At 44.8% G+C, this 112,754-nt stretch overlaps 3 protein-coding genes across 3 annotated transcripts in view; 1 reads left to right on the forward strand and 2 right to left on the reverse strand.

Moving 5' to 3' along the window:
- The window catches only part of mamdc2a (MAM domain containing 2a), a 34,676-nt gene extending 25,418 nt beyond the window's left edge, over positions 1-9,258 (reverse strand). Inside the window, exons 1-2 of the mRNA XM_039012884.1 lie at positions 8,962-9,258; positions 8,494-8,610 (exon numbers count right to left, since the gene is read on the reverse strand). Coding sequence (XP_038868812.1) covers positions 8,494-8,610; positions 8,962-8,992 — 148 coding nt within the window. The 5' untranslated portion in view covers positions 8,993-9,258. The remainder of the gene's footprint in view (positions 1-8,493; positions 8,611-8,961) is intronic.
- A 41,409-nt stretch (positions 9,259-50,667) lies between these two features.
- Positions 50,668-67,334, reverse strand: LOC120062812 (protein C9orf135-like). The gene is made up of 6 exons (XM_039012885.1): positions 67,085-67,334; positions 66,878-66,989; positions 66,519-66,652; positions 61,873-61,944; positions 53,278-53,338; positions 50,668-51,954 (listed from the first exon to the last, which is right to left on the reverse strand). The coding sequence occupies exons 1-6, from the start codon at positions 67,132-67,134 to the stop codon at positions 51,769-51,771; spliced, it is 615 nt and encodes a 204-aa protein (XP_038868813.1). The 5' UTR covers positions 67,135-67,334; the 3' UTR covers positions 50,668-51,768.
- A 207-nt stretch (positions 67,335-67,541) lies between these two features.
- ptar1 (protein prenyltransferase alpha subunit repeat containing 1) lies at positions 67,542-92,190 on the forward strand. The gene is made up of 7 exons (XM_039013790.1): positions 67,542-67,627; positions 70,516-70,685; positions 73,945-74,011; positions 79,834-79,938; positions 82,736-82,976; positions 87,927-88,288; positions 89,907-92,190. Exons 1-7 carry the CDS (start codon positions 67,542-67,544, stop codon positions 90,295-90,297), a joined length of 1,422 nt encoding a protein of 473 aa, XP_038869718.1. The 3' UTR covers positions 90,298-92,190.
- The last annotated feature ends 20,564 nt before the right edge of the window (positions 92,191-112,754 follow it).

Consider the following 112,754-nt stretch of genomic DNA (forward strand, 5'->3'; position numbering starts at 1 on the left):
CAGTCTTCTAACACCAACACTCCTGATGAAACCCTATTCCCTACAAAGTGCACTAGTTTTGACTAGGGAATGGGTTGTCATTTGCCACGCAGTCTTAGACTCTTCCCCTAACGTCAACACTCCTGACTGAGTTATACTGGTCTCCTCAGAAAAGGCCCCAGAGTGATCCTCGAGACTGTAAACAGCTCCACATGTTAAGGCCAAAGAGTAAATGAAGAGATATTGCAATGTGCACTGCAGTGTTCAAGCTGGATAACAGAAGGATGGACTCTCTTGGAATAATAAACATCTTTGGTTTCAGCACAAAACTTTTCATTTTTTACTGTTTGTCATATTCTAACATCTAAATAAAACAGTTTAAAATATGGAAATAATCATTGGATTGAATGTCTAAATCTTGAAGATAAACACGTCTGTTTGGTTGGCTTGGAGCCTAATCCTAGTCTGTCTGACCAGAGCTGGCTGTGATGTACATGATACGGATAATCCACGTAACCTGCTTATCTACGGACTACAAACGCCACAAAATCATGGTACCAATGTTAGCATTTTTAGCACATAATATTCATATCATACAAAAGTATATAAAATTGATTGCGAAGCTCAACAAAGTCACTTGAACATGTTGCACGAAAAATGGTAATATCGGAACCACGATTTTGTTGCATTTGTGGCACAAATCCCATCCAAATCCTGGTACAGATATTAGCATTTTCGCACATCATGTTCCACTCATCTAAGTGACTTTAATGGGTCCACAATACATTTGCGATACTTTAGGATGATTTGGACAAGATGCGCGAGAAATGCTAATATCGCTACCAGGACTTGGATGTGATTTGTGCCACAAATGATAAAACGCTAGTGCTAGGGAAACTACTGTGTCAATAGACTGCTTACAGGGTGAGGAAACCAATATGTAATTTAGTAATTTGAATGAACTATCCATTTAGCACTAATTTTCTGCAGATAAACTGCCTCTGGCCCTGAGCTCCTTAATACGAGGGTGAGAAAGGTCATTTGTAATGTGATACAAGTGATACAAGGGAAAGGGGGAGACCTAGTCAGTTGTACAACTGAACGGGAAAGGGGGATACCTAGACAGTTATACAACTGAACGGGAAAGGGGGATACCTAGTCAGTTGTACAACTGAAAGGAAAGGGGGATACCTAGTCAGTTGTACAACTGAAAGCGAAAGGGGGATACCTAGTCAGTTGTACAATTGAAAAGAAAGGGGGATACCTAGTCAGTTGTACAACAGAAAAGAAAGGGGGATACCTAGTCAGTTGTACAACAGAAAGGAAAGGGGGATACCTAGTCAGTTGTACGAACTGAATGCCTTCAACTGAAATGTATCTTCCGCATTTAACCCAACCCCTCTGAATCAGAGAGGTGCGGGGGGGCTGCCTTAATCGACATCCAAGTCATCGGCGCAGTGGGTTAACCGCCTTGCTCAGGGGCAGAACGACATATTTTTTACCTTGTCAGCTCGGGGATTCGTTCCAGCAACGTTTCAGTTACTGGCCCAACGCTCCTACCCAGATACATGTTAAAGGTATAAGCAGGGCATATTTAACCACACAACACAGACAACACTGGATGTGGACGACCTATTTACATTTTTGTAATTTAGCAGAAACTCTTATCCAGAGCTCCTTAACCTCTCTTGGGTAGGGGGCAGTATTTTGACGTCCAGATGAAAAGCGTGCCCAAAGTAAACTGCCTGTTACTCAGGCCCAGAAGCTAGGATATGCATATAATTGGTAGATTTGGATAGAAAACACTCGAAAGTTTCTAAAACTGTTAAAATTATGTCTGTGAGTGTAACAGAACTGATATGGCCGGCGAAACCCTGGGGACAAACCATCCCAAAAAGAAAAAAATCAGCCTACCACTATTTTCAATGGCTGTCACTTATATTATAAGGCCAAGTCCTCCTAGATTGCAGTTCCTAGGGTTTCCACTAGATGTCAACAGTCTTTAGAAAGAGTTTCATGCTGGATTTTGGAAAAATTTGCCAGAAATTGTAGTTTTTCTAGGTGGCTCCCATTTTGTCTGTAGTGTTTCCAAGCGCATGGAAGAGAGCGCGTTCTTTGGTATTTTTCTCCGGTAAAGACAATAACGATTCTCCGTCTTAAATTGTATTGTTTATTTACGTATTAAGGTACCTAAGGTTTGATTATAAACGTTGTTTGACTTGTTTGCAAAAGTTTATTAGTAACGTTTGGGATTCATTTTGTATGCATTATGATGGAGGGAAACTGGGTGGATTATTGACTGAAGCGCCTGCTAAACTGAGTTTTTATGGATATAAAGAAGGACATTATCGAACAAAAGGATAATTTGTGATGTAACTGGGACCTTTTGGAGTGCCAACAGAAGAAGATCATCAAAGGTAAGGCATTTATTATATCGCTATTTCTGACTTTCGTGTCACACCTGCCTGGTAGAAATATGTTTTTCATGTGTTTGTATGCGGGGCGCTGTCCTCAGATAATCGCATGATTTGCTTTCGCCGTAAAGCCTTTTTGAAATCTGACACAGCGGCTGGATTAACAAGAAGTTAAGCTTTATTTTGATGTATTACACTTGTGATTTTATGAAAGTTAAATATTTATAATTCTGTCGTTTGAATTTCGCACTCTGCAATTTCACCGGATGTTGGCCACGTGGGACGCTACCATCCCACCTGCCCATTAAGAGTAGCGAGTGTATACATTTTCCTACTGGTCCTCCATGGGAATCGAACCCTCAACCCTGGCGCTGCAAGTGCCATGCTATACCAACTGAGCCACACGCAACCTATGAACCCCAAAGAGCAAAGGGATTTCTGTTACAGAGCTGTTGCATGCTGGGGCCCTAACCTATTAATCTATTATACTGAACTTTAAAACATTGCAGTCCATCTGTTGTATACCAACTGTATGTATGTAAAAAGGACTGACTAAGGAGAGTGATGCCCATGTATGCAGGTCATATATATGAGTTAGTAGCAGCAAGCTAACCCTGATGTAGAGTATGGCTAGCCTCCAAATCCCATTATAAACAGGTTGTGACTGACACACTTTAATTACGTTTATAGTGAGACAAAGCCCTGGGATAACCCCTGACCTCAAAGCCCTGGGATAACCCCTGACCTCAAAGCCATGGGATAACCCCTGACCTCAAAGCCCTGGGATAACTCCTGACCTCAAAGCCCTGGCATAACCCCTGACCTCAAAGCCCTGGGATAACCCCTGGCCTCAAAAGCCTGAGATGAACTTTGACCAATGGAGGTCCTCCTGACATGCAGGATTAGCGTCTGGGTGATTGGCTAAGGTCCAGGCGAGTTGTCCTGGTGAACATAACCCCGGTGAGTAATGGAGAGCTTTGTCTCTCTGGGTTTAACAAAACAAAGGTTCAGTGTCTAGGTGATTGGTTTAGCTGAGTTATTTGGGTGTGTAAGGGTCCTTTGTGCCTCTGTGGGTTTGATAGACCTATAATATCGCTGCTTTTTTTGATAGATCTTAGATGTCTGCTTTACCTCCTGACCCCTGTATGGAGTGGAAGTAACAAATTACAAATACTCTCGTAAAAGCCGCTCCATGGTCAATCCGTCGTCTACATTGGCCATGCAGCATTTATGGTGATACGGCCTCTGCAGAAGTCAGGGCATTCATAGAATAGGAAAAAAAACATTTTAGTCCATCCAAGATGGACATTTTTCTTTAAAAGGATCACATGCACATACATTCTCACATCATAAACATTTAAATTCATACTTATTGTGCTTTACGGAGCAGCGCAGAGTTGTTGAGCAGAGCTGTTGTGAAGGAAGTTGTCAAGGAAGTGAGTTTGTGTTTATGCAGGACCTCCCGCCGCCCACCTTCCGTCAACCAATCATGTCAATGCGGAGCCCTCTGCATTGTTACAAAATCTGTGAGGCGCACGGCGATGTGGTGCGAAGCTCAATTTGGCTTCTGCATGCCTCCGGAGGCTCCGCAATTGCGTCACACCCTCCATACGGAGTCTCCAACCACATGTTTGGATCAAGCATAAATTGGCTTTTTCTGAAATCGAGTAGCTTTTCTGAGTACATGTACTTTTTTGAGTATTTTTCAGTCAGTCATTTTACTTTAGTATTGTACTGCGCTACCTTTTTAAAACCATCCATTACAGAGTACAATTTTGTAGGCTAATAATAATAATAATAAGTAGGTCAAGTTTGCGAAAGCCTCTCCGAGCCACAAGAAAACTGCTCATTGTTCTTTAGTCAGTCACCAATCAAATCAAATGTCACGCATCGCTCCAACGCAGGCCACCACCTGATGATGATAGCTGTTATAGCTAGCACTTTGATGTCACTATGTGTGGTGGTGACTTGCTAGCTAGCTAGCCATGCAAGTTATCTGGGCTAGCTAACAACATTAGGCTAATGTCAGCAAGTGAGCTAGCTAGCTAGGTAGCTAAGTGAACTAGCTAGCTAATGTTAGTTAGCTGGGTCAAAACATACAGTGTTACTGAATTTTAACAATGTACTGTAGTTTGTCTGTGTAAAGTAGGACATCTTTCATCTAAAAGCCAGAGACTCAGTAAGTCTAACTGTGATTATAACTGTTATTTTATTTGTGATTATAACTGTGATTATAACTGTGTTTATATCTGTAATTATAACTGTGTTTATAACTGTGTTTATAACTGTGATTATAACTGATTATAACTGTGATTTTATTTGTGATTATAACTGTGTTTATAACTGTGATTTTATCTGTGATTATAACTGTGATTTTATTTGTGATTATAACTGTGTTTATAACTGTGATTTTATCTGTGATTATAACTGTGTTTATAACTGTGATTTTATCTGTGATTATAACTGATTTTATTTGTGATTATAACTGTTTATAACTGTGTTTATAACTGATTTTATCTGTGTTCATAACTGTGATTTTATCTGTGATTATAACTGTGATTATAACTGTGATTTGAAGTGTGATTTGAAGTGTGATTTTAACTGTCATTTTATCTGTGATTATAACTGTGATTTTATCTGTGTTTATAACTGTGATTTTATTTGTGATTATAACTGTGATTTTATTTGTGTTTATAACTGTGATTATAGCTGTGATTATAGCTGTGATTTGAACTGTGATTTGAACTGTGATTTGAACTGTGATTATAACTGTGTGAGTCTACACAATAGGTACACCTTAGCCCAAAGGCCGGCGGATGGTGATATTGAGTGTTTTCATCGTACTGGCCAAACACATTGTATGCTGACGGCGATACACTTGTATCCCCCGTGGACCAGTTTGTACCAAAAACCTTCTCCATTTAGGCTGCAAAGGCATTCATTTCCTCCTTATCTAGATTTAATGGTGAGAAAGGCTGAAATAAAATGGTGAAAATATGGGTACTTTCTTTATGAAACACCATTTTCCACCACCATTGTAGAGTGGCTATGATCTAGCAGCTCCTATGAGGCCTTCTCTCTCTCTCCCGTCTCTTTCTAATCTTCCTAAAAAACTAAACTAATACACCTGAGGGATCGACCGGAACGGACACCAACCCACCTACAGACCATGTTCGGGTTTCCTGGAACTTAGGCTTACGAATGTTTTTAAGAGTGTTTTAACGATGCATCGTTCCTACAACTGCCGAAGATGTAACATGCGTTTCCCATAACGCAGAGAGAAATGTTCGCTAAGTGTGTCGTTGGAGCATGTGTCAATACATCTAACAACGAACTTAGCTGTTCTACGATTGGTCGGTAAATAACGAGCATTTTCAAGTGCAGCTCAGAAATCTAACGATGCTCCTACGAAGGTTTTAAAGATGAACTTTGCATTAAAAGGAGAAGTTAACCCAAAATCCAGAAACTCCCATGTGATTCCACAGGGGTCAGGCACGGCGCAAACCAAAAACAAAGAAGAAAAGACTGTGGTAGTCCAAGATGGATAACATCTGAGTTAATGGTTATAGTTGTGAATTTGAAGCCAAGTGGATGATCGACCAGTCGTATGAAGATAGAATATATACAGTAAGATGAAAGAAAGGATGAATTTACATCATCTTTGTCCTCATTTCACAGACTGACCACCCAGAGGGACACAAATTATTCTCTGTCCCTAAACAGTTTAACACTCATGGTCTGGTTTCCCAAAAAGCATCTTAAAGGAGAAGTTTACTCAAAATCCTGAAACTCCCAAGTGATTCCATACATTGAACCTGCACTGAACAAACTATAAACGCAACATGGAACAGTTTCTAAGATGTTACTGAGTTACAGTTCATATAAGGAAATCAGTCAATTGAAATAAATTCATTAAGCCCTAATCTATGGATTTCACATGACTGGGAATACAGTTTCTATTGGTCACAGAAACCTTAAAAAGTAAAAGGTAGGGGCATGGATCAGAAAACCAGTAAGTATCTGGAGTGACCTGGTTTATTTTTATTTTTTGGTAAGCCAGGCCTGGCCCCTGTCTGATCCAGTGTTGCTGTGGAAACCAAACAGAAAACACAGCCGTCGTGGCCCAGTCTTTTGGTTTTATGGCTGTATTTACCGACCCAGTGGGAGGAACGAAACCGCTGGTCGGCCCACCACGATTCACAAGCCACTGAGTCCGACTTCGCCAAGGTTGTGTCGGTTCGCCGTCAGGGGACTGTAGATCCATGTTTGGCGGTTATTCCATTCTCTCGGCTACATGGTCTGCTCTGTTTTCTGTCAGCCAGGGACTGCTCTTGTAACGCCTCAGGCGTTCAGTGTGAAGTGAAGGTTTCTGTTGTTCAACCACTTCAAAGCCTGAACCGTGCTGGATGTCTCCTGGTTGACAGATGGGCCCACCCAGCACGTCCCAGAGTGAAGCTGGCTGCAGACACACTATAACTGCATCCCAAATGGCACAAGCAGCCTATAGTGTCAGTCAGGCCATCTGGCTTGGCAAGCAGCGATGGCACAGAGACGCTAGGCTACAACACCAACACTTATTTTTAGAGGGGGTAACATCAACTCCAGAGACAGATTATTATAAACCAGGAGCCCTTGTTGTTGGAGGCTGCTTCTGTCCTCAAGAGCCGCAGAGAGAGAGAGAGCCCAGAGACTAATTTAATGTAATGTTAGAGTTGTCCAGTGGGAAACAGAAAGCCTGCTGGGAGTGAAGTCTTACTGTAGAGAATGTGTGGCTTGGCATCAGCAGCTGGTGGTGACATACAGCACCTCTCACCTCAACTGCTTCTTTAACTCTCTCTCTCTCTCTCTCTCTCTCTCTCTCTCTCTCTCTCTCTACCCCCTCTCTCTCTACCCCCCTCTCTCTCTCTACCCCCCCCTCTCTCTCTTTCTACCCTCTCTCTCTCTCTCTCTCTCTCTCTACCCCCCCCCTCTCTCTCTCTACCCCCCCTCTCTCTACCCCCTCTCTCTGTCTCTCCCTCTCTCTCTCTCTCTCTCTCTCTCTCTCTCTCTCTCTCTCTCCCTGTCTCTGTACCCCCCCTCTCCCTCTCCCTCTCTCTCTCTACCCCCTCTCTCTCTCTCTCTCTACCCCTCTCTCTCTCTCTCTCTCTCTCTCTCTCTCTCTCTCTCTACCCTCTCTCTCTCTCTCTACCCCCCCCCCCCCTCTCTCTCTCTCTCTCTCCCTCTCTCTCTCTCTCTCTCTTTCACCAGACAGTTTTTTCTGTTTGGCTGAACTTATTCAGTAATTAGCCTTAGAGACCATTAGCAAACCTTTCCATTGATAGCTGGCCATTACTTCCTCTGGGTTGAAAGACATTTATGAAAAGTAGCACAGTGCCAGAAGTGCTACTTGCTGGTCTCCCTCCAATCAGTGTCCCTCAAATAATGGACTGGTCCTACTTTTTGCAGTCTAAACTTTTGATGAACGTTTGTATAGAACAATTTGCAGCTCCCTATAGGCCAACAGGATGAATAGACATAATTGAAATTCTGTTGTCTGTCTCCCCCTACACATATTCATCTCTGTTTCTTCCCCATCTCTCTCTCTCTCTCTCTCTCTCTCTCTCTCTCTCTCTCTCTCTCTCTCTCTCTCTCTCTCTCTCTCTCTCTCTCTCTCTCTCTCTGTCCCCCCTCTCTCTCTGTCCCCCCTCTCTCTCTGTCCCCCCTCTCTCTCTGTCCCACTCTCTCTTTCTCTATGTCCCACTCTTTCTCTGCCCCCCCCTCTATCTCTCTGTGTGACTTTTTTAGTTCTCCCCCATCCCTCTTAAAGAGGCCCTCCTAATGTAACCAGTCATGCATAAAGAGACAGGGTCATGGTCAAACACAGTATGGACAGACGATAGACAGACACAATGTATATATATATACATGCTGCCCTGACCATCTTTACCATCTAGCCTGTATAAAGTCCTGATAATGTAAAAGTAGCCCTGGAAAATCTCAAAACATGTTGATGTCAATGAAGACAACCTGCAACTGAAGGGCAGCATGACTTTTCTCCCTTCCGTTCTATATTTGCATTTTGTGTTACAGCATTGATTACGGAGTAAGTGAGTTGTCCAACCTTCCTCGTTCCTGGTCCATCTGGCATAGGCAAGGTCGGAGGTGTAATCGCATGTACCAGTATCGAAGCTACAGGAGCCGGGTAACAGCTGCTGCTGCGCACCAACAAGCACAGGGACTGGAGGACAAGGAGAGGAAGAACAATATTTACAGCGATGTAGTTTTTGGTACGCGTTAGCCATTGGCTTGCTGCAAAAGGTGTGGGCTTCTGTTTTATATCATGCACACAGCTAGTGGCTCTTTCAAGGCAGAGCATGCTGCACTACAATTAATCATTCATTTAAACTGTCATGAGCGTCTACTGCGCCCAGAAAGAAAAACTCAAAACTAACGGAATCAGAACTTAAAGATGAAATCAAATAGGCTATGTGGCACGGACACAGCCAACATTTGAGTGTTAGAAAAATAACGGTGCAATTTATTTGATTAACTTTGAAAATAATGTCAAAAGAAAAAGGCTGCAACTTACCCAGAAAAACGAGATGGAAAATTCTGTTCATATTGAAGCTGCAGCGAGACTCATTCACTTCTCACTCGTAGATTCCAGAGGGGGATACGACCACAAAACGACGCGATCTATCTTCTGGACTGCCAAGCTCGTCTACAGTTCAAGTTCAACCACCAACTCTCACAGCAACAGGGCACGAGCAGTCGCTCAGCTGTTACCGGTCCGTTTACATGGCTTAATCCAACTGGAAAGACGCTTGGCACTCGGGGCGGGTGAGGTGGATAGAGGACAGGAGGAGAGTGAGGAAGCGGCTGACAGTAATGCAGTCCAGATTCTAACGGCTAGTGGACGCATCGCCACAGGGAATCTATGTAGGCTACTCCGCCTCCTGCATCTCTTTCTCTTCCTAGCGCTGTGGATGAAATCACAGGCATTCCACATCATACTGCTCCGGCCCAAATAACCCCCTTCCTTTCAGAAGTAGCCATACTTTATGTCACACTTCATTAAGTTGCACAGATACTATGTAGTTACATGTAGTCTCATTTTATTTATTAGTTTAATTTCAAGTAATTGCTTGGGATATGTTCCGGGGAGCTTGTGAGAATAACATTGATGTATACACGGAAACTGTGGATTCGTTTGAAACTTAAAGTAGACAGCTCTCAGCACTAAACCCTCAGGCCTATGCCCTTAGGGGCATCCCCGCGGCCATATTTGTCGTCGGGCCAAGTGATTAGCCAAGCAAGGGAAGTTTGCAATTTAAGCCTCTCACCACTCGTTTTTAATGGCGTTTGCGTGTGTACAATTATGTTCACTTCGGGGCCTGAAACGCTCCGTAATTCAATTCGCGATGATTGTTCATCCGCTAAGAAAAGTCTGCCAAAACTTAAAACCTCAACATTAATATGTAGTCAACATACAAGTGTAAGTAAAAACAATATGTAAACATTCCAGGTGTCCTGGAGTGCAAACTACCTGCCCCCCAGGACACCTACACCACCCGATGTCACAAGAAGATCATCAGGAACAACAACCACCCGAGCCACTGCCTGTTCACCCCGCTACCATCCAGAAGGCGAGGTCAGTACAGGTGCATCAGAGCTGGGACCAAGAGACTGAAAAACAGTTTCTATCTCAAGGCCATCAGACTGTTAATAAATAAGGCCATCAGACTGTTAATAAATAGCCATCACTAGCCGGCTCCCACCCGGTTACTCTACCCTGCACCTTAGAGCCTGCTGACCCATATACATAGACATGGAATCACTGGTCACTTTAATAATGTTTAAATAATGTTTACATACTGCTTTACTCATCTCATGTATAAACTGTATTCTATTCTTGTCACGATCTTTCAAGATCGAACCCAGAAGCAGACCAGGACAAGGAGCGTAGGAAGAAGGTGAGTATTTATTTACAGTGAAATGTGAAAAGGTAGATATATCCAGATGGCGTAGCGGGCAGCGGTGGTGAGTAGATGAGAGGAAATAGGTGAATCCAATGTAGTAGCAGAATCCTCTGTCAACCAGGCGGGAATGGAGTGAATGATCCAGGTGAGTAATGTTCATGGCTAACGATCCGGCAGGGAATGGAAGTCAGGTCAGAGCTTTTGAAGGGTAGAGATGATGATCAGGACAGGTGTGCAGATTACTGACGGGAAACAGGTGCGGGTGAAATCAATCTCCCAATGAGCTAATTCGCCCGGCAACCAGACAGGGTGCGTTCCAGGACACCTGAAACACACTCCAGGACAGACACACAGGCAAACCCAGACTCAGGAAGCGGGATTCGTGACAGTACCCCCCCTCCGACGAACGCCACCGGGCGGACTACCTGGAGCGCCAGGATGGAGGCGGTAGAAGTCACGAATCAGGTCGTCATCCAGAATCTGTCGCCGAGGAATCCAACTCCTCTCCTCTGGACCATATCCTTCCCAGTCCACTAGAAACTGGTACCCTCGACCCCGCCGTCTGGAGTCCATGATGCGGCGCACCGTGTAGACAGGACCACCTCCGATCATCCGAGGAGGAGGAGGACGAGGAGGAGGAGGCAACAGAGGACTGAGGTGAACCGGCTTGAGACAGGAGACATGAAAAGTGGGATGCACTCTAAGTGTTGCAGGCAACTTGAGTCGAACCACCACAGGATTTATGATTCTCTCCACTACAAACGGACCAATGAACTTAGGTGACAACTTCCTTGACTCCGTCCGTAGAGGAAGATCCCGTGTAGCCAACCAAACCTTATCTCCAACCGTATAAGCTGGGGCAGGAATACGGCGACGGTTCGCCTGTATCTGATACCGGTCAGAAACTCTAAGGAGAGCCTTCCTGGCCCGATGCCAGGTCCGGTGGCAACGACGAATATGGGTCTGGACAGAGGGAACCGAGAGATCCCTCTCCTGAGAAGGAAACAAAGGAGGTTGGTATCCGTAAAGGCATTGGAAGGGGGACATCCCAGTGGCAGATGAAGGAAGGGTATTATGGGCATACTCAACCCAGGGTAATTGAGATGACCAAGAGGTGGGATCAGAGGAGACAAGACAACGCAGCGTGGACTCCATCTTCTGGTTGGCTCTCTCCGCTTGACCATTAGATTGTGGGTGAAATCCAGAAGTGAGACTGACTGTAGCTCCAATGGCCAAACAGAAGGATTTCCAGACAGCAGAGGTAAACTGAGGACCACGGTCAGACACAATGTCACTGGGCAATCCGTGAACCCTGAAAACCTCCCTGACCAGGATCTCGGACGTCTCCGTAGCCGATGGAAGCTTGGAGAGAGGAACAAAATGAGCAAACTTGCTGAATCTGTCCACAATGGTCAGAATGACCGTGTTCCCAACAGAAGGGGGCAATCCCGTGACAAAATCCAGGGCCAGATGCGACCAAGGTCGCCGAGGAATAGGTAGGGGGTGAAGAAGCCCAGAGCTGGGCCGATTGGTACTCTTGTTCTGGGCACAAACAGGACATGCGGCAACAAACCTCCGGGTATCTTCTCCCATGGCAGGCCACCAAAAACGTCTGCGCAGTAGTGCCATAGTCCGAGCAACGCCAGGGTGACAAGCTATCTTGCTGGCGTGGGACCACTGAAGGACAGCAGAACGGACCGACTCGGGTACGAACAACCGACCGGGTGGACCGTTACCGGGGCCGGGCTGCGTCCGAAGGGCCGCCATCACATCCTCCTCTATCCTCCATGTAACGGCTCCCACGACAACATTCTGGGGAAGAATCGTCTCAGTCTTGACCCCACTCTCCTCCGTCTTAGAGAACATCCGGGACAGGGCGTCCGCCTTCCCGTTCTTAGACCCAGGTCGGAACGTCAGGGAAAAATTGAAACGTCCAAAAAACAAGGCCCACCTAGCCTGACGGGCGTTGAGACGTTTAGCCGATTGTACGTAAGCCAGATTCTTGTGGTCAGTCCAGACCACAAACGGTTGCTCCGCTCCCTCCAACCAGTGCCGCCACTCCTCCAAGGCAAGCTTCACAGCGAGAAGCTCCCGGTTACCCACATCGTAGTTTCTTTCAGCTGGAGAAAGACGACCAGAGTAGAAAGCGCAGGGATGGAGTTTACCGTCAGTGGAGCTACGCTGGGACAGGATGGCGCCCACACCCACATCAGAAGCATCCACTTCCACAACGAACTGACGGGAAGTGTCAGGTTGAGAGAGAATCGGGGCGTTGGTGAATCGGCTCTTCAAGTCCAGAAATGCTCGGTCTGCCTCAGGAGTCCAACAGAACTTTCTGGTGCAAGACGTCAGGGCAGTTAAAGGTGCAGCCACCCGGCTGTAGTCACGGATAAACCTCCGATAAAAATTCGCAAACCCCAGGAATCTCTGGAGCTGCAATCTTGTACCGGGCTGGACCCAATCCCGAACCGCCCGAACCTTCTCTTGGTCCATCTTGATCTCTCCCCTGGATATGATGTACCCGAGGAAGGACGTTGTATGGGCGTGAAAATCACACTTCTCCGCCTTCACGAACAGACGGTTCTCCAATAACCGCTGCAGGACCTGCTTGACATGCAGAACGTGGCTAGAAAGCTCCTTTGAGAAGATGAGGATATCATCCAGGTAAACGAACACAAAAATACCAATCATATCTCTCAAAACGTCATTCACCATACTTTGGAACACCGCCGGAGCGTTGGTCAGTCCAAACGGCATCACCTGGTACTCAAAATGTCCCATCGGAGTATTGAACCCAGTCAACCACTCGTCCCCCTCCTTGATCCGAACCAAATGATAAGCATTACGTAAATCAAGCTTCGTAAAAACCGTAGCACCCTGTAAGGAATCGAAAGCCGAGCTCATCAAGGGCAGGGGATACTTGTTCTTAACCGTAATCTCATTCAAACCCCGATAATCAATACACGGTCGAAGAGAACCATCCTTCTTGCTCACAAAAAAAATCCTGCTCCCAAAGGTGATGACGATGGCCGAATGAGACCTGTAGCTAGAGACTCCTTGATGTAGGTCTCCAAGGCCTCACGTTCCGGTCGAGAGATACTGTATAACCGTCCCTTGGGAAAGGCAGATCCAGGAAACAGATTAATCGCACAATCATAAGGTCGGTGGGGAGGAAGAGACAGAGCCTTCTGTTTACTGAATACCTCACCCAACTCGTGATATGTTTCTGGAACCAGGGACAAATCAGGAGGAGCAGAGTCACTGACCTGACTGGAAACAGCAGGAGAACAGGCAGTCCTAAGGCAGTTAGCATGACACTCAATGTTCCAACTAGTTACCTTCCCTGTCACCCAATCAAACGAGGGATTGTGTTCCTTCAGCCAGGGGTAACCAAGAACCAGAGGAACATGGGGCGAGGACAAAATGAAGAAAGAGATAAACTCAGAATGATTTCCCGACACCAACATCTTAACCGGTTCAGTCCTCATAGTGATCCGTGCCAGACTACTGCCGTTCAGAGTGGTTGCTTCAATGGCTTCCGGCAATTGCTCCTTGGAAAGCCCCAGCTGTTCCACCAAGTCGGCATCCATAAAGTTGCCATCGGCACCTGAATCGATAAAAGCGTTCAGGTCAAAACTCTGATCCTTATTCATAAGGGTCGCAGGAAAACGGGGTCTGACAAGATCCTTGAGAGATTGAAACTGGCTCGCTAAAATTCCTCCCAAATTTAGCGAGCCGGGCAGTTTAACGGGCGCTGTGGACAAGCGGAGTTGTAATGTCCCGATCTACCACAGTAGAAAGAGCTATTGGTCTCACGTCTACGTTGGCGCTCCTCCTTAGTTAGCCCGTGTCGCCCCACTTGCATTGGTTCAGAATCTGGTGGCAAGACTCCTCCACTAATCCCGTGTGGAGAATAACGATCAATACGTCCTGGTTCACCTCCTGAACCGAATGGTAACCGAGTTACAGATTGATTGGATAGACCCCACTGCTTCTCCCTCCTTCTCTCTCGGACTCTATTATCAACCCGAATAGATAAAGCGACCAAGCTGTCTAAGTCACTAGGCTCTGGATAAGAAATCAGCTCATCCTTAAGTTCATCTGACAACCCCTTGTAAAAAACCGCTTGTAGTGACTCCTCATTCCAACCACTCTCCACAGCCAATGTCCTGAACTCAATCATAAAATCTGCCACACTGCGATCTCCTTGGCGAAGAGAGAACAAACGTTTAGCTGCGTCCTTACCTCGGACTGGATGATCAAAAAGCTTCCTCATCTCTCCCGTGAACTCCTGATATGAAGCCGTGCAGGTTCCCTGTCGTTCCCAAACGGCTGAAGCCCATTCCAGAGCTCTTCCACGCAACAGTTCAATAACCAAGGCTATCCTAGCCTTGTCAGTGGCGTAAGAATGGGGCTGTAGATCAAACACTAACCCACACTGCATAAGAAACGAACGGCATTTTCCCAAATCCCCTTCATATTTATCAGGCGTCGGTACCTTGGGTTCACGAAATGGAACCGCTTCAGACACGGCAGGTGAGATGGGTGAAACCGGTGGTGAATGAATCACCTGCAAACTGAGCTGATCCTGGACTTGTGTCAAGCTAGCAGATAAATTCTGGATCGAACTCGCTATCTCCTGTAGCGCCGTATTGTGTTGTCCCAATTTCTTCTCCTGCAGGGTAATGGCATGGCAAACGGAGTCCAGGTCCGCTGGGTTCATTACTGGCCGGATCGTTCTGTCACGATCTTTCAAGATCGAACCCAGAAGCAGACCAGGACAAGGAGCGTAGGAAGAAGGTGAGTATTTATTTACAGTGAAATGTGAAAAGGTAGATATATCCAGATGGCGTAGCGGGCAGCGGTGGTGAGTAGATGAGAGGAAATAGGTGAATCCAATGTAGTAGCAGAATCCTCTGTCAACCAGGCGGGAATGGAGTGAATGATCCAGGTGAGTAATGTTCATGGCTAACGATCCGGCAGGGAATGGAAGTCAGGTCAGAGCTTTTGAAGGGTAGAGATGATGATCAGGACAGGTGTGCAGATTACTGACGGGAAACAGGTGCGGGTGAAATCAATCTCCCAATGAGCTAATTCGCCCGGCAACCAGACAGGGTGCGTTCCAGGACACCTGAAACACACTCCAGGACAGACACACAGGCAAACCCAGACTCAGGAAGCGGGATTCGTGACAGTACCCCCCCTCCGACGAACGCCACCGGGCGGACTACCTGGAGCGCCAGGATGGAGGCGGTAGAAGTCACGAATCAGGTCGTCATCCAGAATCTGTCGCCGAGGAATCCAACTCCTCTCCTCTGGACCATATCCTTCCCAGTCCACTAGAAACTGGTACCCTCGACCCCGCCGTCTGGAGTCCATGATGCGGCGCACCGTGTAGACAGGACCACCTCCGATCATCCGAGGAGGAGGAGGACGAGGAGGAGGAGGCAACAGAGGACTGAGGTGAACCGGCTTGAGACAGGAGACATGAAAAGTGGGATGCACTCTAAGTGTTGCAGGCAACTTGAGTCGAACCACCACAGGATTTATGATTCTCTCCACTACAAACGGACCAATGAACTTAGGTGACAACTTCCTTGACTCCGTCCGTAGAGGAAGATCCCGTGTAGCCAACCAAACCTTATCTCCAACCGTATAAGCTGGGGCAGGAATACGGCGACGGTTCGCCTGTATCTGATACCGGTCAGAAACTCTAAGGAGAGCCTTCCTGGCCCGATGCCAGGTCCGGTGGCAACGACGAATATGGGTCTGGACAGAGGGAACCGAGAGATCCCTCTCCTGAGAAGGAAACAAAGGAGGTTGGTATCCGTAAAGGCATTGGAAGGGGGACATCCCAGTGGCAGATGAAGGAAGGGTATTATGGGCATACTCAACCCAGGGTAATTGAGATGACCAAGAGGTGGGATCAGAGGAGACAAGACAACGCAGCGTGGACTCCATCTTCTGGTTGGCTCTCTCCGCTTGACCATTAGATTGTGGGTGAAATCCAGAAGTGAGACTGACTGTAGCTCCAATGGCCAAACAGAAGGATTTCCAGACAGCAGAGGTAAACTGAGGACCACGGTCAGACACAATGTCACTGGGCAATCCGTGAACCCTGAAAACCTCCCTGACCAGGATCTCGGACGTCTCCGTAGCCGATGGAAGCTTGGAGAGAGGAACAAAATGAGCAAACTTGCTGAATCTGTCCACAATGGTCAGAATGACCGTGTTCCCAACAGAAGGGGGCAATCCCGTGACAAAATCCAGGGCCAGATGCGACCAAGGTCGCCGAGGAATAGGTAGGGGGTGAAGAAGCCCAGAGCTGGGCCGATTGGTACTCTTGTTCTGGGCACAAACAGGACATGCGGCAACAAACCTCCGGGTATCTTCTCCCATGGCAGGCCACCAAAAACGTCTGCGCAGTAGTGCCATAGTCCGAGCAACGCCAGGGTGACAAGCTATCTTGCTGGCGTGGGACCACTGAAGGACAGCAGAACGGACCGACTCGGGTACGAACAACCGACCGGGTGGACCGTTACCGGGGCCGGGCTGCGTCCGAAGGGCCGCCATCACATCCTCCTCTATCCTCCATGTAACGGCTCCCACGACAACATTCTGGGGAAGAATCGTCTCAGTCTTGACCCCACTCTCCTCCGTCTTAGAGAACATCCGGGACAGGGCGTCCGCCTTCCCGTTCTTAGACCCAGGTCGGAACGTCAGGGAAAAATTGAAACGTCCAAAAAACAAGGCCCACCTAGCCTGACGGGCGTTGAGACGTTTAGCCGATTGTACGTAAGCCAGATTCTTGTGGTCAGTCCAGACCACAAACGGTTGCTCCGCTCCCTCCAACCAGTGCCGCCACTCCTCCAAGGCAAGCTTCACAGCGAGAAGCTCCCGGTTACCCACATCGTAGTTTCTTTCAGCTGGAGAAAGACGACCAGAGTAGAAAGCGCAGGGATGGAGTTTACCGTCAGTGGAGCTACGCTGGGACAGGATGGCGCCCACACCCACATCAGAAGCATCCACTTCCACAACGAACTGACGGGAAGTGTCAGGTTGAGAGAGAATCGGGGCGTTGGTGAATCGGCTCTTCAAGTCCAGAAATGCTCGGTCTGCCTCAGGAGTCCAACAGAACTTTCTGGTGCAAGACGTCAGGGCAGTTAAAGGTGCAGCCACCCGGCTGTAGTCACGGATAAACCTCCGATAAAAATTCGCAAACCCCAGGAATCTCTGGAGCTGCAATCTTGTACCGGGCTGGACCCAATCCCGAACCGCCCGAACCTTCTCTTGGTCCATCTTGATCTCTCCCCTGGATATGATGTACCCGAGGAAGGACGTTGTATGGGCGTGAAAATCACACTTCTCCGCCTTCACGAACAGACGGTTCTCCAATAACCGCTGCAGGACCTGCTTGACATGCAGAACGTGGCTAGAAAGCTCCTTTGAGAAGATGAGGATATCATCCAGGTAAACGAACACAAAAATACCAATCATATCTCTCAAAACGTCATTCACCATACTTTGGAACACCGCCGGAGCGTTGGTCAGTCCAAACGGCATCACCTGGTACTCAAAATGTCCCATCGGAGTATTGAACCCAGTCAACCACTCGTCCCCCTCCTTGATCCGAACCAAATGATAAGCATTACGTAAATCAAGCTTCGTAAAAACCGTAGCACCCTGTAAGGAATCGAAAGCCGAGCTCATCAAGGGCAGGGGATACTTGTTCTTAACCGTAATCTCATTCAAACCCCGATAATCAATACACGGTCGAAGAGAACCATCCTTCTTGCTCACAAAAAAAATCCTGCTCCCAAAGGTGATGACGATGGCCGAATGAGACCTGTAGCTAGAGACTCCTTGATGTAGGTCTCCAAGGCCTCACGTTCCGGTCGAGAGATACTGTATAACCGTCCCTTGGGAAAGGCAGATCCAGGAAACAGATTAATCGCACAATCATAAGGTCGGTGGGGAGGAAGAGACAGAGCCTTCTGTTTACTGAATACCTCACCCAACTCGTGATATGTTTCTGGAACCAGGGACAAATCAGGAGGAGCAGAGTCACTGACCTGACTGGAAACAGCAGGAGAACAGGCAGTCCTAAGGCAGTTAGCATGACACTCAATGTTCCAACTAGTTACCTTCCCTGTCACCCAATCAAACGAGGGATTGTGTTCCTTCAGCCAGGGGTAACCAAGAACCAGAGGAACATGGGGCGAGGACAAAATGAAGAAAGAGATAAACTCAGAATGATTTCCCGACACCAACATCTTAACCGGTTCAGTCCTCATAGTGATCCGTGCCAGACTACTGCCGTTCAGAGTGGTTGCTTCAATGGCTTCCGGCAATTGCTCCTTGGAAAGCCCCAGCTGTTCCACCAAGTCGGCATCCATAAAGTTGCCATCGGCACCTGAATCGATAAAAGCGTTCAGGTCAAAACTCTGATCCTTATTCATAAGGGTCGCAGGAAAACGGGGTCTGACAAGATCCTTGAGAGATTGAAACTGGCTCGCTAAAATTCCTCCCAAATTTAGCGAGCCGGGCAGTTTAACGGGCGCTGTGGACAAGCGGAGTTGTAATGTCCCGATCTACCACAGTAGAAAGAGCTATTGGTCTCACGTCTACGTTGGCGCTCCTCCTTAGTTAGCCCGTGTCGCCCCACTTGCATTGGTTCAGAATCTGGTGGCAAGACTCCTCCACTAATCCCGTGTGGAGAATAACGATCAATACGTCCTGGTTCACCTCCTGAACCGAATGGTAACCGAGTTACAGATTGATTGGATAGACCCCACTGCTTCTCCCTCCTTCTCTCTCGGACTCTATTATCAACCCGAATAGATAAAGCGACCAAGCTGTCTAAGTCACTAGGCTCTGGATAAGAAATCAGCTCATCCTTAAGTTCATCTGACAACCCCTTGTAAAAAACCGCTTGTAGTGACTCCTCATTCCAACCACTCTCCACAGCCAATGTCCTGAACTCAATCATAAAATCTGCCACACTGCGATCTCCTTGGCGAAGAGAGAACAAACGTTTAGCTGCGTCCTTACCTCGGACTGGATGATCAAAAAGCTTCCTCATCTCTCCCGTGAACTCCTGATATGAAGCCGTGCAGGTTCCCTGTCGTTCCCAAACGGCTGAAGCCCATTCCAGAGCTCTTCCACGCAACAGTTCAATAACCAAGGCTATCCTAGCCTTGTCAGTGGCGTAAGAATGGGGCTGTAGATCAAACACTAACCCACACTGCATAAGAAACGAACGGCATTTTCCCAAATCCCCTTCATATTTATCAGGCGTCGGTACCTTGGGTTCACGAAATGGAACCGCTTCAGACACGGCAGGTGAGATGGGTGAAACCGGTGGTGAATGAATCACCTGCAAACTGAGCTGATCCTGGACTTGTGTCAAGCTAGCAGATAAATTCTGGATCGAACTCGCTATCTCCTGTAGCGCCGTATTGTGTTGTCCCAATTTCTTCTCCTGCAGGGTAATGGCATGGCAAACGGAGTCCAGGTCCGCTGGGTTCATTACTGGCCGGATCGTTCTGTCACGATCTTTCAAGATCGAACCCAGAAGCAGACCAGGACAAGGAGCGTAGGAAGAAGGTGAGTATTTATTTACAGTGAAATGTGAAAAGGTAGATATATCCAGATGGCGTAGCGGGCAGCGGTGGTGAGTAGATGAGAGGAAATAGGTGAATCCAATGTAGTAGCAGAATCCTCTGTCAACCAGGCGGGAATGGAGTGAATGATCCAGGTGAGTAATGTTCATGGCTAACGATCCGGCAGGGAATGGAAGTCAGGTCAGAGCTTTTGAAGGGTAGAGATGATGATCAGGACAGGTGTGCAGATTACTGACGGGAAACAGGTGCGGGTGAAATCAATCTCCCAATGAGCTAATTCGCCCGGCAACCAGACAGGGTGCGTTCCAGGACACCTGAAACACACTCCAGGACAGACACACAGGCAAACCCAGACTCAGGAAGCGGGATTCGTGACAGTACCCCCCCTCCGACGAACGCCACCGGGCGGACTACCTGGAGCGCCAGGATGGAGGCGGTAGAAGTCACGAATCAGGTCGTCATCCAGAATCTGTCGCCGAGGAATCCAACTCCTCTCCTCTGGACCATATCCTTCCCAGTCCACTAGAAACTGGTACCCTCGACCCCGCCGTCTGGAGTCCATGATGCGGCGCACCGTGTAGACAGGACCACCTCCGATCATCCGAGGAGGAGGAGGACGAGGAGGAGGAGGCAACAGAGGACTGAGGTGAACCGGCTTGAGACAGGAGACATGAAAAGTGGGATGCACTCTAAGTGTTGCAGGCAACTTGAGTCGAACCACCACAGGATTTATGATTCTCTCCACTACAAACGGACCAATGAACTTAGGTGACAACTTCCTTGACTCCGTCCGTAGAGGAAGATCCCGTGTAGCCAACCAAACCTTATCTCCAACCGTATAAGCTGGGGCAGGAATACGGCGACGGTTCGCCTGTATCTGATACCGGTCAGAAACTCTAAGGAGAGCCTTCCTGGCCCGATGCCAGGTCCGGTGGCAACGACGAATATGGGTCTGGACAGAGGGAACCGAGAGATCCCTCTCCTGAGAAGGAAACAAAGGAGGTTGGTATCCGTAAAGGCATTGGAAGGGGGACATCCCAGTGGCAGATGAAGGAAGGGTATTATGGGCATACTCAACCCAGGGTAATTGAGATGACCAAGAGGTGGGATCAGAGGAGACAAGACAACGCAGCGTGGACTCCATCTTCTGGTTGGCTCTCTCCGCTTGACCATTAGATTGTGGGTGAAATCCAGAAGTGAGACTGACTGTAGCTCCAATGGCCAAACAGAAGGATTTCCAGACAGCAGAGGTAAACTGAGGACCACGGTCAGACACAATGTCACTGGGCAATCCGTGAACCCTGAAAACCTCCCTGACCAGGATCTCGGACGTCTCCGTAGCCGATGGAAGCTTGGAGAGAGGAACAAAATGAGCAAACTTGCTGAATCTGTCCACAATGGTCAGAATGACCGTGTTCCCAACAGAAGGGGGCAATCCCGTGACAAAATCCAGGGCCAGATGCGACCAAGGTCGCCGAGGAATAGGTAGGGGGTGAAGAAGCCCAGAGCTGGGCCGATTGGTACTCTTGTTCTGGGCACAAACAGGACATGCGGCAACAAACCTCCGGGTATCTTCTCCCATGGCAGGCCACCAAAAACGTCTGCGCAGTAGTGCCATAGTCCGAGCAACGCCAGGGTGACAAGCTATCTTGCTGGCGTGGGACCACTGAAGGACAGCAGAACGGACCGACTCGGGTACGAACAACCGACCGGGTGGACCGTTACCGGGGCCGGGCTGCGTCCGAAGGGCCGCCATCACATCCTCCTCTATCCTCCATGTAACGGCTCCCACGACAACATTCTGGGGAAGAATCGTCTCAGTCTTGACCCCACTCTCCTCCGTCTTAGAGAACATCCGGGACAGGGCGTCCGCCTTCCCGTTCTTAGACCCAGGTCGGAACGTCAGGGAAAAATTGAAACGTCCAAAAAACAAGGCCCACCTAGCCTGACGGGCGTTGAGACGTTTAGCCGATTGTACGTAAGCCAGATTCTTGTGGTCAGTCCAGACCACAAACGGTTGCTCCGCTCCCTCCAACCAGTGCCGCCACTCCTCCAAGGCAAGCTTCACAGCGAGAAGCTCCCGGTTACCCACATCGTAGTTTCTTTCAGCTGGAGAAAGACGACCAGAGTAGAAAGCGCAGGGATGGAGTTTACCGTCAGTGGAGCTACGCTGGGACAGGATGGCGCCCACACCCACATCAGAAGCATCCACTTCCACAACGAACTGACGGGAAGTGTCAGGTTGAGAGAGAATCGGGGCGTTGGTGAATCGGCTCTTCAAGTCCAGAAATGCTCGGTCTGCCTCAGGAGTCCAACAGAACTTTCTGGTGCAAGACGTCAGGGCAGTTAAAGGTGCAGCCACCCGGCTGTAGTCACGGATAAACCTCCGATAAAAATTCGCAAACCCCAGGAATCTCTGGAGCTGCAATCTTGTACCGGGCTGGACCCAATCCCGAACCGCCCGAACCTTCTCTTGGTCCATCTTGATCTCTCCCCTGGATATGATGTACCCGAGGAAGGACGTTGTATGGGCGTGAAAATCACACTTCTCCGCCTTCACGAACAGACGGTTCTCCAATAACCGCTGCAGGACCTGCTTGACATGCAGAACGTGGCTAGAAAGCTCCTTTGAGAAGATGAGGATATCATCCAGGTAAACGAACACAAAAATACCAATCATATCTCTCAAAACGTCATTCACCATACTTTGGAACACCGCCGGAGCGTTGGTCAGTCCAAACGGCATCACCTGGTACTCAAAATGTCCCATCGGAGTATTGAACCCAGTCAACCACTCGTCCCCCTCCTTGATCCGAACCAAATGATAAGCATTACGTAAATCAAGCTTCGTAAAAACCGTAGCACCCTGTAAGGAATCGAAAGCCGAGCTCATCAAGGGCAGGGGATACTTGTTCTTAACCGTAATCTCATTCAAACCCCGATAATCAATACACGGTCGAAGAGAACCATCCTTCTTGCTCACAAAAAAAATCCTGCTCCCAAAGGTGATGACGATGGCCGAATGAGACCTGTAGCTAGAGACTCCTTGATGTAGGTCTCCAAGGCCTCACGTTCCGGTCGAGAGATACTGTATAACCGTCCCTTGGGAAAGGCAGATCCAGGAAACAGATTAATCGCACAATCATAAGGTCGGTGGGGAGGAAGAGACAGAGCCTTCTGTTTACTGAATACCTCACCCAACTCGTGATATGTTTCTGGAACCAGGGACAAATCAGGAGGAGCAGAGTCACTGACCTGACTGGAAACAGCAGGAGAACAGGCAGTCCTAAGGCAGTTAGCATGACACTCAATGTTCCAACTAGTTACCTTCCCTGTCACCCAATCAAACGAGGGATTGTGTTCCTTCAGCCAGGGGTAACCAAGAACCAGAGGAACATGGGGCGAGGACAAAATGAAGAAAGAGATAAACTCAGAATGATTTCCCGACACCAACATCTTAACCGGTTCAGTCCTCATAGTGATCCGTGCCAGACTACTGCCGTTCAGAGTGGTTGCTTCAATGGCTTCCGGCAATTGCTCCTTGGAAAGCCCCAGCTGTTCCACCAAGTCGGCATCCATAAAGTTGCCATCGGCACCTGAATCGATAAAAGCGTTCAGGTCAAAACTCTGATCCTTATTCATAAGGGTCGCAGGAAAACGGGGTCTGACAAGATCCTTGAGAGATTGAAACTGGCTCGCTAAAATTCCTCCCAAATTTAGCGAGCCGGGCAGTTTAACGGGCGCTGTGGACAAGCGGAGTTGTAATGTCCCGATCTACCACAGTAGAAAGAGCTATTGGTCTCACGTCTACGTTGGCGCTCCTCCTTAGTTAGCCCGTGTCGCCCCACTTGCATTGGTTCAGAATCTGGTGGCAAGACTCCTCCACTAATCCCGTGTGGAGAATAACGATCAATACGTCCTGGTTCACCTCCTGAACCGAATGGTAACCGAGTTACAGATTGATTGGATAGACCCCACTGCTTCTCCCTCCTTCTCTCTCGGACTCTATTATCAACCCGAATAGATAAAGCGACCAAGCTGTCTAAGTCACTAGGCTCTGGATAAGAAATCAGCTCATCCTTAAGTTCATCTGACAACCCCTTGTAAAAAACCGCTTGTAGTGACTCCTCATTCCAACCACTCTCCACAGCCAATGTCCTGAACTCAATCATAAAATCTGCCACACTGCGATCTCCTTGGCGAAGAGAGAACAAACGTTTAGCTGCGTCCTTACCTCGGACTGGATGATCAAAAAGCTTCCTCATCTCTCCCGTGAACTCCTGATATGAAGCCGTGCAGGTTCCCTGTCGTTCCCAAACGGCTGAAGCCCATTCCAGAGCTCTTCCACGCAACAGTTCAATAACCAAGGCTATCCTAGCCTTGTCAGTGGCGTAAGAATGGGGCTGTAGATCAAACACTAACCCACACTGCATAAGAAACGAACGGCATTTTCCCAAATCCCCTTCATATTTATCAGGCGTCGGTACCTTGGGTTCACGAAATGGAACCGCTTCAGACACGGCAGGTGAGATGGGTGAAACCGGTGGTGAATGAATCACCTGCAAACTGAGCTGATCCTGGACTTGTGTCAAGCTAGCAGATAAATTCTGGATCGAACTCGCTATCTCCTGTAGCGCCGTATTGTGTTGTCCCAATTTCTTCTCCTGCAGGGTAATGGCATGGCAAACGGAGTCCAGGTCCGCTGGGTTCATTACTGGCCGGATCGTTCTGTCACGATCTTTCAAGATCGAACCCAGAAGCAGACCAGGACAAGGAGCGTAGGAAGAAGGTGAGTATTTATTTACAGTGAAATGTGAAAAGGTAGATATATCCAGATGGCGTAGCGGGCAGCGGTGGTGAGTAGATGAGAGGAAATAGGTGAATCCAATGTAGTAGCAGAATCCTCTGTCAACCAGGCGGGAATGGAGTGAATGATCCAGGTGAGTAATGTTCATGGCTAACGATCCGGCAGGGAATGGAAGTCAGGTCAGAGCTTTTGAAGGGTAGAGATGATGATCAGGACAGGTGTGCAGATTACTGACGGGAAACAGGTGCGGGTGAAATCAATCTCCCAATGAGCTAATTCGCCCGGCAACCAGACAGGGTGCGTTCCAGGACACCTGAAACACACTCCAGGACAGACACACAGGCAAACCCAGACTCAGGAAGCGGGATTCGTGACAATTCTACTGTATTTTAGTCAATGCCACTCCAACATTGCTCTTTCTAATATTTATATATTTCTTAATTCCATTCTTTTACTTTTAGGTTGTGTGTATTGTTGTCAATTGTTAGATTCTACTGTACTGCTGGAGCTAGGAACACAAGCTTTTTGCTACACCCACAATAACATCTGCTAAATATGTATATGTGACCAATAACATTTTGATTTGATTTGATAACTAGGCTATTTGTCACTTATTTGGAAAACATTTGTCCAGTTCACTTTTGCAATTTAAGCATTTAAACAACCTTTATTACCCCATGTTGTTATTTGAGTTCTGTTCTAGTCTAGACTGTAAGTGTACAGTATATTGTTCATTCACTAACAGACAGTGATACTGTAGGTCTTCTACAAGGCTTTTTTGGTTTCTGGAAACGGAACATATTTTCTGGGCAGGTTGCTCACAGAGAGAGACGTTGGTATTTACCCAGGAAAATGTTATGCCATGGCCGTGGGGCTATGTTTGATTTGTCCTCCATAGTTTGTGTAGTTTACACTCACTTCTGCCTTGTTCCTGTACTGTATGTGAGCATCTGAAACATCTGTGGCCCTTTTTTCATTTACACTTCAATGTCTGTCAGTTTGTCTATGTAAGAAGTGATGTAAGAAGTGATGAATCGGTGTCCTTGGTGTCTGTCTCTGTCCGTCCGTCCGTCTGTCTGTTTGTCTATTTGTCTGTCCATCTGTCTGTCTTTCAGTCTGCCTGCCTGCCTGTCTGTCCGCCTGTGTATCTGTCTGTCTGTCTCTTTGTCTCTGTGTACATATCCATGTGTCACTCTGTACATCTAACTGTTGTTGTACAGTATGTGTTGTCGTAGTTACCACCACTGCCTGAGGTACCCAGTACTGTCCCAGTTAGAGAGAGGTAATGTGTCTGTCTGTCTGTCTGTCTGTCTGTCTGTCTGTCTGTCTGTCTGTCTGTCTGTCTGTCTGTCTGTCTGTCTGTCTGTCTGTCTGTCTGTCTGTCTGTCTGTCTGTCGTACCCAGTACCCAGTACTGTCCCAGTTAGAGGTAATGTGTCTGTCTGTAGTGCCCAGTACTGTCCCAGTTAGAGGTAATGTGTCTGTCTGTCGTACCCAGTACTGTCCCAGTTAGAGGTAATGTGTCTGTCTGTAGTGCCCAGTACTGTCCCAGTTAGAGGTAATGTGTCTGTCTGTAGTACCCAGTACTGTCCCAGTTAGAGGTAATGTGTCTGTCTGTAGTACCCAGTACTGTCCCAGTTAGAGAGAGGTAATCTGTCTGTCTGTCTGTCTGTCTGTCTGTCTGTCTGTCTGTCTGTCTGTCTGTCTGTCTGTCTGTCTGTCTGTCTGTCTGTCTGTCTGTCTGTAGTGCCCAGTACTGTCCCAGTTAGAGGTAATGTGTCTGTCTGTCGTACCCAGTACTGTCCCAGTTAGAGGTAATGTGTCTGTCTGTAGTGCCCAGTACTGTCCCAGTTAGAGGTAATGTGTCTGTCTGTAGTACCCAGTACTGTCCCAGTTAGAGGTAATGTGTCTGTCTGTAGTACCCAGTACTGTCCCAGTTAGAGGTAATGTGTCTGTCTGTCGTACCCAGTACTGTCCCAGTTAGAGGTAATGTGTCTGTCTGTAGTGCCCAGTACTGTCCCAGTTAGAGGTAATGTGTCTGTCTGTAGTACCCAGTACTGTCCCAGTTAGAGGTAATGTGTCTGTCTGTAGTACCCAGTACTGTCCCAGTTAGAGAGAGGTAATGTGTCTGTCTGTAGTACCCAGTACTGTCCCAGTTAGAGGTAATGTGTCTGTCTGTAGTGCCCAGTACTGTCCCAGTTAGAGGTAATGTGTCTGTCTGTAGTACCCAGTACTGTCCCAGTTAGAGGTAATGTGTCTGTCTGTAGTACCCAGTAGTCCCAGTTAGAGAGAGGTAATGTGTCTGTCTGTAGTACCCAGTACTGTCCCAGTTAGAGGTAATGTGTCTGTCTGTCGTACCCAGTACTGTCCCAGTTAGAGGTAATGGATGTCTGGGATGAGGTAATGGAACTTTGTGAAGCAGCACTCTTTTACTGGTGAAACTGAGCCAGGTTGTTATAACAGGGTAAGCAGGAGTCTGAGCAGCTGATATACCGCTATTACGAATCCAACACACACACACACACACACACACACACACACACACACACACACACACACACACACACACACACACACACACACACACACACACACACACACACACACACACACACACACACACACACACACACACACACAACGTTCTGTACCACCAGTGTGTGTGGAGTATTGTAAGTGATGGTTGTGTGTGTGGCTGCCTGCACACACGTGTGCGTATGTATGTAGGGTGAGGTTCCTATTTGGGAAGGCTCCGTCCTGCCCCTGGGTTAAAGTGATCTGGACTTAGTGTGTCATGCAGAGAGCAGAGGAGTGACTGTTTGTGTACATGTAATCCACCTTGAGATAGGTCCTCTTCTTATCTTACAAGAATCCCCAGGAAACAGAAATAAACACTATCTCACCACCGTTGCCTTTGTCCTGCTGTCCGTCTGTGGAGTCTCATCTGTTAAAACATCTGCTTTTTATTGTAAGGAAGGGAACAGAGTTTGGGATCCTCACAGTGGCAGCTCTATATAGATAATAAAGTTTGGGATCCTCACAGTGGCAGCTCTATATAGATAATAAAGTTTGGGATCCTCACAGTTGCAGCTCTATATAGATAATAAAGTTTGGGATCCTCACAGTTGCAGCTCTATATAGATAATAAAGTTTGGGATCCTCACAGTGGAAGCTCTATATAGATAATAAAGTTTGGGATCCTCACAGTGGCAGCTCTATATAGATAATAGAGTTTGGGATCCTCACAGTTGCAGCTCTATATAGATAATAGAGTTTGGGATCCTCACAGTTGCAGCTCTATATAGATAATAAAGTTTGGGATCCTCACAGTTGCAGCTCTATATAGATAATAGAGTTTGGGATCCTCACAGTGGCAGCTCTATATAGATAATAGAGTTTGGGATCCTCACAGTTGCAGCTCTATATAGATAATAAAGTTTGGGATCCTCACAGTGGCAGCTCTATATAGATAATAGAGTTTGGGATCCTCACAGTTGCAGCTCTATATAGATAATAGAGTTTGGGATCCTCACAGTTGCAGCTCTATATAGATAATAGAGTTTGGGATCCTCACAGTGGCAGCTCTATATAGATAATAGAGTTTGGGATCCTCACAGTGGCAGCTCTATATAGATAATAGAGTTTGGGATCCTCATAGTGGCAGCTCTATATAGATAATAAAGTTTGGGATCCTCACAGTTGCAGCTCTATATAGATAATAGAGTTTGGGATCCTCACAGTTGCAGCTCTATATAGATAATAGAGTTTGGGATCCTCACAGTGGCAGCTCTATATAGATAATAGAGTTTGGGATCCTCACAGTGGCAGCTCTATATAGATAATAGAGTTTGGGATCCTCACAGTTGCAGCTCTATATAGATAATAGAGTTTGGGATCCTCATAGTGGCAGCTCTATATAGATAATAAAGTTTGGGATCCTCACAGTTGCAGCTCTATATAGATAATAGAGTTTGGGATCCTCACAGTGGCAGCTCTATATAGATAATAGAGTTTGGGATCCTCACAGTGGCAGCTCTATATAGATAATAGAGTTTGGGATCCTCATAGTTGCAGCTCTATATAGATAATAGAGTTTGGGATCCTCACAGTGGCAGCTCTATATAGATAATAAAGTTTGGGATCCTCATAGTTGCAGCTCTATATAGATAATAGAGTTTGGGATCCTCATAGTTGCAGCTCTCTATAGATAATAGAGTTTGGGATCCTCACAGTGGCAGCTCTATATAGATAATAGAGTTTGGGATCCTCACAGTGGCAGCTCTATATAGATAACAGAGTTTGGGATCCTCACAGTTGCAGCTCTATATAGATAATAAAGTTTGGGATCCTCACAGTTGCAGCTCTATATAGATAATAAAGTTTGGGATCCTCACAGTTGCAGCTCTATATAGATAATAAAGTTTGGGATCCTCACAGTGGAAGCTCTATATAGATAATAAAGTTTGGGATCCTCACAGTGGCAGCTCTATATAGATAATAGAGTTTGGGATCCTCACAGTTGCAGCTCTATATAGATAATAGAGTTTGGGATCCTCACAGTTGCAGCTCTATATAGATAATAAAGTTTGGGATCCTCACAGTTGCAGCTCTATATAGATAATAGAGTTTGGGATCCTCACAGTGGCAGCTCTATATAGATAATAGAGTTTGGGATCCTCACAGTTGCAGCTCTATATAGATAATAAAGTTTGGGATCCTCACAGTGGCAGCTCTATATAGATAATAGAGTTTGGGATCCTCACAGTTGCAGCTCTATATAGATAATAGAGTTTGGGATCCTCACAGTTGCAGCTCTATATAGATAATAAAGTTTGGGATCCTCACAGTGGCAGCTCTATATAGATAATAGAGTTTGGGATCCTCACAGTTGCAGCTCTATATAGATAATAAAGTTTGGGATCCTCACAGTTGCAGCTCTATATAGATAATAAAGTTTGGGATCCTCACAGTGGCAGCTCTATATAGATAATAGAGTTTGGGATCCTCACAGTTGCAGCTCTATATAGATAATAAAGTTTGGGATCCTCACAGTTGCAGCTCTATATAGATAATAGAGTTTGGGATCCTCACAGTGGAAGCTCTATATAGATAATAGAGTTTGGGATCCTCACAGTTGCAGCTCTATATAGATAATAGAGTTTGGGATCCTCACAGTGGCAGCTCTATATAGATAATAAAGTTTGGGATCCTCACAGTGGCAGCTCTATATAGATAATAAAGTTTGGGATCCTCACAGTGGAAGCTCTATATAGATAATAAAGTTTGGGATCCTCACAGTGGCAGCTCTATATAGATAATAGAGTTTGGGATCCTCACAGTGGAAGCTCTATATAGATAATAAAGTTTGGGATCCTCACAGTGGCAGCTCTATATAGATAATAGAGTTTGGGATCCTCACAGTGGCAGCTCTATATAGATAATAAAGTTTGGGATCCTCACAGTGGCAGCTCTATATAGATAATAAAGTTTGGGATCCTCACAGTGGCAGCTCTATATAGAGAATAGAGTTTGGGATCCTCACAGTGGCAGCTCTATATAGATAATAAAGTTTGGGATCCTCACAGTGGCAGCTCTATATAGATAATAGAGTTTGGGATCCTCACAGTGGCAGCTCTATATAGATAATAGAGTTTGGGATCCTCACAGTTGCAGCTCTATATAGATAATAAAGTTTGGGATCCTCACAGTGGCAGCTCTATATAGATAATATGGTGTCATTTGGGACACAGAGTGTTTCCACTAGACCAAACCAGACCGGAAATTAACATTCCACGTCCTTCTAGTGGAGAACAGGAAAACCACTTGTTCCTCCGTCCATCCATACCTCCTGTTTGATGTATAAAGAAGTATTGTCTCGGTACTGATACCATATGGTCCTGTCTCCTCTCTGTCTCCTCTCTGTCTCCTCTCCTCCTCCTCTCTGTCTCCTCTCTGTCTCCTCTCTGCCTCCTCTCTGTCTCCTCTCTGTCTCCTCTCTGTCTCCTCTCTGCCTCCTCTCTGTCTCCTCTCTCAATGTCAGCTTGGTCTCCTCTCTCAATGTCAGCTTGGTCTCCTCTCTGTCTCCTCTCTGCCTCCTCTCTGTCTCCTCTCTCAATGTCAGCTTGGTCTCCTCTCTGTCTCCTCTCTGTCTCCTCCTGGTCTCCTCTCTGTCTCCTCTCTGCCTCCTCTCTGTCTCCTCTCTCAATGTCAGCTTGGTCTCCTCTCTGTCTCCTCTCTGTCTCCTCTCTCAATGTCAGCTTGGTCTCCTCTCTGTCTCCTCTCCCAATGTCAGCTTGGTCTCCTCTCTGTCTCCTCTCTGCCTCCTCTCTGTCTCCTCTCTCAATGTCAGCTTGGTCTCCTCTCTGTCTCCTCTCTGTCTCCTCTCTCAATGTCAGCTTGGTCTCCTCTCTGTCTCCTCTCTGTCTCCTCTCTCAATGTCAGCTTGGTCTCCTCTCTGTCTCCTCTCTGTCTCCTCTCTCAATGTCAGCTTGGTCTCCTCTCTATCTCCCTCTCATAATGTAAACATGGTGTAGGGCCCCAGAGACACCCAGTCTCTACGTAAAGCTGAGGTGTTGTTGAGATGAAGGGGCCAAATCCCCCAAACCACACACTTCTTTCAGTGAGTGGAAAAGTGTACCCCTGTTTCTATTAGAGCCAGGAGTTCTCTCTCTTTCTTTCTCTCTCTGAGGCTTTGGTGCTTTTATCATTATTGGCTGACCTGACCTCTTCCCTCAGTGGACATAGAGTACAGTCCCAGCAGAGCAGTGGAAACTTTAACAAAACTCTCTCTCATGTACGTTGGGCTGGCTGCAATAGTTTTAGTTTCTTTGGCTTTCTTGAAGAAGTCGCTCATACTATCGATCTATTAGTGTGTGTGTGTGTGTGTGTGTGTGTGGGTGGAGTAGGCAGGGGATCTGCAGACCAGCTGTATGCTCTTCCTCTCTGATCCTCAGCCTGACTTCTGACTAGAGATAAGTTCCTCTCTGATCCTCAGCCTGACTTCTGACTAGAGATAAGTTCCACTCTGATCCTCAGCCTGACTTCTGACTAGAGATAAGTTCCTCTCTGATCCTCAGCCTGACTTCTGACTAGAGATAAGTTCCACTCTGATCCTCAGCCTGACTTCTGACTAGAGATAAGTTCCACTCTGATCCTCAGCCTGACTTCTGACTAGAGATAAGTTCCACTATGATCCTCAGCCTGACTTCTGACTAGAGATAAGTTCCACTCTGATCCTCAGCCTGACTTCTGACTAGAGATACGTTCCACTCTGATCCTCAGCCTGACTTCTGACTAGAGATAAGTTCCACTCTGATCCTCAGCCTGACTTCTGACTAGAGATAAGTTCCACTCTGATCCTCAGCCTGACTTCTGACTAGAGATAAGTTCCACTCTGATCCTCAGCCTGACTTCTGACTAGAGATAAGTTCCTCTCTGATCCTCAGCCTGACTTCTGCCTAGAGATAAGTTCCTCTCTGATCCTCAGCCTGACTTCTGACTAGAGATAAGTTCCACTATGATCCTCAGCCTGACTTCTGACTAGAGATAAGTTCCTCTCTGATCCTCAGCCTGACTTCTGACTAGAGATAAGTTCCACTCTGATCCTCAGCCTGACTTCTGACTAGAGATAAGTTCCTCTCTGATCCTCAGCCTGACTTCTGACTAGAGATAAGTTCCACTCTGATCCTCAGCCTGACTTCTGACTAGAGATAAGTTCCACTCTGATCCTCAGCCTGACTTCTGACTAGAGATAAGTTCCACTATGATCCTCAGCCTGACTTCTGACTAGAGATAAGTTCCACTCTGATCCTCAGCCTGACTTCTGACTAGAGATAAGTTCCTCTCTGATCCTCAGCCTGACTTCTGACTAGAGATAAGTTCCACTCTGATCCTCAGCCTGACTTCTGACTAGAGATAAGTTCCTCTCTGATCCTCAGCCTGACTTCTGCCTAGAGATAAGTTCCTCTCTGATCCTCAGCCTGACTTCTGACTAGAGATAAGTTCCACTATGATCCTCAGCCTGACTTCTGACTAGAGATAAGTTCCTCTCTGATCCTCAGCCTGACTTCTGACTAGAGATAAGTTCCACTCTGATCCTCAGCCTGACTTCTGACTAGAGATAAGTTCCTCTCTGATCCTCAGCCTGACTTCTGACTAGAGATAAGTTCCACTCTGATCCTCAGCCTGACTTCTGACTAGAGATAAGTTCCACTCTGATCCTCAGCCTGACTTCTGACTAGAGATAAGTTCCACTATGATCCTCAGCCTGACTTCTGACTAGAGATAAGTTCCACACACACAGCTGGAGGCAAAAGAGAGGGATGGAGATGGAGAGGGAAAGAGATATTGTTTATTTCTCTTATTATATATTTCACTTGCTTTGGCATATGTTTCCCATGCCAATAAAGCCCTTTGAATTGAGCGAGAGCGATATGGGAAGAGACAGATTAATGTGTGTGTAGGAGAGAGAGAGAGAAAGAGATGGGAAGAGACAGATTAATGTGTGTATGTAGGAGAGAGAGAGAGATGGGAAAAGACAGATTAATGTGTGTATGTAGGAGAGAGAGAGAGAGAGATGGGAAGAGACAGATTAATGTGTATGTAGGAGAGAGAGAGAGTTGGGAAGAGACAGATTAATGTGTGTATGTAGGAGAGAGAGAGAGAGATGGGAAGAGACAGATTAATGTGTGTATGTAGGAGAGAGAGAGAGAGATGGGAAGAGACAGATTAATGTGTATGTAGGAGAGAGAGAGAGATGGGAAGAGACAGATTAATGTGTGTATGTAGGAGAGCGAGAGAGATGGGAAGATACAGATTAATGTGTGTATGTAGGAGAGAGAGAGAGTTGGGAAGAGACAGATTAATGTGTATGTAGGAGAGAGAGAGAGATGGGAAGAGACAGATTAATGTGTGTATGTAGGAGAGAGAGAGAGTTGGGAAGAGACAGATTAATGTGTATGTAGGAGAGAGAGAGAGATGGGAAGAGACAGATTAATGTGTGTATGTAGGAGAGAGAGAGAGATGGGGAGACAGATTAATGTGTATGTAGGAGAGAGAGAGAGATGGGAAGAGACAGATTAATGTGTATGAGAGAGAGAGAGAGAGAGAGAGATGTGTAGGGGATGAGACAGATTAATGTGTGTATGTAGGAGAGAGAGATGTGTAGGGGGTGAGACAGATTAATGTGTGTATGTAGGAGAGAGAGATGTGTAGGGGGTGAGACAGATTAATGTGTATGAGAGAGAGAGATGTGTAGGGGGTGAGACAGATGAATGTGTATGAGAGAGAGAGATGTGTAGGGGGTGAGACAGATTAATGTGTATGAGAGAGATGTGTAGGGGGTGAGACAGATTAATGTGTATGAGAGAGAGAGAGATGTGTAGGGGGTGAGACAGATTAATGTGTATGAGAGAGAGAGAGATGTGTAGGGGGTGAGACAGACACAGAATTTGTATTACATCTATTCATCCAGTTGGCCTATAGAAAGCAGTCACAATATCCATCAAAATAGTCATTTAAAATCCACAGTCTTTAATTAAGAAATTGAGAGAAATAATCTGACAACCACAAATATCCAGTGAAATTTCAACCTGTGACAAGATTTTCTGTAGGCTTTGAGAGGAGTAGGAGACAGAGACACTCAGATAGCTGGCAGCTGGGAGGGATGTCTGCAGCGTGAGCCGAGAATAATGAATCATCTTTGATAAACAAAGATTTCACACATTCCATGACTGTGTATCCTCAATTGCTGTTTTGTTTACTATCCGTTAAAATCCCAAATGAATGATTTGAGTTGTTTTATTGCTGCGTCTACGGCAACATTGTATTGGCTGTGAGTGTGTTCTGTCAGGCCAATAAAGACAGTTCAACTCTGCCGGATGGAAAAAGAGACAGTCAGTACACGATTTCAGTGACTAGCTCTGAGATGTGCTGAGGGTAAAGAGCATCATTGCACTGCTATTTATTACTGAATGCTCAAATGTCTTGCAGATGCCCCCTGAGGCAGCTCTGTTTACTGAGCTCTAACTGGCTGGGCTTCACAGCAACATGACGGAGAGCCTGTGGGTAGTTATGCCCCGTGGCAGCGGAGCCAGGCATCAGGCAATGACGATATCTGGTCTCCAGGACCCAATGGATCAGTGGATGCTCAGGCACAACAGTGGTGGAAACCCTTTTATATGGGAGAGAGCGAGAGAGAGAGAGTTGGGATAAAGAGAATGATGGAGAGAAGGAAAGAGAGAGAGAACATTGATGTAAAAGTAGTTTTCCAAAAAACAGAAATACCTTATTTACATACAGTACCAGGTCAAAAATTTGGACACACCTACTCATTCCAGGGTTTTTATTTATTTTTACTACTTTCTACATTGTAGAATAATAATGAAGACATCAATACTATGAAATAACACATGAAATCAGGTAGTAACCAAAAAGTGTTAAACAAATCAAAATATGTGTTATATTTAAGATTCTTCAAAGTAGCAACCTTTTGCCTAGATGACAGCTTTGCACAGTCTTGGCATTCTCTCAACCAGCTTTATGAGGTAGTCACCTGGAATGCATTTCAATTAACAGTTGTGCCTTTTTAAAAGTTCATTTGTGGAATTTATTTCCTTCTTAATGCGTTTGAGCCAATCAGTTGTGTTTTTTTTAGGTAGGGGTGGTATACAGAAGATAGCCCTATTTAATAAAAGACCAAGTCTTATGGCAAGAAGAGCTCCAATAAGCAACGAGAAACGATAGTCCATCATTACTTTAAGACATGAAGGTCAGTCAATTCTGACAATTTCAAGAACTTTGAAAGTTTTTTCAAGTGCAGTCGCAAAAACCATCAAGTGCTATGATGAAACTGGCCTCCACAATCACCCAACCTCAACCCACTCATGAGGACCGCCAAAGGAAAGGAAGACCCAGAGTTACCTCTGTTGCAGAGGATAAGTTCATTAGAGTTACCAGCCTCAGAAATTACAGATAAATGCAGACAAATATAAGTAACAGACACATCCCAACATCAACTGTTCAGAGGAGACTGCGTGAATCAGGACTTCATGGTCGTATTGCTGCAAAGAAACCACCAATAAGAAGAAGGGACTTGCTTGGGCCAAGAAACACGAGCAATGGACATTAAACCGGTGGAAATCTGTCCTTTTGAGAAGTTTGGTTCCAACCGTCGTGTCTTGTGAGACGCAGAGTAGGTAAACAGATGATCTCCGCATGTGTAGTTCCCACCGTGAAGCATGGAGGAGGAGGTGTGATGGTGTGGGGGTGCTTTGCTAGTGACACTGTCAGTGATGTATTTAGAATTCAAGGCACACTTAACCAACATGGCTACCACAGCATTCTGCAGCGATATGCCATCCCATCTGGTTTGTGCTTAGTGGGACAATCATTTGTTTTTCAACAGGACAATGACCCAACACACCTCCAGGCTGTGTAAGAGCTATTTGACCAAGAAGGAGAGTGACGGAGTGCTGCATCAGATGACCTGGTCTCCACAATCACCCAACCTCAACCCACTTGAGATGGTTTGGGATGAGTTGGACCGCAGAGTGAAGGAAAAGCAGCCAGCAAGTGCTCAGCATATGTGGGAACTCCTTCAATACTGCTGGAAAAGCATTCCAGGTGAAGCTGGTTGAGAGAATGCCAAGAGTGTGCAAAGCTGTCATCAGGGCAAAGGGTGGCTACTTTGAAGAATCTAAAATATAATAACACTTTTTTGGTTACTACATGATTCCATATGTGTTATTTCATAGTTTTGATGACTTCACTATTATTCTACAATGTAGAAAATAGTAAAAATTAAGAAAAACCCTTGAATGAGTGGGTGTGTCCAAACTTTGGACTGGTACTGTAAGTATTCAGACCCTTTGCTATGAGACTTGAAATTGAGCTCAGGTGCATCCTGTTTCCATTGATCATCCTTGAGATGTTTCTACAACTTGATCGAAGTCCACCTGTGGGAAATTCAATTGATTGGACATGATTTGGAAAGGCACACACCTGTCTATATAAGGTCCCACAGTTGACAGTGCATGTCAGAGCAAAAACCAAACCATGAGGTCAAAGGAATTGTCTGTAGAGCTCTGAGACAGGATTGTGTCCAGGCAAAGATCTGGAAGGGTAGCAGAAATGTTCTGCAGCATTGAAGGTCCCCAAGAACACAGTGGCCTCCATCATCCTTAAATGGAAGAAGTTTGGAACCACCAAGACTTTTCTTAGAGCTGGCTGCCCCGCCAAACTGAGCTATCGGGGGAGGGAAGTGACCAATAACCCGATGGTCACTCTGACAGAGCTCTAGAGTTCCTCTGTGGAGATGGGAGAACCTTCCAGAAGGACAACCATCTCAGCAGCATTCCACCAATCAGGCCTTTATGGTAGAGTGGCCAGGCGGAAGCCACTCCTCAGTAAAAGGCACATGACATTCCGCTTGGAGTTTGCCAAAAGGCACCTAAAGTCTCTCAGACCATGAGAAACAAGATTATCTGGTCTGATGAAACCAAGATTGAACTATTTGGCCTGAATGCCAAGCGTCACATCTGGAGGAAACTTGGCAACATCCCTACGGTGAAGCATGGTGGTGGGGATGTTTGTCAGAGGCAGGGACTGGGAGACTAGTCAGAATCGAGGGAAAGATGAACGGAGCAAAGTACAGAGAGATCCTTGATGAAAACCTGCTCCAGAGCTTAGACTGGGTCGAATGTTCACCTTTCAACTGGACAGCGACCCTAAGCACATAGCCCAGACTTCTCAGGAGTGGCTTCATGGCAAGTTTCTGAATGTCCTTGAGTGGCCCAGGCAGAGCCCGGACTTGAACCTGATCGAACATCTCTGGAGAGAACTGAAAATAACTGTGCAGCAACGCTCCCCATCCAACCTGACAGAGCTTGAGAGGATCTGCAGAGAAGAATGGGAGAAACTCCCCAAATACAGGTGTGCCAAGCTTGTAGCATCATACTCAAGAAGACTCAAGGCTGTAATCGCTGTCAAAGGTGCTTCGACAAAGTACTGAGTAAAGGGTCTGAATACTAATGTAAATGTGTTATTTAAGTAATTTTTAAAAATGTCTAAAAACCTGTTTTTGCTTTGTCATTATAGGGTATTGTGATGTCATTATAGGGTATTGTGATGTCATTATATTATATTGTGTGTAGATTGATGAGGGGATAATAATAACTATTTAATCAATTTTAGAATAAGGCTGTAAGGTAACAAAATGTGGAAAAAGACTTACCGAAGGCACTGTATATGTACCCTTGCATTGGATCTTTAGCAAGGGTTTGTGGGTATGCCAACATGCCATGCCAACAATCACATCTCACTTTTATTCCTCAGGACAGTCAGACAGACAGAACGACAGGGAGACAGAACGACAGGGAGACAGACAGACAGGGAGACTGACAGGGAGTCAGACAGTCAGACAGACAGACAGGGAGACTGACAGGGAGACAGACTGTGAGACTCTACAGGTGGAGGCATGATGACATGATGACATAGTGGTTAGAAGACAGAATAAAGGGCTCACAGGAACTACTGTATATATCAGATTACTCTGATTGGTCCAGGGCTGGTCTAGGGCAGGCTTCTGTGTTTTGCAAGTTTTCCACTGTACTGTTCCGTGTGTGTGAATGTGCATGCGTGTGTGTCTGTACTTAGTTTCAGACTGAGTGACTTTTCCCAGACATATGTTTATTTTCTCTCCATCTGCATTAATGGAAATGGTTTGTGCAGAAAAGAGTTGAACTGAATCTTGTTAGCTAAGTTTAAGTCTTCAGGACAACTGTCCAGACCAAGTGAAATTAATTATTGCACAATGTAGTAATACACATTTGTTGAATGTGATTTCTGTGGAATTGGGGGAAACAGTAGTGAGCACGGTTTCATGCACAGATTACTATAATAGTTTAAAGCATCTACATGCTTTGCAAGAAGAATTATAATTAATTAAATAATTATCCTGTTTATAAACCAAACATTAAGAACACCTTCCTCATATTGAGTTGCACCCCCCTTTTGCCCTCAGAACAGCCTCAATTCATCAGGACATGGACTCTACAAGGTGGTGAAAGCGTTCCACAGGGATGCTGGATCATGTTGACTCCAATGCTTCCCGCAGTTGTGTCAAGTTGGTTGGATGTCCTCTGGGTGGTGGACCATTCTTCATAAACACGGGAAACTGTTGAGCGTGAAAAACCCAGCAGTTCTTGACACAAACTGGTGCGCCTGGACACCTACTACAATACCCCGTTCAAAGACACTTAAAACTTTTGTTTTGCCCATTCACCCTCTGAATGGCACACATTCACAATCCATGTCTCAATTGTCTCAAGGCTTAAACATCCTTCTTTAACCTGCCTCCTCCCCTTCATCTACACAGATTTGGTCTTTGGTATTTTATTAGGATCCCCATTAGCTGTTGCGAAAGCAGCAGCTACTCTTCCTGGGGTCCACACAAAACATGAAACATGACATAACACAGAACATTAAATGACAAGAACAGCTCGAGGACAGAACTACATCAATTTAAAAAAGGCACACGTAGCCTACATATCAATACATACACACAAACTATCTAGGTCAAATAAGGGAGAGGCCTTGAGGCGTTGCTTTATCTGTTTTTTAAACCAAGTTTGCCGTTCATTTGAGCAATATGCGATGAAAGGGAGTTCCATGCAATAATGGCTCTATATAATAATATTGAACGCTTTCTTAAATTTGTTCTGGATTTGGGGACTGTGAAAGACCCCTGGTGGCATGTCTGGTGGGGTAAGTGTGTGTGTCAGAGCTGTGTGTAAGTTGACTATGCAAACAATTTGGAATTTTCAACACATCAATGTTTCTTATAAAAATTAGTGATTGCAGTCAGTCTCTCCTCAACTCTTAGCCAAGAGAGATTGGTATGCATAGTATTTATATAAGATCTCTGATTACAATGAAGAACAAGATGTGCCGCTCTGTTCTGGGCCAGCTGTAGTTTAACTAGATCTTTCCTTGGAGGACTCGACCACACGACTGGACAATAATCAAGATAAGACAAAACTAGAGCCTCTGGCTGGGCCACTCAAGGACATTCAGAGACTTGTCCCGAAGCCACTCCTGTGTTGTCTTGGCTGTGTGCTTAGAGTCGTTGTCCTGTTGGAAGGCTGAGGTTCTGACCACTCTAGAGCAGGTTTTCATCAAGGATCTCTCAGTACTTTGCTCCGTTAATCTTTCTCTCGATCCTGACTAGTCTCCCAGTCCCTGCCTCTGAAAAACATCCCCACAGCATGATGCTGCCTCCACCATGCTTCACCGTAGGAATGGTGCCTGGTTTCCTCCAGACGTGACGCTTGGCATTCAAGCCAAATAGTTCAATCTTGGTTTCATCAGACCAGATAATCTTGTTTCTCATGGTCTGAAATCTTTAGGTGCCTTTTGGCAAACTGCAAGTGGGCTGTCATGTGCCTTTTACTGAGGAGTGGCTTCTGTTTGACCACTCTACCATAAAGGCCTGATTGGTGGATTGCTGCAGAGATGGTTGTCCTTCTGGGAGATGCTCCCATCTCCACAGAGAAACTCTGGAGCTCTGTCAGAGTGACCATCGGTTTCTTTGTCACCTCCCTGTCCAAGGCCTTTCTCCCCCGATTGCTCAGTTTGGCCGGGCGGCCAGCTCTAGGAAGAGTCTTGGTGGTTCCAAACTCCTTCCATTTAAGAATGATGGAGGCCACTGTGTTCTTGGGGACCTTCAATACTACAGACATGTTTTGGTACCCTTCCCCAGATCTGTGCCTCGACACAATCCTGTCTCGGAGCTCTACAGACAATTCCTTTAACCTTATGGCTTGGTTTTTGTTTCTGACATGCACTGTCAACTGTGGGACCTTATATAAACATGTGTTTTGACCATGGCAGTTTACAATCTAAGGTAATACCAAGTAATTTAGTCTCTTCAACTTGTTCAACAGCCACACCATTCATTACCAGATTCAGCTGAGGTCTAGAACTTAGGGAATGATTTGTACTAAATACAATGCTCTTAGTTTTAGAGATATTCAGGACCAATTTATTACTGGCCACGCATTCCAAAACAGACTGCAACTCTTTGTTAAGGGTTTCAGTGACTTCATTAGCTGTGGTTGTTGATGCCTACATACATGGACACACATGCTTTGTTTAATGCCAGTGGCAGGTCAATGGTAAACATAGAAAAGAGTAGAGGGCCTAGAGATTTGCCTTGCGGTACACTGCCCTTCACATGTTTGACATTTAGAGAAGCTTCCATTAAAGAAAACCCTCTGAGTTCTATTAGATAGGTAGCTCTGAATCCACCTAATGGCAGAGGTTGAAAAGCCATAACACATATGTTTTCTTAACAACAGATTATGGTCAATAATATGAAAGGCTGCACTGAAATCTAAACTAGGAAGTGCTCCCACAATCTATTTATTATTCATTTCTTTCCACCAATCATCAGTCATTTGTGTCAATAGGGTACATGTTGAGTGCCTTTCTCTATAAGCATGCTGAGAGTCTGTTGTTAATTTGTTTACAGAGAAGTTGCGTTGTATTTGGTCAAAACACAAATTACTTTGGCTTCCTTCCAGGCCTGAGGACAAAGACATTCCTCTAGGCTCAGATTAAATAAACTCAGCAAAAAAGAAACATCCCTTTTTCAAGACCCTGTCTTTCAAAGATAATTCGTAAAATTCCAAATAACTTCACAGATCTTCATTGGAAAGGGTTTAAACACTGTTTCCCATGCTTGCTCAATGAACCATAAACAATTAATGAACGCACACCTGTGGATGGTTGTTAAGACACTAACAGCTTACAGACGGTAGGCAATTAAGGTCACAGTTATGAAAACGTAGGACAGTAAAGAGGCCTTTCTACTGACTCTGAAAAACACCAAAAGATCGATTCCCAGGGTCCCTGCTCATCTGCGTGAATGTGCCTTAGGCATGCTGCAAGGAGGCATGAGGACTGCAGATGTGGCCAGGGAAATAAATTGCAATGTCTGTACTGTGAGACGCCTAAGACAGCGCTACAGGGAGACAGGACGGACAGCTGATCATCCTCGCAGTGGCAGACCACGTGTAACAACACTTGCACAGGATCGGTACATCCGAACATCACACCCTTCAGGACAGGTACAGGATGGCAACAACAACTGCACGAGTTACACCAGGAACACACAATCCCTCCATCAGTGCTCAGACTGTCTGCAATAGGCTGAGAGAAGCTGGACTGAGGGCTTGTAGGCCTGCTGTAAGGCAACTCCTCACCAGACATCACTGGCAACAACGTCGCCTATGGACACAAACCCACCGTCGCTGGACCAGACAGGACTGGCAAAAAGTGCTCTTCACTGACGAGTCACGGTTTTGTCTCACCAGGGGTGATGGTCGGATTCGCGTTTATCGTCGAAGGAATGAGCGTTACACCGAGGCCTGTACTCTGGAGCGGGATCGATTTGGAGGTGGAGGGTCCGTCATGGTCTGGGGCGTTGTGTCAATGCATCATCAGACTGAGCTTGATGTCATTGCAGGCAATCTCAACGCTGTGCGTTACAGGGAAGATATCCTCCTCCCTCATGTGGTACCCTTCCTGCAGGCTCATCCTGACATGACCGTCCAGCATGACAATGCCACCAGCCATACTGCTCGTTCTGTGCGTGATTTCCTGCAAGACAGGAATGCCAGTGTTCTGCCATGGCCAGCGAAGAGCCCGGATCTCAATCCCATTGAGCACGTCTGGGACATGTTGGATCGGAGGGTGAGGGCTAGGGCCATTCCCCCCAGAAATGTCCGGGAACTTGCAGGTGCCTTGGTGGAAGAGTGGGGTAACATCTCACAGCAAGAACTGGCAAATCTGGTGCAGTCCATGAGGAGGAGATGCACTGCAGTACTTAATGCAGTTGGTGGCCAAACCAGATACTGACTGTTACTTTTGATTTTGACTCACCTCCCTTTGTTCAGGGACACATTATTCAATTTCTGTTAGTCACATGTCTATGGAACTTGTTCAGTTTATGTCTCAGTTGTTGAATCTTGATATGTTCATACAAATATTTACACATGTTAAGTTTGCTGAAAATAAAGGACGTTTCATTATTTACTGAGTTTAAATGACAGATAGGAGTGGCTATAGAGTCAGCTACCATCCTCAGTAGCTTTCCATCTAAGTTGTCAATGCCAGGAGGTTTGTCACTATTGATCAATAGCAATAATTTTCCCACCTCTCCCACACTAACTTTACAAAATTCAAACTTGCAATGCTTTTCTTTCATTATTAGTTTTTTTATGCGTGAGTACGATGGCTCACTGTTCGTTGTTTTCCTGCCTAAGTTTGCCCACTATGCCAATGAAGTAATCATTAAAATAATTGGCAACATCAAATGGTTGTGTGATGAATAAGGCATCTGATTCAATACAAGTTACACGTGTCTTTCTGCCCATAATTTCATTTAAAGTACTAATTCGTTTTTCCCCATACTTTTTTATATCATTGATCTTGGCTTCATAATATAGTTTCTTCTTCTTTTTGTTGAGTTTAGTCACAAAATGTCTCAATTTGCAGTAAGTCAGCCAGTCAGATGTGCAGCCAGACTTATTAGCCAGTCCTTTTGCCCCATCTCTTTCAACCATACAGTCTTTCAATTCCTCATCAATCCATGGAGCCTTAACAGTTCTAACAGTCAGTTTCTTAACAGGTGCATGTTTATCAATAATTGGAAGAAGCAATTTCATAAATTCATCAAGTGCAGCGTCTGGATGCTCCTCATTAATCACATCTGACCAACAAATATTTTTAACATCATCCACATGAGAGTCACAGCAAAATCTTTTGTATGATCTCTTATACACTATTTTAGGCCCAGCTGTTGGAACTTTGGCTTTCCTGGATATATCCACTATATTCTGATCACTGCATCCAATGGGTACGGATACAGCTTTAGAACAAAGTTCTGCAGTATTAGTAAAAATGTGATCAATACATGTGGATGACCTGAACCAGATTACAGGCACTGGTTACAGCAAAAAGCTTCCTCTTGAGTGGACGGTCCCCAAGATAGGTCTGTTTACATCACATACACTATCAATCATTTCACACATATTATTTAGATACGGACTGTTAGCACTTGGTGGCCTATAGCAACACCCCAAAATAAAAGGCTTTAGATGTGGCAAGTGAACCTGCAACCACAACACTTCAATAACACTTGACATTAGATCTTCTCTAAGCATCACAGGGATATGGCTCTAAATATATACAGCAACACCTCCCCCATTAGAATTCCCTTTCTCATCTATAGATGTTATATTCTTGTATTGCTACAGCTGTATCATCAAATGAATGATCTAAGTGAGTCTCAGAAATGGCTAAAATATGAATGTTATCTGATGTTCGTAAGTTATTAATTTCATGAACCTTATTATTATTTATCCTTTATTTAACTAGGCAAGTCAGTTAAGAACAAATTATTATTTACAATGACGGCCTACCCCGGGCAAAACCCTAACCTGGACGACGCTGGGCCAATTGTGCGCCGCCCTAATGGGACTCCCAAGTACGGCCGGTTGTGATACAGCCTGGAATCGAACCAGGGTCTGTAGTGACGCTTCTAGCACTGAGATGCAGTGCCTTAGACCGCTGCACCACTCGGGAGCCCCTACATTTCTAAGGCTACATATATTAATATGGGCTTTTTTCAGCCGTTTCCTGGGTAGCTTCTCAGAGAGACAGAATATCATCAGCCGTTTCCTCGGTAGCTTCTCAGAGAGACAGAATATCATCAGCCGTTTCCTGGGTAGCTTCTCAGAGAGACATAATATCATCAGCCGTTTCCTGGGTAGCTTCTCAGAGAGACATATCATCAGCCGTTTCCTCGGTAGCTTCTCAGAGAGACATAATATCATCAGCCGTTTCCTGGGTAGCTTCTCAGAGAGACATAATATCATCAGCCGTTTCCTGGGTAGCTTCTCAGAGAGACATATCATCAGCCGTTTCCTCGGTAGCTTCTCAGAGAGACATAATATCATCAGCCGTTTCCTGGGTAGCTTCTCAGAGAGACAGAATATCATCAGCCGTTTCCTGGGTAGCTTCTCAGAGAGACAGAATATCATCAGCCGTTTCCTGGGTAGCTTCTCAGAGAGACATAATATCATCAGCCGTTTCCTGGGTAGCTTCTCAGAGAGACAGAATATCATCAGCCGTTTCCTGGGTAGCTTCTCAGAGAGACATAATATCATCAGCCGTTTCCTGGGTAGCTTCTCAGAGAGACAGAATATCATCAGCCATTTCCTGGGTAGCTTCTCAGAGAGACAGAATATCATCAGCCGTTTCCTGGGTAGCTTCTCAGAGAGACAGACTATCATCAGCCGTTTCCTGGGTAGCTTCTCACAGAGACATAATATCATCAGCCGTTTCCTCGGTAGCTTCTCAGAGAGACAGAATATAATCAGCCGTTTCCTGGGTAGCTTCACAGAGAGACAGAATATCATCAGCCGTTTCCTGGGTAGCTTCTCAGAGAGACAGAATATCATCAGCCGTTTCCTGGGTAGCTTCTCAGAGAGACATAATATCATCAGCCGTTTCCTGGGTAGCTTCTCAGAGAGACAGAATATCATCAGCCGTTTCCTGGGTAGCTTCTCAGAGAGACATAATATCATCAGCCGTTTCCTGGGTAGCTTCTCAGAGAGACGTAATATCATCAGCCGTTTCCTGGGTAGCTTCTCAGAGAGACATAATATCATCAGCCGTTTCCTGGGTAGCTTCTCAGAGAGACGTAATATCATCAGCCGTTTCCTGGGTAGCTTCTCAGAGAGACAGAATATCATCAGCCGTTTCCTGGGTAGCTTCTCAGAGAGAAATAATATCATCAGCCGTTTCCTGGGTAGCTTCTCAGAGAGACGTAATATCATCAGCCGTTTCCTGGGTAGCTTCTCAGAGAGACGTAATATCATCAGCCGTTTCCTCGGTAGCTTCTCACAGAGACGTAATATCATCAGCCGTTTCCTGGGTAGCTTCTCAGAGAGACAGAATATCATCAGCCGTTTCCTGGGTAGCTTCTCAGAGAGACATAATATCATCAGCCGTTTCCTCGGTAGCTTCTCAGAGAGACAGAATATCATCAGCCGTTTCCTGGGTAGCTTCTCAGAGAGACAGAATATCATCAGCCGTTTCCTGGGTAGCTTCTCAGAGAGACATAATATCATCAGCCGTTTCCTGGGTGGCTTCTCAGAGAGACAGAATATCATCAGCCGTTTCCTGGGTAGCTTCTCAGAGAGACATAATATCATCAGCCGTTTCCTCGGTAGCTTCTCAGAGAGACATAATATCATCAGCCGTTTCCTGCGTAGCTTCTCAGAGAGACATAATATCATCAGCCGTTTCCTGGGTAGCTTCTCAGAGAGACATAATATCATCAGCCGTTTCCTGGGTAGCTTCTCAGAGAGACATAATATCATCAGCCGTTTCCTGGGTAGCTTCTCAGAGAGACATAATATCATCAGCCGTTTCCTGGGTAGCTTCTCAGAGAGACAGAATATCATCAGCCGTTTCCTGGGTAGCTTCTCAGAGAGACAGAATATCATCAGCCGTTTCTTCGGTAGCTTCTCAGAGAGACAGAATATCATCAGCCGTTTCCTGGGTAGCTTCTCAGAGAGACATAATATCATCAGCCGTTTCCTCGGTAGCTTCTCAGAGAGACAGAATATCATCAGCCGTTTCCTGGGTAGCTTCTCAGAGAAACATAATATCAAAAAGAGCAAAGAAAGCAAGTCATTCAGCAGTCCATTCATGGTGTGTGTGTAAGTGTGTGTGCTGTGTGTAAGTGTGTGTGTGTGTGTGCTGTGGGGTTGAAGCTACGAACCCATAGGCTTGGCTCTCTCATCCCTTCCCTGCTTTTGGGAGGGAGGGTGGACAACGAGCCTGTCATAGCGGATGTACATGTAAGCATTGTATATAATAATATGGAAAAGAGCAAACAGTGGATTTAACAAGTGACATCAATAAGGGATCATAGCTTTCACCTGGTCAGTCTATGTCATGGAAAGAGCAGGTGTTCTTAATGTTTTGTACACTCAGTGTATGGACACATCTGAAATCAGGCTACCTGATGGGACTTTTGTTAATAGGCAATGCAGGACTATTAAAGGCCCAGTGCACTATATCGGTCCCCTAATGCAGGACTATTAAAGGCCCAGTGCACTATATCGGTACCCTAATGCAGGACTATTAAAGGCCCAGTGCACTATATCGGTCCACTAATGCAGGACTATTAAAGGCCCAGTGCACTATATCGGTACCCTAATGCAGGACTATTAAAGGCCCAGTGCACTATATCAGTCCCCTAATGCAGGACTATTAAAGGCCCAGTGCACTATATCAGTCCCCTAATGCAGGACTATTAAAGGCCCAGTGCACTATATCGGTCCCCTAATGCAGGACTATTAAAGGCCCAGTGCACTATATCGGTCCACTAATGCAGGACTATTAAAGGCCCAGTGCACTATATCGGTCCACTAATGCAGGACTATTAAAGGCCCAGTGCACTATATCAGTCCCCTAATGCAGGACTATTAAAGGCCCAGTGCACTATATCAGTCCCCTAATGCAGGACTATTAAAGGCCCAGTGCACTATATCGGTCCCCTAATGCAGGACTATTAAAGGCCCAGTGCACTATATCGGTCCACTAATGCAGGACTATTAAAGGCCCAGTGCACTATATCGGTCCCCTAATGCAGGACTATTAAAGGCCCAGTGCACTATATCAGTCCCCTAATGCAGGACTATTAAAGGCCCAGTGCACTATATCGGTACCCTAATGCAGGACTGTTAAAGGCCCAGTGCACTATATCAGTCCCCTAATGCAGGACTATTAAAGGCCCAGTGCACTATATCGGTCCCCTAATGCAGGACTATTAAAGGCCCAGTGCACTATATCGGTCCCCTAATGCAGGACTATTAAAGGCCCAGTTCACTATATCAGTCCCCTAATGCAGGACTATTAAAGGCCCAGTGCACTATATCGGTCCCCTAATGCAGGACTATTAAAGGCCCAGTGCACTATATCGGTACCCTAATGCAGGACTATTAAAGGCCCAGTGCACTATATCGGTCCCCTAATGCAGGACTATTAAAGGCCCAGTGCACTATATCAGTCCCCTAATGCAGGACTATTAAAGGCCCAGTGCACTATATCGGTACCCTAATGCAGGACTATTAAAGGCCCAGTGCACTATATCAGTCCCCTAATGCAGGACTATTAAAGGCCCAGTGCACTATATCGGTCCACTAATGCAGGACTATTAAAGGCCCAGTGCACTATATCAGTCCCCTAATGCAGGACTATTAAAGGCCCAGTGCACTATATCGGTACCCTAATGCAGGACTATTAAAGGCCCAGTGCACTATATCAGTCCCCTAATGCAGGACTATTAAAGGCCCAGTGCACTATATCGGTCCACTAATGCAGGACTATTAAAGGCCCAGTGCACTATATCAGTCCCCTAATGCAGGACTATTAAAGGCCCAGTGCACTATATCGGTCCCCTAATGCAGGACTATTAAAGGCCCAGTGCACTATATCGGTCACCTAATGCAGGACTATTAAAGGCCCAGTGCACTATATCGGTCCACTAATGCAGGACTATTAAAGGCCCAGTGCACTATTTTTGTGATTTAAAAAAAGTATTATTATTATTATATATTTATTTTTTAGGGTGTGCTACAGCACCCCCAGCACCTCTACTTCCCACAGCCATTCATGAGCAGATCAAATACACTGCTGGAACGCTGATTAAGCTGTTTGCATGTCTTCATGTCTCTCTTTTCTCTACAGCACTTTGAGATATCAGCTGATGTAAGAAGGGCTATATAAATACATTTGATTTGATTTTGATTTAATAATTCGAAAGATTGCACAGAAAACCAATTTCACAATCACTATAGGTCAACTGCTCCAGTGGCATTTCTATGCATGAGTTTTTCTGGCTCTATAGTAAACTAGAGTCCTCACATACAGTAATAGCTCTGATAATAGCTCTCTGTTTACCACAGAGGAATGCTGGATGATCCTATTGTCATTTCTTGTATGTCAGACATTCTCTCCCCATACCCATGTCCTTCACACATTTAACCTCTCTGGAATTTCAATACGGTATGTATTCAATTACTGCATACATAGTGAAGCCCTCAGTAAGCTTTCAACTGAGTGCTTCAGCTTCAAACTGAACAGTTTCTCAACATAACTCGTAAAGACAAACGTATTACACATCCAGCACAGAATTTTTCTGTCAACCAAACTCATCGTTATGTTTATCATGATGCGTTTAACAGACACAAGCCTCAAAATACTCTCTTATCACAGCTCTAGTGTAGTGATATAAGTTCAGGCTTGTGTTCTGTGGATGTCTCTCTCCACAATTATATCACATTCACAGCCCTGTTATTTCACATTGAAAAAGAGTTACCATGGGGACATGATGTCACGCACCCCAGGAGTTATACACAACGTTGCGTTGGTAGAGAACTCCAAAAGCGGTTGATGGAAAACATGTTTATCAGATCAATATACTGTAGATATGCCTGTCTGCCTGCCTCTCATTCTCTCTCCCTCTCTATCAATTCAATTCCAATATAAGGGGCTGTGGCATGGGAAACATATGTTTGCATTGCCAAAGCAAGTGAAATAGATAATAAACAAAAGTGAAATAAACAATAAAAAATTAACAGTAAACATTACACTCACAAATTTCCAAAAGAATAAAGACATTTCGAATGTCATATTATGTCTAGTATTGTAACGATGTGCAAATAGTTAAAGTGCAAAAGGGAAAATAAACATGGGTTGTAATTTACAATTGTCACACCCTGATCTGATTCACATGTCTTTGTGCTTGTCTCCACCCCCCTCCAGGTGTTGTCCATCTTCCCCGTTATCCCCAGTGTATTTGTACCTGTGTTCTCTGTTTGTCTGTTGCCAGTTTGTTTTGTTTTGTGAAACCTACCCGTGTTTGTGCCCCTGCGCCTGTCTGTTCTTGCGCCTGTTTTCTAGTCCTTCCCGGGTTTTGACCATTCTGCCTGCCCTGACCCTGAGCCTGACTGCCCCTGTACTAGAAATTAACCGTTGTTTCTTCGACACTGTCTGCATCTGGGTCTTACCTGAAACCTGATAACAATGGCGTTTGTTCTTCACTGCTTGCCTTTTTCTTGTGGCAACAGGTCACAAATCTTGCTGCTGTGATTACACACTGTGGTATTTCACCCAATAAATTGGTCATACATTTGGCAGGCTAGGAAGTGCAGCTCAGTTTCCACCTCATTTTATGGGGACCTCATTCTATGTGCACATAGCCTGTCTTCTCCTGAGAGCCAGGTCTGCCTACGGAGGCCTCTCTCAATAGCAAGGCTTTGCTCACTGAGTCTGTATGTAGTCAAAGCTTTCATTCATTTTGGGTCAGTCACAGGGGTCAGGTATTCTGCCACTGTGTACTCTGTTTAGGGCCAAATAGCATGCTAGTTTGCTCTGTTTTTTTGTTGATTCTTTCCAATGTGTCAAGTAATTATCTTTTTGTTTTCTCATGATTTGGTTGGGTCTAATTGTGGACTAGCTTGCTTAAGGGACTCTTCTCCAGGTTCATCTCTCTGTAGGTGATGGCTTCGTTATGGAAGGTTTGTGAATCGCTTCCTTTTAGGTGGTTGTAGAATTTAACGTACATTCTAAAAATAGCGGGTATTGGCCTAATTCTGCTCTGCATGCATTATTTGGTGTTTTATGTTGTACACGGAGGATATTTTTGCAGAATTCTGCATGCAGTCACTCTCTCTAGTAACACAATCACTCATCCACTGCTTTTCTAAATGCACAAAGGAGACCCACACACCGATTTGTGCCCTCAAAACTTTTTATTTTAACGTGAACAATTCCAACTGTCGTTTTTTTTTCACCCAGCAGCAGAGATATACAGTATAGACATTATACAGAGACAGTATAATGAGCACAGTTCCACTGAATGCACATTGGAAGAAGACAAGAAGAAGACACGGCAGGATGTGTTTTCTCTCAGTCTATCTCATGTCCAAGGTGTAGGCTAGGTCGGGTCACAGCAAGCAGACACCCACACACACATGTGCTTTACAGGCCAACGGAAATGGTTCAGATCCCATGGGGGGGGGGGGGGGGGGTTCGCCAGGAAGTTCACAATTTCATGTAAATAAAATTTGCACAAAGCACCGCCATGTCCATGGTGTATAGGGACGTGTTAACAGGCTCCCACACACTCCATGCCTGCACACGCACACACACACAAGCTTTAAGGGTCTGGGTTTGTTTCCAGGTCACGTACAGGTCAAACCCCAGGAGGGAGGTAGTTCGCTCACATTCAGCCTAACAACCTGTGTAATTCAATAAGAACGTTTTTAAAGTTGAAGAGAGACCCAGAGGTCTTGGACTGTTATTGTTGAATTATTGGTTTGTTCATTTCTGCCTCTGCTGAGAGAACGAACACGGACACTTTTGTTGGAGGAACTTAGAACAATGAAGTAATAGGATGGGATGTAGAAATAACAACAGAAAGACATGACTGGACAACCCTAACCCTGGGAGATACACATTATAAATGACTGGACAACCCTAACCCTGGGAGATGGGAGGGGAAAACACCAGAAGATACATATTATAAACCTCACAGAGAGACACCAGATGCTAAAAGACTGAACTGAACACTGAGGGATGCAACACCAATACTGAGCACAGCGGTGTATCCATTTCCACTGACACCACTCCAATGAAACACTGTTGTTGGAAAACATAAACGTTGGGCATGCAATACTTGCTTTATTCATGTAAAAATGACAAAACAGCAATAGCTTGAGGTGAAAGAAAGAGAAATACTGAGGTAAAAAGTTGCTACAGTAAAGTCTGTAGTGAGAAAAATAGTATTGGTCAGTGAGAACCAGGTTAAGGAGGCCATGCTGTGGTGGTTCCCCAGGGAGGGTGAGGGTTCTAGGGGCAGATGGGGTTGGATGGCTGAGCCTGGGCCCTGGATGTGGCTCCCAGGGTACCATAGACCCCGCTCTCATCCTGCCAGGTGTTCCTGCCCCCGCGACGGTAGTCGGCGGTGTCTGTGAACTGGGACTGGGGCTTCCTGTAGTCAGGAATGCTGTCTGCTGCTAGGCCCTTCATGGTCCTCTGGAGGGGGAGACACAACGTGTGGATGTAGATGCTGCTTTTTCACAGGATCAAGGCTTTAAGCCAGGCACCGGTGTAAAACCCTGGGGTTAGGCCAGGCACCGGTGTAATACCCTGGGGTTAGGCCAGGCACCGGTGTAATACCCTGGGGTTAGGCCAGGCACCGGTGTAAAACCCTGGGGTTAGGCCAGGCACCGGTGTAAAACCCTGGGGTTAGGCCAGGCACCGGTGTAATGCCCTGGGGTTAGACCAGGCACCGGTGTAATGCCCTGGGGTTAGACCAGGCACCGGTGTAATGCCCTGGGGTTAGGCCAGGCACCGGTGTAAAGCCCTGGGGTTAGGCCAGGCACCGGTGTAAAGCCCTGGGGTTAGGCCAGGCACCGGTGTAAAGCCCTGGGGTGTAAATGTGACAAGGTTTGAGTCTATCACTAGTTCTTTGCTCAAGACAAAGAGTTGTGGAAATGTTGTACTTTGATCGCAAACTAGCTTAATGTGGGTCTACAAATTGGTTCTATGCAGTGACATTTATCGAAGCTTAAAACATCTACTTTGAAAAAGTTTCAGATTTGGTCCCTTTTCAAATTATTGCCAAGATTCTTGAACAGCAGTACAGTCTTCTAAGAACAGGTAGCCAACCTCAGCAATAGGTGGACATTGATAACAGAAATCAGCACACACACATGTCCTCAAATGTATTCATCTCAACAACAACAAAAAAATCACAAAAGTTTACAAAATAGGGGAATCAGAAATCCACACAATCTCTCCACATGGGAAACCTATTGCACTATAATCCATACTTTGTTTTTATTTCCTGTTAAAAATGAGAAGTTAAAAAAATAATAATGGAATGAAAAGTTGAATATGAAACGTATGCAGCTCCCTGCAGGGTAAGCCCAGAGCTCAGAATCCTAGAGACTAGTCCTCCTGTAGAGCATTAGACACTATATTACACATCTGGGAACAGTTATACGGAGGAAAAAATAAAACCACACATTAAACACTAGAAACTTGCCACTGCTGACAGAGCAGCCTATCACAAGTGCTTCTGGAACGGCCAAATGATGACACATGACATAGTAGAAACACTCAAATGTAAGCACTAATGTTACGGCTAATAAAATTCTATACATGACGGTACATGAAAATGTATATTTCATCACATGGTTGATGTGTGTCAGATGAGAGGAAACAGTATGTACAGGAGGAGGAGAAGCAAGGAATAGTAATTGAATAATAAAGCAGAAGACTATGAAATGGTGATATCCGTTTGAAAAGGTGTTTTTAGGTTTGAACGGGGTTATGTTTGACACTCAAACTCACCGCCTCTTTGCTGGAGTCCCATGGGGGCAGGTAATCCACTGCATATGTGGAGTCCAACTTCCTGGAATCGGAGACAGACACTTTTAAACAGGTTTGACGGTGCAGAGTGAATGACTCATTGCATCATACAGTACGAGCATACCATTCACCGCTTCCGAGCATATTACTCGGCAATGCCCAGTCTCTATACAACAAGGTGGATGAAATTAGGGCACGAGTTGCCTTCCAGAGCGACATCAGAGATTGTAACAGATTGTAACACGGAAACATCGCTCACTCAGGATATGTTGTCAGAGTCGGTACAGCCACCGGGTTTCTTCATGCATCGCGCCAACAGAAACAAACATCTCTCTGGTAAGAAGAAGGGCGAGGGTGTATGCCTCATGATTAACGACTCATGGTGTAATCACAACAACATACAGGAACTCAAGTCCTTTTGTTCACCTGAACTAAAATTCCTTACAAACAAATGCCGACCACATTATCTTCCAAGAGAATTCTCATTGATTGTAGTCACAGTATATCCCCCCCCAAGCAGAAACCTCGACGGCCCTGAAAGAACTTCACTGTACTCTATGTAAACTGAAAACCTTATATCCTGAGGCTGCATTTATTGTAGCTGGGGATTTTAACAAAGCTAATTTGAGAACAAGGTTACCTAAATTCTACCAGCACATTGATTGTTATACCCGCTCGGGCAAAACATTGGACGACTGCTACTCAAACTTCCGCGATGCATACAAGGCCCTCCCCCGCCCTCCCTTCGGCAAATCTGACCATGACTCCATCTTGTTGCTCCCATCCTATAGGCAGAAACTAAAACAGGTCGCGCTCGTGCTTAGGTCTATCCAACGCTGGTCTGACCAATCAGATTCCACGCTTCAAGATTGTTTCGATCATGTGGACTGGGATATGTTCCGGGTAGCCTCAGACAATAACATCGATGTATACGCTGAGTAAGTTTATTAGGAAGTGCATTGGAGATGTTGTACCCACTGTAACTATTAAAACCTTCCCTAACCAGAAACTGTGAAAGCACGAACCACCGCATTTAACCTCTAACGCCTCACAAACCCGGATCCGGGATCCCCCCCATCAAAAAAGCTGACTAGCATAGCCTAGCCTAAAGCCACAGGGATATCATATAATAAAATGTTCATGAAATCACAAGTCCAAGACACCAAATGAAAGATACACATCTTGTGAATCCAGCCATCATTTCTGATTTTTAAAATGTTTTACAGGGAAGACACAATATGTAAATCTATTAGCTAACCACGTTAGCAAAAGACACCACTTTTTTACTCCACCATTTTTTTACTCCATCAGTAGCTATCACAAATTCGACCAAATAAAGATATAAATAGCCACTAACCAAGAAACAACTTCATCAGATGACAGTCTGATAACATATTTATTGTATAGCATATGTTTTGTTAGAAAAATGTGCATATTTCAGGTATAAATCATAGTTTACCATTGCAGCCACCATCACAACTCTCACCAAAGCGACTAGAATAACTACAGAGACCATCGTGTATTACCTAATTACTCATCATAAAACATTTATTAAAAATACACAGCGTACAGCAAATAAAAGACACAGATCTTGTGAATCCAGCCAATATTTCAGATTTTCTAAGTGTTTTACAGCGAAAACACAATATAGCGTTATATTAGCTTACCACAATAGCAAACATCACAACAGCATTGATTCAAGCCAAAAATAGCGATAACGTATAAACCACCAAAATATATTAATTTTTTCACTAACCTTCTCAGAATTCTTCAGATGACAGTCCTATAACATCATATTACACAACGCATATAGAGTTTGTTCGAAAATGTGCATATTTAGCGGCACAAATCGTGGTTATACAATGTGATTAGTGGCCAAAACTTCAAGCAATCTGTCCGGCGCCATCTTGGAGAGGCACCTATTCTAATCGAAAACTATTCATAAACTTGACTAAAAAATACAAGTTGGACAGCAAATGAAAGACAAATTAGTTCTTAATGCAATCGCTGTGTTACATTTTTAAAATTAACGTTACTTCAGCATACAGCGTGCGCTAAAGCGAGACCGCACCGAAATTCATGGCGGAATTATTATTTGACATTTGTCAACATAAATACGAATTAACAACATAAAGATTGCTTACTATTTGCCGAGCTTCCATCAGAATCTTGGGCAAGGTGTCCTTTCTCCAGAACAATCGTCTTTTGGTTGAAAGATGTCCTCTTCTTATGTGGAAATAGCAGCTAACGATAGCCACCCACTGGAGAGGTGTCCAACTCGTGAAAGCGCATCACAAAGAAATCCAGGAAAATCGCAATAAACTGATATAAACTGCTATAAGTCGGTTTAAATTAACTACCTTATGATGTCTTTAACAACTATAACGAATAAAAACATGACCGGAGATACAGAACTGCTAAAACGAAAGCTTTGCAGGAGGCCATTGTGATGTCCCTGATGCGCCAGGCGCCCCGTTGAAAAGAACGGTACTTCCGTTCCACGGTCTTATATAGGGCCCCAGATTGCGCAATCCACTCCATTCAAATTCTCCCCGCTTACTGACATCTAGAGGAAGGCGTATGCAGTGCATGTAGCCCGATGGCTTACATGGGGACTTATAAACTGACCTCAGAACAGGGACCTCGATTTCTGAAATCTCACTCCCTGACAGGAAATGTGCTGCAGAATGAGTTCTGTTTCACTCAGAGAAATAATTCAAACGGTTTTAGAAACTAGAGAGTGTTTTCTATCCAATAGTAATAATAATATGCATATTGTACGAGCAAGAATTGAGTACGAGGCAGTTTAATTTGGGAACGAATTTTTACAAAGTCGAAATGGCGCCCCCCTAGTGTCAAGAGGTTGGCAAGGCAACTAGAAACATGACCGAATACAAACAGTCTAGCTATACCCTCCGCAATGCAATCAAACAAGCAAAGCGTCTGTATAGAGACAAAGTAGAGTCTACAGGGTCTACAGACAATCACGGATTACAAAAAGACACCAGCCCCGTCGCGGACATCGACGTCTCGCTCCCAGACAAATTTAACAACTTCTTTGCGCGCTTTTAGGACAATACAGTGCCACCGACACGGCCCGCTACCAAAGACTGTGGGCTCTCCTTCAATGTGGCCGACGTGAGTAAAACATTTAAATGTGTTAACCCTCGCAAGGCTGCCGGCTCAGACGGCATCCCTAGCCACGTCCTCAGAGCATGCGCAGACCAGCTGGCTGGTGTGTTTATGGACATATTCAATCAATCCCTATCCCAGTTTGCTGTCCCAACATGCTTCAAGATGGCCACCATTGTTCCTGTTCCCAAGAAAGCTAAGGTAACAGAACTAAATGACTACCGCCCCGTAATCCTCACTTCTGTCATCATGAAGTGCTTTGAGAGACTAGTCAAGGATCATATCACCTCCAGCCTACCTGATACCCTATACCCACCCCAATAGGTTCACAGACGATGCAATCGCCATCACACTGCACAATCCCATCTGGACAAGAGGAATACCTACAGTTGAAGTCGGAAGTTTACATACACCTTAGCCAAATACATTTAAACTCAGTTTTTCACAATTCCTGACATTTAATCCTAGTAGAAATTCCCTGTCTTAGGTCACCACTTTATTTTAAGACTGTGAAATGTCAGAATAATAGTGGAGAGAATGATTTATTTCAGCTTAAATTTTTTTCATCACATTCCCAGTGGGTCAGAAGTTTACATACACTCAATTCGTATTTGGCAGCATTGCCTTTAAATTGTTTAACTTGGTTTAACTTTAATTCCTCCTGACAGAGCTGGTGTAACTGAGTCAGCTTTGTAGGCCTCCTTCCTTTCACACGCTTTTTCAGTTTTGCCCACAAATTCTCTATAGGATTGAGGTACCAATACCTTGACTTTGTTGTCCTTAAGCCATTTGGAAGACCCATTTGCGACCAAGCTTTAACTTCCTGACTGATGTCTTGAGATGTTGCTTCAATATATCCACATCATTTTATTTCGTCATGATGCCATCTATTTTGTGAAGTGCACCAGTCCCTCCTGCAGTCCCTCCTGCAGGAAAGCACCCCCACAACATGATGCTGCCACCCCCGTGCTTCACAGTTGGGATGGTGTTCTTCGGCTTGCAAGCCTCCCCCTTTTTCCTCCAAACATAATGATGGTCATTAAGGCCAAACAGTATTTTTGTTTCATCAGACCAGAGGTCTCCAAAAAGTACAATATTTGTCCCCATGTGCAGTTGCAAACCGTAGTCTGGCTTTATCATGGCGGTTTTGGAGCAGTGGCTTCTTCCTTGCTGAGCAGCCTTTTGATATAGGACTCGTTTTACTGTGGATATAGATACTTTTGTACCAGTTTCCTCCTCTTCACAAGGTCCTTTGCTGTTGTTCTGGGATGGATTTGCACTTTAGCACCAAAGTACATTCATCTCTATGAGACAGAACATTTCTCCTTCCTGAGCGGTATGACGGCTGCATGGTGTATATACTTGCGTACTATTGTTTGTACAGATGAACAAGGTACCTTCAGGCGTTTGGAAATTGCTCCCAAGGATGAACCAGACTTGTGGAGTTTTTTTTTCTGAGGTCTTGGCTGATTTCTTTTGATTTTCCCATGATATCAAGTAAAGAGGCACTGAGTTTGAAGGTAGGCCTTGAAATACATCCACAGGTACAACTCCAATTGACTCAAATGATGTCAATTAGCCTATCAGAAGCTTCTAAAGCCATGACATCGTTTTCTGGAATTTTCCAATCTGTTTAAAGGCACAGTCAACTTAGTGTATGTAAAGTTCTGACCCACTGGAATTGTGACACAGTGAATTATAAGTGAAATAATCTGTCTGTAAACAATTGTTGGAAAAATTACTTGTGTCACGCATGAAGTAGATGTCCTAACCGACTTGCCAAAACTATAGTTTGTTAACAAGAAATTTGTGGAGTGGTTGAAAATGAGTTTTAAGGACTCCAACCTAAGTGTATGTAAACTTCCGACTTCAACTGTATGTAAGAATGCTGTCTGTTCATTGACTACAGCTCAGCAGTCAACACCATAGTACCCTCCAAACTTATCATTAAGCTTGAGACCCTGGGTCTTGACCCCGCCCTGTGCAACTGGGTCCTGGACTTTCTGACGGGCTGCCCCCAGGTGGTGAAGGTAGAAAGCAACATCTCTACCCCGCTGATCCTCAACACTGGGGCCCCACATGGGTGTGTTCTCAGCACTCTCCTGTACTCCCTGTTCACCCATGACCTCGGGGCCATGCACGCCTCCAACTCAATCATCAAGTTTGCACACGACACTACAGTGGTAGGCTTGATTACCAACAACAACGAGACAGCCTACAGGGAGGAGGTGAGGGCCCTCGCAGTGTGGTGTCAGGAAAATAACCTCTCACGTAACGTCAAGAAAACAAAGGAGATGATCGTGGACTTCAGGAAACAGCAGAGGGAGCAGACCCCCCCCCCCCCCCCCCCCCCATCCACATCGACGGGACAGTAGCGGAGAAGGTGGAAAGTTAGTTCCTCGGCGTACACATCACGGACAAACTGAAATGGTCCACCCACACAGACAGCGTGGTGAAGAAGGCGCAACAGCGCCTCTTCAACATCAGGAGGCTGAAGACAATTGGCTTGTCACCTAAAACCCTCACAAACTTCTAAAGCCCTAAACCGCAAGGCTCTCCAGAGGGTAGTACGGTCTGCACAAGGCATCACTGGGGGCAAACTACCTGCTCTCCAGGACACCTACAGCACCCGATGTCACAGGATGGCCAAAAAGATCATCAAGGACACCCGAGCCACTGCCCGAGCCACTGCCTGAGCCACTGCCTGTTCACCCCGCTATCATCCAGAAGGCGAGGTCAGTACAGGTGCATCAAAGCTGGGACCGAGAGACTGAAAAACAGCTTCTATCTCAAGGCCATCAGACTGTTAAACAGCCATCACTAACATAGATAGGCTGCTGCCAACATAGACTACAATCACTGGCCTCTTTAATAAATTGATTTAATAATGCTATCACTAGTCACTTTAAATAATGCCACTTTAATAATGTTTACATATTCTACATTACTCATCTCATATGTATATACTGTATTTTGGGTTGGCGCCCCCCCTTGGGTTGTGCCGTGGCGGAGATCTTTGTGGGCTATACTCGGCCTTGTCTCAGGATGGTAAGTTGGTGGTTAGAGATATCCCTCTTGTGGTGTGGGGGCTGTGCTTTGGCAAAGTGGGTGGGGTTATATCCTGCCTGTTTGGCCCTGTCCGGGGGTATCATCGGATGGGGCCACAGTGTCTCCTGACCCCTCCTGTCTCAGCCTCCAGTATTTATGCTGCAGTAGTTCATGTGTCGGGGGGCTAGGGTCAGTCTGTTATATCTGGAGTATTTCTCCTGTCTTATCCGGTGTCCTGTGTGAATTTAAGTATGCTCTCTCTAGTTCTCTCTTTCTTTCTTTCTCTCTCCCGGAGGACCTGAGCCCTAGGACCATGCCTCAGGACTACCTGGCATGATGACTCCTTGCTGTCCCCAGTCCACCTGGCCGTGCTGCTGCTCCAGTGTCAACTGTTCTGCCTGCGGCTATGGAACCCTGACCTGTTCACCGGACGTGCTACCTGTCCCAGACCTGCTGTTTTCAACTCTTTAGAGACAGCAGGAGCGGTAGAGATACTCTCAATGATCGGCTATGAAAAGCCAACTGACATTTACACCTGAGGTACTGACTTGTTGCACCCTCGACAACTACTGTGATTATTATTATTTGACCATGCTGGTCATTTATGAACATTTGAACATCCTGGCCATGTTCTGTTATAATCTCCAACCGGCACAGCCAGAAGAGGACTGACCACCCCTCATAGCCTGGTTCCTCTCTAGGTTTCTTCCTAGGTTTTGGCCTTTCTACTGAGTTTTTCCTAGCCACCGTGCTTCTACACCTGCATTGCTTGCTGTTTGGGGTTTTAGGCTGGGTTTCTGTACAGCACTTTGAGATATCAGCTGATGTAAGAAGGGCTATATAAATATATTTGATTTGATTTTGATATTTTATACCATCGATTGCATCTTGCCTATGCCGCATGGCCATCGCGCATCCATTTATTTATATGTACATCTTCTTATTCCATCCCCTTACATTATGTGTGTGTATAAGGTAGTCGTTGTGAATTTGTTAGATTTACTTGTTAGATATTACTGCACTGTCGGAACTAGAAACAGTATTTCGCTACACTCGCATTAACATCTGCTAACCATGTGTATGTGAACAATAACATTTCATTTGATTGATATGATCTGATTTACATCATATTAGGTCTATAGCACAGGAAGTTGGTGTCACCTTAATTGGGGAGGACGGGCTCATGGCTGGAGCGGAATCAGTGGAAGGGTATCAAATACATCAAACACATGGTTTGATGCCATTTCATTTGCTCTGTTCCAGCCATTGTTATGAGCTGTCCTCCCCTCAGCAGTCTCCACCAGTCTATGGGTGCCCTCACAGGAACCTGAAAGAATCTACTGCTGAATAACTCTCTTTGGGCAGACCCCCAGAGGCAACCTCCCAGGCTCCAGTCAACATGGTGTTTATATTCACATCTGTTACATGTGCTGCATGATTAGGACCTGCCTGTTACTGATGCATCTTCTCTTTGTTGTTCTACTGTAAAGTCTATTCCGATTTGAAATTCACTATAAATCAAGTTTGATTTGATAAACACTGATTGTATTATTGTTTTATTTCTGCTTGCATTTTGTATTTTTTTGATGTGTGTATTTGCTGTCATTTATGTAATTCAGGGCTCATCTGTAAAAGAGACATTGGTCTCAGTATGACTCCCTAATAAAATAAAGGTAAAATAAAATTGCCACTATGCCCAGACTGTTTGTGAATGGGAGATTTTATAGCCTACACTAAAAAAAATACAGACAGATGTTCATGAAAGGTCTCTTGGCATGACTCAAATGTTGTTAAGTGAATGTTGTGTTAAGTGTTGCCAAGCCTTCTAAAAGCGGGAGTGATGTGTGTGTGGGTGACTGGTGTGTGAGACACACTACAAATGTTGTTGTGAGCTGTAGCCCTAGCCTCCCACACAGTCAGGATCCACGACGACATCAGGAATACATCACTGTTTCCACAGGCGCTCTCCATGTCTTTTGCAATTGTGTTTGAAAGTAATGTTCACTACAGGACTATTTGACCGCTTTAAGTTGGAAACAAAGGGGTTCCACTGGAGCAAAAGTCAAGTGTTTGCTCCTGCCCTCTCAACAAAGGATGTTCAAAACCTCTCCAACTTTGCTTACAGCACTGTTTTCTCAGCTGTTATCATATTTTAATCTTGTCAATATCAACATTTGAGATTTTTGTTGTTGTTGTGTAAAATAATGTGATTATTCAACAAGGAGAATGTGCACAACAAGGAGAACGACCAAACAGTCATATCGCCCTCTTTTGGCAGACAGTAGTAGCGACACCATTTGGAGTCGACAGTTCACCGTCCTCACTGTCCTCTAGTACAAGAGAAAACTGGTTACTGAGTGTGTGTCGAAGCAAGAAGAACAGAGAACAGCCTCTTACATCTTGTCATGCCCGGGGCGATGATGTGGCAGGATGCTATTGGTCACACCAGTCACATGTCCTGCTGTGTCTCTGCAGTAAAACAACACTGGATCAACACATTGTGTCCACCTAAATGTCCTTTTGTAAATCTCTGCACATAGCATACATAGCATCTCAATATTCTACTGCAACATCATGAATATACTGTATGTGTCTAGCACAGGAGGCTGGTGGCACCTTCATTTGGGAGGACAGGCTCGTGGTGATGGCTCGAGCGGAAAAGGTGGAATGGTATCAAAACCCATTCCATTCGCTCCGTTCCAGCCATTATTATGAGCCGTCCTCCCCTTAGCAGCCTCCACTGGTGTATAGCCTGTAACTGCATACATGTATATATGTTTGTGTGTTCAGTGTTATGTGTTATGTGTCTTCTAGGTACCAATCCTTTACCACACATGAAGTTCCCTCTCAGGAAACAAAAGTTATTTGAAATTAATTGAATAAAGAGTCTTTGAGTGTAAAAACAAGGTGCAGCCTTGCTATGAGTTTCCCCATGAAGGAGAAGAATGTGCTCCTAATTGGTCAGTGAGAATGTGTTCCTGAATGGTCAGTGAGAATGTGCTCCTAATTGGTCAGTGAGAATGTACTCCTGAATGGTCAGTGAGAATGTGCTCCTAATTGGTCAGTGAGAATGTGCTCCTAATTGGTCAGTGAGAATGTGCTCCTGAATGGTCAGCGAGAATGTGTTCCTAATTGGTCAGTGAGAATGTGCTCCTGATTGGTCAGTGAGAATGTGTTCCTGAATGGTCAGTGAGAATGTGCTCCTAATTGGTCAGTGAGAATGTGCTCCTAATTGGTCAGTGAGAATGTGTTCCTGAATGGTCAGTGAGAATGTGCTCCTAATTGGTCAGTGAGAATGTGCTCCTAATTGGTCAGTGAGAATGTGCTCCTGAATGGTCAGTGAGAATGTGCTCCTAATTGGTCAGTGAGAATGTGCTCCTGAATGGTCAGCGAGAATGTGTTCCTAATTGGTCAGTGAGAATGTGCTCCTGATTGGTCAGTGAGAATGTGTTCCTGATTGGTCAGTGAGAATGTGCTCCTGAATGGTCAGTGAGAATGTGCTCCTAATTGGTCAGTGAGAATGTGCTCCTAATTGGTCAGTGAGAATGTGCTCCTGAATGGTCAGTGAGAATGTGCTCCTGAATGGTCAGTGAGAATGTGCTCCTGATTGGTCAGTGAGAATGTGCTCCTAATTGGTCAGTGAGAATGTGCTCCTGAATGGGCAGGGAGAATGTGCTCCTGAATGGGCAGTGAGAATGTGCTCCTAATTGGTCAGTGAGAATGTGCTCCTGATTGGTCAGTGAGAATGTGCTCCTGATTGGTCAGTGAGAATGTGCTCCTGATTGGTCAGTGAGAATGTGCTCCTAAATGGTCAGTGAGAATGTGCTCCTGAATGGTCAGCGAGAATGTGCTCCTGAATGGTCAGTGAAAATGTGCTCCTGATTGGTCAGTGAGAATGTGCTCCTGAATGGGAAGTGAGAATGTGCTCCTGATTGGTCAATGAGAATGTGCTCCTGAATGGTCAGTGAGAATGTGCTCCTGAATGGTCAGTGAGAATGTGCTCCTGATTGGTCAATGAGAATGTGCTCCTGAATGGTCAGTGAGAATGTGCTCCTGAATGGTCAGTGAGAATGTGCTCCTGATTGGTCAATGAGAATGTGCTCCTGAATGGTCAGTGAGAATGTGCTCCTGAATGGTCAGTGAGAATGTGCTCCTGAATGGTCAGTGAGAATGTGCTCCTGATTGGTCAATGAGAATGTGCTCCTGAATGGTCAGTGAGAACGACAAAGTAGATTTAGCTTTTAGTGCTTGTGTTTTTTGTGCTCCTATAGCCAGCTACTGTACCTGACGGCACTATGCTACAGTCCTCCTATAGCCAGCTACTGTACCTGACGGCACTATGCTACAGTCCTCCTATAGCCAGCTACTGTACCTGACGGCACTATGCTACAGTCCTCCTATAGCCAGCTACTGTACCTGACGGCACTATGCTACAGTCCTCCTATAGCCAGCTACTGTACCTGACGGCACTATGCTACAGTCCTCCTATAGCCAGCTACTGTACCTGACGGCACTATGCTACAGTCCTCCTATAGCCAGCTACTGTACCTGACGGCACTATGCTACAGTCCTCCTATAGCCAGCTACTGTACCTGACGGCACTATGCTACAGTATTCCTATAGCCAGCTACTGTACCTGACGGCACTATGCTACAGTTCTCCTATAGCCAGCTACTGTACCTGACGGCACTATGCTACAGTCCTCCTATAGCCAGCTACTGTACCTGACGGCACTATGCTACAGTCCTCCTATAGCCAGCTACTGTACCTAATGGCACTATGCTACAGTCCTCCTATAGCCAGCTACTGTACCTGATGGCACTATGCTACAGTCCTCCTATAGCCAGCTACTGTACCTGATGGCACTATGCTACAGTCCTCCTATAGCCAGCTACTGTACCTGATGGCACTATGCTACAGTCTTCCTATAGCCAGCTACTGTACCTGATGGCACTATGCTACAGTCCTCCTATAGCCAGCTACTGTACCTGATGGCACTATGCTACAGTTCTCCTATAGCCAGCTACTGTACCTGACGGCACTATGCTACAGTCCTCCTATAGCCAGCTACTGTACCTGACGGCACTATGCTACAGTCCTCCTATAGCCAGCTACTGTACCTGACGGCACTATGCTACAGTCCTCCTATAGCCAGCTACTGTACCTGACGGCACCATGCTACAGTCCTCCTATAGCCAGCTACTGTACCTGACGGCACCATGCTACAGTCCTCCTATAGCCAGCTACTGTACCTGACGGCACTATGCTACAGTCCTCCTATAGCCAGCTACTGTACCTGACGGCACTATGCTACAGTCCTCCTATAGCCAGCTACTGTACCTGACGGCACTATGCTACAGTCCTCCTATAGCCAGCTACTGTACCTGACGGCACTATGCTACAGTCCTCCTATAGCCAGCTACTGTACCTGACGGCACCATGCTACAGTCCTCCTATAGCCAGCTACTGTACCTGACGGCACCATGCTACAGTCCTCCTATAGCCAGCTACTGTACCTGACGGCACTATGCTACAGTCCTCCTATAGCCAGCTACTGTACCTGACGGCACTATGCTACAGTCCTCCTATAGCCAGCTACTGTACCTGACGGCACTATGCTACAGTCCTCCTATAGCCAGCTACTGTACCTGACGGCACTATGCTACAGTCCTCCTATAGCCAGCTACTGTACCTGACGGCACTATGCTACAGTTCTCCTATAGCCAGCTACTGTACCTGACGGCACTATGCTACAGTCCTCCTATAGCCAGCTACTGTACCTGACGGCACTATGCTACAGTCCTCCTATAGCCAGCTACTGTACCTGACGGCACTATGCTACAGTCCTCCTATAGCCAGCTACTGTACCTGACGGCACCATGCTACAGTCCTCCTATAGCCAGCTACTGTACCTGACGGCACTATGCTACAGTCCTCCTATAGCCAGCTACTGTACCTGACGGCACTATGCTACAGTCCTCCTATAGCCAGCTACTGTACCTGACGGCACTATGCTACAGTCCTCCTATAGCCAGCTACTGTACCTGACGGCACTATGCTACAGTCCTCCTATAGCCAGCTACTGTACCTGACGGCACCATGCTACAGTCCTCCTATAGCCAGCTACTGTACCTGACGGCACTATGCTACAGTCCTCCTATAGCCAGCTACTGTACCTGACGGCACTATGCTACAGTCCTCCTATAGCCAGCTACTGTACCTGACGGCACTATGCTACAGTCCTCCTATAGCCAGCTACTGTACCTGACGGCACTATGCTACAGTCCTCCTATAGCCAGCTACTGTACCTGACGGCACTATGCTACAGTCCTCCTATAGCCAGCTACTGTACCTGACGGCACTATGCTACAGTTCTCCTATAGCCAGCTACTGTACCTGACGGCACTATGCTACAGTCCTCCTATAGCCAGCTACTGTACCTGACGGCACTATGCTACAGTCCTCCTATAGCCAGCTACTGTACCTGACGGCACTATGCTACAGTCCTCCTATAGCCAGCTACTGTACCTGACGGCACTATGCTACAGTCCTCCTATAGCCAGCTACTGTACCTGACGGCACTATGCTACAGTCCTCCTATAGCCAGCTACTGTACCTGACGGCACCATGCTACAGTCCTCCTATAGCCAGCTACTGTACCTGACGGCACTATGCTACAGTCCTCCTATAGCCAGCTACTGTACCTGACGGCACTATGCTACAGTCCTCCTATAGCCAGCTACTGTACCTGACGGCACTATGCTACAGTCCTCCTATAGCCAGCTACTGTACCTGACGGCACTATGCTACAGTCCTCCTATAGCCAGCTACTGTACCTGACGGCACTATGCTACAGTCCTCCTATAGCCAGCTACTGTACCTGACGGCACTATGCTACAGTCCTCCTATAGCCAGCTACTGTACCTGATGGCACTATGCTACAGTCCTCCTATAGCCAGCTACTGTACCTGATGGCACTATGCTACAGTTCTCCTATAGCCAGCTACTGTACCTAATGGCACCATGCTACAGTTACAACCTACCTGACTGTACGTTTGTCAAAGTCTGTAGACTGGAAGTGGCCAGCCTCTACCATAGACTTGAGAATCTTCTTGGGCTCATAATCTCTCTTCAGTAGATACTGTGACATTTGGGTTTCTGTACTTGTGCTCCAATCCTGGAGGTTAAACAGAATAGAATAGAACTCTTAGAATATATTGTTTTTTTTCCCCCAAAGGGAACTTCGGTAAGGAGTAGATTATGTTACAGCAGCAGCAACAACAACAAAATATATATATATATATATATATTAAAGGCCAACTGATACGTGAACAATCAAGATCAAATAAAAAACCTTGATATATAATCTCCTATTGTTTCACAAAGAAGAGGTATTGCTCACAGCATCCATGTAGGTTCCAAAGTGTTTGTAGGTAGATTTGCTGAGTTTCTTCTTTCCATCTGGACAACGAGTGAAGTCATAGTCTTTGGGTTCGGCCTCTCTGTTTTTATGCCTAGATGGAAATAATATGTACATCATTCATGTGATCTGCAGATAGCTGTGATGTTGAGAGATATTTTAGAATGAATAGTTGGCTAGTCTACTTACCAATTGGAAATAAGAGTTGGTCTGCTGTAATACATCTTGGTATCAGACATGGTGACTGAGTTTGAAGACTGAACCGTGATTCACCAATAAAACTTCCACTGAACTGAAGGAAGCCTTTTGCACTCAGGATACTCAGCTAGCAAAATTAAGAGGCTTCCAAATTCCATTCCAATTACTGTGACGTCATAGAACGGGACCGTTAAAGCAAAGATTAGAACGTGAGTAACATTCCATAGCAGTAAAATAGCATAGTCCCGCAAATTGTATGAAACGAACTAATTAATTAATTACTGTGGACTATAAAAACATTGTAGCCGGTGTGGCGTTTCAATTTTTACAAATGTTGCAACAACGTTACCATGGTGAAACCTGTTTTACACATGCGCACTTTGCCTAGACAATTTTTAATGACCCGGATGAAATTGAGATAATCCGTTGACGTCATCAGTGTACAAAAATGGCAGAGACGGAGAATGAGGTGGAGGTATTGGTTCAGAGAGTTGTAAAAGATATCAATAACGCCTTCAAGAGAAACCCCAATATGTACGTATATCCACTTTACCGAAGATAAGCTAGCTACACTATAACATCAAATTAATCATTGCGTGGTGTGCTAACAAGCTAAATCATTACATTAGCTAGCTAACGTTAGTCATCACAGATTGTTGGTCAGCTAACGTTAACTAGCTAGCAGGATAAAAGGCTAGCCAGGGCAGTATAGGCTTGCAAAAATAGCAAGGTAGATAGCTAGTGTCTATGCTTACATTGAGCCACAAATCGCTGAGGAAACATATTTGACTTTGCTGCTGAATTTGTTTGCCACTTACCTAGTTAGCTATCTACAGTAGTTATTCATTAGCCAAATAATGTTAGCTAGGCTATTGGCTATCTAGCTTGATTAGCAGAAACGGATAACACAGCCTTGTTGTTATTCCTATTTCTGGAACGGTATGCACAAATCATGTGATCAGAAAGCGCTTTTCACCACATATACAAGTAACTTAACCAGTCAGCCAAATAATGTTGGAAGAGTCACACCTTCCTCGGCTTGCGACTCTTAACATGCCATGTCATAGCAGGGTAGCTATGTCAGGGTTTCCCTAACTCAGTTCTGTCAATACTTGGGAACAGATTTCCAGAATCTAAATCACTTGGAGCTGATTTCGTGGTGTTTTTAGTCTTATGTCCAACAATGGGTGAAAAAAAAAAATAGTAACATATCATTTTTATTTTCTTCGCTCATAAAACTTGGGGGACAATAAAATCACCTGCTGGCCACCAGTTGGTGGAACCCAGATGTAGAGTGTAGAATAGAACTGGAATGTAACTAGCTTCTGTGTAGAAGCGTCCTTGACTGAGTGTTCTAAATTAGAACTGGCCTACATTCTCATTTCAGAACAGGGTGTGAATGCTTTTACTTTGATGCTGAGCATCCCAGATCTTTTCTTTCATTTGTGTTTGAGTTTTGACCGCCGGCTCAGAGCTCATATCAAGCCTATACACATATTTAAAAGAGAGAGAATGCTGCTGAACTGTATGCGGCACAACGGAATGTGGAGACAGAACTTTTCATTTAATGGACAGTTCAGTTAGATTATCCAGACCGTGGCTGTGACGCTACTCAATTCAATTCAAGGGGCTTTATTTGAATGGGAAACATATGTTAACATTGCCAAAGCAAGTAAAATAGATAATAAACAATCAAAATGAACAGTAAACATTACACAAAAGTTCCTTAAGAATAAAGACATTTCAGGTGTCATATTATATCTTTATACAGTGTTGTGGCAATGTGCAAATAATTAAAGTACAAAAAGGAAAATAAATAAATATGGGTTGTATTTATAATAAGCTCCCGAGTGGCACTGTGGCCTAAGGAACTGCATCTCGGTGCTAGAGGCGTCACTACAGACCCGTGTTCGATTCCAGGCTGTACCACAGCTGGCCCTGATTGGTAGTCCCATAGGGCGGCGCACAATTGACCCAGCATCGTCCAGTTAGGGTTTGGCTAGGGTAGGCTGTCATTGTAAATAAATAAAAAATCTTAACTGACTTGACTAGTTAAATATACATAAACAATGGTGTTTGTTCTTCACTGGTTGCCCTTTTGTGGCAACGGGTCACAAATCTTGCTGCTGTGATGGCACACTGTGATATTTCACCAAATAGATATGGGAGTTTTATCAAAATTGGGTTTGTTTTCTAATTCTTTGTGGGTCTGTGTAATCTGAGGGGAAATATGTGTCTTTAATATGGTCATACATTTGGCAGGAGGTTAGGAAGTGCAGCTCAGTTTCCACTTCATTTTGTGGGCAGTGTGCACCTAGTTTGTCTTCTCTTGAGCGCCAGGTCTGCCACTCTCCAAGAGTGTCTCAGGGAGAATTGGGATATGAAAAAAACAAACATTTAAATTCTTATTAATACACACTGATACATGAAATAGGACAAATATCAAGTACCATAGCACCTACTAAATAATAATTATTATTATTATTCTCAAAAGTAGAACATTGTCAGACCATGCCTGAACTTCTCTGATTGATAACCTGCATTTCTACTTTATATGATAAGCTTAAGAGGCAAAAAAACAAAATCTAAGCTTGATTTGTAGTGTTAGTGTGTATAATGTTGCATAGGCTTCTCCAACCCTCTGGTGTTATTGGAAGTGACCTGGGCTGTGCTCAGCTGCACTGAGTACAGTGCTTTGAGAATGTCTGTGTTTGATACCACTCACCTGACTCAGGCTGATGCATAGCTAGACTACACACACACACCCTCAAAAGTTAAAATTCCACCCTTCTTCTGTGTCCCTCTCCGCCTGTGCCAGAGCTGGGCTGTGTTCAGCATAACAGCATTGTGGAACATTCAGATATAGTTGTGTAGAACATTCCTCTCTAGCATATAGAATTAGAAATCCCTTCAGTTCTATTTGTGACATTTTGCGTACTATACATGACCCTAATGCAAAAGGGACTCTGTGTGTGTGTGCCGCAGTTTGAGGCAAACCAGTTTTACTGTGTGCTCACGGCGTAGACTCTCTGGAGATGCATGTGTGCAAACTAGGTTGCTCTCTACAAGGCTTGTCCCCTATCCAGACCACTGTTATGTTGGGCATCTAAAAGCTCCGTCAACTAGAGACCCATTTGGGCTAGATACAACCCTACACCAGAGAGTGAATAAAGCCCTCATTAGACTGGGCTGGAGGTTATTGCTCCTTATTACCGTGTGTGTGTCTAACTTAACGTTGTAGCCGTAAAACGACGCCTGAGCAGATCCAGTTTTTCAGGGGTAACGGAAGTTAAGTTGAAATACTGTATCCCTGAAAACATCTGTTTTCTGCCTATCCCACTGAGAGTGGAGTGTTGTGCCCTTGTAGTGTTAGAGCAATTAGCATGCAGGTTTACACTCACCTTTCTCTCTCCCTCCCTCAGTGATGAGATAGGTCTGATCCCGTGTCCAGAGGTCAGGTATAACCGCAGCCCCATCGTGCTGGTAGAGAACAAGTTGGGGGTGGAGAGCTGGTGTGTCAAATACCTGCTACCCTACGTCCACAACAAGCTACTGCTCTACAGGCAGCGCAAACAGTGGCTGGACAGGGAAGGTAAGAACTTTATTGTCCAGTTTCCTTACTGTCCTCAGAAATGTATTTTTTAATTTTAGTCCAACACCCCGAGATAAACACATTTCCCCCGAGGGGTTGGAAGCACAGGTCAGCCATGGTGCAGCTCTACCCTCTGGGACAGTTTTTCAGTGATTATTTTTTATTATTTACCCCTTTTTCTCCCCAATTTTGCGGTATCCAATTGGTAGTCTCAGTCTTGTCTCATCGCTGCAACACCCGTACGGACTCGGGAGAGGCAAAGGTCGAGAGCCGTGCGTCCTCCGGAACACGACCCTGCTGCTTCTTGACACAATGCCCGTTTAACCCGGAAGCCAGCCGCACCAATGTGTCGGAGGAAACACCGTACACCTGGTGAACCTGTCAGCGTGCATGCACCCAGCTTGCCACAGGAGTCACTAGAGCGTAATGGTACAAGGACATCCTGGCCTGACAAACCCTCACCCTAACCCGGACGACGCTGGGCCAATTGTGCACAGCCCCATTGGTCTCCCTGTCGCGACCGGCTGAGACTCGAACCAGGATCTCTAGTGGCACAGTTACCACTGTGATGCAGTGCCTTAGACCACTGTGCCGCTCAGGAGGCCCTCTGGAACAGTTTGAGGTTAAGTTCCTTGCTCAAGTGCACAACGGTTGGTGATGGCATCAACAACTTTTCATAGCTGCTGCTTTTAGTACAGGGAAAGTAACCTTTTGTACAGCTGCTGGCTTGGAGACTCCTCACTGTAGATTGCAAGGGTTACTGTACTCTGAAGGCCTGAGCTGTGTTTGAATACCCATACAAGCATACTGTATACTGTATACACATACACATACTGTATACCACATATATACTACATACTATATACTATTAGTTCATTTTAGTATACTGTAAACAAACGGTATCCTTTCAGTTGAGAGTACTAGCGCTTTACCGGTCTACTGGAAGTTGATGCTGTTGCTATGCAACCTCTTGCTAGCTTGTTAGCATAACAAATTACTAGCTAGACATTTTACGACTTCGGGTGTGTTCTTAAATTCAATCTGGAGTGCCAGAGTGCACTCTGGGCGTTCGTCAATTGAGTGTTGTCAGATTGTCCGTTTGTAAATTGACAGCGTTTCGCTCTGGGAGCGTTCAGGGTGCAAACTGGACGCTCTGGCCGAGGAGAAGGGTTGATTCGAACGTTCTGACCTCATAACGGCAGTCAAGCACCCAAGCTAACTGGCTAACTTACTAGCTACTTCCAGACAAATAAGAGAACACCTCGCTCTGATCATTTTACTCGCCCTAGCCGAGCTGGTTAGGCTGTGTTCATGTTATCCATGGCTGGTTAGGCTGTGTTCATGTTATCCAGAGCTGGCTAGGCTGTGTTCATGTTATCCAGAGCTGGTTCGGCTGTTTTCATGTCATCCAGAGCTGGCTAGGCTGTGTTCATGTTATCCAGAGCTGGCTAGGCTGTGTTCATGTTATCCAGAGCTGGCTAGGCTGTTCATGTTATCCAGAGCTGGTTAGGCTGTTTTCATGTTATCCAGAGCTGGTTAGGCTGTTTTCATGTTATCCAGAGCTGGTTAGGCTGTTTTCATGTTATCCAGAGCTGGTTAGGCTGTTTTCATGTTATCCAGAGCTGGTTCGGCTGTGTTCATGTTATCCAGAGCTGGTTAGGCTGTGTTCATGTTATCCAGAGCTGGTTCGGCTGTGTTCATGTTATCCAGAGCTGGTTCGGCTGTGTTCATGTTATCCAGAGCTGGTTCGGCTGTGTTCATGTTATCCAGAGCTGGTTCGGCTGTGTTCATGTTATCCAGAGCTGGTTAGGCTGTGTTCATGTTATCCAGAGCTGGTTAGGCTGTGTTCATGTTATCCAGAGCTGGTTAGGCTGTGTTCATGTTATCCAGAGCTGGTTAGGCTGTGTTCATGTTATCCAGAGCTGGTTAGGCTGTGTTCATGTTATCCAGAGCTGGTTAGGCTGTGTTCATGTTATCCAGAGCTGGTTAGGCTGTGTTCATGTTATCCAGAGCTGGTTCGGCTGTGTTCATGTTATCCAGAGCTGGTTAGGCTGTGTTCATGTTATCCAGAGCTGGTTAGGCTGTGTTCATGTTATCCAGAGCTGGTTAGGCTGTGTTCATGTTATCCAGAGCTGGTTAGGCTGTGTTCATGTTATCCAGAGCTGGTTAGGCTGTGTTCATGTTATCCAGAGCTGGCTAGGCTGTGTTCATGTTATCCAGGGCTGGTTAGGCTGTGTTCATGTTATCCAGAGCTGGTTAGGCTGTGTTCATGTTATCCAGAACGTTGGTGACTGTAACTGCTGCTGGCAACAATTTAGTTACACTTTTTGCCGACGTTTACTGACACCGGCCCTATTCAACGGGTGTTGAGGCTTCGTAAACTCATCAGTTATTCTGCGCTCTGGTACACTTAACTTTTATTTAACAAGATAGCCAGAGCGAATTTAGGAAAGCACCCGAATGTCCATTGAGAACGCCCAACGACTATACCACTTAGCTAGGAATAATCAAGTCAATTAACGTTGGGTAGTTAGCCTATAGTTAATATATTGACAAGTTTGATGTATTAGTAGCCAAATAACGTTAGGTAGCTAGCTAACATACCGGTACATACTGCTGTAATGCTATGCGGTTCGTAAGGATAGCGAAGCTAACAAATTGTCAGCCAACATAACGTGTAAGGTAACTTATTTGAAAAGTAATTACTTTATTACATTGCTCAACATTTTGTTACCATTTGTCATAATTAGTTAAAGCAATGAGTTTGTAGGTGCTCTCGTTGGACTTCGGCTGCATATTTAACACACTTTTCTTCAAATCTGAAAATTATTTGAAGCCACGCCCATTTCCCGAAGAATTGCATTATGGGCCCAAAAAGCACAGAAATAGTGTCCACTGCTTGTATACTTCGTATTTGGGCGAATGTAGTATGACATCCGGGAACTTTTGGCATACCAACACTATGACCAATAAGCAATACAATACTATATACTCAATTTACCTCACAAATAGTACGGTTAGTATGAGTATTCGAACACAGCTCTGGCCTATACCTAAAACATATTGGTTTCTAGAGAGAGGATGAACTCAGTCTACGTCGTATAAATTAGCTTTTGGGGATGTGGCGAAATCCTTTCGTTACCATTTTTGACGGACAGAATTTATTGTACCTAAAAAAAAAGAAAAAGGGCATTATAAATGACTTTACTTTTACTTAAAATAATCAGTTGATATACTGACCTGTCTCTCCCTCTTCAAGCTCTGGTAGACATCACCTGCACTCTGCTGCTGCTCAACCCAGACTTCACCACTGCTTGGAATGTCAGGTAAGAACTCTGGCTCACACCCTTCCAGCTGTGTTGTGTAAAGAGTATGATCTGTATATGTTGTGGCCACATTGAAGACACAATAACAAGCCCTCTAAGTAGACCCACTCCATCCTCTCACTCCCCATTGGCCAGGGGTGGGCAACACATGGCCCGCGGGAGGTTTGATATTTTTGTTTGTTTGTGGTGGTGATTATTATTATTTGGGGCTAAAAAGCACTCTTCAACATGTAAAAAACTAGATATTAAGTATGTCAAAATTATAATGAACATATGCGTTTTGAAATAACTGCCAAGATGATGCCTACGGGTCAGTACGCCCTTCCCCCTCTGAGGGGACAAAATGTCTCTCTATGTTAGTCTCCAGACGACTGTTGTGACAGAATAATACTATAGTATCCGTGTCTGGTTTGTATCTGAAACTTGTCCTCTGAGGATAACTCTGATGCTGTCTATATTAGAGGTCGACCGATTAATCGGAATGGCCGATTAATTAGGGCCGATTTCAAGTTTTCATAACAATCGGAAATCGTTTTTTTTTTTTGCAAAAAAAAATGTTTTACACCTTTATTTAACTAGGCAAGTCAATTAAGAACACATTCTTATTTTCAATGACGGCCTAGGAACGGTGGGTTAACTGCGTTGTTCAGGGGCAGAACGACAGATTTTTACCTTGTCAGCTCGGGGATTCAATCTTGCAACCTTACGGTTAACTAGTCCAACACTCTAACCACCTGATTACATTGCACTCCACGAGGAGCCTGCCTGTTACGCGAATGCAGTAAGAAGCCAAGGTAAGTTGCTAGCTAGCATTAAACTTATCATATAAAAAAACAATCAATCATAAACACTAGTTAACTACACATGGTTGATGATATTACTAGTTTATCTAGCGTGTTCTGCGTTGCATATAATCGATGCGGTGGCATTCGCGAAAAAGGACTGTCGTTGCTCCAACGTGTACCTAACCATAAACATCAATGCCTTTCTTAAAATCAATACACAAGTATATATTTTTAAAACTGCATATTTAGTTAATATTGCCTGCTAACATTAATTTATTTTAACTAGGAAAAATGGTGTCAATTCTCTTGCAACAAAGTCAGGGTATATGCAGCAGTTTGGGCCGCCTGGCTCATTGCAAACTGTGTGAAGACTATTTCTTCCTAACAAAGACAGCCAACTTCGCCAAACGGGGGATGATTTAACAAAAGCGCTTTTGTGAAAAAAGCACAATCGTTGCACGAATGTACCTAACCATAAACATCAATGCCTTTCCTAAAATCAATACACAGAAGTATATATTTTTGAACCTGCATATTTAGCTAAAAGAAATCCAGGTTAGCAGGCAATATTAACCAGGTGAGATTGTGTCACTTCTCTTGTGTTCATTGCACGCAGAGTCAGGGTATATGCAACAGGTTGGGCCGCCTGGCTCGTTGCGAACTAATTTTCCAGAATTTTACGTAATTCTGACATAACATTGAAGGTTGTGCAATGTAACAGGAATATTTAGACTTATGGATGCCACCCGTTAGATAAAATACGGAACGGTTCCGTATTTCACTGAAACAATAAACGTCTTGTTTTCGAGATGATAGTTTCCGGATTCGACCATATTAATGACCTAAGGCTCGTATTTCTGTGTGTTATTATGTTATAATTAAGTCTATGATTTGATAGAGCATTCTGACTGAGCGGTGGTAGGTACCAGCAGGCTCGTACGCATTCAATCAAACAGCACTTTCGTGCGTTTTGCCAGCAGCTCTTCTCTGTGAGATTAGGCTGGTGTAACCGATGTGAAATGGCTAGCTAGTTAGCGGGGTGCGCGCTAATAGCGTTTCAAACGTCACTCGCTCTGAGACTTGGAGTAGTTGTTCCCCTTGCTCTGCATGGGTAACGCTGCTTCTAGTGTGGCTGTTGTCGATGTATTCCTGGTTCGAGCCCAGGTTGGAGCGAGGAGAGGGACGGAAGCTATACTGTTACACTGGCAATACTATAGTGCCTATAAGAACATCCAATAGTCAAAGGTATATGAAATACAAATTGTATAGAGAGAAATAGTCCTATAATAACTACAACCTAAAACTTCTTACCTGGGAATATTGAAGACATGTTAAAAGGAACCACCAGCTTTCATATGTTCTCATGTTCTGAGCAAGGAACTTAAACGTTAGCTTTCTTACATGGCACATATTGTACTTTTACTTTCTTCTCCAACACTTTGTTTTTGCATTATTTAAACCAAATTGAACATGTTTCATTATTTATTTGAGGCTAAATTGGTTTTTATTGATGTATTATATTAAGTTAAAATAAGTGTTCATTCAGTATTGTTGTAATTGTCATTATTACAAATAAATAAATAAAAAATCGTCCGATTTAATCGGTATCGGCTTTTTTTGGTCCTCCAATAATCGGTATCGGCGTTGAAAAATCATAATCGGTCGACCTCTAGTCTATATGGATGTATGATCTCAGTGGTAACTTGTATCTGGACAGGGTGAACTCTGAATTACTTTATGTAAAAAAAATTTTTTTATTATCCTCTCAGGAATTCTGTCTTATTTCACATTGGTCTCATACCCCACACAAACCTTTAAATGCTGGAGCTATCATCATAAATGCTGGAGCTATCATCACAAATGCTGGAGCTATCATCACAAATGCTGGAGCTATCATCACAAATGCTGGAGCTATCATCACAAATGCTGGAGCTATCATCATAAATGCTGGAGCGATCATCATAAATGCTGGAGCGATCATCATAAATGCTGGAGCGATCATCATAAATGCTGGAGCGATCATCATAAATGCTGGAGCGATCATCATAAATGCTGGAGCGATCATCATAAATGCTGGAGCGATCATCATAAATGCTGGAGCGATCATCATAAATGCTGGAGCGATCATCACAAATGTAGTCTATAGTGTATATATATATATATATATATATATATATATATATATATATATATATATATATATATAGTCTGTTTGTTCTGATTCAGAGTTAAGATAAATGTGTGCAACTCCGAGTTTTGCTTAAATCTACTCAACTCAGAATATCATGTAAATCATTTACCGTTCTAAAGTCTTACTACTGTCCATTGTGTGTACAGTCAGGAACTTTTTTTATTTTTTCATCTTTATTTAACCAGGTAGGCCAGTTGAACAAGTTCTCATTTACAACTGCGACCTGGCCAAGATAAAGCAAAGCGGTGCGACACAAACACACAGAGTTACACATGGAATAAACAAACATACAGTCAATAACACAATAGAAAAGTCTACATACAGTGTGTGCAAATGAGGTAAGATAAGGGAGGTAAAGGCAATATATAGGCCATAGTGGTGAAATAATTACAATTTAGCAATTAAACACTGGAGTGATAGATGTGCAGAAGATGAATGTGCATGTAGAGATACTGGGGGGCAAAGGAGAAGAAAAAAATTGCAGTATGGGGATGAGGTAGTTGGATGGGCTATTTATAGATGGGCTATGTGCAGTGATCTGTGAGCTGCTCTGACAGCTGATGCTTAAAGTTAGAAAGGGAGATATGAGTCTCCAGCTTCAGTGATTTTTGAATTGTTCCAGTCATTGGCAGCAGAGGAACTGGAAGGAGGAATTGGCTTTGGCCGGTGAAATATACCTGCTGGAGCGCGTGCTACGGGTGGGTGCTGCTATGGTGACCAGCAAGTTGAGATAAGGCAGGACTTTACCTAGCAAAGACTTATAGATGACTAGGTACCAGTGGGTTTGGTGACGAATATGAAGCGATGGCCAGCCAACAAGAGCATATAGGTCGCAGTGGTGGGTAGTATATGGGGCACTGGTGACAAAACGGATGGCACTTTGAGGAGGGCAGCATCCAATTTGCTGAATAGAGTGTTGGAGGCTATTTCGTAAATTACATCGCGGAAGTCAAGGATCGGTAGGATAGTCAGTTTTACGAGGGTATTTTTGGCAGCATGAGTGAAGGATGCTTTGTTGTGAAATAGGAAGCCGATTCTAAATTAAATTTTGGATTGGAGATGTTTAACGTGAGTCTGGAAGGAGAGTTTACAGTCCAACCAGACACCTAGGTAGTTGTCTACATATTCCAAGTCAGAACTGTCCAAAGTAGTGATGCTGGGCGGGCGGGCAGTGATCGGTTGAAGAGCATGCATTTAGTTTTACGTGCATTTTAAGAGCAGTTGGAGGCCACGAAACTCGTCTGGAGGTTTGCTAACACAGTGTCCAAAGAAGGGCCTGAAGTATACAGAATGGTGTTGTCTGCGTAGAGGTGGATCAGAGAAACTAACAAGGCAATGCATGGTATTAGACCCAAATATTTTTTATTTAACCAGGCAAGTCAGTTAAGAACAAATTCTTATTTTCAATGACGGCCTAGGAACAGTGCCTTGTTCAGGGGCAGAGCGACAGATTTATACTTTGTCAGCTCGGGGATTCGATCTAGCAACCTTTCGGTTGCCTGCCCAATGCTCTAACCACTAGGCTACCTGCCGCCCCGATATGGCCCATCATCATCAGAGTAGTGGGGCCTCTTCCCTGCTGTAGGTCTCTGGTTGCCTATACTCTGGTTGCTGTACTACGGGCTGGCCTGTGGCTTTCTCGCTCTTGCTCGCTGCTCTTTCATATATTATGTCACAGTAGACTTTCTTTGACTAGACTAGCCTGGCCTCAATGTTTGACTTGGTAGTTGATTCTTGTTTCAGGCAGTTGTCATTATCAGCTAGTACTTAAGTTCATACATGCAGTTGATTTTATATCAAGGGGATGCAAGACGTGAAGCAGCTGTTTTAAAATCCAGCTGTTTGTTGTACACTGATAATACACCTGATACCTGCAAGTTGTGCTTCCAGTTTTGGCCAGGAGATGGAGCTAAATATCATATTATAACCACATGCACTATAGTGGCTCAACATAACGGCAGTGCTATTCAACCCTCTTCCTGGAGAGCTGCAGGGTTTTGTTCAAACTCGACACTAACACACCTAATTCAGCTAATCACTAGTCATCAAGGTGATTTAGTGTTGGGTTGTAATATAAACCTGTATTGGTCTCTAGGACTAGGGTTGAAGACCATTACAGGGAGGTTTTTTAAGGGTGTGTGACTCTGTGGGCCGGTTTCCCGGACACAGATTAAGCTTAGTCCTGGAATAAAAAGCAGGCTCAAAGGAGATTATCAACTGACCAGGACTAGATTTAATCTGTGTCTTGGAATCTGGTTTCTGTGTGCGTTGGTATCTCCTAACCTGTTGTTCTGTTGATGACATTTCCTTTAACACATTGACCTGACTCCAACACTCTCCACTGCCCTGAACCAGTCAGCTCAGTTTCGTGTTCCCCTGAGTGCAGAGTGGACCAACACCGTTAAGACACAGGTCCTCCCTTCAAAGACCACGCCCTGGTCAAATCATTCTGTCATACCAAATGCCGTATCCAACTGTCAAGGTCACGACCTAATCTGTGCCTGTTGTATTTGATTAAACCAAGACCTTGTTCAGAGAATATAACCAGTCAGCAGCCCTGCCATGGTCTATGTAGTCATTAAAAAAATTAACATTTTACGAGACAATTTTTCTGTTATCGACCTCCTAACCATCTTTGGGGGGCGTGTGTGTGTGTGTGTGTGTGAGAGAGAGAGATAATTGATCTATTATTTTGGGAAGTTCTTTTTATGGAGTGTTTCTTAAAACAAACACAAGTACGCAAATAGCATACACAAAACTATAGTGCAGTAAACATAAGATTCACATCAGGAGCATTGAGATGTAGTGTCATTTAAATAGTTCCTCTGTCTGCTCTGCTCTGGCAGGAAGGAACTGCTACAATGTGGAGCCCTGAGTCCAGAGAGAGACCTGTACCTGGGGAAACTGGCCCTCACCAAGTTCCCCAAGAGCCCCGAGACATGGATACACAGGTAGGACTGGTGGGGGGGGTTTCCACGTTACCATCCTTTTGGTCACTTTTAGCTAGTTAGCTGTAACCTGGACCAAATCTCCAGGATTTTTCATTCATAGGTTGTTCTCATCTTCTTAAAGAAGAATGAAGCAATTTTGTTTTCAGTGTATGGGGGAGCTATATGTTTGGAACATTGAATTGCAGTATCAAATCATAATACATATATAGAATCTCAATGCACAAGTATCGTGATATGGTATCGTGAGGTCCCTGGTAATTCCCAGCCCTTGTAACTGTGGCGGTTTTACGATGCACATCTCGTCGCCAGTGGACCAAAATACAGTGTATATATACAAAAGTATGTGGACACCCCTTCAAATTAGTGGATTTGGCTATTCCAGCAACATATATATATATATATATGACTACACAGACACACTATATTGTATATTGACTACACATAGTCACACTATATATTGTATATTGACTACAGACACACTATTGTATATTTACTACACACAGACACAATATATTGTGTATATATTGTATATTGACTACACACAGACACTCGATATTGTATATTGACTACACACAGACACTCGATATTGTATATTGACTACACACAGACACACTATATTGTATATTGACTACACACAGACACACGATATTGTATATGGACTACACACAGACACACGATATTGTATATGGACTACACACACACACACACTATATTGTATATTGACTACACACAGACACACTATATTGTATATGGACTCCACATAGACACAATATATTGTGTATATACACTGCTCAAAAAAATAAAGGGAACACTAAAATAACACATCCTAGATCTGAATGAATGAAACATTCTTATTAAATACTTTTTTCTTTACATAGTTGAATGTGCTGACAACAAAATCACACAAAAATTATCAATGGAAATCAAATGTATCAACCCATGGAGGTCTGGATTTGGAGTCACACTCAGAATTAAAGTGGAAAACCACACTACAGGCTGATCCAACTTTGATGTAATGTCCTTAAAACAAGTCAAAATGAGGCTCAGTAGTGTGTGTGGCCTCCACGTGCCTGTATGACCTCCCTACAACGCCTGGGCATGCTCCTGATGAGGTGGCGGATGGTCTCCTGAGGGATCTCCTCCCAGACCTGGACTAAAGCATCCGCCAACTCCTGGACAGTCTGTGGTGCAACGTGGCGTTGGTGGATGGAGCGAGACATGTTGTCCCAGATGTGCTCAATTGGATTCAGGTCTGGGGAACGGGCGGGCCAGTCCATAGCATCAATGCCTTCCTCTTGCAGGAACTGCTGACACACTCCAGCCACATGAGGTCTAGCATTGTCTTGCATTAGAAAGAACCCAGGGCCAACCGCACCAGCATATGGTCTCACAAGGGGTCTGAGGATCTCATCTCAGTAACTAATGGCAGTCAGGCTACCTCTGGCGAGCACATGGAGGGCTGTGCGGCCCCCCAAAGAAATGCCACCCCACACCATGACTGACCCACCGTCAAACTGGTCATGCTGGAGGATGTTGCAGGCAGCAGAACGTTCTCCACGGCGTCTCCAGACTCTGTCACGTCTGTCACATGTGCGTGTGAACCTGCTTTCATCTGTGAAGAGCACAAGGCGCCAGTGGCGAATTTGCCAATCTTGGTGTTCTCTGGCAAATGCCAAACGTCCTGCACGGTGTTGGGCTGTAAGCACAACCCCCACCTGTGGACGTCGGGCCCTCATACCACCCTCATGGAATCTGTTTCTGACCGTTTGAGCAGACACATGCACATTTGTGGCCTGCTGGAGGTCATTTTGCAGGGCTCTGGCAGTGCTCCTCCTTGCACAAAGGCGGAGGTAGCGGTCCTGCTGCTGGGTTGTTGCCCTCCTACGGCCTCCTCCACGTCTCCTGATGTACTGGCCTGTCTCCTGGTAGCGCCTCCATGCTCTGGACACTACTTTGACAGACACAGCAAACCTTCTTGCCACAGCTCGCATTGATGTGCCATCCTGGATGAGCTGCACTACCTGAGCCACTTGTGTGGGTTGTAGACTCCGTCTCATGCTACCACTAGAGTGAAAGCACCGCCAGCATTCAAAAGTGACCAAAACATCAGCCAGGAAGCATAGGAACTGAGAAGTGGTCTGTGGTCACCACCTGCAGAACCACTCCTTTATTGGGGGTGTCTTGCTAATTGCCTATAATTTCCACCTGTTGTCTATTCCATTTGCACAACAGCATGTGAAATGTATTGTCAATCAGTGTTGCTTCCTAAGTGGACAGTTTGATTTCACAGAAGTGTGATTGACTTGGAGTTACATTGTGTTGTTTAAGTGTTCCCTTTATTTTTTTGAGCAGTGTATATATAGATATAACACACAGTGCTTTCAGAAAGTATTCAAACCTCTTGAACTTTTCCACATTTTGTTACGTTAAAGCCTTTTTCTAAAATTCATTTAAAAAATAAAACAAATCTCATCAATCTACCCCATAATGACAAAGCAAAAACCAACAGCCCTAACTCCAAACGACCCCTCATCTTACCAGCAAAGGGTTTAGCAGCGTGAGAAGACTGCGATGGCCCCATGTGTACAGAGAAATGCTATGGGAGTTGATATTTCACTGAAGTAGCCATCTTGTGTTGATGTTATCCATGTTGTGTTAGTGTCCTGGCTTTGTTGTTTAACCAGATGCTTAGGTTGTGGTTGGTTCTGTGTTTAGGGCTGTTGTTTTGGGAGCCAGCCGAGGGTGATTGAAGTGCGTGTGTGTGTGCGTGACTCCAACATGTCCCCTGTGTTTTCAGGCGCTGGATACTACAGCAGGTGTTACGGGAGTGCTCTTCCCCCGGGCCGGACAGGAAGGAGCAGGGGGACGGTGATCGGCGTGACGCAGCAGAGAAGACGCGTCTGAGTGAGCACCTCCACAGGGTTCTACACGAAGAGATGAAGGTGTGTGCCGACGCCGCCGGCCGTTACCCTAGCAACTACAATGCCTGGTCGCACCGTGTTTGGGTTCTGCAGAACATGGCCCCGGGCAACCTCAAGGTAGGAGTAGGACTAGATGGGCTCTACATATGTCTCTCTCTCTCTCTCTCCCTTGTTTCTTTCTCCATCTTCATCTCTCTCAGCCTCTTAAATATAGCCTATGTTAATTGTACACGGTCTCTGTTAAAACAACCGCTCTTTCAATGTAACCTCTCTGGGTTCTAGCCAGGCAGGCAGCTAGCAGGTCTTATACAAGGAATCCTGACCGACCGGCCGCTCTGTATGTCAGTCAGTAGGGTTTATAGTGTATCACCACCAAGGACAGTGTGTCTCCAGCCTCTCTGCCTCACGTCTCATCTCTCTCTGGCCTGTCACTGTGCTGTGTGACCATGACGATAAGACCTTTCTGGTCCATTGAACTGATCTGGGAACAGCCAACCCCCCAGGACCGAGCCCTAGGGATTTAAAGGTGTATGGAGAGTGTTTTGTTGTGGCTCAGTGAATCCATGGCTTGTTTTTAAGCCGCAGTGGCATTCCCAGGATATGGAGTGATGCAATGGTAGGACCAGGGATATGGAGCTATGGTAGGACCAGGGATATGGAGCTATGGTAGGACCAGGGATATGGAGCTATGGTAGGACCAGGGATATGGAGCTATGGTAGGACCAGGGATAGGGAGCTATGGTAGGACCAGGGATAGGGAGCTATGGTAGGACCAGGGATAGGGAGCTATGGTAGGACCAGGGATAGGGAGCTATAGTAGGGCCAGGGATATGGAGCTATGGTAGGACCAGGGATAGGGAGCTATGGTAGGACCAGGGATAGGGAGCTATGGTAGGACCAGGGATAGGGAGCTATGGTAGGACCAGGGATAGGGAGCTATGGTAGGACCAGGGATAGGGAGCTATGGTAGGGATAGGGAGCTATGGTAGGGATAGGGAGCTATGGTAGGGATAGGGAGCTATGGTAGGGATAGGGAGCTATGGTAGGGCCAGGGATATGGAGCTATGGTAGGGCCACGGATATGGAGCTATGGTAGGACCAGGGATATGGAGCTATGGTAGCACCAGGGATATGGAGCTGCAATAGACACTTCCTGTTATTGGTAAGATGCCCTGCTCTCTGATCAGCCATTGGTGTTTGGGTTATGTAATGGCTGATGACATTTGATTGGTTGAATGTTTCTACAATGTCTTAAAGGTCCCGAACAGTCATTCTGAGTCCCATGTAAAATAGCCTTTTGAGTGACTAAAATATCAACAATAATATTCTTTGTGGGTTAGAAATGCTCAAAATCAACCAAATATTTTTTTAAATCTTTGCCTGTAGACGAATAGGGTAGACGTTTAATTATATTTGCTGACACCCTACAGTATAATGTTGGCACCAATCTATATAAAGCACGCGTAGGGCTGTTAGTGACCATATTACTGCCTCACTGGCAGTCATTAAATAAAATAAAAAATATATATTTCACCTTTATTTAACCAGGTAGGCCAGTTGAAAACAAGTTCTCATTTATAACTGCGACCTGGCCAAGATAAAGCAAAGCAGTGCGACACATGGAATAAACAAACGTGCAGTCAATAACACAATAGAAAAGTTTACATACAGTGTTTGCGAATGAAGTAAGATTAGGGAGGTAAGGCAATAAATAGGCCATAGTGGCGAAATAATTACAATTGAGCAATTAAACACTGCTGTGATAGATGTGCAGAAGATGAATGTGCAAGTAGAGATACTTGAGTGCAAAGGAGCAAAAAAATTAATAATAATAATATGGGGATGAAGTAGTTTGGTGGGCGATTTACAGATGGGCTATGTACAGGTGCAATGATCTGTGAGCTGCTCTGACAGCTGATGCTTAAAGTTAGAAAGGGAGATATGAGTCTCCAGCTTTCGTGATTTTTGAATTGTTCCAGTCATTGGCAGCAGAGAACTGGAAGGAAAGGCGGCTAAAGGAGGAATTGGCTTTGGGGGTGACCAGTGACATATACCTGCTGGAGCGCGTGCTACGGTTGGGTGCTGCTATGGTGACCCGTGAGCTGAGATAAGGCGGGGCTTTACCTAGCGAAGACTTATAGATGACCTGGAGCCAGTGGGTTTGGCGACGAATATGAAGCGAGGGCCAGCCAACGAGAGCATACAGGTCGCAGTGGTGGGTAGTATATGGGGCTATGGTGACAAAACGGATGGCACTGTGATAGACTGTATCCAATTTGCTGAGTAAAGTGTTGGAGGCTATTTTGTAAGTTACATTGCCGAAGTCAAGGATCGGTAGGATAGTCAGTTTTACGAGGGTATGTTTGGCAGCATGAGTGAAGGATGCTTTGTTTTGCGAAATAGGAAGCCGATTCTAGATTTAATTTTGTATTGGAGATGCTTAATGTGAGTCTGGAAGGAGAGTTTACAGTCTAACCAGACACCTAGATATTTGTAGTTGTCCACATATTCCAAGTCAGAACGGTCCAGAGTAGTGATGCTAGATGGGTGGACAGGTGCGGCCAGCGATCGGTTGAAGATCATGCATTTAGTTTTACTTGCATTTTAAATTTTAAGAGCAGTTGGAGGCCACGGAAGAAGAGTTGTATGGCATTGAAGCTCGTTTGGAGGTTTGTTAACACAGGGTCCAAAGAAGGGCCAGAGGTATACAGAATGGTGTCGTCTGCGTAGAGGTGGATCAGAGAATCACCAGCAGCAAGAGCGACATCATTGACGTATACAGAGAAGAGAGTCGGCCCGAGAATTGAACCCTGTGGCACCCCCATAGAGACTGCCAGAGGTCCGGACAACAGGCCCTCCGATTTGACACACTGAACTCTATCTGAGAAGTAGTTGGTGAACCAGGCGAGGCAGTCATTTGAGAAACCAAGCCTGTTGAGTCTGCCGATGTCAATCACCGCATTCTCAGAGTCGAAAGCCTTTGCCAGGTCGATGAATACTGCTGCACAGTACTGTCTTTTATCGATGGCTGTTATATCGTTTAGGACCTTGAGCGTGGCTGAGGTGCACCCATGCCCAGCTCGGAAACCAGATTGCGTAGCGGAGAAGGTGCGGTGGGATTCGAAATGGTCGGTGATCTGTTTGTTAACTTGGCTTTCGAAGACCTTAGAAAGGCAGGGTTGGATAGATATAGGTCTGTGGTCATGACCACAGTAAATATTCCACGGTAATCTCCTTTTATGCACTCTGAACATGCTTTGGTAGTACCCAACTTGCTAATGACCATCAGGTCCTGACGGCCTGGTACTCAAGGCTCTATTGTCCCTCCATCAGGTCCTGACGGCCTGGTACTCAGGGCTATTTTGTCATCAGGCCATCAGGTCCTAACAACCTGGTACTCAGGGCTCTATTGTCCCTCCATCAGGTCCTGACGGCCTGGTACTCTGGGCTATTTTGGCCCTCAATCAGGTCCTAATGGCCTGGTACTCAGGGCTCTATTGTCCCTCCATCAGGTCCTAGTGGCCTGGTACTCAGGGCTCTATTGTCCCTCTAACCACTCTGACATCAATGCAAATGCAATGGAAAACCACATCAAACACCCAGTCGCTATTCGAGTGCATACGGATGACATGTATTTTTCCCCTGCCTCTGATCCTGTCTATTTGATCACAGGCCATACTAAATCAAAACTCATTTTACATATTAGTAAAGACAAGATTACGTTAAGAATAGTTTGATGGGTAAAAATGTGATCACTTGATGAGAGAACAGCTGTGCAGCCTGAGGCGAGGATCAGAGAGCAAGCTTTTTTCTTTTCCCCCCGCAACCTTCTGAAATCATCAATATCCTGTAGTCGCATCATGCAGCCCATATATGCGTAGATTTCTAACACATTCTAAGGTTTGTATCATTCACAACTTAAGTAGCCAAATAACTCTAAAAATAGCATATAGGACCTATTTCAAATGATCACTTTAATGCTCAACATAGCCACTTCAGGCACTAGCTGTGCCAACAGAGATTCTGGGTTTGAGCCCAGGCTCTGTCGCAGCCAGCCGCGACCGGGAGGCCCATGGGGCGGCGCACAATTGGCCCAGCGTCGTCCGGGTTAGGGAGGGTTTGGCCGGCAGGGATATCCTTGTCTCGTCGTGCACTAGCGACTCCTGTGGCGGGCCGGGCGCAGTGCACGATGACCAGGTCGCCAGGTGTACGGTGTTTCCTCCGACACATTGGTGCGGCTGGCTTCCGGGTTGGATGTGCATTGTGTCAAGAAGCAGTGCGGCTTGGTTGGGTTGTGTTTCGGAGGACGCATGGCTCTCAACCTTCGCCTCTCCCGAGTCCGTACGGGAGTTGCAGCGATGAGAAAAGACTGTAACTACTACCAATTGGATACCACGAAATTGGGGAGAATAATTAAAAAAACATTAAAAAAACAAACATAGCCACTTCATATGTGCACTCGCTCCAGAATGGGGAAAAATATCCTTTCTATTTTATTCAGTTAAATTATGTTCTTCTTACTATCATATATCTTGGCAGGTAAATGAATAATCCTGCAGCCTAGGGCATGGAGCATAGCCAGATAACATGCAGTAGGCAAACTCATATTCTTGTCTTCTGAAGTGCATTTTCTTCATATCATAATGTTTCTGCCTAAAATAAATAATGGATTTATTGTGACGGTGGATATTATATAGAATTTTTTTATGTGTATTTTCCAAAGGCGCGCATGGAGGCCTGCAGATGCTAAACATGTTTATGTTAATTAACGGGTGTAACTATATGATCAAACTTTATCAGTTTAGAACCAACATAACATTTTAATTTTGTCATCATACTTTGATCTGGTTTCATCCAAATATCATCAAATTGAATCTTTAATTTCCTTCTCTTCTCTGTGAAGTTGCTATTGTATTCTGCTCCAGAATAATGCTGTGCCCTTCGCTTATAAAAAAAACTCCCATGTGAATGAAACTGGTGAATGAAATCACCCATGATGATGAACATACCATGAGATTAATGGTTATGCATATGGTTAGTGCTGTAAGACCTCTCTCCTCCTTCCAGGTCCTCCATGATGAGCTCTCCTCTATGCGTCAGTGGGTCTCCATGCACGTGTCGGACCACAGTGGCTTCCACTACCGCCAGTTCCTGCTCAAGGCCCTGGTCAGGGAGCTCAGCCAGTCCCTGTCCTCCTCCTCTCCCCAGCACTACCATCCTCAGCCCAGCTCTAGCCACAGCCCCCACAAAGCCAACCCCCACCACCAGGCCAACGGAGAGCCCACAGCAGCAGCCCCCTGCCCCTCTCCCCCCTCCCCAGAGGACCTGGCCTCGGTGCCGGCATTGCCCCAGCTCTTCCACCAGGAGGTGGAACTATGTACTGACCTCATCAAGTCCTTCCCCGGACACGAGACACTCTGGTGTCACAGGTACGAGCCTACAGGACAATATTACCACAGACCAAAAGGGAAACCCAGACATGTCACGGGGCACAAATCTGAAGCATGTGTTTAGAACTTCCACTCACCACCAAATATGGTGATGAGAGGAAGTCCAGTGGCGGGAAGTGGGATAAAATGAAGCTAGATAAAACTTGTCCGACATTCTGCAAATTGTCATCAATGAAACATTTGATCTCAATACCATTTTCTGTTCCCAAAACTATAATCTGTTACGAACAGTGCACTTTGGAGACTTGATTCTTTCTACAAGTTTGAAAGAATTTGCATTGTTTAGAAGGAGTGCAAGGGTGAATTGAGTTATTTCCCACACACACATCAGAGTAGACTCTACCTAATGGAAATGTGCAAATGCATGCTAAAACAGGCCAATAGGATCTCACTAGCTCGTGCTTGGCTGTGCCCACCTCCTTGTTTGTTCTATGAACTACGCTTAATTTGCATCCTTTGGAAACGACACCAATAATACATTTTGGGTTAGTTATTAGTGTCTTTAGATATTACTGTCACTCAACCTGGGACTACAATGTTAGCCAATCACAGAACACATTTTATATTGACATGCTCTGGCATCACAGGTAGGAGCATACAGGAACTCCATGTCTCTTTATCTAGGGTGTGGCTAAACTCTATATAGCCATAGATACTGTACAGAGTTCGTCTCACTACCTTCCATATTGGTGGCAAATGCTTTATTATGCCAATCATGTTCATTTAAGCAATAAGGTGCGAGGGGGTGTGGGATATGGCCAATATACCACGGCTAAGGGTTGTTCCTACGCAGGATGCAACGCGGGGTGCCTGGATACAGCCCTTAGCCGTGGTATATTGGCCATATACCACAAACCCCTGAGGTGCCTTATTGCTATTATAAACTGGTTACCAACGTAATTAGAGCAGTAAAAATGTATGTTTTGTCATACCTGTGGCATACGGTCTGATATACCACGGCGGTCAGCCAATCAGCATTCAGGGCTTGAACCACCCAGTTTATAATCTGTTAGACCATGACAATGTTCTCAGGAGTAGATCTGTTGGGGGTTATCATGACATTGATGTTGTTTTGCTGTGGAACATTCTTCCTTCTAGAGGGGGAGAACAGAGGGAGAGAGCAAGGGAGAGAAAGAAAAGATAGACGAGAGGGAGGGAGAGAGTGAGAGAGATGTTTTGCCCCGAGGCTGAAGACCAGCTGCACAGTCAAGTGTTTATCCTGACCAACTATGTTGTGATAGGGAGAAGTGAGTGGTGCCATGGCAACAGTGTTCATATCCTTGTTGAATGTGTGAGACACATATATAGATAGATATATCTTAGGTTTTAAAGATGATTGTAGAAAAGACAGCACAGCAGTTGTGCTCTTCCTCAAATACTTTATTAAAAAGGATATTGTTTTTTAGCCTACATAAGTTTTGTATCTTTTCCCCCTTAATTAAAAACATCAAGTGCTTATTTATATTTTAAGCTTCACATTCCGTACAGATAAATAAACAAAGCACCCTAAAGGCTTTGCAGTGTAGCGTACTGTTTCACATTGACATGATTCCAGTCCAATGCTCATGCAGTATTTCATAACAACTATCTTCTCAAGGCGACACGTCTTCTACCTCTGGCACCACTGGAGGAGGGACCACCACTACGGCCAGGGCTTTGGCAGCGAGTCTCCCCAACCGAACCACACCGATGCTGGGCTGAGCAGCCACCCTCACACGGCCTGCCCTGGAGGTGTGGGTCTAGACAGGGTGCAGCGCAGGAATGGACAGGCTCAGGAGGGTCAGGATGCCATGGAAGTGGACGGGGTTGGGGTCCCGGACCCCCGTGACACCAAGCGCCTGAAGAGGGGTCCCCCTGGCCCCTGCCCCCCTGCTCTGTCCTCAGAGCACAGCTTCGTAGCCAGTGTCCTGGACAGCTGCCGCTCCCCTGAGCAGGGACGCTTCGCCCTCGCATACAGGAAGTGGCTGGACTCTGTTATTGGTCAGTGAGATATAGACTAACTCTGTCATTGGTCAGTGAGAGGATATACTTCCTGTTCCACCGGAGATGGGCAGCGGTTAGAAGTTTCCCACCTGCACAGATCTAGCATCCTCTCACCCTTACCCAACCCCTAACCTTAACCATTAGGGCGAGAACTGCTAAGAACTGTCCCTAGATCAGCGTCTAGTGGCTGGTCAATTCATCCTATTCTTCAATACTCGTGAAGGTGGCTGGGGGTCTCTGATAGGTCAAGTAATTTGTGGCCCCTCGCACCCTCCTGAAAATGCCTGGACTCTGATTCATCCGCAGAGCTTTGTCTGGGAATGGAAGTCTGAGAAGGGCTATTCTCTGGAAGAGTACAGTCTGTCTCCTTGGCCTGTTTGTCTGTTAGTAGTCTTAGTTCAGGTCTCTCTCAATGTTAGGGACTAGAACAACCATTCTGTCAGTCCTTTTAGTTGTTTCACTTATGAGATCCATGTCTCCGTTTCATTCATCATGTCACTGTTTCATTCCTTTTGTCTCCCACTACCTGTAGAAGAATAGCCTATGTGAAGCTGCCATGGTTATCTGTTATCCATCACTAATCTTGTTGTTTTCTAGTCAGTTCTGCTGACTACTTTGAGATGAGCAGTGCAGCAAACAATGAATTGTCAACATACAAAAACAAAGAAGGAAAAACTAGTCAAGCCATTACTGATGTGTCGCTACGGACAACCGTACAACTATAAAACCTTAAGACAGAGCACAACCATGAACCAACCAAACTCTAAGACCCTATGATCTGTGAACCGTACAAGTTAGACATCTTGGTGTCATCATAATAAACCTTATGGTGTGCTCTAAAATATGGAGTATGACTAGATTCTGAAATACAATTTTCACATTAATTTATTCAACATAAACTACCCCTTTTTTTTTGTTTTTTTTTGTTCATGTTAAGACGTGTTTGGAACAATATACTCTACTAGTACATCACATTTCCAGAGTGGGCTCTCTGCTAATACTGAAGGTATGAGCTATGTTATTATCACCACCAGCACATTGAATGGGAAATGGATTCAAAGGGAACGCCCTCTGCTGGTGACTTGCTGAATGTGCAATCCTAAAGAAGGGCTGTGATAGGTCATGCATGAACCAATGTCAATTTCTATGTGTAAAATGGGTCATATTATTAAAAGTACCAGAGATCCAACTCTGGAAATGTGATGTTTGAAGAGTATAGTGTTTGTTTTTATTGTTGAAAAATCAATAAGGGTAGTTGAGATATTAATATTTTTTATGTTGAATAAATAAATGTGTATTTCAGAATACTCCATATTTGAGAGAACACTAAGGACTATAACGATACCAAGATGTTGTCTGTATCGTGTACGGTTCACAGATCATAGGTTCTTACAGGAGGCATGTATAGGTCTAAAAAGGGCCTTATTAAATTACATTTCATCCTGATTTTCAAAAAAAAAAAAAGTTTGTGATACAAATGTAAAAAAGCATGTTAATAAACATCCTTCCTCCCAGTGGAGTTCCTATGTGAGACCAATCTGAGATACCCCAAAAAAACATTTTCCACTCCTGCTGCTGTGGAATTGCCCTTATAGGTTTGATCTTCACATCGTTTTGTGTCCCAAATGGCACCCTATTCCCTTCTTAGTGCACTACTACCCATAGGGCTCTGGTTAAAAGTAGTGCACTATATAGCGCATAGGGTGTCATTTGGGAGGCATACATTGACTCTCCAGGAGTGGTTGCTGCTTTGTTTCTGTCTGTTCTGTTTCACCCTGTTAGTGGTACTCTTAGTGATCAAATCAAACTTTTATCAGTCACATGCGCCGAATACAACAGGTTTAGACCTTACTGTGAAATGCTTACTTACAAGCCCTTAACCAACAGTGCAGTTCAAGAAAGAGTTAAGAAAATATTTACCAAATAAATGAAAATAATAAAAGTAACACAATAACAATAACGAGGCTATATGCAGGGTACAGAGTCAATGATACCTGGGATTGTATTCACAAAGTGTTATATTGCGTGTCCTTCTATAGGATCAGTTTGGCCCTTAGATCATAATGATTTCTATTACATCAGCCCAGCCAGTCAATCTCCCTTCGAAAAAAGCGTCTAGACAATATTTCCCCATGCTACTAGCTTACCATTGGTTTGGGTACAGCGGGGTAATAGCTACATCTCGCTGTGTGACTATCTGACTTGTGCAACATGTTGCAGTTTTATTTTTTTGTGATCTCCACCGTGTCACGCATATATGAACGTGACGAGCTTCTCTGATCCAGGGCAAATTAATTTATCATGATCATTTAAAATGAATATATCCCAAAGATATGCCAATAGAAACTAAGTTGAAACCAATGAAAGGGCACATAGTTTATCATTTCAGCTGCTTGATGTGACCGTGTTAGCTTTCGTTGGCTAACAAAGGAGAAGTAACGTTAGCCTAGCTATCCCATAAGGAGAAGTAACGTTAGCCTAGCTATCCCATAAGAAGTAACGTTAGCCTAGCTATCTCATAAGGAGAAGTAACGTTAGCCTAGCTATCCCATAAGGAGAAGTAACGTTAGCCTAGCTATCTCATAAGGAGAAGTAACGTTAGCCTAGCTATCCCATCAGGAGAAGTAACGTTAGCCTAGCTATCCCATCAGGAGAAGTAACGTTAGCCTAGCTATCCCATAAATATCTTATTGACTCGACAATCAGCTGGTTGTTGCCTATTTATAAAATATTTATTAAATCATTATTTATTGAAGTTCTTGTCTCTTGTCGTCATTGAACATCTGCTAGCTAGCTACATGCCATTGATTTGTTTAACATAGCAAAGTGGAATGAATAGAATGAACGACTGTGTCAAAACATAATAGAATTTATGACCAGCCTGTTTGCACTGGCGGACTTACCATTAGGTAGAAGAGGTAATTGCCTCGGGCCTCATCAAGGGGCCTCGTGAGCTGGGCATAAAACAAATGCATTTCTCCACTTAAGGCATAATATTATGCCATTTTTTCCCCCCATCCCTGTCAAAATCCAATGTCGGACTTCTGCGGTGGAAGGTGGCCAAGCTACAGCGTTTTTTTACAGACCAGGAGACATCCCGAAAATCTTTTTTTCTCACAAACATCTGCAGTGTCCACGCAGTTTGGGCTACACACTAATATGGGTTTGGCGGATACCAGGCCCAATGCATAGTGCCAACTGTAAAATTTGGTGGAGGAGGAATAATGGTCTGGGGCTGTTTTTCATGCTTCGGACTAGGCCCCTTAGTTCCAGTGAAGGGGAATCTTAATGCTACAGCATACAATGACATTCTAGATGATTATGTGCTTCCAACTTTGTGGCAACAGTTTGGGGAAGGCCCTTTCCTGTTTTTCAGCATGACAATGCCCCCGTGCACAAGGCAAGGTCCATACAGAAATGGTTTTCAATCTGTGTAGAAGAACTTGACCGGCCTGCACAGAGCCCTGACCTCAACCCCATCAAACACCTTTGGGATGAATTGAAACGCTCGACCTCACTAATGCTCTTGTAGCTGAATGGAAGCAAGTTGGATCATTGCTGTGGTGACATCTAGTGGAAAGCCTTCCCAGAAGAGTGGAGGCTATTGTGGCCGCAAAGGGGGGACCAACTCCATATTAACGCCCATGATTTTGGAATGAGATGTTCCACGAGCAGGTGTCCACATACTTCTGGTCCCGGGACGGGACTTTTGTGTATTTTGATCACACGCTCTCGCTGTCTCTGGAATCTCTCCTTGATAGGCTAGTAGTAGTAAATAAAATGCTCAAATGAATTGTACACAAGCTATTGTAGTGTACCTTTTCCTGGGACTTCACTAGCTCAGAGGAATAGCTGGAGCTGAGAGGCAGCAGAGCCCAGGTGCGTAATTGCGCTAAGAGAAACGTGAAGACAGGTGTCACTACCCTAAGTTATGAAGCGTATGCAACCCATAATTCATTAGCTGAATATAAGGCCTAATATTGCAGTGAATAGCCTATACCCAATGAATTTAAACAGTGAAATGTATATATATTTTTATCAGATTATGTAATGACAGGTAGACTAGGATAGTGTGCTCCCCAGGCTGTGCTCCGGCTCGAACATCGCCCCAATTGATTAAGCTTCTTAGAGACAAGAAAATTATCATACGTAAGCTATAGGCAATTAAGGTCACAGTTATGAAAAGTTAGGACACTAAAGAGGCCTTTCTACTGACTCTGAAAAACACCAAAAGAAAGATGCCCAGGGTCCCTGCTCATCTGCGTGAAGGTGCCTTAGGCATGCTGCAAGGAGGCATGAGGACTGCAGATGTGGCCAGGACAATAAATTGCAATGTCCGTACTGTGTGGCGCCTAAGACAGTGCTACAGGGAGAGAGGACAGACAGCTGATCGTCCTCGCAGTGGCAGACCACGTGTAACAATACCTGTACAGGATCGGTACATCTGAACATCACACCTGCGGGACAGGTACAGGATGGCAACAACAACTGCCCGAGTTACTCCAGGAACGCGCAATCCCTCCATCAGTGCTCAGACTGTCTGCAATAGGCTGAGAGAGGCTGGACTGGGCTTGAAGGCCTGTTGTAAGGCAGGTCCTCACTAGACATCACCGGCAACAACGTCACCTATGGGCACAAACCCACCGTCGCTGGACCAGACAGTACTGGCAAAAAGTGCTCTTCACTGACGAGTTGCAGTTTTGTCTCACCAGGGGTGATGGTCGGATTCACGTTTATCGTCAAAGGAATGAGCGTTACACCGAGGCCTGTACTCTGGAGGTGGAGGGTCTGTCATGGTCTGGGGTGGTGTGTCACAGCATCATCGGACTGAGTTTGTCATTGCAGGCAATCTCAATGCTGTGCGTTAAAGGAAGACATCCTCCTCCCTCATGTGGTACCCTTCCTGCAGGCTCATCCTGACATGACCCTCCAGCATGACAATCCCACCAGCCATACTGCTCGCTCTGTGTGTGATTTCCTGCAAGACAGGAATGTCAGTGTTCTGCCATGGCCAGCGAAGAGCCCGGATCTCAATCCCATTGAGCACGTCTGGGACCTGTTGGATCGGAGGGCTAGGGCCATTCCCCCCAGAAATGTCCGGGAACTTACAGGTGCCATGGTGAAAGAGTGGGGTAACATCTCACAGCAAGAAATGGCAAATCTGCTGCAGTCCATGAGGAGGCGATGCACTGCAGTACTTAATGCAGCTGGTGGCCACATCCGATACTGACTGTTACTTTTGATTTTGAACCCCCCCACTTTGTTCAGGGACACATTATTCCATTTCTGTTAGTCACATGTCTGTGGAACTTGTTCAGTTTGTCTGTTGTTGAGTCTTGTTATGTTCATACAAATATTTACACATGTTAAGTTTGCTGAAAATAAACGCAGTTGACAGAGGAAGTTTCTTTTTTTGCCGAGTTTATGTATTTTACTATTTATATTTGACAACTTTTACTTCACTGCATTCCTAAAGAAAATATTGTACTTTTTACTCCATACATTTTCCCTGACAACCCATAATTCACGCAATTATCAAGAGAACACGTGGTCATCCCTACTGCCTATGTTCTGGCGGACTCACTTAACACTCACTTTACAAATCTTTTGTAAATAATGGCTGTGTTGGAGTGTGCCCCTTGCTATCCGTACATTTTTAAAACAAGAAATTGGTGCTGTCTGCTTTTCTTAATATAAGACATTTGAAATGATTTATACTTTTGATACTTAAGTACATTTAAAACCAAATACTTTTAGACTTAAGAATTTTACTGGGTGACTTTCACATTTACTTGAGTCATTTTCTATTAAGGAATCTTTTACTCAAGTTTGACAATTGGGCACTTTTTCCACCACTGGTTATTTCAATAACCGCTAAAAAGCCCTGCTTTTTCACATGTTTCATTCTGAAATAATAAGTGGTTTTTATTTAACCCTTACTTTACCAGGTAAGTTGACTGAGAACACATTCTCATTTACAGCAACGACCTGGGGAATAGTTACAGCGGAGAGGATGGGGGATGAATGAGCCAATTGTAAACTGGGGATGATTAGATGGCCAGGACACCGGGGTTAACACCCCTACTCTTATAATAAGTGCCATGGGATCTTTAGTGACCACAGAGAGTCAGGACACCCGTTTCACGTCCCATCCGAAAAACGGCACCCTACACAGGGCAATGTCCCCAATCACTGCCCTGGAGCATTGGGATATTATATATATTTTTTTAGACCAGAGGAAGGGTGCATCCTACTGGCCCCCAACACCACTTCCAGCAGCATCTGGTCTCCCATCTAGGGACTGACCAGGACCAATCCTGCTTAGCTTCAGAAGCAAGCCAGCATTGGGATGCAGGGTGGTATGCTACTTGATCAGTAGTGGGTATTTTCTAGACAGTTTACAAGGTCCAGAAAGCCACATAAGCAGGTAATTCATAGTGTTTATTTTGTCAGGCGGTATCAGCATTAATAGATGGCCTACTATCAGAGAATATGGCCTTCTTATGCGCACTGTTTGTCGTGGATCATCAGTTGTCCTGTAATGTGGCCAACAATATGCTCAGTCATGCCCAGTTATTCAGCTAAGCTTACCGTGCGCTCTGTCTTTTCTACTCCCTGAGCAGCCTCACGCACCTAGAACCAAGAACGCTTCCGTCGAACACGTTTTTTGGTTGGTTGTCAATGTTTTAAAGTGATCCAAACGATAGCTCTTATCGTTCTCCGCTCTTTTTGTAGTTATCGTTGTAGTGTTATTTTGTAAATATTTATATATTGTTATCGTCCTTGGTGTGGCCGGCCCTTTAAGAGAGTTATGACACAATCTGTTTCATGCTGTTTCAGGAACAGGCCTGGATGCTGTTTCAGGAACAGGCCTGGATGCTGTTTCAGGAACAGGCCTGGATGCTGTTTCAGGAACAGGCCTGGATGCTTCCCATTCAACACTACACTCAGTATGGCTGCCTGTATTGGGCCGTCAGAATCGCTGTAATCGCATCAGAATCAGGGCGGGACAGCTGCTCTCATTGTGTTTTTTGAAGAGTTTCTGTTCTTTCCTAACTAGTAAGTAACTTGGCTCCCACCAATTTGACAGCTTGTCAGTCCAGATCTCTCGGTGATATCCACTGATCTGGGTAGTGTTATAGGTCAATGGATGAAAGCTTTTTGTCAGTGAAGCTGTTCCTTTGTCCTTACAGCACTGTGTGTCTTGCAGTTCAGCAGATAACGTTAAGGGATTATTTAAGCAATAAGGCACAAGGGGGTGTGGTATATGGCCAATATACCACGGCTAAGGGCTGTTCTTATGCACGACGTAAAGCGGAGTGCCTGGACACATCCCTTAGCTGTGGTATATTGGCCATATACCACAAACCCCCGTGGTGCCGTATTGCTATTATATACTGGTTACTAACGTAATTAGAGCAGTAAAAATAAATGCTTTGATATACCACGACTGCCAATCAGCATTCAGGGCTCGAACCACCCAGTTTATAAGATATGTTGAGATGTTTTTGATTCATTCCGATTTTTTGGCTACTAAAGGCAATTAAGCACTGATTGGCCTCCTGTAATGGGTATTAGATTATAGGTTACTCTATGGTTAACTATGATCAATACGGTATAACGGTATTTTGCCGGTGTTACAATGGTACTAGTTACATTATCTCATGGTTCATCATCGACGTCTGTTTTATAAGCATGAAATCGCATCGTCTTGTTCGCAGAGCATATCTATAGTATGACCTGACACTTACTCACATGGTACGTATTTAGGTAGGGTTACATTTAGAAAGAAAAGGACCCTGTCCTGTACCTTTTTGTGAATGTACTTTTCACAGTTACGCAAACCACTATGAACATGATGATAATAATAATGGCAGCAGAACACCTGTTCCACCCTGCATCGTCATTGACTACAGTAACAGATCGAGCTCTCATAGGGAAGCAGCTGTGTGGAACGTTCTGGCCCTCCCGTGTTCTCTTCTTAAAGCTGCAATCCGGGATGTTTGCAGACGTTTTCATCATTACATGTATCCAGCTCCATCCATAAGTTTATGTGGCGGGGCTGCCTTTGGGCTGAAACACAAGTCTGGGATTGTAGCTTTAAATGGGATAGTTCACCACCTGTGTCTCTCTTCTCAAAGGGAATACTTAACCTACTTTAACATCTCTTAAACCTCCCGCTTAGAATGATCTGATTGGCGATCTGCCCCTGAGTCACATCAGCTCATTTGTCAGTGGTTATTACACATTGCTGTAGCTTCAGGTTTCGCCATGTTGTTCTGGAGTCAGCTCTGTATAGTGGTCACTAACTGGTGCAGCCACAAAGTCATCAAATCGGATTCTACAACGGGTTGGTCAAAACAAGCATTGTGTAAGCCATAGTAAAAAACTTGTCTAGCACGGCTAAGCTTGAAAAACGCAAAAAATTGGCATGTTTTTTTCCTGTTCCATCTGAGAAATATCTCAGTTCAGCCAGCCAATTCATTAACTTGATCTCCACTGTAAAAAGGCATCTAGACATTATCTCCCCCTGCTTCTAGCCTAACATTTGGTTTGTAGAAACGTTAATGTCTGTCTCTTGACATTTGCAACATTTGAAATTCTATCTCCACCGTCCTATTGAGAATGAACGTGTCTGGACGAGACGGACATCTTTTCTCAGCCAGTCGAAATCATGAATTGGCATCATTTTTATGGCTATACAAAGAAATGTAAATAGAAAAACAGGTCAAACGAAATTAAATGTAGCTACTTTGTTATTCTAGCTGCACGGTTTGACGTGACTGTGTTAGCCGTAGTTGGCTAGCTAGCAAGCACAGGATAAGAACATTGCCAGGGAGCATGGCAACGGAACATTTAGAACGAATGACTGGGTCGCGTCTACAGATATACTGCGCGAGGGGGATAGTCACTGGCAACCTAACCAATAGAATGAACGGACATGCGCTAGATCACGAGGGCAGTTGGGATCATGGCTACTTAGCATTCAGTCGCATGTCATTAAAGGTGGTAACACATTGAAAAGAACCTACGGATAAAAGTATTTTATATCTTAGATATACCAACCAAGGTCTTAACATGGTGTCAGAAGTGGGATCAAGCTCAACAAGGACAAGTATAAGTTCAAACAAAGCCAGCTTCGCTTCCTGGGGCACATCATTGATGCAAACGGTGTCGGGCCAGACCCGCAGGCATCTGAGTGATGCAGAGACAAGGTACGCTCAGATTGAAAAATAGTGTTTTAACAAGCTTATGGGCTTGTGAACGCTTTGAGAAGTACCTCTATGGACTAGACAGCTTCAGGCTGGTCACGACCACAAACCTCTTGTGCCCCTCATTAGCAAGGACGTGGACAATGTTCCTATCAGGTGTCAAAGACTCTTGATGAGGTTGATGTGTTAGAGGAATCGCAGAGTAGGCACCAGGAAAGACACTTGCCGTAGCTGATGCTCTGTCCAGGGGTCCACTGAGAAACCACGAGGGTACAACAGACTGCGTATGTCACGTCAGTTGTAAGTAATCTACCTGCTTCCCTGGCGGAGAATGGAGGACATCAGACAACACAGAATCTGACCCACAGCTGCAATCAGTGCTGTGGTTCATCAGAAATGGGTGGCCTGAGTACTTAGAGAGAACCCCTGAATCGATGAGACTTTTATCAGGTGAGAGGGGAACTACCAGAGACACATGGACTAGTGATCAAGGGAAACCATATAGTCATTCCTACATAGGATTCATGATGGACACCGAGGGGTGGTTAAGTGCAGGGAGAGAGCTAACCAGTCAGTGTGGTGGCCTTAAATCTCACAGGAGATAATCACAGAGGTGCAAAATGTGTGCATTTTGCTGTGAAACTAAGAGCACACAGAGAAAAGAGCCATTAATGTCTAGAGAGCTTTCCTCCAGACCACGTCAGAAAATAGCAATAGATCTGTGTGAGTTACGAAAAGCAAAGCTACCTAGTGGCAGACAACTATTCTAGATTCCTAGAAATCCTCCACCTTCCAACCAGGACCAGTAGCCAGGTCATAGCCAGGTCATAGCCAAGCTCAAAGCAGCCTTTACTAGGTTAGGAGTCCCTGACATTAACATTTAAGTCATTTAGCAGACGCTCTTATCCAGAGCGACTTACAAGTTGGTGCATTCACCTTATGATATCCAGTGGAACAACCACTTTACAATAGTGCATCTAACTCTTTTAAGGGGGGGGGGGGGGGGGGGGTTAGAAGGATTACTTTATCCTATCCTAGGTATTCCTTAAAGCATCTTGATTAGCGATCATGACCCCCCCCCCCCCCCCTCCCCCACACTTTCATAGTTTTGATGTCTTCACTATTATTCTACAATGTAGAAAATAGTCCAAATAAAGAAAAACCCTGGAATGATTAGGTGTCCAAACTTTTGACTGGAACTGTACATTCTGAAGAAAGTATGCATATATATTTTATTTGCAAAGACAGTTAGTTGAATATTTTTAACGTATTTGGAAATACACTTGGAAAGTATTTTGACAGTATTTTCAAATACTTCAAATACTATTTTAAAATACCTGGGTTAAATGCATGGCAGTATTTTTGAGTCTGTTAAACAATACTCAAATAAAAGTACTTGTTTTGGACTGTGTATTTGAAAATACTGATAAAGTATTTGAAGTAACAGATACTCAAATACACATGAGCAGTGGACTCAGCCAGAGGGCAGCCAGGTAGGGAGGGGTTATAGAGTGGGTTGGAAGACCATTTGTAGCAGAGCGAGACAGCCCTATGTTCCTGTAGGTGTCTGAGCCCTCTTGTGGAGGTGCTACTTAACAACAGGGCCAGTATTCACAAAGAATCTCAGAGTAGGAGTTCTGCTCTAGGATCAGTTTGGCCTTTTAGATCATAATGAATAAGATTACATGGACAGGAGGGACCTGATCCTAGATCAGCACTCCTACACTGAGAAGCTTTATGGATATGGGCCCAGGCTACTGTTAGGGCTCCCAGGCTACTGTTAGGTGCAGCGTTCTAAGGCACTGCATCTTAGTGCAAGAGGCGTTACTGTAGTGGCTGGTCTGAAAGTCACTCCGCAGCCAGGAGGAATGCAGAAATATCTGCCAATTTATTTTTAGCAGGAATGTATCCAAACGTCTAGGAGCAACACATCGGGTCGTAATTGGGAGTCCCATAAGGTGGCGCACAATTTGACCAGCGTCGTCTGGGTTTGGCCAGGGTAGGCCGTCATTGTAAATAAGAATTTGTTCTTAACGGACTTGCCTAGTTAAATAAATAAAAATACTGTTGTGTGAATCTGTGATGTGATCAGAACTGTCTTCCTGACCAAACAGGCACCGGTATGGGGCCGAGGCAGCCAATGTCAACAAAGACAGGGTAGAGAGAGAGAGCTGGCGTGAGCTTGGCAGTTGGTATGGAAGTACAGTATTCTCTTCACGGCTACCGGATAACAAAATGTGACAGAGCTCAACATGATCAAAACCAAACTGTTGTTTTGAGTGTAAGGAAGGATTAGTGCTAGAGACAGGCTCTTCAGAGAGTAGGACCTCATAGGATCAGGAAGAGACAGGCTCTTCAGAGAGTAGCACCTCATAGGATCAGGAAGGGGCAGGCTCTTCAGAGAGTAGCACCTCATAGGATCAGGAAGAACAGGCTCTTCAGAGAGTAGCACCTTATAGGATCAGAAAGGGGCAGGCTCTTCAGAGAGTAGCACCTCATAGGATCAGGAAGAACAGGCTCTTCAGAGTTAGTATAATTTTTTTTATTTCACCTTTATTTAACGAGGTAGGCTAGTTGAGAACAAGTTCTAATTTGCAACTGTGACCTGGCCAAGATAAAGCATAGCAATTTGACACATACAACAACACAGAGTTACACATGGAATAAACAAAACATACAGTCAATAATACAGTAGAAAAATAAGTCTATATACAATGTGAGCAAATGAGGTGAGATAAGGGAGGTAAAGGCAGAAAAAAGGCCATGGTGGCGAAGTAAATACAATATAGCAAGTAAAACACTGGAATGGTAGATTTGTAGTGGAAGAATGTGCAAAGTAGAAATATAAATAATGAGGTGCAAAGGAGCAAAATAAATAAATACAAAAGGGGAAGTGGTAGTTGTTTGGGCTAAATTATAGATGGGCTATGTACAGGTGCAGTAATTTGTGAGCTGCTCTGACAGCTGGTGCTTAAAGCTAGTGAGGGAGATAAGTGTTTCCAGCTTCAGAGATTTTTGCAGTTCGTTCTAGTGATTGGCAGCAGAGAACTGGAAGGAAAGACGACCAAAGGAGGAATTGGCTTTGGGGGTGACCAGTGAGATATACCTGCTGGAGCGCGTGCTACGAGTGGGTGCTCCTATGGTGACCAGTGAGCTGAGATAAGGCGGGGCTTTACCTAGCAGAGACTTGTGGATAACCTGTAGCCAGTGGGTTTGGCGACGAGTATGAAGCGAGGGCCAACCAACGAGAGTGTACAGGTCGCAATGGTGGGTAGTGTATGGGGCTTTGGTGACAAAACGGATGGCACTGTGATAAACTGCATCCAGTTTGTTGAGTAGAGTGTTGGAGGCTATTTTATAGATGACATCACCGAAGTCGAGGATCGGTAGGATGGTCAGTTTTACGAGGGTATGTTTGGCAGCTTTGTTGCGATATAGGAAGCCGATTCTAGATTTAATTTTGGATTGGAGATGCTTAATGTAAGTCTGGAAGGAGAGTTTACAGTCTAACCAGACACCTAGGTATTTGTAGTTGTACACGTATTCTAAGTCAGAGCCGTCCAGAGTAGTGATGCTGGACGGGCGAGCAGGTGCGGGCAGTGATCGATTGAATAGCATGCATTTAGTTTTACTTGCGTTTAAGAGCAGTTGGAGGCCACGGAAGGAGAGTTGTATGGCATTGAAGCTCGTCTGGAGGTTTGTTAACACAGTGTCCAAAGAGGGGCCCGAAGTATACAAAATGGTGTCGTCTGCGAATCACCAGCAGCAAGAGCAACATCATTGATGTATACAGAGAAGAGAGTCGGCCCGAGGATTGAACCCTGTGGCACCCCCATAGAGACTGCCAGATGTCCGGACAACAGGCCCTCCGATTTGACACACTGAACTCTATCAGAGAAGTAGTTGGTAAACCAGGCGAGGCAATCATTTGAGAAACCAAGGCTGTCGAGTCTGCCAATAAGAATGTGGTGATTGACAGAGTCGAAAGCCTTGGCCAGGTCAATGAAGCCCCTCATAGGATCAGGAAGAACAGGCTCTTCAGAGAGTAGCACCTCATAGGATCAGGAAGGGGCAGGCTCTTCAGAGAGTAGCACCTCATAGGATCAGGAAGGGGCAGGCTCTTCAGAGAGTAGCACCTCATAGGATCAGGAAGGCTCTTCAGAGTTAGTAGCACTACATAACAATCACCTTGCAACTGTTAAACTCTCCCAAGATGCACAGCTAGACACGCTTGACATCAACCTGGTCTTAAAGCATTTCCTATTTGTACGTAAATCCGAGACAGTCCATTTAGTATGATATGTTACGTTTCGTATGGTATGTATTAATTTGTGGTTGTCCATCACCCATTTTGTATGATATGTTACAAATTATCATTTGTATTATATGTTATGAATTTTCAAAGCCTATGATATGTTTTGAATTTTATCTAGTTGGCTAACATTAGCTAGGCTAGGGGTTAGGGTTAGGGGTTAAGGTTAAGTTTTACAAGTTAGGTTGAAGGGCTAAGGTTAGGGTTATGGCTAGGTAGAAGGGTTAAGGGAAGGGGAAGTAGTGGCAAAGTTGTTGAAAAGTTTCTAAAGTTGTCCGTGATGAGATTCCAACTCATAACCTTTCGGTTGCTAGATGTTCTCATTATATGTGTCACACCCTGACCATAGTTTGCTTTGTATGTTTATATGTTTTGTTTGGTCAGGGTGTGATCTGAGTGGGCATTCTATGTTGTATGTCTAGTTTGTCTGTTTCTGTGTTTGGCCTGATATGGTTCTCAATCAGAGGCAGGTGTTAGTCGTTGTCTCTGATTGGGAACCATATTTAGGTAGCCTGTTTTGTCATTGTGGGTTGGGTGATTGTCTATGTGTAGTGTTTGTGTCAGCACGATTGGTATTTAGCTTCACGGTTGTTTCTTTGTTGTTTTGTAGTGTTCAGTTTTTCCATTAAAATGACGAACACTTACGACGCTGCGTATTGGTCCTCCGATCCTTCTCGCTTCTCCTCGTCAGATGAGGAGGACGAAGACAGCCGTGACAATATGGCGAAAGCACTCTTCTTGTTTTTAGTTCAACCTTTTACATACAAGAGCTTCCCTTTAACTCCTACTACAATGATGTTCTCTGTTACCTTTTGTTTTGAAGAATGAAGAAGACGATGTACAGTTGTGGCCAAAAGTTTTGAGAATGACACAAATATTAATTTTCACAAAGTCTGCTGCCTCAGTTTGTATGATGGCAATTTGCATATACTCCAGAATGTTATGAAGAGTGATCAGATGAATTGCAATTAATTGCAAAGTCCCTCTTTGCCATGGAACTGAATCCCCCAAAAACATTTCCACTGCATTTCAGCCCTGCCACAAAAGGACCAGCTGACATCATGTCAGTGATTCTCCCGTTAACACAGGTGTGAGTATTGACGAGGACAAGGCTGGAGATCACTCTGTCATGCTGATTGAGTTCGAATAACAGACTGGAAGCTTCAAAAGGAGGGTGGTGCTTGGAATCATTGTTCTTCCTCTGTCAACCATGGTTACCTGCAAGGAAACATGTGCCATCATCATTGCTTTGCACAAAAAGGGCTTCACAGGCAAGGATATTGCTGCCAGTAAGATTGCACCTAAATCAACCATTTATCGGATCATCAAGAACTTCAAGGAGAGTTGTTCAATTGTTGTGAAGAAGGCTTCAGGGTGCCCAAGAAAATCCAGCAAGCGCCAAGACCATCTCCTAAAGTTGATTCAGCTGTGCGATCGGGGCACCACCAGTACAGAGCTTGCTCAGGAATGACAGCAGGCAGGTGTGAGTGCATCTGCACACACAGTGAGGCGAAGACTTTTGGAGGATGGTCTGGTGTCAAGAAGGGCAGCAAAGAAGCCACTTCTCTCCAAGGAAAATCATCAAAGACAGACTGATATTCTGCAAAAGGTACAAGGATTGGACTGCTGAGGACTGGGGTAAAGTCATTTTCTCTGATGAAACCCCTTTCCGATTGTTTTGGGCATCCGGAAAAAAGCTTGTCTGGAGAAGACAAGGTGAGCGCTACCATCAGTCCTGTGTCATACCAACAGTAAAGCACCATGAGACCATTCATGTGTGGGGTTGCTTCTCAGCCAAGGGAGTGGGCTCACTCACAATTTTGTCTAAGAACAAACACAGCCATGAATAAAGAATGGTACCAACACATCCTCCGAGAGCAACTTCTCCCAACCATCCAGGAACAGTTTGGTGACGAACAATGCCTTTTCCAGCATGATGGAGCACCTTGCCATAAGGCAAAAGTGATAACTAAGTGGCTCGGGGAACAAAACATTGATATTTTGGGTCCATGGCCAGGAAACTCCCCAGACCTTTAATCCCATTGAGAACTTGTGGTCAATCCTCAAGAGACAAACAAAATCTGACAAACTCCAAGCATTGATTATGAAAGAATGGGCTGCCATCAGTCAGGATGTGGCCCAGAAGTTAATTGACCGCAACCAGGGCAGATTGCAGAGGTCTTGAAAAAGAAGGGTCAACAATGCAAATATTGACTCTTTGCATCAACTTCATGTAATTGTCAATAAAAGACTTTGACACTTATGAAATGCTTGTAATTATACTTCAGTATTCCATAGTAACATCTGACAAAAATATCTAAAGACACTGAAGCAGCAAACTTTGTGGAAATTAATATTTGTGTCATTCTCAAAACTTTTGGCCACGACTGTTCAACCTAAGCATTATGTAAGAGATTCTACTGCTCATTTTACATCACTGTGTCCCGAATGAGGAAACGTATTTGTCTGAAACGGTCAAATCTAAATGTTTTTTTGTTTTAGTTTCCTCTGAGCTGTCCAGGTGTTCTGTCATTGTCACCATGTTGTGAGTGAATGAATACAAGCATATCCTTACTGTACCTACCACATGGGTTTGTTGTATTGCATATTTACTTGCAGACATTAGAACACAAACGTTAGAATATGATAACAATTATACATCTACACAGATTTTTTTATTATTCTTTTTACAAAAGTTCAATGAGCTTTTGAAAATATTATGTAGGTTCTGATCTTTTTTGATTTTGTTGAGTTTAACATTACTTTCTTTTTCTAATTTATATTGTAAAATTGTCATAGTACACACCCCTCCCTATCTTAATATGCCTAGCATATCATCTTTGATTAATGTTGTATTTATTTATAGAGTAATGCAATTCTGTGTCCTGTCTCCACATAACTAGTTTTTGTCAACTGCTAACCAAGCATAATATTTCATACTCATTTGGAATATAGAACTATGTCACTACCGTAGAATGACATAGAATACCATATATAATTACATAGTGTCATCAATAAGAACAGGTATTGACCATCTAACTGTAACTGTACAGGAACTCTGAGAGGTGGGCAAATGGGGAATAAACAGGTAATGGGACATATGGTGCATTCGGAAAGTATTCACACCCCTTCCATTATTCCACACAATACCCTTTAATGACAAAGCGAAAAGAGGTTTTTATAAATGTTTGCAAATGTATTAAAAATAAAAAATAACATACCTTATTTACATAAGTATTCAGACCCTTTGCGATGAGACTCGAAATTGAGCTCAGGTGCATCCTGTTTCCATTGATCATCCTTGAGATGTTTCTACAAACTGATTGGAGTCCACCTGTGGTAAATTCAATTGATTGGACATGATTTGGAAGGGAACACACACTGTCAACTGTGGGACCTTATATAGACAGGTATGTCAGAGCAAAAACCAAGCCATGAGGTCGAAGGAATTTTCTGTAGTGCTCAGAGACAGGATTGTGTCAAGGCACAGATCTGGGGAATGGTACCAAAATATTTGCAGCATTTAAGGTCCCCAAGAACACAGTGGTCTCCATAGAAAAAGTTTTGAACCATCAAGACTCTTCCTAGAGCTGGTCGCCCGGCCAAACTGAGCAATCGAGAAGGGCCTTGGACAGGGAGGTGACCAAGAACCCGATGGTCACTCTGACAGAGCTCCAGAGTTCCTCTGTGGAAATGGGAGAACCTTCCAGAAGGACAACCATCTCTGCAGCACTCCACCAATCAGGCCTTTATGGTAGAGTGGCCAGACGGAAGCCACTCCTCAGTAAAAGGCACATGACAGCCCACTTGGAGTTTGCCAAAAGGCACCTAAAGACTGTCAGACCATGAGAAACAAGATTCTCTGGTCTGATGAAACCAAAATTGAACTCTTTGGCCTGAATGCCAAGCGTCACGTTTGGAGGAGACCTGGCACCACCCCTACGGTGAAACATGGTGGTGGCAGCATCATGCTGTGGGGATGTTATTGCCATAGAGGACCTCTTTCACTTCTGCCTATCTAGCTAAATGTTTGGACTTCACATGACAGGTTATAAATATCAGTGGTGGAAAAAGTACCCACTTGTCATACTTGAGTAAAAGTAAAGATACCTTAATTGAAAATGACTAAAGTGAAAGTCACCCAGTAAAATACTACTTGAGTAAAATGAATTGCTAAAATATACCCAAGTATCAAATGTAAAAGTATTAATAATTTCAAATTACTTATATTAAGAAAACCAGAAGGGTTTTTTAATGTACGGATAGCCAAGGGTACACTCCCAACAAACCATTTACAAAGGAAGCATATGTGTTTAGTGAGTCTGCCAGATCAGAGGCAGTAGGGGTGACCAGGGATGTTCTCTGTTTAGTGAGTCCTCCAGATCAGAGGCAGTAGGGATGACCAGGGATGTTCTCTTGATAAGTTCCTGTCCTGTTAAGCATTCAAAACAACTATTTTTGTGTGTAAGGGAAAATATATGGAGCATTATTTTCTTTAGGAATGTAGTCATGTAAAAAATTATAGTTGTCAAAAATCTAAATAGTAAAGTATAGTACAGATACCCCCAAAAACGACTTACAGTTGAAGTCAGAAGTTTACATACACTTATGTTGGAGTCATTAAAACTCATTTTTCAACCACTCCACAAATTTCTTGTTAACAAATTATAGTTTTGGCAAGTCGGTTAGGACATCTGCTTTGTGCATGACACAAGTAATTTTTCCAACAATTGTTTACAGACAGATTATTTCATTTAGAATTCACTGTATCTATCACAATTCCAGTGTGTCAGAAGTTTACATATACTAAGTTGACTGTGCCTTTAAACAGATTGGAAAATTCCAGAAAATTATGTCATGGCTTTAGAAGCTGCTGATGGGCAAATTGACATAATTTGAGACAATTGGAGGTGTAACTGTGGATGTATTTCAAGGCCTACCTTCAAACTCAGTGCCTCTTCGCTTGATGTCATGTGAAAATCAAAAGAAATCAGCCAAGACCTCAGAAAAAGATTGTACTTTTTGGAAAAATGTACTCTGGTCTGATGAAACAAAAAAAGAACTCTTTGGCCATAATGACCATCATTATGTTTGGAGGAAAAAGGGGGAGGCTTGCAAGCCGAAAAACACCATCCCAACCGCGAAGCACAGGGGTAGCAGCATCATGTTGTGGGGGTGCTTTGCTGCAGGAGAGACTGGTGTACTTCACAAAATAGATGGCATCATGAGGTAGGAAAAGTATGTGGATATATTGAAGCAACATCTCAAGACATCAGTCAGGAAGTTAAAGCTTGGTCGCAAATGGGTCTTCCAAATGGACAATGATCCCAGCATACTTCCAAAGTTGTGGCAAAATGGCTTAAGGACAACAAAGTCAAGGTATTGGAGGGGCCATCATAAAGCCCTGTGATGTGTGGGCAGAACTGAAAAAGCGTGTGCGAGCAAGGAGTCCTACAAACCTGACTCATTTACACCACGTCTGTCTGGAGAAATGGGCCAAAATTCACCCAACTCATTGTGGGAAGCTTGTGGAAGCTTACCTGAAACGTTTGACCCAAGTTAAACAATTTAAATGCATTGCTACCAAATACTAATTGAGTGTATGTAAACTTCTGACCCACTGGGAATGTGATGAAAGAAATAAAAACTGAAATAAATCATTCTCTCTGTTATTATTCTGACATTTCACATTCTTAAAATAAAGTGGTGATCCTAACTGACCTAAGACATGGAATTTTTACTAGGATGAAATGTCAGGAATTGTGAAAAACTGAGTTTAAATGTATTAAACTCAGGTGTATGTAAACTTCTGACTTCAACTGTAAGTAGAACTTTTACTTAAGTACTTTATACCAATGATAAATGGAATCCAATTGTTTCCACGTGACTTAGTACAGAAATGACATGGATTTAGAGAGCTTCTATAAGAAGCATGGGGTAAAATTGAACTGGCATCCAGAATAGCATGGATAGATTAAACAGACTAGGGATTTTCTATGTTAAGTCTAGTTGAAGACAATAGAAGCCGTTCAAGACAGCTGGAGCAGCCGGCCAGATACAATTCCCCCCATTTAAAGATGATTTTTGCAGGCATTGTTTGTAATCCCCCTCTGATGTCACGCCGGGTGGCTAGGAAGGAAGGGCTGAGGCAGCGCGCGCACAGCACAGCACACACAGACCAACCGAAAGCTGACGAGCCCAGCCGGCTAGAGCGAGAGGTGAGGAACGAAACGACAGACGGTGGAATTGCATGGAAGACTCACCGCACTCTAGTAGAAACACCCATATTGAAACACCTGAGGTGAGATGAATTGCGTTGATTGCTTTTGAACGCACCGCTGCGCGTGCATGCTATATTATGGTGTTATGAACAAGGAGACACTTTTCTATACGAGTGTTTTGCAGAACGATCAGTAGCAGAGATGGACTCATCGAATGCCACTTGAGGGGCCAGGACAACCTAGTCCGTGATCCTGCTGCTGAGTTTGTCATGGCCAGCAGGAGATTATGCTGTTCCAGATAAGAAATAGAAAAATACTTAGTTACAATGTATCAATGTAGCGGAAGGAAAACATGACATGAAATAACATGAAACGTTCTATGCGGGGGATAGAATATATTCTAGAATCTGTTCTGGGCCCGGTCATTGGCAGGTGTTCAGAACGCACTGATCAGATTCGATCATTTTACAACAATAGAAAATAGTACATAGAATAAAATAGAACAACTAGTGAATTAGTGAAGTTATTGCGAAGATGATGCTTTGAGTTGCGCACCAAGTGCATTCGTTGTGATTCTAACCTCTGGTTATCAATAAAGATAACCGTGTCTGCATGACAGTGTGGCTATAACGCGTTGGCTTTGCTTCAGGTGCCATGGGATATGCTACATCCCGTAACTTGATGGCAAAAACGAGTTGTTTTTTTCCCCAGGGCAGCCCCTCCTAAACCTCCCTATATCAGTCCTATTGATATGGCGGGGCTCTGGTCTACTCTGGGCTGATTCATCCTGTTTGCAGACACGCAGCTTGGCGTCTGTAACAAGTGAGCATTCATTACGATGAGTTTGTCCCTGGGATAATTGTTGCTGCCGCAGCTGCCTCCACCGGGACCGGGGCCGGGGCTCGGTCGGTGTTTTTGCTCAGTAGTGCGCTACCGTCTGTGAGCTGATGAATGGCGGCACCGACCCGGAATACGCAAGCGCCGTACGTGCTCCATATTTTGTCTTCCTGACAAATATTCGTCCCAATTGTCCCCTCGGCTTGTAGGTTTCGGAGCAGGTGGCAAGGGGGGGTGGGGGAAACAAGCGACCTTATTAAGGGTGAAATATTTTACGTCAATGTCTTGGGTTTTCGGAGTTGTCTTTTTGGGTTTTCCCAACTCAAGAGCTCTCTGTTTGTGTGTTTCGTCCAGCACACCTAGTTGCGGCACACCTCTGACATCCGACCGATGTTGCTGCGATGCTTGCAGCAGAGAAGCTGTACCCAGCCTGTATATCATACAGTAATGTCTATATGGGTATCGATTGATTGGCGAATGGACGGACGTGCTTTTTAATTCTTCGCAAGATCTTGGCAATGTCAAATATAAATATAATAAAGAACAGACTAAGCCATTGAATAATAGTTTTATTGTAGGCAAAATCTGTCTGCGTTTGTAAATTGATGCTCATATCGCAGCGGGATATAGACTACAGGAGAGGATTGTGTCAAAACGGGTTTGATGTGATGACAGTAGCCCAGTCAAACCCATCCAGAGGGATATAAACTACAGGAGAGGATTGTGTCACAACAGGTTTGATGTGATGACAGTAGCCCAGTCAAACCCATCCAAAGGGATGTAGAGATGTATGCTGTGTGTCACGTGCCATTCATGTTATGTTATCCTGCTGTTTGTTACTGTACATCATGTTTATGCCACAGATACTGCAGTGTTGCTAAATCAATCTTACTCCCCCCCCCCCCTCCCCTCCCCCCTCCCATGAATCCTGTAGTCTTGAGATTAGCTGGTATGTGTTTGTTTAGGCTGTTGGCATTAAAACATAGCTTGTGATGTGCAGTCCGGGACAGGGAGGCTATATGACCACTAATACTAATGCTGTAATAGGATTGAACAGAATTCTTGATCCTCCTTCCATGTTGGACCAGTAAGCTGTGTAATTGTTTAATAGAATGTTTTACAAAGAGTTGATCACCATGGAAACGGTCATAAACAGGCAGGGCAGATATTGAATTGAAATGGGGTTTAGTCCAGTGGTCATAAAACCTGGTCCTAGAGAGCTAGCTGCAGGGGGTGCAGGCTTTTGTTCCAGACCAGCACCGACTGACATTCCTGATTCAGTAATCAAGGTCTTGGTGATTCGTTGAATCAGGTGTGTTAGTGCTGTACTGGAATAAAAGCCTCTGTTACACACCCTGTCATTTATATTTGATGATGTCAAAGTGGGGGGAAATCAAGAGATGTGTGATCGTCATTGACTGTTACTCTGTGTGCATTGGATTTCTGAAAGCTTTCTTTGTGTGTGTGTTAGGTGTCTCTCCTCTTCTCCCCCAACCCTGATTGCCTTGGCCTGCCTCTCAACATGTCAGCCATTGATTGCTTGTCCCCTCGTCCCTCCATCCCTGCACATTGGCAACCTACAGCTACAGACTGCTGCTGCTTTAAAACACGAGACACGTTGTCCCTGTTTCACAATGAGATGTGATTGGTTAGACAGCAGGCCGAATGAGATGTGATTGGTTAGACAGCAGGCCGAATGAGATGTGATTGGTTAGACAGCAGGCCGAATGAGATGTGATTGGTTGAACAGCAGGCCGAATGAGATGTGATTGGTTAGACAGCAGACCGAATGAGATGTGATTGTTTGACAGCAGGCCGAATGAGATGTGATTGGTGATGTGACAAGGAAGGCCCGAATGGATGTGATGTTTGAACAGACA

Source organism: Salvelinus namaycush, chromosome 18 (assembly GCF_016432855.1).
Source record: "Salvelinus namaycush isolate Seneca chromosome 18, SaNama_1.0, whole genome shotgun sequence".
Taxonomy (NCBI): Eukaryota; Metazoa; Chordata; class Actinopteri; order Salmoniformes; family Salmonidae; genus Salvelinus; species Salvelinus namaycush.

Coding starts and splice junctions, on each gene's coding strand:
- LOC120062812 (XM_039012885.1), bottom strand. CDS start 67,134: ATGTCTGATACCAAGATGTATTACAGCAGACCAACTCTTATTTCCAAT. Junction 66,653..66,877: donor TTGGAACCTACATGGATGCT/GTGAGCAATACC, acceptor TTTAACCTCCAG/GATTGGAGCACAAGTACAGA. Junction 61,945..66,518: donor TTTGACAAACGTACAGTCAG/GTAGGTTGTAAC, acceptor GTTTTACTGCAG/AGACACAGCAGGACATGTGA.
- ptar1 (XM_039013790.1), top strand. CDS start 67,542: ATGGCAGAGACGGAGAATGAGGTGGAGGTATTGGTTCAGAGAGTTGTA. Junction 79,939..82,735: donor CCCGAGACATGGATACACAG/GTAGGACTGGTG, acceptor CTGTGTTTTCAG/GCGCTGGATACTACAGCAGG. Junction 88,289..89,906: donor GAGACACTCTGGTGTCACAG/GTACGAGCCTAC, acceptor TATCTTCTCAAG/GCGACACGTCTTCTACCTCT.